This window comes from Cynocephalus volans, chromosome 16 (genome assembly GCF_027409185.1).
Source record: "Cynocephalus volans isolate mCynVol1 chromosome 16, mCynVol1.pri, whole genome shotgun sequence".
NCBI classification, from domain to species: Eukaryota; Metazoa; Chordata; class Mammalia; order Dermoptera; family Cynocephalidae; genus Cynocephalus; species Cynocephalus volans.
The window spans coordinates 5364899-5477157 of NC_084475.1; the positions used below are offsets into that span (position 1 = coordinate 5364899).

Sequence of the window (112259 nt, forward strand, 5' to 3'; positions counted from 1 at the left end):
TGTGCGCAGCAGCAGCCCGCCTGGCGCTGCAGCGGCTCCGGGAGCGGCGCGGCTGTTTTCTGAGTTACACGGCGGAGGACTGTGTTCTCGGTTTTCGCCGCTGTTAGCTCCTATCGTGCTGTTGGTCGTTTTTCTCTGGTTTTTTTAGTACTGTCCGTGGGCGACTCCTAGCGACATGGTCGGCTTGGGTTCAGCATGCCAGCGTCTCGCTGATACAGATTCCGGGCAGGTGTGTTCTTTCTCTCCTTTGCATTCTTCTTGAAAACCAAGTGGAAGAGCAGAAAGCGCATCCATTGGCGTTTAATGCCGGAGGGCTTAATGTGTACAACGTTTGCAGCCAAAGTGGCTCCTGTCATCCAGTTTTACGGAGGTGGTATCGCCAGGTGGTAAGTGGCAGGGCCAAGGCTACGGCTGGCTTCCAGGCTCCGTGATCTTCACCGCTCAAGCCCCTCTATCCCAGGTTGTGTATAGCGTTGGTGACCCGCCACTGCCAGAAGCCTGGTCCTCCCAGCTCTTCCCCATTTCCAGTCTCTTACCCCGTTAAGGCTCTCTCCATCCCTTTTGAACAATTCTCCAACCCCTCTCTAATTCCTGAAACCTTGCTCTCCCTCCCATCATCGGTAAAGTCCCCCCTATTCTCAGCCTCCTTTCTCTTCTTGCCCTAACCTCCCGAGGACGTTGCATTCCCAGCCTTCCCAGGTGGTGGCGCTTCCTCTCCGCCTCCCTCACCCCACTAGGCCGTGCTCCACTTTGACCTATGCCCTAATGAATGGGTTAATAATGGTGGTCATGGGCGTGGTTCTGAGGGTTTAAAAAGGAGAGAGCATGAGGATCTCTCTCTCCTCCTCCACCCCTCCCCTCCCCTCCAGCATTCCCTGCCATGTGAGACCCCTGTGTGGCTGTAAGGCCAGCACCAGTGAAGACACCATATGACACAGGTGGAAGAGCCCCTGACAATTTCTCTGTAGTGGTGGGATATTGCCCATCAGTGGTTAATGAGGCACATCTGGGGATCGTTAGACCAAGGGGCATCTGGTGTGCAATTGGGCCGTTCCAAATGGTGCTTTGAAGAAGGGTCTCACAGCTGAGCTGGTCCAGGTGGACTTCATAACTCTGGGTCTTCGTGAGGAGAAAACCACTTACTTTTCTGAAAAGTGGTAGCAGAATGCCTCCACCCTTGCTTGATGGGTCATAGGCCAGATTCTGATGATTAACCAGCTGATAGATATGAAATAGAAATTTAGAGTGACATCTGGGAGCAGCAGTGAATTAGAGCCTTTTAATTTAGCTGCAGTTTTGCTCGGTATTTTGAATTTTTTTTTTTTTTTTTTTTTAAAGATGACCGGTAAGGGGATCTTAACCCTTGGCTTGGTGTTGTCAGCACCACGCTCAGCCAGTGAGCTAACCGGCCATCCCTATATGGGATCCGAACCCATGGCCTTAGTGTTATCAGCACTGCGCTCACCCGAGTGAGCCACGGGCCGGGGCCGGGCCCTGTATTTTGAATTTAAAGTGCTATCTTTAACCCCTATATTCATCAGAATGGCAGTAAATGACATGTTTTATGTTCTGTTCTTGTGAAGATGAGAAAGGCTTGTTACAGCCCTTCCTTTGGGGGTTATTTGAGGTTATTCTGAACTATAATGGTTTCTCTTTTATCTCGTTTTTTGGTTTGTGCATTTCTTTACTTTGGGGAGGGGAGGGTTGATTAATATGCATTGGTGATTCTGACTTTTCTGTAACTGTATTCAGGAAATGAGAAAGACTAAAAAAGAAAAACCTTGAGAAATCATCAAAAGGGTGTCAACACAGTCTGCCTTCTCAGTCACTTAGCAATAAAGGAAACATTAATGGAGGTGGCACCAATTATACATAAATACACAACTTATCAAATCACATATCTGAATAGAATCCAAGTTGAGGGACAGGACCATATAAAGTGGAATTACTGTCTAACCAGGTAAAAATGTAATTAGTAAAATGTAACTAGTAAAAATGTAATTGTGTTATGAAATGACTTATGAAAGCCAATGATCTATTACCATCTGTCATCTTTAAAATCACAGTTGTATGAAAAGGGAATAATAAAGCTAAGATAACATTTCATTCTCGAAGCCCATCAGAATGGCTTGAGCACGTATAGTTTCTCATCACAGTCATAAGTCTAACAATGTCATCTTTTATTTCCCAAAGCAATCTATCTTGTAGGGGGCTTCCTTGACACTTTGGGATATACCGGGATTAATTTGCATATAACAAGCATTGTTAGTAATGGGGTGCTGTAGGGAAAGTGAAGGAAAATGGTCAGGGCCCCTCAGATGTTCAGAATCTTGCCGAGCATTTGATGTAAATATGCACGTGTGCCCAGGTGTTTCTTGGTTATTGTCTAATGTAATTGCACATGTGTGCCCAGGTGTCTTGGGTTATTGGACTCAAGTATAAAGGATGAACAGCTCTGATCAAAAGCAGGGAAGCAGCAGTCCTGACAAATATCAGAGTAAAGATTGCACAGTTTCAGGCCAACAGCAAAGCTTAAAATTTTCTCCTGTAAATCACTTAGGAACAAAAGAAGCAAGTCAAAATACAGGTGGGATCTTAATTAGGGTAAAATCCATTAGTGGTAGTTAAGAAAGGATATAACTTTGCCAGCTGGAGTGAGTTAGAACCGGCAGGAGTGTTCCCCTGTGGCGTCCCCTTCCCTGGGTGACTGCTGCCAGGGGTGCTCCCTCATGGGCTGTGGGTGCTGTATATGGCCCTGCTTGTGTCTCAGGAGCCCGGATGTGAACGTTTTATGAAAAACAACAGATTAAGTACACAATTACCCTGTAAACTCTTTGTTAAGGGAACCTCCACCATCTGTCTCCCAGGATATTACGTTTGTTTGGTAGACTTCTTTTGATTTCAACTCGTCCCATAGTCTGGGCTGTTATTCCTGTGGAATAGCATTGTTATCAATGGGATATTAGTTACATTCCCTTCGTCCTACTTGGAGGGACAAATCTTGCTCCCCACCTTCACTTCAGGGGCTAGCACAAGTTAACCTACTCCCTTGTTGGTCTGGACTAATTCAATGTAAGGAGCCAATAGCAAGCATTGTTATGTCGAGTTGCTTTTTTTTTTTTTTTTTTAAGATGACCGGTAAGGGGATCTCAACCCTTGACTTGGTGTTGTCAGCACCACGCTCAGCCAGTGAGCAAACCGGCCATCCCTATATAGGGATCCGAACCCGTGGCCTTGGTGTTATCAGCACCACACTCTCCCAAGTGAGCCACAGGCTGGCCCTTCAAGTTGCTTTTATAAAGCACAGGATCATGAGTAAGGAGCCAAAGTCAGTCATAGGGGAAGGCAAAGGAAAAGGCCCCAGGGCTGATCATGGGGCCGATCGTGGGGTCGGAGGAACCCAGTTGGGGACCACAGATCCTCCTCAAGGGCAAAATACCCTACTTCAGAGGATGCTCTGGAGAGGATTTTGACCCAGGGATTGTCCCCTTAGACATTCCCTCTTTCTTCCTTGCAAGGATCATGGGAAGCACTCAGTCAATTCCCCTGGATCCCCCTCTCAGATGTATCCTTAACCATTGGGACAGTTTTGACCCAGACACTCTGAAGAAAAAATGCTTGATTTTTTTTTTTTGTAATGAGGCCTGGCCTCAGTATAAGCTTGGGGACCAAGAGCTGTGGCCTCTAAATGGGAGCACCAATTGCCAGATAATCTACCAACCAGATTTGTTTTGCAAGAGGCAGGGGAAATGCTCAGAGGTTCCTTATGTCCAGGCCTTCATGGCTCTGCATCAGGACCCCTCACTATGCAACAAAATTTCAGACTGATCCCCAAAAGCCACAACAAGTTCCAGATCTAACTGATGACCCCCCGCTTCAGTATCCACTGTCTCTCAGTGGGAATATAGACCCCCTTCATATTGTCCAACGTCTACCATCTCTGTCCCTGTAGTCCCCCTCCTTAGCACTTCCCATACAAGAAGTGGCACTCTGTCCCCTGCTTTGTCCCCTTCAGCCTCCATCCCTCTCCAGGAGGTGGCAGGTGCTGAAGGTACCATTAGGGTCCAAGTTCCCTTTGCGATAACAGACATACAGCAATGTAAAGAAAAACTGGGAAAATATTCAGAGGACTGTGATAAATTTACAGATGGGTTCCAGACACCACACTCTAACCACCTGAACTAATTGGCCAGACCTGATTTGTCCATTTTAGACACTGTTCATTGACTTCTGTCTTAGTCTATTTTCTGTTTCTTATAACAGAATAACTGAAACTGGGTAATTTATAAAGAAAATAAATTTATTTCTTACAGTTTTGGAGGCTGGGAAGTCCAAGGTTGAAGGGACACATCTAGTTAGGTCCTTCTTCCTGGTGGGGACGCTGCAGAGTCCTGAGACAGCGCAGGGCATTACATGGTGAGAGGATTGAGCCTATTAGCTCAGGTCTCTTACTTTTCTTATAAAGCCACCAGTTCTACTTCCTTGATAACCAATTAATTCATTAACACATTAATCCATGAATGGATTAATCTATTAATGACACCATAACCCTCATGATCCAATTACCTGTTAAAGGACCCACCTCTCAACACTGTGACATTGGAGATTAAGTTTCAGTGGGAGCCTTGGGTGGGGAAAAACATTCAAATTCCTAGCAATATAAACAAGGATTTAGCACTTTTACACCCACAGCCCCAGTCCATTCTCAAGGTTTAGCATGTCACTATTTCCTGTAAATTAATAATGTTTATAGAATTGTGACTACGTAAATATTGTTCACCACAGAGCTGAATAATGTGCTCTGATCACATCTCCCCTTCACCACCACCCCCACTGGGTGTTTAATGTCCTCTCCTTTCCTTTCAGTGCTATCTGCCATTATTACAACCTCAGTTGTCCTCCAGTGCCCTGACATAGCAGTTAGTGCCCATGCCCTCAGAGTCCTTCCTCCAAGTTCTGTCCTCCCTGTGCCCTAGTTACCTCCTAGGCCTGTCACAGAGCTGTCATCCTAGAACTTCCCTTCACTGATTCCTGGGTTGGGGCCTTTATTTCCTGCCTCCCCTATGTTCATCCTTAATTTACCCTCTCTTTGCTGGAGCACACCCTCCGTTAAAAAATCCCTTTCTAGGGGCTGGCTGGTTGGCGCAAGTGGTTAGAGCACAGCCTTGTAGCACCAAAGTCAAAGGTTCAGATCCCTATACTGGCCAGCCACCAAAATTTTTTAAAAATTCCTTTTTAATATTAAAAAGAAAATGTTCTTTGGATTTCCTTATGATAGTTGTACCTTTAGTATCCATTAATTGGAAAAAAAATCATGAGGATCAAAAATTACCATGAAAACATAACTGCTTTTATTTTTATTTCCTTATTGTTTATTTATTTTCATGGCTGGCTGGTACAGGGATCCTAACTGTAGGGAAAATGAAATGGATAAATGGTCAGGATCCCTTAGGGGTCTGGAATCTTGCCGAGCATTTGATGTAAATAACTGTGCAAGTGCACCCAAGTGTTCCATGGCTATTGTTTGATGTGGATGTGCAAGGGCACCCAGGTGTTCCTGGGTTGTGTGCCTCACACCAAGGTGTCCTGGGTTATTGGACTTAAGTATAAAGGATGAATGACTCTGATCCACAGTGCCCCCTGCCCCCCTGCCATGGGGAGGCTGCTAGTGCTGCTAGAAGCTGTTGTTACAAACTGTTGCTGCCAGTGCCCTGGGGATGCTCTGGGAGGCCAGCACTACTGCTGTTGGAGGCTGCTGTGAGCTGCTGCTGCTGAGGACTGAGCTCACATTGGAATGAACCTGTCAACTCTGCCAGTGGCTCCTGGGGTCTTTTCCCAATTACCTAGCTCATGACCTGTATGTGAGCGGTCTGGTGACCCAGTTGGCATATGAGGGGTCTATGACCCAGCCTGTACAACAGGTTTGAAGGGTCTGAGCCCTAATCCAACACTAACTCTTAACCTTGGTATTATAACACCACACTAACAAACTGAACCAGCAAGACCAACAAAACTGCTTTTAAATGAATTTGTGTGTTGCTTACCACAATAGCATCTATGAACATGTGAAAATCTATTAAGAGTTTAGTTTTAAGGGTTACTTCAATCTAGCGTCAACCTTTGATTCTCCATTCTTTACCTCACTCTTCTTTCTGGTATCAGAACTTCCCTCTTGTTTTACTTTAGGGACGAGGCTCCTACACTTCCTGTGATTCTGCTGTACTTGAGTTACTGGTTTAAGCCATGGCTGGCCAATCAGAGTCTCCTCTTCCCTGAATGATGGTCCAAGCAGGCCAATCAGAGACCTTTGGAGGGATGGCTTTTCTCTGAGCTGTCTTCTCTACAGCAGTGTTGAGTTGGAATTACTGATGACCATCTTTGCAGACATGGGGTGTGAGTCCTCCCAAGGCTGGAGCCATCACAGAGGAAAACAGAGCTTTTCCATTACGTGAGCCAATATAATGTATGCCATTTTTTGTTTAAGCATGTTTTAGAAGGATTTCTTTCAAATAGAACATAAAAAGCCCTAATATATCTTTTTGAACTTGGGTGAGTTATCTATCCCCCAGCCTCAGTTTCCTCATCTATTAATTGGGGAGAATAAGATCTACCTCACAGGTAGTTATGATTTAAATGAGATCAAGGCACACACACTCAATATATGATCACTGTTAGTGATATAATAATTATATTTGTGGGAGACACAGGATTTATTTGCTCTGCAAACAGTGCTTGGTGCACACATGCATTCAGAGGCCTGCTGCCGTAACTGGCCCTCCAAGGAGCTGTAGTCACAGGTTGGAAATCACTGCTCTGGGGGTTGCTTTTGAGCAGGGCATCTTGTATGCTCCTGTCCCCTTTTGGTCTCTGTCTGTTCTTTCTCTAAGAGCATAGTTTGGTGTTGCCCAGTTCCCCCCACCCCACACCCACCTTAACTGGCCTGGAGAGAGGTTACTTCCAGGCAGGATCCCCGTCCTCTATAACCCTGATTCTCAGACTCGCTCAGGAAGCAGGGTGCTTGGAAGTTGTGCATTCTGCACAACACTTATGTCTCTTACAGAACCAGAAACAACCTTACCAACAAGAACTATGGCTGCTGTTTATTCATGCAGAATAAAATCACAATCATTGACACATATTAGGAAAAAAAGATGTCAACCAGTGCATGACAGCTGGTCGTTTTTCCTTTAATATTCCTCTGCTACTTATTAACTCACTTTGTTGACTATGAGCTGGTAAGAGCAGAGATGGTAGTAAGAGCTAAAAAGTTAAGCTGTAAAAAAAAGTTAAATGTAAAATCGTAATATCTGTTAGCTTATTTTTGTTTTAGGCAAAGTGTAAAGCAATTTCCTGTGAACCACTGTCTAGGTACAGGGACCCAATTACAGGGATTCCTAATTCCCAATTTGTTTTTTTTATTTCTATGTTTTTGGTGGCTGGCCAGTACAGGGATACAAACCATTTGACCTTGGTGTTATAACACCATGCTCCAGTCAACTGAGCCAACCAGCCAGCCGTAAGTACCAAATAGTTCCTGAATTAAGTTGAATGTCACATTGCTGGTTAATTCTTAGCTTGGGTTTTTTTTCTTTTCTTTTTTCTTTTTGGTGGCTGGCTGTTATGGGGATCCAAACCCTTGATCTTGTTGTTACAAGGTGGCACTCTAAACAACTGAGCTAACTGGCCAGCCCTTTCCAATTTGTTTTTTAAATTATATATATATTTTTAACTATTTAATTTTGGTGGCTGGCCAATATGGGGAACTGAACCCTTGTTCTTGGTGTTATATGACTGTAAAATTTATTTTTATTTTTATTTTTTTTTTATTTTTATTTTTTTAAAAGATGACCGGTAAGGGGATCTTAACCCTTGACTTGGTGTTGTCAGCACCACGCTCAGCCAGTGAGCGAACCGGCCATCCCTATATGGGATCCGAACCCGGGGCCTTGGTGTTATCAGCACCGCACTCTCCCGAGTGAGCCACGGGCCGGCCCCGTAAAATTTATTTTTAAAATACGTAATGCAAGCATATGATATAAAATTCAAAAGGTACAAAAGGGTACCTGGTGCTGCAGCCCCCAGTTGCCCTCCCTGAAGGCCACCATTACTTCTGGTTTCTTGTGTGTCCTTCCAGAGGTGTTGTACACCAGCATTGTCCAACAGAGCCAAATGATGAAAACAGTCTACCGTGCTGTCCGGTATGGTAGCCGTTAGCCACATGGGCTTGAGCACTTGAAATGTGACATAGGAGCTGATATTTAATTTTTATTAATTTAATTTGTATTTATTTATTTATTTATTTTATAAAGATGACTGGTAAGAGGATCTCAACCCTTGACTTGGTGTTGTCAGCACCACGCTCAGCCAGTGAGCGAACCGGCCATCCCTATATAGGATCTGAACCTGTGGCCTTGGTGTTATCAGCACCACACTCTCCCAAGTGAGCCACGGGCAGGCCCTTAATTAATTAATTAATTAATTAATTTTTATTACTTTGTATATCTTTATTTATTTTTAAAATTTTATTTTTTTAAAATTAATACGTTTATTTAAACGCTTATTTTATTATAAAATGCATGCTCATTAAAAAATAAAATTAAAAAGCTTTTGCTAAAAACCAGTAATGCCACACTATTCCAGACTTCTTATCCTACATATATACACAAACTATTATTTTTTATTTATTTTTAATTTTATTTTGTTGACATACAATGTGGTGGATTATTGTGGCCCATTACTGAAACCTCCCTCCCTCCTCCCTCTCCCCCCTCCCACCCAACAATGTCCTTTCTGTATACTTGTCATGTCACCTTCAAGGAACTGTAATTGTTATGTCTTCTTCTCCCCCCCCCGGTTTTTGTGTGTGCGTGTGTGTGAATTTATATATTAATTTTTAGCTCCCACCAATAAGTGAGAACATGTGGTATTTCTCTTTCTGTGCCTGACTTGTTTCACTTAATATAATTCTCTCGAGGTCCATCCATGTTGTTGCAAATGGCAGTATTTCATTCTTTTTTATAGCAGAGTAGTATTCCATTGTGTAGATGTACCACATTTTCCGTATCCACTCATCCAATGATGGATATGCTTGGCAGGCCCTTAATTTAAATTTAAATGTATATTCAAATAGCCACCTGGGGCTAGTGGCTACTGTGTTGGGCCATGCAGCTCTGTAGTTCTGTACAGATAATGCACAGCACACAGTTGTGTACTATACACACCGACTACATCTTACTTAGTTTGCTCAACAAAGTGAGTGCCTATACATCTTTGACACAGATTGTTCATCTGCCTTTTTTTTTTTTGGCAGCTGGCTGCAGTCTGCCTCATTTTTAAAACTGCTGCATAATATCCTCTTGTAATCCACCAAGGTGCTCCCTTACCCAGCCTGGAGAGCCATGGGCCATAACTTTTCCTAACAAGCTCTGCAGTCTTCCACGTATGTCATAACCAGGACACCTTGCAACAACCCTAGTTTCCCACCCACTTTTATCCACCCGGGCCTCAGACAGCTTGACATTGAATAGTCCCTTTGGGGACATGAGGGAAATAATTAACATGAGTCACTGTCCTAAAATACACTCTTCACCCATATGGCTCATGCCTGGACTTCAGTGGCAATGGTAGCGTTCTTCAGGGTTAATCACAGCTCTCCTTAAGTGGTTCTCCTTTAAAGTGCAGTCTCCTGGGAAGGTCAGCAATTAAGGTAAAGTATCTGGAGCTGATCTTGCTTTTGCCCTGATGAGAGGGGCAAGAGGCTTTGTGGAGCAGTGGGGGCTCTGATGATGGATCTCACTGCCTCAGAATTGCCCTTCAGTCCATGTGGATCCCTAACTAGGATTGTGCCTTTAGACAGCCTTCCTCTTAGGATAGTGCAGGTGATGAGAATCATTCCAGTTGCAATGGCCTCTAGAGAAAACTCACTAATCTTTTTTGGTATTTAGCCCTGAATAAGCCCTTTCTTCTGGAGGTCCCCACGGGGACCAACAGCATCTCAGTCCCTCCGGAATTTCAGGATCCAGAGCCGGTAGAGCCTGTTTCTCCCCAGGAGTGAGAGGCCCTGACTCCAGTGTGGGAGGTGGCGGTGGCAGTGGCAGTGTTACCTGTGTGCGGACTCGGAGGTGAGAATCCAGTCTTCCTTGCACCGCCCTGTCCTGCCTCCTCCACCCTCATCTCCTGCCAGAGAACCTCTGCTTCCTCCCAGCCCTCGGCGTCATACCTCAGTAGTTTAGTGAGCATAAAATAAAATGGCTTGTTAAAATAGGTCCTTTTTTTCTTGGAGATTGGCTCGGGAGGGGCAGCAGATGGGTAGGAAGAGAGGTTTTGTGGATCAGCCATTTAAATAAGCGTCTCAGTGATGTTTGAGGATAGAAGTCCATAGACTATGTTTGCAGAAATTGTATTTCCCTCTGGACACCTTGTCTCTGGCAGCCCATTTGAATGGGGGTATATTTTCTCTAATAGTCTAAGGCCTACAGACCACCTAGATTTTATTCTAGTGATAACATTCCAGAACAAACTAAGGGTCAATCCCACACATTTCTCCAATCACCTCTGGGGATGACTGCATGCCATCAGCAACATGCACCTCACCTGTTGCCCAGCTAGAATGACACCTTCCTGGGACTCTGACTTAGCTAGGTCTCTACCATGTCACTCCACAGAGACCCCTCTTCTTGGACACCCATAAGCCTACACCTCCTTGCCACACCTGGATATGGAGGTGTGCTGCAGAGTGTTGGCACCCATTCCCACCCCTGTCTATGAAGGTGCCAGAAGTCCAAGAACCACACTTCAAGACTCCCTTGCCAGCAGGGTGCTAGCAATAAAATGTACTCATGTGAAATCTGGGAGGTGGAGAGGAGGTAGAAGTCATCCTCTACAGAAGCAGACATGCATGCTCTAGGGGCTAGCTGGACTCCACATTCGCCACGAGTCACCAGCCTGGGGACCATGGGGATACAATAATCCCCCCGCCCATGGCCAATGTTATTTATATATAAATATTTAACTATTTACATTTTAATTCCTTACCACGTGGCTAGAATTCCTTACGAATTTTATGTTTCAGTAAAAAAAAGTATTTTACGCGCACTGCTGAAAGGTGAGAAAATAAGATTTGCAGGTGGCCTGAGGCAGGACGGGGTCCCTCTGTGTTCCCCTCGGGCACCTCGCTTTCCTCTCCCTCGTCAGGCATATCTATGTACACGGAGTCCTCTGTTCGGGCTGATTCAGGGAGCGCCCTAGGATAAGAAGAACAATGTCAAGGCTTTTACTCTTGAAAACAGCAACTAACAGGCTGGCCAGTTAACTCAGCTGCTCAGAGTGCAGCCTCACATCACCGAGGTCCTGGGTTCAGATTTCCTTACTGACCAGCCACCAAAAAGATAAAATAAAAATAAAACTTTTCATTATCTCCTCATTGTAGATACAAATTTTAAATTATTCCCAATCGTTTACCCTGTATTCTTTTACCTCTCATCCTCATCAGAAGATGTCTTGTCATGCAGCTTTTTGGATATATTTTTCTGGTGTGTAGCTCTCAGTGGTTTATATATATCCCTAAGCCAAACAGGCTTCCATAACAGGAAAAGGCCCTTCTAGAAAATAAAAGGGGAAATATTAATTCTGCATTTCCCCTGCTATATCTGGGCACAGGAGTGAATCCTTCTCAAATTTACCTGACAGTGATTTTTCTTTGAGAATTTCCTATGCCGCAGAAATCTGAAACAGGCCCTTGGGAGAAAACACATGCACAAGACAATTAGTCATGCCGTTTTCCATGTCTCTCACAATGTACATCTCTGGTCTTATTAGGACTAAATGTGCACCTCAGTCCATAATCACAACGAGTAAATCACCACAGACCAGGGAACTTCAAAAAAGTTTCATGCATGCTGGGCTTCCAGAAGCTCTCTGTGTCTGTCCAAAAGGTCCTCACAATGTCTCTGGGGAGAACTGTGTATGCAGCATGGAGTACAGGCAGGACTTTCAGCCCCATGTACTCCCTTGACCAAGTGCCCTCATGCAGTGAACAAAGCGCACAGCCACACTGGGCAGAAGCATCTGCTGTCTCCAGAAGCATTTTACATCAGTCCCTTTCAGACTGTCTCACAGGTGTCATCTGCTGAGGGGTGGGGGATGAGGTGCCGCTGTCTTCCTAGCTGCTTTATCCTAGAAGTTGAATCACATCAAGCAAATATGCCTGGGTTCAACTAGCCAGGTTATCTACTCCATTGATTTTAATACTGCAGGCTGTCACTGATGAGTGAGTGGGTGGTGGAACCAGTTTAAGGGACATGACTAGCACTAAAACACAAGATATTCTTTCTGAGTACAAACAGAATAGGAAAAATCAGAGTGTGTCATTTCAGAAACTACCTGTGTCTATATATGTGTGTACTGATTCGTGACATAAAATGTAGCTCACAGCCCAAGCACAGTAAAATCAATGGAGAAATCCCCAGCTAGGAAAAGAATCAGCCTCTTCTGATACTCACTACAGTGTGATCATGGGGCAAGATATTTTCCCTTTCTCCTTCTCTGTTTCCTTATAATAAAAGCAAGAGACAGAACTACTGCCTGAGGTCTCTCCTAGTTAAGCTGTATGAGGTTTGGATAAAAGGAATAGAGAGTGGGGCCCCAAATCCAGTAGGATAAGAAGGTAAGTTTTCCTGCTGCTTTGGAGGAAGGACTCATGTATTCTACCCTCTGTGAGCCTGGAATTACCTCGATATCATGTGGCCTTCCCTACCCCCTCTCCAGAGCCTCCAAGAAGGCCTCTGGCCTGGCTTGGGCCCACTCCCCAGCAGAAGGAACAGGCAACACCAAAGCCTCTCCCCCGCTACCCTTTCTTGGCAGGACAGTAGGTGCATCCTTGCTAGTCACTGCTAACTCAGCTCTGCCTGGGGAACTACTGTTGCTGGGGTCTCGCAGAGCTCTGGGTTAAGGAAGTACTCTTCCTGCCTCTGGCAGTTTTCTCACTGCAATTGAGGGAATTGAAATAGATAAATATTAAGTTCTTCTCTAGTTCTAAAATTCTAGTTTAAAAATTGCCAGATTAATACTTACCCTGGGGACCCTTCTGGTCCTTCTCTATGAGAATAAATCTGTTTTGGAAAAAAACAGGATTGTGATTATACATCACAGTGACCACTATCTCCAAATCTTTATTCATTCCTTTTTATAAATCTGAAGTCTTATCTACCTGGTGAGATAACTTTTTGGGGAACAGGAACTCTATCCTGTTAAATAGTTCTTTCATTCTTCTACAGTACCTAGCTTAGGGTCTTGCATGCAGTAGGAAAAAAAGGAAACATCTGTAACTTGATAAAATATCTCCCAGAAACCTAAATAACAGCTAGGTTTTAAAGTCAAGAACAAGAGTATGACACCTATTATGAAAGCTACCAGTCATCATTATTGATTTGAGGTCCCAATAAATGCAATAAGAAAAGTAAATGGGGTATAAGGATTGGAAAGGAAGAGATAAAACTATCATTATTTTCATATGAAATGATAGAAAATATAAAAATCCCAAGAGAAACAACTAAATTTTTATTGGCAGCAACAGAATTCAGTAAGGTGGCTAGGTGCAAAATCAAGCCATCAGTACACAAACCGCAATAGCTTTCCTATGTACCCCCAATAATTAATTAGGACATGGAAGAATGATCCCATTTACAGCAGCAATAAAAGTGTAAAATACCTAGGAATAAACATTTAAAAAGATGTGTATGATCTATGTGATGAAAACACAAACTCTTCTCAATGCTGTTAAGATATAAATATGTGGCATGAGATACCATGGTCCTAGAATGTTGTAAAAATGTCAATTTTCAAATTAATCTACAAGTTCAATGCAATCCTATTCAAATCCCAAGACAGTTTTTTACAAAATTTGTGCAGCTGACATTTGGTAGTGAAATGGGCAAGAATAGCTATGAAATGTATGAAAAAGAAGACCCCAAAAAGCACGAGCTTGCCCTACCAAACATATACCTCAAAATACGTTATAAAGCAACTGGAATTCTGTAGTGTGATCCTGGTACTGGCACAGGAAAAGACAACTGGATCAAAGAAGAGAAGAGTCCAGGTAAAGATGGTATTTTAGATCACTAAAGAAAGAATGGACCGTACTATAAAAACTGCCTTAAAGCAACTGAATATTCATGAAGGGAAAATTAAGTTAGACTCTCTACCGAAAACCACACTAGAAGCCAAGAAATTAAACAAATTCCAGATGGATTGAAAAATATAAATAATATGCTAGAAAAGTACAAAAACAAATGTCAGAGAAGATTCCATGAAGTGACAAAAGCCTCTAATAAGATTCGCACCCTGTAAGCCACAGGCTAGGGCCGCAGATGCGACAGTATAGACGATGAATTCCCTACTCTTCACAGCCTTTGGCCCTTTCTCCACTGGATTGTCTTCTTCATGCTGGTTTATAAAACTCTTTATGTTAAATATATTAATCCTTCCAATGGTTTTCATTGTACTTCCATGTTTCAAATATTTCCTAGTGTTTCTTTTTTGTCTTTAAGGAGGCAAAACAGAGTGGCAGTGAGGTGCGCAGGCTTTGCAGTCAGGGAATCTGGGTTCTGCTTTTGGTTTTGCAATGGTGGCCTTAAATTGATGTCCTTCCTCTGTAGAGTGGGATGATAATCTCCTCCTCACAGGACTGTTGTGAGGATTAAATCATATGATACATGGAAAACTCTTTATCCTAGGCTCTCGGCATATTAAGTGCTAAGTTTGCTAGTGGTGTCGCAGACAAGGCAGGCAAATCTAGCAAAAAAAAATCTCTTCTCCACTGCAAGATTATTCTTCTAATATTTTTACATTTTCTTTTTTTACATTTGCTGAAATATGTTTAAGGTGAGAATAGGGGTCTGCGATTATTGTTCCTTATATAGTTAGGTGTTCTGTTAGCATTTATTCATTTTCTCCTACTGCTTAGAATATTAAAAGGTGACATTTCAGAAATCTTAGGAACACACAGGTCTGTCTATTGCTGGACTCTGCTGACCACTTCAAAGAAACACTAGGTTGCACTATTCCTCACTGTGGAATTGACATAATGCCTCATCTCTCTTCTTCCTTTGCACACCTCTATTGTCTACTACAGGTGAAACACTGCGTGCTCCCTGTCTGCACATAGCTTACCATCTAAGTGAGGAAAGGAAATAATGATGTGTAAATAAACACAGATATAGGTTACATTGTATACAGAAATTAAAGCAATATAGGAGTTGATAGAAATTTCAAGAACAAAAAAGGCCACATGCCACCAGGAGATGCAGAAGGTACTGACTGGGCTGATGGCCAATGGCCATCTTCCCAGAGGCCTCTGCAAACTGACCCCAGCTGGCTCCTGCCTCCTAGGCCTTAGGCTCAGAAATCAGACTCTGTCCTCACCAAGAGAGAACTCCCTCCTTCCGCTCAGAGCAGTCTCACCTTATCAATATCACAGGGCTGACTGAAAATCAGAATGCTAGACTACACCTTGACAATGAGAAATATATCTTATTTCACAGACAGAACACCTGTGTCTACACAATCAGTGAATCACTCCTCTGGAGAGAGGCGCCTCCGCGGCACACCGAAGCAAAACCTGAAGGCTAATGTGAGAACAGAATCAAAAAAGGAACCGGCTGACTCCAGTGTTTAATGGAAAGGGCTGAGGTGGCCAGACTCACCCATCCCCCCAGGTGCAGCCTTGCTGGGCTGACCCCACATCTGCCGCCTGAGGTGCCACCTCAACTCATGCACAACGTCAGGTGGGCACTGCCCTTGCTGGGCTCTTCCTTGCCTTGTCTGTGCTGTCACTACTGACCAGCCCTCTGTAGATGGACATGTTTCTCTTTAGATACGTTAATACGTCCTGTGCGGCTCTGCTCATGTCTGTAGACCAGGGACCTTACACCTCTGCTCTGCCCCACTATGTGTGGACCTTGGTGTTTCTCTCTTGGATAGCCATCTTTTAAAAAAATTTTTACCACATTTTTAAGTTCTCAGGGGAGGGGGGAATGCCTCACTATGGACTCCAAGAAATGGTGACAAATCTCACGGAGGGACTAGGCCCAGGATGGCTGGAGTATTCAGGGATGGCTTCGTGAAGAAAGATGAACTTGAGGTGGCTTTTGACAGACTCACAGGACTTCCAGAGGCAGAGTGACATGCGGGAATTTTAGATGGGCAAAGGCACAGACACAAGTAGGAATGGGCCTGGTGTGACGGGTGTGGTGGGGGCTGCTTTGTCTGGAATGGAGGCTGCCATGATGGCAGAAAAGGTAAATGAGGTAAATGAGGTTGGGCTGGTAGAGTCAAGACTGTCAGCTTCTTAAATCACTCTTTTCATATGCCAGGACCTGCCTGCTGGGAAAATAAGCTATTTTGCAACTGAACAAAAGGTAAACAGAGGCAAGCTCCAGGAAGGCTCCTGTGAATACGACATGCCTTAGAGTAGCCTAATGCAGGATTTGGCTGCCGGGCTTTACCTGAGCCTATTTAGACAATGCCTTACACACTGGAGAAGAAGGATGCTGTGTCAATCTAATGAACCTCCAGGACAACACTGTTATCTGTTGGCCCCTTCCTTTCTCCCCAGGGCAATGACAGCTCCATGAGGGCTAAGATTATACATCTCTTGTCATTTTAGTAACAGGGAAAGAAGTCAGTGGCAGAATGAGGGTGGTTGGTGTGTACATAAAATAGCTGACATACTTTTAAGTTGGCAAATTTTCACTATCGTATCAACTCTGGCCTTCTTAAACTTCAAAAAATAGTCTAGTGGCTTGTTATTTTGGTCTTAATTCCACAGAGATCTCCTGGGAGTGGGTTTCCTGTAAGAGTCCCTGGACTATACTTTGAAATAAGAGAACAAAGCATACCTCAGTCTCAGTGACCGAAGAGGAATGTCATACAGTAGTAGGTGGGAAAGTGGCTTTGATTTTCACTTTGTGGGTTTGGATTCTATTGTAAAGAAAGGATGTATTCTGGAAACCTGAATCAACTGTTGTTCTTACCTCAATGAGACAGAAAATTATGATCAAAATGATCACTACGACAGTCACAGATATTGCCAAGATGAGTTTGTTGTCATGGCCATATCCTGGAACATATTTAGTGAGCTAAAAAAAAGAATGAAAATCATGTTTATAAAACAAAGAGATAGGATGAAAGCTGGGATGGCTGGGTAGCTCACTTGGGAGGGCATGGTGCATATAACACCACGGTGAAGGGTTCAGATCCCTGTACTGGCCACCCACCAAAAAAAAAAAAAAAAAGAAAGAAGGGAGGAAAGCTAACTATTCAAAACCCCATTCTTGGGCTGGCTGGTTAGCTCAGCTGGTTAGAGCCTGATGTTGTTAACAGCAAGGTCAAGGATTTGGACCCTGGTAGGCTCCAGTTGCCAAAAAAAAAAAAAAAAAAACTCAAACAAAAAAAACCATAAAACCGATTCTTCTAGATGAGTAGCTTACAGGTTTTTAAAGAACATACTAAATCTATTGTGTTACGTGATCTTACTCTTAAGCATTTTCTTCTACAATTTATCTTGTGTGTTAGGTCTGCTTTATTCTCTGAGCAAAGTGGGAGACCACTATCTTGGCCAAAGTTACATGAGCAAGACGAGATATGGACTAGGAGCCTCTGGTCTTCCTGCTTGGGCACTTAGCACATCCTAAATGATGGAAAACTCGGGGTCTCATGTTTCAGCAGTTGTCCTTACCTCAGGTGACTCCTGGTCTTTCTGTTCACCCTGGGCTTCTGGGCTCTCATTGATGTAGTTCTCAGTTTTCCATTGGTCCAGATCCCATTCTGCCTTGGATGCCTTTGCTTCCTGCTGCTCACTGAAAAGCTTCATCAGGAGGCCTGTTCTGTACATGAGCTTGGCACAAGCCATTTGTACGTGGGGCTCAGAGCAGTCCATTTTTAAAGTCCGGATAACATGAGAAATGAGCCTTCTCATGTCACTGTTGGACATGAGGGATTGTAGGTGCTGGTTTAGCTGAAATTCAAATTGATCACCTGGGGATGAAAGCGATGGGTAAGTGAAGACTTTGTGCTTGAGGGGTAAGTCAGTCTCCAGGCTGCCGTATTCCCATTGTGTTTCACTGGATTGTTTAGCAGTTGGCACTGACTTTAATGCAGTCGCAGGAGAATCTGCAGCAGAATTCTTCTGGTGCTCTGATCCCTCTTGATGCTCTGACCCCTCAATGCTGCTCTGATCCCTCACTTGTTTGACGTGCCTGTTCTTTCTGCCTCTTCGCCCCTTGAGGACTCCGTACACTCTCTGCAGCCTTTTCCCTATACTCTCAAGTTTTTCCAGGATGTCCTCCTGTGGTTGGGCAGTTTCTAATTTCTTTAAAAATAGTTGGTGTTTAACTTTGGGTCCTAAAAGACTAGACTGCATAAGCATGGCAGTTTTTTCTTTCTTCTTAATCTCATCAATTTCTTCTTCAGTTTCTGTATCTAACAAATTTTTGAGAAAATGGAGCTTCCCCAATTTATTTGTGTAGGGTGAATTGTTGGGTTCAGGTGTAAGAGAGGGGCTATTTGTGTTTTTTTTCAAATAATCCAGGGGCATATCTTCATTCTGTACATTTGAAAAAAGCAGCTTAATGAATGGTAATAATGTTGATTGTATATCTTCTAGGTTTCCCTCTGGTAGATAAGATAATAAGTAATTTGGTGCATGTATAATTTCACTTTTATCATTTAGGTCTAGCTCCTTATTCACATTTGCCCAGTTCATGCCAGTTTTGTCTGAGGATGCCTTCTCTGACTCAATCGTCAGCTCAGTGCTTGTGTTCTTCTTCCGAGCTCTTAATATCTTCATGAATTTTCCTTCTGGATTCTTTAGAGATGCCTCTTCAACTGTCAAAAGAGAAGAGACTGCTTTTGATAAGGAAGACTCAGAGCAGCTTTTTGTCAGGCCACAGCTATACACCCCAGTCAAATAAATTAGGAGTCAGCAAACATATGAGTGCCATTTAGAGAGGAGGAAAATTAACCAACACTTAAATCTACGAAATAGCAACAACAAAAGGAGAAAAAGGCATCATTTGGAAAAGTGGCCACCTACTCAGAACATTCCATTTAGATTATTCCATTGGTCCCCAATGGCCAATTGCCCAGTACTCATGCCCAAGGCTGGAAGACAAATATTCCCCAGTCAGCTGGCCTCTCTGCAGATCTTCCATGTCTCCTCACATTCAAGTGCCCCATACTGTCCTGCTTCATGTGCAGAGCAAATGCAAGTCTTCCTCTCTCCACCTCTTTAGTGTGCTTTTGGTCTCATAGCCCCCATAACAGAAGGCTCTACACAGGACAAAACAATATGTCTATTCTGGTTCTTTCTTTAAATTTGGGCAGGGATCTGGTGTATAAGTTAAATTTCTAATTTGACAACCTGTATGCTTATGTTGAATGTTCAAAAAATGGGTGGAATAAATGCAGTTTCCGGATAAATATTACTAGAGGTCCTAAAATGCAGAAGAAAAAAAGCAACTTTGTCAGAGGCCTAGTACTTCACTTTCTTTTCATTTCTAGTATTTCCAGCTATACTTGGGGAACCACCCAAAGCTTCCAACTACATAAAGTCAAGTGTACCACTGTGGAGCTGAGTTTCTTTCCAGAATTAAAAGTATTTTTGGTGGTGGTGAGGGTCAGAAGAGGAGGGAAGGATCGTGAGAAAGGAGGAACATGGGACAGAAGACCCAGGCACTAGGGTAAGGCACGTAACACCTCTGATCTTGCTTTTCCTCATCTGTAAAAGGAGATTTAAAATGCTTGTAGGGAAGAAGGAAATAATGTAATTGGTGAAAAAAGCATTTTGAAAAACAAGCAGCACTGTCTGTATATACGTAGCAATATGTTTTTATTTATTATTTACCCCAGATCACTGGTAGAGACCTGTATTCAAGCCATCTGGACATAAGAGCAGTCTCATTTGGGAAGTCATATAGTTAGTGCTGATATTAGAAAAACACTTAAAAAGCACCTGAGTGTTCTGTCGATAGAAATGCTTGAGATCCAGAGCAAGTTCAGAGTTAGACAGTCTAAGAAGGGAAGAACCTTATGTTCCATTAGTAGGGCCAGGTAGCAATTTCCACTTATGGAACTAGAAACTGTAAGTTTCCAAATACCACAGCATCACTTGGGCTTTCTTATAAAATTACAAGAACAAACAAACAAAAAAGCCAGATCTACAACTGTCCAATAAGGCAGAGGGCACTTGAGACCTGATGCATGTAAAACAAGTTTACAAACTGTGTTGCTAACTTATATGAGTAAGTTATTGCTCAGTGACTAACCACCGAGCAGAGAGCACAGCACACAGTGTGTGGCCATTAATGTTATTTCCTTCTACTTCCATTTTTTTCTGCAGCAGAGAAATGGATCTTTTTCCACATGGAACAGTTACATTATTAAATTATGTAATATTAGCTGAAAACCTGACTTTCAGCAAGGGAGTAGTACAGAAATTTGGGGATTATGAACTAATGAATAAAATAAAGCAATTATATCTTTAGTGTAAAAATTTATCATCACCAACTAAAAATTAACAAAACAAATAAAAATAAAAATGTATCATCTGGTAATTCAGACTCACGACAATGTGTGGTGCTTGTCAGACATGTACTGTCACAATGCAGCTTGACTGTCTTGCAGACAACCTCAATATTATTTTTAAATTGGCAGAGGCAGCAGGCCAGATGGCGAGGTAAAATCCTATAAATGGAAACACAGAGAATTAGATTAATGGTAAAGGGGTTACTTGAGTATGTAGAAGAGGCAGGCTAAGGCTGTCACAAGGCTGTGCAAAAAGAAGTTCATGAGGTGTGTGGCCTGGACAGTTGAGTAGGAACCAGATGGCCAATTGCTGCTGTTGAATATTGTAAATAGGAAGGAAGACAAGAGGTGCCCAGCAGAAAGGTAAGTATGACAGTGGACATAGAACACTGAGAATAAAAGTGATAGGGATCAGAATTAGGTGACACTGATCTAAAGTTTAATTCAGAAGTATCTCCTCCCATCCCAGAAGTCTCACTTTGGGATGAGAGTACACAGGGAGAAGGCAGACTTCTAAGAAGAGTCTGGATAAGCCCCTATTCTAGAGTCCCTTTCTCAATTCTTGTTGGCTGTGGTAAGTATTAGAAATTACTCTGGACTTAAAAAAACAGCTTAGTTTAAACCTGCATTATGTGGTGAAACAATAACAGAGATCACCTTGGCCAAATCTGGGCAATCTGAGCATTTAAAAGCATAACGATGAGAAGAAGGTACAACATAGTGTGAAGGATACATTAGTTCATAATGATAATCAAAGATAAAAGGGTGGGGAGCTCTTCTCTAACAGAATAGTGCCGGCTAGTAAATGTAAAAGGAATGATAGAATTAGAAAAGTGCCATTTTGCAACCACCAATATAATCATTCACACAGGATTATCATTGATGCACAGTTGGGTGAAAAGGTGTTTGACAGTAGGATCTTAACTGATTTGAAAGTGTCACCGCACAAACTATTTATTAATTACCAAGGGGGATAAATAACTTTACAATGGACAGATCTGTAAGATACCACCTTAATCAAGTGATCAACCAGCATTATAGGCCATTTAAAGTCATGAGTTAGGAAGGATACATTGCCTATGTAGTATTCTTACCAAAAATATTTAACTTGAATCTAATCAGGAGGAAACACACAAATCCAGGTTGTGGGACAATTACAAGACAACTGTCTTAAACTCTTCAAAAGTGCCACTGTGATAAAACACCAAAAAGAAGTAGGTAAATGCTTTAGACTAAAGGAAACAAAGACATAACATGCAATACCTGATCTTTGATTGGATCCTGGATCAAACAAAACAGATTTAAAGAACATTGCTCTTTTCTGACCAAGATGGAGTTACAGAGACCAATTTAACCTCCCACCTGAAAGAACTGAAAAACTAGACAAAATATACAAAACAACAATTCTCAAGACATTAGACCATCAGGCAACGACAGACAGTGATCTCCAAGAGATGGGAAATAAATGAAGTAAGCCCTGTGACTGCCTTGAGAGAGTTTCCAGGCTGTGGTGCAAGGGTGAGGGAGACACAGGCAGAGACTTGCGGACTCCTTCATTAAGGAACTGGAGCTGAGAATCCAGGAAAACTGAGGTGACCAGAATTCACAAAGTAGAGTACTAGAGAGAAAAGAAGTGCACAGAGAAGGAACTCTGGAGTTATGCAGAGGGATCTCTTGAGTGTTCAGCAAAGTACTGATCAGTGCATGTGTATGAGGAAACTACTTAAGGCCAGGAAAAGAACCACTTGAAAGCATTAGACAGGCATGGTGCAGATAACACCAAGGTCAAGGGTTCAGATCACTGTACTGGCCAGCCATAAAAAGAAAACAAAGCAGCAACAACAAAAGTATTAGAAGAATAATTGAATTAGACACAGGCCTAGGAATAGCACCTATTCCCACGACAGGCTGGAAAACCTCATGAGTCAAGGGGCATTGGGTACTCAGAAAGATCTTGCCTTAACAGCTTTGAATATTGAGCGCTACACTACAGTCTACTATGTGGTCCATCCAGAGAGAGAGAGAGAAAGAGAATGTTAACAATAAAATCCACAGGGAGGATACAAGGGTCTCCATTGTACTTACTCTTTCATTGTTCTGGTAGGTTTAAGTTTTTTCAAAAGAAAAATTTGAGCAAAAAAGATACCCAAACTATTGATTAGCTTATTATTATGGTTTACTGGGTGCGGTTTCAGGGAGATAAAAACTGTGTCTGTGACTGGAGTAAATCCTCCAGGTTAACTTTAAGCAGGATAGCATGGTGATTAGGAATACAGATTCCATAACCACACGAGGCTTGAATCCCACCCAGCTCTGCTAATAATGTGACCTCGGGCAAACTGCTTAATCTCTGTTGCTCAGCCTCTCTGTTATAACAGCACCTACCTCTGATGAGTTTTTAGGAAAAAAATGAGTCAATACCTGAAAAGGGCCTGCCACATGGTTAAGTGCTCGATAAATGTTAATTAGTTATTAACTTGCAGACGCTGCCAGAAAAGTAATCATGCTCTCCCACCTTGGGTGCCTTCTCTGAGTCCTCCAAAATGATGACTTTATTAGGATCACATTATGACTGTCAAAACAGAAGTGTGTTTCACGGGTCCATGAAGGCTGAGTTGGCAGTACAATGTAAAGAGTTTTAGATTAAAACTGCATCCAATAAGTTGGCCTGACACATTTTTCAAACCCCTAGAAGGGTAATTACATGTGACTAATATTATTCCTTTTGGTCTGGTAGAAGCTTCTGATCTTATATAGAAAGAATGGACCCAGAAGAGTAATCCAGCATTTTACATCTATGGGACTCGCAACTCTGACACAAACTGTTTGCTGTTTCTTTCCTGTCCCAACTTTTCATTTTGGAAAATTTCAAATCTACAGAAAACTTAAAAGAATGGTATAATGAACATTTGTATACCTTTCACCTGGATTCAACAATTGGTGACACTTCACCACACCTGTCTTCAGTGTGGGTATGTTTATACATTTTCTGGGCAAACCATTTGAGAGTAAGTTGCAGGCATAATGACTTGTCAGTGCTAAGCACTTCAGTGTGCATCCCATAACAACCAAGGCATTCTCCTACATACCCCAATACTATTATCACCCAGTGAAATTAAATATGAATATCTCTGTCTCCTACATAGTCCATATACAAATTTTCCCAACTGTCCCAGTTATGTCATAGATTTTTTTGAAAGCCAGAATCCAAACACCAGGCACTGCATTTACTGTTCATGATTCTTTAGTCTCCTTCAATTTAGAACTGTTCCCCATCTTTTAAAAATCTTTCATGGCACTGACATTTTTTAAGCATTCAAGCCCATTGTTTTACAGAATGCGCCTCAATTTCGTTTTGTATGATCAACCTGAATATAAGAAGGAAACATTTTAGCAAGAACACTTCATAGGAAATATTGTAGTTTTGTTATTCATTATAAAGTATGAGCTAGGAATAATACAAGTGATGACAAACTTAAATAATGATTTTAAAGCACGCTGACCAATTTTTGAAACTGCAAATGACCTGAGGTGTAGATTATCCTTACTTAAGAATAACTATTTTTCAATACACATTAAAGATCATTACACATGAGTCAAGACTCAAATGAGCTGGCTTACTTATTTTGTATGTAAATGTCTAAACTCCTGAGGACTTTCAATAATGAACTCCACTGTGACAGTTGCTATAATCTTTTATGGCCTTGATGGCAAATGGCTACAGAGAACGACAGCACTTTTTTCTTATCCACTAATGGACAAGAGAAAAGCAGATAGAACTCCACTACTGTGAATAGCAAAGTGGAAAGGCTGGTGGATGACAGCTTTGACTATGCAGCGAAAAGGTCATCTGGGAAGATGGGAGGGATCGACTGTGTCAGACGCTGCAGGAGGTTGAGGGCGATGAGGCTACAGCAGTATCTGATGGATCTGCTGACAACGTCGTGAAGATAGTCAAGGAGGTGACCTGACAAATGTGACTGCAGCAGAGTGCAAATGAAGGGCCTTTTTCCATACTGATCTTGTGTAATCCCCTCAACTAGCCTTAGCACAACAGCACGTTTCTGTTTAGCTTGCCATACTGGAGGGAGGATTGCAAAATGTAAGCTGCGATGAGTTGTGTAACAAACTGTCACAATAGGGCCCTACGGAAATAAAAGACTGCAAAAAATGACATACTTCACACCATACATAAAAATTAACTCAAAATGGATCATAGACCTGAATGTGACTACACAATTTCTAGAAGAAAACATAGGAGATCTTTGTGAGTTTGCACTAGACAATGGGTTCTTAAACAAAGGTTTCTTAGGTCAGACACAAAAAAGCACAAACCATTCAAGAAAAAATTGCTAGAGTTCATCAAAAAGAAAACATTAAAAATTTCGGCTCTTTGAAGTTACTTTAAATAGACTGATAAGCCACAGCCTGAGAGAAGGTGTTTATTAAACACATATCTGAGAAAAAAGACTTGTATCCAGAATATATAATAAAGCACTCTTAACACTCAGTAAGAAGATAAATATCCAATCAAAATATGGGAACAGATATGGACAGACATTTCAGTAAAGATATGTGCACATGAATAGACACTCAATATCATCAGCTGTTAAAGAAACGCAAATTAAAACCGCAATGACTACACACCTGCTAGTAGAAAGCCTGACATTTTTTTAAAACCCTGGAATAGAAGGATCAGGTAAAGATGTGGAGCAACTGCAAGTCTCAATACACTGCTGGAGGGAATGCAAAATGGTACAGCCACTGTAGGAAACAGTTCAGCAGTTTCTTAAGAAGTTAAATATGCACTTAGCATGGGATGCAGCAATCCCACCCCTAGGCATTTACCCCAAAGAACTGAAAATATATGTTCACACAGAGACCTGCATGTGAGTATTTTTAGCAGCTTTATTCATAATTGCCAAAAAATTGAAAACAACCCAAATGTGCATAAACTGATGAATGGATACACAAACTGGTATATCCACACCACTGGAATGCTGCCCAACAGTAAAAAGGAATGAACTACAGATAGACGCAACAGCATGGGTGATAACATAATCTTAAAAGGATTATGTACTCAAAAGGCCACAAACAACATGGTTTCATTTACAAGACATTCTGGAAAAAGCAAACCTACAGGGACAGAAATCAGACTGGTGGTTGCCAGGGGTTGGTAGTGGGAGGAGAGGATTGACTGCAGAGAGACATGAGGGGACTTTTTGAGGGGAGAGAAATGTTCCATATTGGGAATGTGGTGGTGGTTACATGACATACATTTGTCAAAACTCATCAAAGTGTACTCTTAAAAAGAGTGAATTGTATTATGTGAAGATTATGCCTCAATAAACCTGACTTACGAAAACAATAAAACAACTTGAAAACTAAGTGAAAATAAATCTAAGAAAAAAATAACTTACAGTTTTTCCAATTCAAGAGTCATCAGGATGGTGTTCTCAATTGTTGTAAGTAACACTTGTGTTGCTCCCATATCTCTGGAGGAGAAAGCCCAAACATTCATGATAGGAACCCCAATACAAAAGTTCTGTACTTAAAAACACATTTCAAGGACATATGAGTACTTCAAATTTGACTTCTCTATAAACAACCTTAAGAGTTGATTGACCATAGAAGAGAATTCTAGAGAGCTCTTATTGAATAAACTTAAATTTATCTGCATCAGTAAACTAATGGCCTTGGGACTGAATTGCATTCACCTGTCTTGATTACACTTTTTTTTCTTTTTAAATAATGTACAGCTCTTCCTCTTTGCTTTCTGGGATAAATGATATTCTTTCATGCGTCTACATGTTCCATGTCTATATGTTTTCTTCAACTCTACTCTCTTCCACTGCTGGCTGTCTTGCCCATTATACATGCTTTCTTAGTCCTTTCCTTTGCCAATAACTTTTCCCTCCAATAATCCAGTTAAAATTCAAATTGTGACTTTTTAGCCCAAGTGAAAATACTTAAACTTTGATGAAAGGAAAAAAGAAGAGCAGAAGTCATCTCGTGACTCCTGACATTATTGTGATACTTACAGATATTTTAATGCTGGCAATTTAAAAAGATGTGAATCTTCAACAGTAGTCAGAGGATTATGATTGAGAGTTCTGAAAAATGCAATGAAATTAGAATTATTTGCATTTTCAATGTGCATGAAATTGCATGAAAAGGTTATATTCATTTTTGTAGCATGGAACTTTTCATAAAAGAAAAATCATCATTTTCTGTCTTTACATATAAATTACACTTAGAATCTGTAAAGTCCTCTTCCTTTGGAAACTAAAAGATAAAGTAGAGAAGAGAAAAAGAAAAGAAAAAAATGGATAGCAAAGAAAAAATATGTCAAAACAGTTTTCAGGTCAAAAATCCTAGAAGTGACTTCACCAGTAGAAAGACCTTACTCTTCAGGAAACAGTATTTATAGTGCCCTTCATAATTCAAGGTGCTTGCCTTTCACCTTTAGAAATTTCAAAAAAAAAGTCATGGTTAATCCATCCAGTCAAGAAAAAAATTGGACCAGGCTGGCTGGTTGCTCAGTTGGTTGGAGCACCACCTTGTAACATCAAGGTCAAGGGTTTGGATGTACCTGACAGCCAGCTGCAAAACAAAACAAAAGAAAACATAAAAGCCACAAGGAAAATTTGGAAAGTGTGGTGCTGTTGAGAAAAGCCAGGAGAAAAAAATGGGACCAATTCCTTGGCTTTGGAGCCAAAGGAAAAGGTTCACATCTAAGGGAAGGAACTGGTCAAAACCATACTCCCGTCACACACACCAGCCCTTGTGTTCTTGTATCACATCACAGCCTTTGTTACATTGCATGTAACCGCATGTATACTTGTCAGTCTCCTGGAATGTCAGCTGCTTGAGGGCAGGGGACACATCTTACTGTCATTGTCATCCCTGTGCCTGGAAGAGTGCCTGAAATTTACTAGGTATTTAATAAATATTTGTTGACTAAATAAATAACATTTTTTAATAAATCAATAAAATGAATAAATTTGTTTTTTGTCCCAAATTTGTATTCCAAAATGCTGGAATACATTTTCTTTTCAATACTTTATGGCAAAGAAACCAAAGAAAAACAACAAAAAAAGAAAAGAAATAGGGAAAAAGAAAAGAAAATCTACCTTTAGTTTAACTCTATTCAGGAATCATTAGTGTACTTTTGCAGAATATTATAAAAATAATAATTATTACAGCTAATATCTATTCAGCTGCCAGGCATCTATGATCAGCATTTCACATTTAATCCTCTATAACTTTATATGGTGGATATTATTACCCCATTTTGTGAATGAGGTGACTGAGTCACAAAGAGGTTATACGACATGTCCTAGCTGGCCAAGCTAATAAGAATCAAAGCTGGAATTTCAACTTAGTTCAGACTCCGAAGCCTGTGTTTAACCTGTATAAAGAAAAGGGATTTAAAATAGCTGTAACTTTAACCTTAATTTTTTTTTTTTAAAGATGACCAGTAAGGGGATTTCAACCCTTGGCTTGCTGTTGTCACCACCACACTCAGCCATTGAGCCAACCGGCCATCCCTATATAGGATCCAAACCTGTGGCCTTGGTGTTATCTGCACCGCACTCTCCCAAGTGAGCCACGGATGAGCCCTTAACCTTAATTTTGAGAAGACTAAATATAGGAAAACTTTTGAAACTTCATGTACTTATCTGGGAAAGCCACTGTGAGAATTACAGTTTCTCTTTTTACTCCTTTCCCCTAATCGTTCTCCATGATTAAAAATTTAATCAAGCCATGGTCATTGAGACAAGAAATTTCAAACCATGCTGTAGGTGACGGTGAAAATGGTGGAGTAAGGACATCTGAAACTTCATCCCTCCATAAAGGCAAAAACAACAAAAACGGTATAAATGGTCAGAATCAACTGTTTCAGAACTCTGGAAATTTAAACAAGGCTTGTAGCAGCCAAGAAGAATATAAATATTCCAGAAAAATAGCTAAATTTCTGTAACAACAGCGAGATTTTTATCATTTTAACTTGCCCTAGACCATCCCTCACTATCCAGATCAGTGGTAACCTGAAAATTAGCCCATATCCCCACTGCCAGAGGGAACAAAATGGAGCTGGTGCTCCTTCAAAACCTCATTCCTGATCAACTGTCATTATTTGACCTGTCTGGTGGTTCCCTAGAAGGTCTCACTTGAAAAGTTTGTTTATTCGATCTGAGAGCTACACAGTGCTAAAAGTTTCTCACCAGAGGATGTTTTTAGAAAACAATTACAGGCAATTGTTCTAAAATGACAGCTACATGAGGCAATGAATAATGAAAAATGGCCTAATTGAAAGCTTAATAGGAAAAGCTGAGGAATAAGATGTCCTTAGGAACTTTGAAATACGCCAACATGTCCTTGGGAAACTGGATCATGAGATATATTCTTAAAATATGGAAGTCCATACACGTGTAGGGCTGTGAGCATCGTCAGAAAAGACCTGAGAAGGCCCTAAACTCTCAACCTTGGCTGATCTTGAGATTCTGCACAGCAGGAAGTGAGAGTTAAGGCAGAGCTGTAAACTGCTGGCTGAGTGCTGAAGGCATGCCCTACTATGCACACATAGCCCCTTGGCAAAAACTCAGAGACTTATTGGTTCCAGGCCTTTAATGAAACCTCTGTTCAATCACTAGCTGACCACTGAGATAACCAAGTAAAGACTTCAGTGGCTACACAAGACGAAGAACACAGACTTTACAAAATTAGTTCAGAAAAGTCACTTAATAAACAGCAACTACTAAAACAAGCAGGAATAATACCAAACCCTGGGGGTAGGGGTCTGATTTCCAGAATTGCTATACTATATTATTTGAAATATCCAGTTTTCAACAAAAATTCATGAGAAATGCAAGGAAGCAAAGTATGGCCCATACACAGGGGGGAAAAAAGCAATCAGTAGAAACTGTTTCTTTGGAAGCCCGGGTGTTAGACTTACTAGATGAAGATTTAATTCAGCTATTTAAAATATGTTCAAGAGATAAAGAAAATCATTTAGTTGTATAGACTAAATAACTAAAGGGAAGTGTGAGGACAATGTCTCATTATAGAACAACAATATAGATAGAAATTATAAAAAGGATAAAAATAGAAATTCTGGGGTTGGAAAGTATTGCAACTAAGATGAAGAATTTACTAGAGGGTCCAATAGCAGATACGAGCAAGAAGAAAAAAGAATCAGGAACTTGAAAGTCAATGGAGATTATTGAGTCTCAGAAAAAAGAAAGAAAGAAGAATAAAAAATGAATGGAGTCTCAGAGACCCATTTGTGAGACACCATCAAGGTTACTGACATACACATAATGGGAGTCTCAGAAGGAGGAGGGAGAGACAAAGGAGCAGAAAGAATATTTGAAGAAAAAGTGACCCAAACTTCCCAAACCTGATGGAAAACATTAATTTACACATTCAAGAAGCTGAAGGAACTCCAAGTAGGATAAACTCAAAGAGATCCACACCTAGATACATCATAATCAAACTGTCAGAAGCCAAAGACAGACCATATTGAAAGTAGCAAAAGAAAAGCAACTTATCACACACAAGGAATCCTCAGGAAGATTAATAGCTGATTTCTCATCAGCAACAATGGAGGCTAGAAGGCAGTGAGATGGCATATTCGAAGTGCTGAAAGAAAAAAAAACTGTCAACCAAGAATTCTATTATTTGGCAAAACTATGCTAGATACACAAAACTAAGAGTTTTAGTTTCTAGAAGACATTCCCTGTAAGAAATGCTAAAAGGGGTCCGTGAGACTGAACTGAAGGACAGTAGGTAGTAACTTGAATCCACATGAAGAAATAAAAAGCACCTAACTATGTAGGTAAGTATAAAAGACAGTATAATGTATTTTTTAACATCTTTTATCTCCTATCTGATTTAAAAGATCAATTGCATAAAGCAATAATTATAAATCTATGTTGATGGACACAAAATGTATAAAGATGTAATGTGGGACAATAACAGTAGAAAGGAGATGGTGAGAGTGGAGCTATAGAGGAGCAAATTTTATGTCTATTATTAAAACTTAGTTAGTAATAATATGAATTAGAATTACAGTAAGATGTAAACGGTAGTGCCCAGGACAACTGCTAAGAAAATAACTCAAATATATATAGCAAAAGAAATAAGACAATTGAAATGGTACATTTGAAATATCTACTTAACGCAAAAGAAGGCAGTAATGGAGGTAGTGAGAAATGAAAAAAGACATAAGACAGTGAAAGCAAATAGCAAAGTAGCAGGTAGAAATTCTACTTTATCACTAATTACATTAAATTAAATAGATTAAACTCTCCAACTAAAAGGCAGGTGACAGAATGTATTTTAAAAACATGATCCAACTACATGCTGTCTATAAGAACTTCACTTTAGATTCAAAGACACAAATAAGTTTAAAGTAAAAGAGAAATGGAAAAAGATATATGATGCAAACAGTAACCAAAAGAGAGCTGGAATGGCTACACGAATAACAGACAAGATAGGCTTAACACAAAAATTGTCACTAGAGACAAAGATGGACATTTGTAATGATAAAAGGCTCAATCCATTAAGAAGATAAAACAATTATAAATATATTTGCATCTAACAACAGAGCCCCAAAATACATGAAACAAAAACTGACATAATTGGAGAAATAGACAATTCAACAATAGTAGCTGGCGACTGGAATATTCCACTTTCAATAATGGATAGAAAAACTAGACAGAAGATCAGCAAAAAAATAGATGAGTTGAACTATAAACCAATCAGACCTAACATATCTACAGAACACTTCCCAAAAAATGCAACAAAAAATAAGTAAAAGACATGTTCTTCTCATGAGCGCACATAGAACATTCTCCAGGAGAGACCATATGATAGATCCTAAGATAAGTCTCAATAAATTGAAAATGACTCAAATCATACAAAGTATGTTTTCCAACCGCAGTGGAAATTAGAAAACACTAACAGAAATAAATTTGGGAAATTCACAAATACATGGAAATTAAACACAGTCCTAAATATCAATGGTTCAAAGAAAAAAATCACAAGGGAAATTAGAAAATACTTTGACATGAATAAAAATGAAGGTGCGTAATGGGGAAAAGATCACTGGTTGCCAGTGTTTGAGGGTAGGAGGATGGGATGGATAAATAGGTGGAGTATAGAGGATTTTTTGGGCAGCAAAACTATTCTGTATGACTGCAATCATGAATACATGACATCATGCATTTGGCAAAATCCAAAGAACTGTACAACACAAACCTAATGTAAAATTAAGTAAATAATAATATATCAATATTGGTTCATAATTGGAACAAATAGGGGGCCAGCCTGTGGCTCACTTGGGAGGGTGTGGTGCTGATAACACCAAGGCCATGGGTTCAGGTTCCTATATAGGGATGTCTGGTTTGCTCACTTTGGAGAGTGTGGTGCTGACAACACAAAGTCAAGGGTTAAGATCCTCTTACCGGTGATCTTTAAAAAAAATAATAATAATAATTGTAACAAATGTGCCACACTAATATAACATGTCAATAGTCGGAAAAACTGTATGTGTGTGTAGAGAGGGTATGGGAACTTTCTTTAAAAGAAAAAAATCAACCATGGGCCGGCCCGTGGCTCACTCAGGAGAGTGTAGTACTGGTAACACCAAGGCCATGGGTTCAGGTTCCCATATAGGGATGGCCGGTTTGCTCACTTGGGAGAGTATGGTGCTGACAACACTAAGTCAAGAGTTAAGATCCCCTTACCATTCATCTTAAAAAAAAAGACCAACCAAACAAACAAACAAATAAATAAATACATAACATACCAACACTTCCAGGATGCACCTAGATCGGTGCTCAGAGATACATTTATAGATATAAATGCAAATATTAAAAAATCTCAAGTCAGTAACCTCAACTTACACCTGAAGAAACTAGGGGAAAAACATCAAACTCAACCCAAAAGAAGAAGGAAGAAAATAATAAACATTAGAGCATAAATAAATGAAATACAGAACAGAAAACAATATATAAAATCAACATAACTAAAAGCTGGTTCTTTGAAAAGATCAACAAAACCGACAGACCTTTAGCTAGACTGATCAAGAAAAGAGAGAAGACTCAAATTGTTAAAATAAAAAATGAAAGAGGGCACACTACTACCAACCTTACAGACATAACAGGATTATAAGGGAAAGTTATGAACAACTGAATGCCAGTAAATTAGATAATCTGGATGAAACGGACACATTCCTAGAAAGAAGCAAGCTACTGAAACTAACTTGAGAAGAAATAGAACATCTAAAATAGACCTATATCAAGTAAAGAGATTTAGTGGTCCAAAAACTTCTCACAAAGAAAAGCTCAGGACCAGACAGCTTCATTGCTGAATCTACCAAATGTTTAAAGAATTAACATCAAACCTTCATGAAGTCTTCTAAAATACAGAAAAGGAGAGAACATTTCCTAAGGCTGGTATTACTGTGATACTAAAATCAAAGATATCACAAGAAAAGAAATTTACAGATCAATGTCTCTTATGAATATAAATGCAAAAATCCTCAGCAAATACTTGCAAACCAAATTCAACAGAGTATATCAAAGGACTATACACCATGACCAAGTGGGATTTATCCCAGGAATCCGAGGTTAATTCAACATATAAAAATCAATCGATGTAATACTCCATATGAATAGAATAAAAGAAAAAACACATGATGATTTCAATAGATACAGGAAAAGCATTTAAAAAATTAGAACACCTTTGCATTATGAAAACATCAAGCCAGAATAGAAGTGAACATCCTCAACCTAACTGAGCTTGACAAACCTCTATGAAAAATCCATGGCTAACATCATACTTAATAGTTTAAAACTGAGAGTTTTCCTCTTAAGATTAAGAACAAGGCAAGAACGTCCATTCTTTCCACTTCTACTCAACATCATATTGAAGGTTCTAGCCAGGGAAAATTTGGCAAACAAAACAAAAAAGCATCCATATTGGAAAGTAGTAAAAAGAAGTAAAACTATCTTTATTTGCAGATGACATGATATTACATGTAGAAAACTATAAAGAATCCATACACAGAAAAAAGCTATTAGCTCTAATAAATGAGTTCAGCAAAGTTGCAGGACACAAGATGAATATGCAAAAATTAGCTTTACTTCTACACACTAGCAACGAATACTCTGAAAATGACATGAAGAAAGCAACTCCATGTATAATAGCATTGAAAAGAATAAAACACTTAGGAATAAATTTAACCAAAGAGGTGTGATACTTGTACACTGAAAACTACAAAGATAGTTGAAAGAAATTAAAGAAGATCTAAATAAACAAAAAGACATTCTGTGTTCATGGATCAGAAGAGTATACTGTTAAGATGACATAATTTTACAAATTGATCTATGGTTTCAGCATAATTCCTATCAAAATTCCAGGTGGCTTCTTACCAGAAATTGATAAAATAGTTCTAAAATTCATGGGGCTATTGAAGGGACCCAGAACAGCCAAAACAATCTTGAAAAAGAACAAAGTGGGAGGACTCAAACTTCCCAATTTCAAAATCCCATTTAAATCGACAGCATCACCGTGTGGTACTAGAATAAGGACAGACACATAAATCAGTGGAATAAAGTTAACAGTCCAGAAATAAACCCCCACATTTGTGGTCAATTGATTTTTAACAAGGATGCCAACACAATTCAATGTGGAAACAATAGTCTTTTCAAATGGTGCTGTAACATCTGGACATCCAAATGCAAAATAATAAAGTTGGGCCCTGTAAGGAAAGTAGAAAAGTTTAGTCAGGATCTCTCGCCTTGCTTCTGTTAGAAATGGGCAAGATTCAGCATATTCATTAGAAACAAGTTATAAATGTAGTGTAACTGCACATGTGTGCCCATATACTGACTCAGCATGATTGTTGCAATTATGTAATGCTTGGCTTGTGGCCACTATTGTGTACTAAGAGTATAAAGGTACCTGCTCTGAACTGCTGGATGGCATGGCATGGAATGAACTGCAGAGCATGGAAGGTCCGTGGAGTAGAGCTTGAGCTCATATCTAGGTTAAAGCATGTCTGTGAAGCTCATATCTGAAGAATAAAGTATGTCTACCTTGCATAAAGCTGCCAGGGTCTTCTTTCAACTACCTGACTTATGGCCAGCACAGGAAGGGGCACAAGGATCTGAGATTCCTGCTTGACAGACCCTTAAACCTCGCACCTTATATGAAAAGTAATGCAAAATGTATTAAAGACCTAAATTTTTTTTTATTTGTGACCGGTAAGGGGATTGTAACCCTTGGATTGCTGTCAACCGCACCATGCTCAGCCAGTGAGCGCACCGGCCATCCCTATGTAGGATCTGAACCCATGGCGGCTGTGCTCCCAGCGCTGCACTCTCCAGAGTGAGCCCCGGGGTCGGCCCTTAAAGACTTAAATTTAAGAGATAAAACTGTAAAACTCCTAAGAAGAAAATATAGGAATAAATACTCGTGACCTTGGATTAGGCAACAGTTTCTTAGATATGACACCAAAAGTACGAACAAACCAAAGGAAAAATAGACAAATGTCATTAAAATGACAAACTTTTGTGCTTCAAAAGACACTGTCAAGAAAGGGAAAAAACAACTCAGAGAATGGGAAAAATATTTGCAAATAATATATCTGACAAAGTTCTAGTACCCAGAATATCTGGAATATATAAAGAACTCTTACAAGTCAATAAAAAGACAGCTCAATTTAAAAAGGGGGACAGGGTTTGAATACTCATTTCTTCAAAGAAGATATAAAAATGACCAATATGCACCTGAAAAGATGCTGCATGTCTTAAGTCATTAGGGAAATGCAAATGAAAACCATCATGAGACACTACTACTTTACACTCACTAGGATGGCTGTAATAGAAAAGGCAGAGAATAACAAGTGTTGACAAAAACATGGAGACATTAGAGCTCTCATACAGTGCAGGTGGGAAGGTCAAATGGTGCAGCCACTGTGGAAAAGTTTGTCATTTCCTCAGAAAAGTTAACTTTGTGCCAGCCAACCACAAAAAAAAGAAAAAAAAAAAAGCTAAATATAAGTCACCATATGACCCAGCAATTCTACCAGGTATGCACCCAAGAATTAAAAATATATGTCTATAGAAAAACTTGTACATGAAGGTCATAGAAGCATTATTTATAATAGTCAGAAAGTAGAAATAATCCAAATGTCCAATAAGTGAATTCATGAACTGATAAGTTATATCCATATAATAGAATATTATTCAACTTTAGAAAAGAATGAAATACTGATACATGCTACAACACAGACGAACCTTAAAAACAACATGCTATGTGAGAAGAGCCAGACCCAAACAGCCACATTCTGTATGTTTCATTTATACAAAATGTCCAGAATAGGCCAATCTACAGGGACAGAAAGTAGATTTGTAGTTGCCTGGGTGAGAGAAATTGGAAGCGATGGCTTTTTCTTTTCAGGGTGCTGAAAATGTTCTGGAATTAAATAGTGGTGATTGTTGTACAACCTTGTGAATGCACTGAATTGTACACTTTATAGTCCTGCATTTTATGGTATGTGGATATCTCAATTTAAAAAGAACCATGTTGTAATACATAAAGCACCAGGTGCCAGGAGAACATATATGTTGGTAGATGGAAAAAAGAGAAGTAAAGATTCAGACTCTTCCTTCACCAAGGCCAAAATGAGTCAGTGGTAAGGCTGGGAGCCATGCAGCTGGTCCCTTGTGACCTCCCCTATTCTTCCATTTCTAGTATATTCTTCCTTTTTTTTTTTTAGTACCATTAGCTTGACTCAAAACACTAGTTAATATTCAATAAGATAATGTTAGAAGAGAAAGACTGTGTCATGTGACTGGTTAAGGATGGTTCCTCCAACTAGGGCTTTAAGGGTTCTCTGCTTTTTTTCCTTTTTGGGGTGGAGGGGGACATTAACACCTGTAAGTCACTGGTGAGCTCTGTGCAAGTAGGCTCCTCCACCTCTGCATCTCCTCCTGCCCGCTTTCCCCAGCAATTAAAAGTGAGTGTAAAGCAATTTGTAGCGAAAACAATTTAACCAAGTTTGTTATCCTTCCTCCAAAATTATCTCATTTCTCCAACCCTTCACTCTCTCTTAGCTCATTCATGGCCTTGCACCTATCAAGCTCAGTGTTTCCTCTTAAGTCAGCAATAGGATCCTTGCATTTGTCCCTAGTGAAATCAACATACGGGGCCTGTCTGTATTATCCTATTTCTTCCTCCTGTTTTAGAGCATTCTTTTCTTCACCAAGGTTATGCCTAGGCAGTGGAGAGAATGAGTATGAACTGACTCAAAAGCTGAAATCTGGGGACTCTACAACAACTCTTTTTCTGTGAATCAGATGATATGAGTGTTTTAGATTCAGGGGGCACTGTAGTAGAGATTATTTCCATTGCTGGTTCAATTCTTGCATTTTATAGATAAACTAAGGTCCACTGACACCTAGTCCATGGCCTTATTCACACCTTTATGGGAGTGAAATGTGACAAACTTTTTGTTAGCCTCAAAGACTATCTCAGAATCAAAGTTTAAGAGGAAAACTCAAATATTTTTGCATAAGCCTTTTGCTGTAGAACAATGGAACAGGATTCTTAAAATAAGGGGACATTTCTCCTGTTGGGTTTTTTCCCTCCAAATTCTTCTATACAGGTCCAGACAGACAGGCTACATTTCCTTTCTAGTAACTGAGGCAGAGAACAATCGAGGACTGATGCATGTCATCACTATCCTGAATGTACTGAAATCCTAACAACTTTAGCAGAAAAACTGTCCAAAGCAGGCAGTGAAAATAAATTTAAAACAGGACAAACTCCAAAACTATCCATGCTAGAATCTCAAGGCAGGCAGGGAAAACTGGTTGCTTGGAGGAAGGCAGTCAAAGAAATAAGCAGTGATATTCTGATATGTGTGAAGTCTTTGGGGATGGAGTAACCCCTCTCCTTTGTTCATCGACACACACCCATGAGCCATGAGAACGTGACTGCCCACAGGAAGCTCCTCAACACAAGACCTCTGACTGCGGCACATAAACCCTTTCTCAGGGGCAAAGTCTAAAGGATCTGAAATGGTGAGCCTGTATTTTAATCAAAGTTCTCACAATAGCCTTGACAAAGACTCTCTGACAATGAGGAAGAAAGGACAAATAACCTCATAGAAGACTCCCTGGCAGTGAGAAACATGGAAGCAGCCAGGGCTCTGGATCAGGCAGACCTGGGTTTGAATCTTGGCTCTGTCACTTTCTGGGTAAGTGACTGACTTAGTATCATTTACCTCACAGGGCAGTTTGAGGATTAAATGGAAGAACATGTGTAAAGCACCTAGCATGGGACTGGGCACAGGGCAGGTGCTCAGCAGTAATGATGTCATATCTGTACTTGCCAGTAAGCAGAAACCCTGGGGATATCCAGAGGTGGCCTGGCCAGGAGCTCCAGAAGTGGGGAATTCTCAGTGGAAAAGGAGTTCTCTGCTCTAAAGGTCCTATTCAAGTTAGAAACCACCTTCAAGATAAAATGCATAAAAAGCTGAATTGTCATCTTTCAGCTCCTATTACAAGGGAACAAAGAGCTTCATGACTTGTAAGTGGTTCTGCCACTTCTTAATGGTATGAACCTAGGGCAAGTTATCCAACATTTCTGAGTTTTAACTTCCTCATCTTCAGGGGCTGGCCCATGGCTCACTCGGGAGAGTGTGGTGCTGATAACACCAAGGCCACGGGTTCGGATCCTATATAGGGATGGCCGGTTCGCTCACTGGCTGAGCATAGTGCTGACAACACCAAGCCAAGGCTTAAGACCCCTTACTGATCATCATAGAAAAAAATAATAATAATAACTTCCTCATCTTCAAGATGAGGATAATAATGTCTACATCACAAGAGCTACTGGAAAAATTAAAATGAGATACAGGAGAGAACATGTACCGAGCATTTACCATGTGCCAAACCCTATTCTAAGAACTTTAGGCATGTTATCTCACTTGCATAAGTACTAATATAATGCCTGGGACATAATAAGCACCTCATAAATGTAGGTATTAAAGAAATGTTACAGGGCAGAGGAAGAATTACTAAGCTTCCAAGAGAAGAAAAGATACCTTGTTATACAGGTGGGAAGAATAACATGCAGTGGGAGAAAAAATATAAAATAGTTACTGGGTGTGACGATCTCAAAACTTTTGAACCATCACAAATTAAGGAGCCACCCTAAATTATTCCAAAGGACAGGCCCACGTTGTTATCTTCATTTTAATGTTTATGCCTCTCTGAATCTGAGAAGCTGCCAGGATTCCAGTACATACCAAAAAGTGATGAGCACTCCCTGAAGTGTGCAAACTTCTGTGTGTCTGCAACTATCTAAAGGAAACCAATGCTAGTGTTTTCCACTGGGGGTGGGGAATGGCGTAAGAAGCAATAGAGTGTTTCTGTGACCGCAGCTCAACTTGCCTTCATAGTGTGGCCATATCTATCTCATTGACATTCTCAGTAGTGGGATAATTCAATGGGGCATCGTTTGGATTTTCCTCTTATTCTCTCAGTGCTTATGTTCTTTGGTAAAATACTGATGTGCCACACACAAGCCAGCACATGCATGTGCTCTATCTGAATAAGGTACAGTCTTTCTACATCGTAGAGTCCTTCAGTTTCTAAAATCACGGAGATCGGATTGTTAGAATGAATGAAGTGACTAAAAGAATTTTTAAAAATAAGCCATCAGTCTGGACTGTGTAGGTGAATGAAGGCGATGCAATTTAAAGTCAGGGAAAACAGTACACTTCACACTTAGGATTATCAACCACTGCTGGTTTTCCATAACATATTTCATTCCTGATTTCATCTGAGAGAGATTTGATTATTGCTACCATTCAAAGAGTGGCACCTTACTAATAAGCTCTTGGCACGTCTTCGAGGTGGATTTCAGATTCAAAATAGACTGACCCCACCACACTGCTGACCTGTTCCGTCAGTGCTTGTCAATATCACAGGGACTTCACGCAAGAGATTTACTGGGTTGTCATTACCTGGAACGTACGGGTGAATCCAGGTTTTGTGGGGCCTGAACATTATCTAATTTGGGAAATCCTCTCTAATAAAACATGCAAAATTATGAATACAAAAATTGCTAGGGCCCCTCCCAGGACTTTGGAAAGGGCCTGTGCAAGTGAGGAGCCCTGAAGCTTAGGCTCCATTCAATTCATGATAAATCCATCTCAGCTGGCACATTTTTATGAATTTTTTTCAATTCAGGGAAAAATAACTGTTTCAACTTGTAAACATCCCAGAACTGTGTCATATCAGCCATAAAATTACTGACATCCTCCCTTGGCAACCTGCCTTGGGAAAGAGACGCTTATTTATATCTAATTATGACAAGTGTTTCCTGAAGCAAATTAGCTTTGTCTATTAGAAAGACTTGACCCAAAACAAAGGAGCCCAGCCCCCAATGTATACTTGGTGTATTGTGACCTTGTGCCAATCTTTGAAAGTAACAGTGAATCAGTTTCAGGGGTACAGCTCTATTCAGATCACATGATATGAGTATTAGTTTCCAACATGAGGTTGCTCTTACTTTTTCATCACCATGAAGCAAATGCCTGTTTCTGCTATTTAAGATGAAAATAGAAACTCAAGATAAACAAGTTGGTGCCTCCACTGTTATAAGTCCTTCCTAACCCACCACACATTCCTATGTTGTCATCCCCCTATCTTGTTATCCTGCGGCACAGATCCTGGCATGGCCCTCATATGTTTTCCCACCAATATCCATCTTCCTCCTTCCAGTGTGAAAGTCTCTTGTGGACAAAGTCCCCGTCCTATTCCAATTTGGACCCCCTGCACTTAGAACAGTACCTAGCACACAGTGGGCATGGCACCCAGTGAATGTTTTTGAATTAATTCATTAAGCTTTATTATTTGTGATTTTTTTTCCTCGTATTGCCTACATAACCACCATGAAACTTGGATTCTTATGAGGGACTTTCAGTGATATAAAATGCTTAGTAAAGGTGGTTTAAGACATTTGTATTCATGCTACCAAAACCTCTTGGTGGAGGGACCCGAGCCACCTCTCTGATGCACAGGGGAAAACAAAGCAGATGCTCACTGTTCTTTCCCCAAGTCAGGCATCAGCAAATTGATGAGGGGACAGAAGAGGCTACCACAGATGGGCACGTGCAGGAACTGGTCATCCGGCTGCAGACACATCCTGAACCCTCCCTCTAACCCAGGATGAACTGTGTAAAACTGGGTTTCTGAACCACAAGACAGGTGGACTGTCCTTTCCAAAGTCAGGTTTAGAGGAGAACCTTCAACTGGCCAGTTAGCTCAGTTGTTTAGAGTGCGGTGTTGATAACACCAAGGTCAAGGGTTCAGATCCCCATACAAACCATCAAAAAAAAAAAGTAAATCCTCACCTTGAGTCAAAAATCCCCTGCAGGCCATTGAACATGCCCAATAGGATTTGCCTGTGTCGCAGAGCAATCACAGACATCTTGCGCTGAAAGGGAGTAAATCCTTCAACACTTTTTGTGACAGAGCAGTCCGGAAAGAAGTATATGAAACTTGGCTAGAGCAATGTTTTTTCTTTACAGATATTTTTCACACTGTAGCTTAACATAAACACCATCTTTTCCCACACCTCAAAGCTTTGCATTGCACACAGATAATTCATAACCTCAGAGGTACATAATTTTGAAAACTAATGTTCTGGGTGATTGGGGAGAGGAGTACTCCAGGAGAGGTTTCCTGGAATTCTTTCTACTTCACGATTTATAAGAAACTGGCACTGAGAAAGCATCTGCACACCTTTTGCTACCTGGAGGACTTTGTGTTAAGCTTTGTTCTCCGCAGCTACATGTTAAACATGCTTAAGCAGTGTACTGGATTGAATTATGTTCCCCCAAAACTCACTGAAGCTTGAATTGTGTCCCCCAAGTTTGATGTATTAGAAACTTAGCCCCACTGTGACTGTTAACAGTGTGGGAAATCTTATTATGGTAATTGAAAGGTGGAGCCTTGAAGAGGTGATTGGATTGTAGGACCATGCAGTAGTGGATGGATTACACATGGTGGTCAGGGGGTGTTCTGAGGGCTTTAAAAGAAGAGAGTCTGGCTTTCTCTTGCTCTCTCTGCTCTCGGCTTTCACCATCTTGCAATGTGAGATCCCTGAATCACTGTCACCAACACCAGATGGACTTTGGGTTTCCCAGCCTCAGAAACTGTAAGCAATAAATTTCATTTTCTTTATAAATTACCCAGTTCCAAGTATTTTGTTGTAAGCAGCAAAAATGGACAAGTACAAGCAGTTAGGAACTCTGCTCCTGAGCAGAAATCTAAGTTAAATTCAGCGTAGTTTCAAAGCCCATTCATGTATCAGGGCAGCATCATACGGCCTCCTATAACTATACTAAGTTCTTCCTTTCTTTCTTTCTTTTTTTGTTTTTTTTTTTTTTTTTTGGCAGCTGGCCCCTACTGGGATCCGAACCCATGACCTTGGTGTTATTAGTGTTATGCTCTCCCAAGTAAGCTAACTGGCCCACATACTTGCTTGGTGCCTTTTATTGCCCATGTCAAAGATCACTACCAAGGAAGGCAGAGCATGTCATATATGTTACACAAGTTTTGGCCTCTTTGTACCTTAGTTTCCCTATTTGAATAAAATGAATGGATCTTAAGACATACTTTTCAGTGTTCATAGTGGCTTATACCAGCTAACAGAGAACTGTATGGTGTTTTTATACATAAGTAGTTTTTTACATTTGTATCTTCTATTTCTCTTACAGCTCATTTAAAAACTGAAACCTGTGCCACGCCTGAAATGCTCTGAAGCTCACTTCTGTGAGTAGATTGCAATGAAGATTTCTACAAAAAAAAAAAAAAAAAGACAGAAGCCAAATGACAAGAAGAAAAAAGATGTTCCGAAAGTAATTCTAAATTTATACACAATGAAACATAATCTCAATACTTTCTCCATACACCAAAGAAATACCACTGTGGAAGCTACTGGCTTATGATTTATACTCTCATATTTACACGTGTGGTGTATTAGATACAAAACAGTGCAATTCTCATTAGATACTTGTGTTAAGTGATCTTCATTTCTCTAGAACAGGGTTTCACAACTTCAGTGCTATTTGACATTTTGACATTTTGAGCTGGATAGTTCTTTGTTGTGGGGGTTTGTCCTGTACATTGTAGGTTGTTCAGCAGCATTCCTGGTCTCTGCCCACTATATGCAAGCAGCACACCCACAGCTGTGACAACCCAAAATGTCTCCAGACATTGCCAAATGTCACCTGGGTGCAAAATCACACTGGCTGACAGCCATTGCTCTATCACAATTCACTCTGATCATGTAATAATGTTCACACTAATCCTTGCTAGAGATGAAAAGGGTTTGTTGTGTAATGTTAGTAACTTACTACCAGTAAAATTTTAATCATATTTCAAAATGAACAGCAAAGAGGTTTATAATTTTTATAAAAATTCCAAATATAATAAAGTTCTATCTGTAACTTACAGAGACTTCAAAAAAGGCAGCGCTTCAAATGTGCGTCTTTCAATGGCCTGTATTTTATTACAGGATAGATCTCTAGAAAAAGGAAAAGGAGGGCCGAGCCCGTGGCGCACTTGGTAGAGTGCTGCACTGGGAGCGCGGCGACGCTCCCGCCGCGGGTTCGGATCCTATATAGGACTGACTGGTGCACTCACTGGCTGAGTGCTGGTCACGAAAAAACGACAAAAAAAAAAAAAAGAAAGAAAAAGGAAAATATTGCCTTGATTGGCTATGACGTACATAATTACTAGGAAAACATAGTAGAGTTTAGAGTGATAATATTGAATATGGAATTTTTGTCTAGACTTTAAACCTTTGGACTTGTAGTTGAACTTTCAAGAGCCCCTCACCTTGCCTGTATCTCTCCCAATAGTCTCACCATCATGATCCTCATAAATAGAATATACAATTATAGATTTTGACACATTTTGGAGATAATCTTTCCTGAGCCCAGGAGAATTGACTAGATGACCTTTTATAGTGTCATCAAATTCTAGATTATCAGCTCAAAGTTTTTACCTGTATGTATAATTTCTAATATTAAAAGGAATATTCTCACATTCACACGCCTTCCTGTTTTAGTTCTGTTTTTCTAAGCCAGTTCAATAACCAGAAGAAATAAAAGATGTCTACTGGCCAGCCACAGAAAAAAGAAGAAGAAACAAAATGTCACTTGAAAGGAAATTAATCCTCTATTCAGAATTCCACTTTCCATCATATTAGTAGAAATTTATTTTTGGTTTTATATTGCCTTAATATTAAATGAAAGGAGTTTTAAAAATTAAATGGTGAGACAACAAAAATCAACATGGAACTAGGTTGTTATTAGAAAACACCCATTCTTGACCACGATGAGTCTCTTATTTCTGTTGATTCCAGTTTGTCCCTCACTTTTCACCTGGATGGGTATAACTGTTGTCTGACTTGTGTCTCCATCTGTGGTCTCTCCCTTTCTAATCCATCCTGCACAGTCACCAGATGAACTGTCCAGAACTGGTTCTCAAAGACCAGCATCACCTGGGAACTTACTGAAGATGCAAATTCTAGGCCCTCCTCTAGACCAACAGACTCAGCAACTGTGAGGATGGAGTCCAGAAGCTAGTTCTAACCAGCCCAAGTAATTCTGATGCATGCTCAAGTTTGTCTCAGAGCACTGCTGTGACAACAGGGGCCCCCGGGGTGGCTCCCTTGCCTACCGTTCAAAGCCCTAGAAGATCTGGCTTCAATCTTCTATTCTCCCTCCTTGTATCCTACAGGTACTCATGGCATTCCTCAAATACTTTCCTGTGTTTTCCCTTTCTGCCACTTTCCCTTTGCAAGCACAGAATATTCTCTCCAAGATGTTTGTCTGATGATACCCAAATAAATAGCTGGGGTATGAGTAGAAGAAGGACAATGACTATTTTAAAAAGAAATGTAGTTGTGCTGCTTCACGGCCTCTTCTGCTGCTCGGCAGCACTGTCACCCACTTAGTGCTTGTTGTATTGTGGTTTGAGCTTATGCGTTTCTTTACCCTGAGAGATCATGATTTTCTAGAAGGTAGTGACCCTGTCTTTCTCATCTTTGTGTCTCCAATACTGGGCACAGTGCTTGGCATATTATTCTTTTTGAGCTTTTATTTATTGACTGGCATATTTTCTAATGAATGAGAATACACATGCTAACATGGGATTATGAGCCTAACAAAGTATGTCATAGTAGAAGTAATGAAGGGCCTACTCCACTGAGTAATTTTTTCATTTGTTTTTCTCCAAAATGTGTGTGTGCAGTTTGGGAGGCCATATGGCAGCGGTGCCCAAGAAGACCAATATGAAAGTGGTCATCCTCATAAGGCATAGAAGGTTTGATAGTTCAAAGGACTATTTTTAATGTCACATGAGGCTCTTTATACCCACCTTCCCTTAAGCCTCCTACATTTGAATGAAGAATCTATCTGCTAAACAGCATCATTAATTAGCTTAGTAAGAATTAATGACAGACACACCTCTGGATCCATGGAGAAAAGATAAAATTCAAGCTTTCACAGCAAACAACATGGTATCTCAAAACAGACAGAAATACTATACAAAATTTCTAGCTATAACATTTAACCATCATTTTGAAACATCTGTTTTTAATATGAGTATAACAATTCCTGCATTGAAATTGTTAATACCAGTCGTTCTCTTGGTTCCTTAACCATTCTAAATATTACTTGCATAATTCATCTGTTTAATTAATATTTAAATGTTAATTTAGATTAAATTATCATAAAATTCTGGGTTAATGGCATTCAAATGAACATAGGTGGTCTATATTTTCTTCTCCTCAAGGCAACAATCTGCGGTTAACTTTAATTCCTCTCATTCTACTAAACCACCTTTTTTGGACCTTTTTAAAAGGGAAGATTGTGAATATTTTAGGCTTTGCGGGCCACATACAGTGTCTGTTACATATACTTCTCTGTTTCTTTGCTTTTTCTATTACAGTCTGTTGAAAATGTAACAACCATTCTCAATTTATGGGCTGTACAAGAACAGAGTGTGGATCAAATTTGATCCTTGGACCACAGACTATACAAGCAGATGGCATATGAACGCTTATAAAACAACGTTCACACGCATGTCAATAATTGCTCAGATCTTATTACCACTTTTGTTCTTTAAGTGAAGTTTTTTCTATCTATATCCCATCTATATAACTTAACAAATTGAAAATACATAGGAGATGGTTAATGCTAGAGACGGGCTCAGACCCTACACAGACTTACAGAATTGCAGAATTTTATGGCTGAAAGAAATTTCAGAGATTATCTAATTTGAACCTCTTATTCATTTATAGATTACATAACTAAAAACTCATAAATAAATACGATTAACTAACTTACAAATGCTGGAGGGAGAGCAGGCCTTCAAATGAATCCTTATGTAATTCAGTCAAATGATTTTCACTGAGAATTCTGGAAAATGAAAAAGTTATTTCTGAGTCAAAATGCAAACTAACCACAACTATTTGCTACAGAGGACTAACTCCTGTATGTGGAAGAAACTAGGGCAATGGTTCCAACTAAATACCCCAATTCTTACTTAATTTCAAGATGTTGATGTCTGTTCTGTTTTTATTCAAACCTTTTCTCCTTCTCCTTTTTGAGTCCATCTGTCTCCACCCTCCCACCCCGACACCTACCTACTCTTCCCACCAAATTGTGTATTTAATGCCTGCCCTCTAGATCACTAAGTCCTTGTTAGATCCCAACTCTGGGTGGTACCAAGCTTGGCAGAACTGCCGTTTTCTCCTCTCTTTTCCCAAACCTTATTATGGAACCTCCACATGGAACTATGTCGGGGCTGCAAGTGATGCCATTTGACTCCCTGCCTCCCCATTATTATTTTTTGAGAGCTATAAAATGCATATAACTGTTCAGTTTAATAATGATAAAGAAAATAGTCATGTTTACACCATCATGTCAAGAAAAAACACTGCTAGTGCCCATGAAGCCTCCAGAATGCTCCTTTCCAATCACAACCCTCTCTCTGACCTGTAAAGGTAACCACTATCCTGAATTTTACAATAATTTCCTTGCTTTTCAAATGTAGTTTTACCTATTATATAACAGCCATAGACAGCACAATTTAGTTTTGTCTCTCCTTGAACTGTATATAAATGGAATAAAATTATGTGTGTTATTTTCTATCTTGCTTCTTTCACTCAAGATTCTGTTTGTAAATTTAAGATGCTGCATGTAGCTGAGACTGGCTCATTTCAGTGCCTGTGCTGCATGTCCAATAAGGTAGCCACTAGCTATGTGTGCTTTGTACTTGAGAGTGGCTTGTGTGACTGAGGAACTGAACCTTTAGTTTCATTAATTTTAATTATTTTTAAATTTAAAAACTGATACCTGATGCAGGTATTAGAAAATGTTTAATACATTTGCAACAACTTGGCTATATGATGCTACTTTTTCAACTGCAAATTTTATGAAATCTCAACACAGACTAAGTATTTCAAATGAAAATTTAGCAACCGAATTGAGATTCCAAAGAGTTAGTATGGAAAAAGAGTGCAAACTCCCTAATTAATAATTTTATACTAATTACAAGTAGAAATAATAATTTGTTGTATGTTTTGAAGACAGTATAAAAATAGAATATCTCAGTAGGAGAGTATATAGTGATTACACATTGAAATAATATTTTGATTGTATGGGTTTAAAAAGTATATTAACATTTATTTCACCTGTTTCTTTTTACTTTTATTTTTTAAATGGCTACCTGAAAAGTTAAGGTTATGTATGTCTTGCATTATGTTACTAATGACTGATGCTGCTTTACAGTATTCCATTGTGTGACTATACCACAATTTATTTATTCATCCTACTGTTGATGGATACTGAGATTTTTCTCTTTTTTAGTTATTGCAAACAATGCTGCTTTGAACATTCTTGTACATGTATCCAGCTAACACATGTACCTGAGTTTCTCTACGATGTAAGGGTACAAAATTATTTTCCTAAGGCGTTGTGCTATTTTGAGTTGGCAGATGGAGAACATGCCAAGTCTCTACCTTTCCAACCTCTACCAAATCCCTAAAAATGACAGAACAGATATAATTGAAAAACCCACAAGCTTAGCTCAAACATGGAAGCAGCTCTACAAATGCTCCCCTATCAGAGAAGCCTTGGAACTATCTACAGAGTTCTTGGTTGGGGCACTGCACTAGGAGCAGCCTGAGGCACATCAGCCCATATCCTTCCTCCTCAGACAAGGCAGCAAAGGGTGTCTTTCTCCAGGCAGGAGCAACTGGTGTTAGAAAAGCACAGGGTCCCGGACCCTGGAAGGGGTGCACTCCCTTACTAGCCACATCCCACCCCTCCCCTTCCTTATTCTCAGGAGACTCCATCTGGAACACAAGCCCCAGCATCTCATTTCACCTCTCCCCTAGAGCTGTAAGCAGCAGAATTCCAACTACAAAGATGAGTGGTACTCAGGAATGACCAAACAATGTGAGAAAGCTAACTCTATTAAGGACAGAAAACAAACCCAAACAAACTTAAGAGCTTAAAGTCAATGAATCAGAGTTAAAGGAGAAAGCATAAGAGGACTTTGGGCGAGCAGAATTAATATCCTCAGACAGCTGTAAGCCGATAGTGCATCCATGAAAAAGAATCAACTAAAGATTATACAAATGAAAAAAATTCATCATTAATTAAAAAAACTCAGTATATGAAGAGCACAAAGAACAGTTGAGGAATAAATGAGAAAACAGAGAGATACAGCCAATGATTTCTCCAAAATGCAGAATGGAGGATAGAAATGATCCTCAGACGAGCCTGACACCTGGGCCTACCCAACAACTGTTACGGCTTTTGCTTCCCTTAGTCTTGCAGTCAAGACTGGGAACGTGCTGGGGGAGAGGGTGTTGCGCTCTTGGGGCCCTGAGAATACATCAAAGACCCCGACCTCAATTTGAAATTCACCACTTTAGAAGGAACAGCAGTGATGGTCAGAATGTGTGATGGGGACACCAGGTGATGTTGGGATTGATTTGTCTTCTCACCTCGGTTAGCTAATGGTTTCTTATTTTAATGGAAATGATCCAAAATAAAAAAATGAATCAACATGCCTGACAATGTTTATAGTAACCCTCTTCGTAACTATAAAAGTTGGACAAAACCCTATCTTCCTATATGACTTAACAAAAACCGTATGGATATGCCATGAATGTTGTACAAAAAAGACATAGGAAATGATGATTAATAAAAGTCAAGACAAAAGTGAAACTTGTATATACATTTTATAACTTTAAAAAATATAAACAGTGACAAGGATTCAGTAAGGACAGAGAAAGATGGGGGTGACCCGCAGCTGTTTACGATGCCATGTCTTTTGTGACTGGCTTGTGCCCATGTCAGACTGTTTGGTTGAAGAGTTGAATATCATGCTAGGACTGGGAGTAACTAAAACGTATTTTAAATTTGTGGGTCTTCTCTCTGTTTGGATCCAAAGTTGTTTGGATGACAGGATAGTACAAATCTTAAATAATAATAGTAATAAATTCAACCGAGAAGAAAAATTTAGACTGAGAAATGAGTCAGTCACCAAAAAATTACTCCAAAAAAGCAACATCAAAAAAGCAACTGGGATGAAATACATTAATCTGCTGAATGCCAAATATTCATTTTGATTGAAGCAAAAAAATTAATACTATAGGGAATCAGTTAAACCCAAATCTAAAGTTTTCCCAAACCATGGAAATATCAAAACAAGGCCACCTTAGCTAAAACTTAAGAAACATCCATGTTTAAATTCTCACCAAGGCAATCTTGTGAACTTCATAATATTCATTCTTGATTCTATATAACGACAATTATTCTTCCTTCTGCTTCTGTAACTTCTAGGACATTGAGAGGGCTCAGCGGGCTTTTCTGGCCTTAGTTATACATACAATGCAAGCAGCAGGCCGTCCTGAAATTGACTTACTCTCCTTCCCCTGCTTCCTCTCTCTCAAAATCACTTACCAGGACTTGAGATTGTAACTACTATATTTATAAGTTATTTGCATATTACATATTTATAGCCCTTTGAGAGCTGGACGTTTGGTCTGTTTGTTCCTTCCTGGGCCTGTATGCCTGCCACCTAGACAGTTTCTGGCACATCAATTCTCAGATATGCTACTTTTATTTAAAACAAAGCATCCATGTATTATCACTCATGAGGCTAAGTACAGCTTTGCAGGAAAAGAAATTTCTTTCTTCTCCCCTACATTTTTTGGCTGTTAGTGTTTTATGAGACAAAATCATTGGAGAATCTCCCCCTCAAAAAACTGTACATTCTTGAATACAAGCAAAGATGTTTAGGCAATTTCCATTTGTGTATCATCCTTTTAGGGCAGAGGTCTGTGAGAGGAATGAGTTGAATTCAGGAGGCCAAACTTGGATGAGAAATAAAATTACATCTCTCTTTTCACAAACCTCTACTGAAATGAACATTTTCTTCCATCATGAATGTATGCAACAAACCACAGGAGATCAGTATTACACTTAATTTGCTCCCCAATAGAAATGACAGATATTTTCATGTCACACATTGGTTGACATATCACAAAATATCATTAATTCTCATCAGTACCTTGAAAATATAATAGTTATTAGACATACCACTATGTCTTGTTATTTAATGCATTGAGACATGATATCCTGTCATTAATCTTTTTTAAAAAATATTTTGAAAACTGTATTTCAATATCAGTTTCTTTGTTTCCCTAGATGTTTTATCTTATGCACTTAAAAACATTATCCAAAGAATACAGGCTTCTGCAGATCGCCAAAGAGATACATGCCAACAAAAAATAGTTTTGAGAAACTCTGCCTCAGGAATCCGTAGATCACAAGCTAAGAACCTTTGTCTCACAAGGCAAAAATCTCAAGCTGACTTATAATGTACAAACTTCTAAATTCATGTTTTAATAATTAATTTTTAAATTTAATATTTTTTAAAAGAATGTAATATATATTTACATGGCTCAAAATTGAAAAGGTATATAGGAAATAATCAAAGGTTTTTCTCCCACCCCTATACCTCAGCCTTCCTCTTTGTACAGCCCCCACAAGAAATTAGTGTTATTTATTTCTTGTGCCAGGGAACTTTCATTTTTCTTACAAGTTTGGGAAATAAAATCTACAAGTCATATACTATCGTGGTAAAGATAAACTATATATAGTATTTAAGAAATTCATAGATTAAAAAACACAACTGCCTGGTTCTAGCATTTCTCAGACTATAGGGGGAGTCTATTTTAAGGTGGCCTTAATCCCCCTTTTCTTAAATTACTATAACTGTTAAGCGTTTTATTTTTAATTCAGAAATCATTTATGACTTTTCTACACAAGTTGAACTAATGCTATGACACACAAACTGTTGTGAAAAATGCCAATTTACTTTGAATGTAAGTATTTCTTCCAAAATCATTTGTTCTAACCGATTCCTTCTACAAATCAATAAGAAAATGATAAAACAATTCAACAGAAATATGAACAAAGGACAGAAAACTCAGAGAAGAAACACATTCAAATGCTCAATAAACATATAGATATTTAAATTTATGAATAATCAAAAAATTCAAATTCAGATGTGACCCCTTTTTATTCACCAATCGTATCAGCAAAAGATGGAGAATACCCAGCAGTGAAAGGGGTGGGGGCTGAGTGCCGTCATATTCTGTTGACCGGAGTGTAAGTCGGCAAATCTCCTGTGAGGGCAACTAAGATTTCATATCTGCATAGCCATCACCCCGACAATTCCATTCCAGGTATCTATTCTACGGAAATACTTGCCGATGTCCGCAAAGAAGCACGGACAAGGACGTTCAGTGCAGCAATGCGTGTAACAAGAAAACTGACCGTAATCTACGCGTCTATCAATAAGGGAATCACTAAACTATGATACATCCACACTATGGAACATATGTACATATATGTATGGTTTTTTTCTAGTTCATGCAAGCTTTTAAATGTCTTTTGGCAGCTCTCGGTGTCACAGCACAAAGGGAGAGTTGGCACTTAGCAGCACACTTTGACATAACTGTAGGCAGGTCCCAGCTGATACCTTCAGTAATGTGGATGGTTTGCTCTTCAGGAGCGTTTCAGCGGATCAGAGGGGTGTCGCCACCCCTCCCTCCTCTCCTGCCACCGCCCCACTCCTGCCCCTCCCACATTCAGCGCATGCAAACACCCCTAAATCACACATTAGTGACCGCATCAGATTAATAGGAGGATTCTGCGGGTGCAACATACGCTTAGCCCCATAACATCCAAAGGAACAGAGAAAAGCGATGCACAGAAGACAGGGAGCAAAGAAGAAGCGGAAGGAAGGGAATCAAAGCAGTGCGCTCCAGAGCCGTTCCCAAGCTTCGCCAGGAGGCTGCGCCCTGCTTTGCCACAGCTGCACTCACAGAATTTTAAATAAAGCAGATACCACCATCTTGCTTCCTGTTCTCCACCCTTTAAACTTATTCATTGCTTGGCCACACACCCCCTCCCCGGTCGCACAGGAACCCAGCTTGCTCCACTTATCTCCGTGCCCTGCTGCGACGCTTCTGAGGGCCAATAGCTAAGAAAGGAGTTTGCAAGGGCCGGCCCGTGGCTCACTCGGGAGAGTGCGGTGCTGTTAACACCAAGGCCACGGGTTCGGGCCCTGTCTAGGGATGGCCGGTTCACTCACTGGCTGAGCGTGGTGCTGATAACACCAAGCTAAGGGTTAAGATCCCCTTACCAGTCATCTTTAAAAAAAAAGAAAAGAAAGGAGTTTGCAGAAGCACTCTCCAAGCACAGGAAGCTGTCCCACAATTTTCTGTGATCCCTCTGCCAGGAGAGGCATCCTTGTCTGGTGGATCCAGGAGCCTTGCTGGGGCTGGAACTGGTCTTCTCTAAGACCCCAGGGCACAGATGGGCATGTGGCAGAGGAGGAGCCAAAGATGACATCAGGGACATGGAAGGGGAAGCGGTGGGGTAGACACTGCCAAGGCTGAGCTGCGGGGGACAGAGATGTTTAGACGAGGAGGGGGAAGCATCACTTCTCTGGTCTCAGCTCCCAGTGATTCCACCCACAGCACATTTCCTTTGTGCATCCCTCCAAGTGCTGGCGCTGGTTGTCTGCAGGATGCCCTTGGAGGAAGCCACCTGAAAGGCGCAGAGAGAGGAGCCACGGAGATTATCAAAGATGACGATGGGCTCCCATCTGCTGGTGTATTCATTTGCTAGGGCGGCAGTAACAACAATGTGACTTACACAACAGACACATATTGTCTCACGCTTCTGAAGGCAATGAGTCCCAGACTAAGGTGTCCACAGAGCTGGTTCCTTCTGTGGACTGAGGGAGAATCTGTTCCAGGCCTCCCTCCTAGCTGCTGGGGTTTGCTAGCAATCTTTGCCCTTCCTTGGCTTGTAGAAGCATCAACTCAGTCTCTGTCTTCATCTTCACATGGTGTTCTCCCTGTGTGTGTCTCGGTGTCCAAATTTCCCCTTTTTTATAAGGACACCAATCAGATTAGATTACGGGTCCACCCTATTCTAATATGACATCATCTTAACTAATTATATCGACAATGACCCTATCACCAAATAAGTTGCATTCTCAGGTCCTGGGTGTTAGGACTTCAACATACGAATGACGGTGTGGGAATATTTCAGTCTTTAACAGTTTGGTACCTACTATGTACCAGGCACTGTGTGCATACTTTTCAGTATTACTTCTAACGCTTTAACAGTCCTGTAAGGTGGGTGTTTTCATACCCATGTTACAGAGGATGAAAGCAGGGCTCAGAAAAGTAGAGGGTCTTGCCTGACGTTAGGCAACAGTAAGGCCATCTGAATGCATCACTCAACGTGTGCTGAGAACCTGGGAACTGGCCACTGCAGCACTTCTCCCCTAGGTTCCCAGACAGGAAACTGTCTCTCCATCAACTTTCTCCACATATGCCACCCTGTTTAGAGTAGACTGGCCGAAGTTCACTTAGTTCTGTCAGATTTCAACATGAATCACTCATGAGCTATGATTCTCCAGAGTCAACGTGGCAGGTGGTCTGTGGGTGTGGAGCCTCAGATGGACGGGGGACGCAGGGTGTGTTGGGCTGGAGCTTGGCCCTCTTCTGCACATGCTGTCTTCTTGGCAAGATTCTTCTTCTTCTGAGCTAGTTTGGATGCTGGGAATTCCAAAGTCCAGGGGCCACATCTGGTGAGGGCCTTCTTCATGGTCACCAGCTTATCACATTGCAAGAAGGGGTCATAGTATGGCATATAACGTAGGAGTTTAAGTGAATGGAGTAACTATGTTAAGTATTAGGAACGAAAAATACCTAAGGCATATCATGAAGTGAAAGAATTAATTTGTAGGATGTTACCATTTATGTAAAAAAAAAATAGATAAAACTGCACAACAAAGCTATTTTGCTATGTGTACATATATGGAAGCAAATGCATGGGGAAAGGTCTGGAAGGACATATACAAAACTCAGAGTAGTGCTTACCTCAGGGGTGAGGGATTAGTGCATGAAGAGGGTTTCCACTATACCTGTTACTTCATTTTTACACATAAGAATATAGTCAAGTATAACTAATATAACAAAAAATAAATTTAAATTGTCTGTTATTTTAAAGAGGCCACCAAATTTAATTTTAAATAACCATAAGGCTGCAATCAATAGAGGTTGATTTGGGATATGGAAGGGGAAATACCTTTTCTCAGAGGTACTGACCTCAAAATTCTGGACCAAGAAAGGACTTACAGTGCATGTAGTATTTTGTATTCCTATCTGGAGAGAATATACTCACAGTTTCTCAGTCCAGCGGTATGCTTCCCATGCATGCTTATCAATGGAAGATATAGCGTTTCCTTGGAAATTTCTGTGAAGAAACACAGTTCACATCCTTGAATAGGTAGGAAAAGAATGAACAGAAAAAGTAAAAGAGTCATGGCAACCTCGTGGGGGATATTCAAACACGGAAAACACTAGCTTCTAATTTCCACAGCTATCAGCTTCCCAGTTTGCACAATTAATAAAGAAATAATGTGGGGTCACAGGCACAAACCATGAGGCATCTCCTCAGAATCTTAACTTCCTATCTAACCAATCTTTTGGAAAGATAATGCCAGTTAATTACTCTTTTTTCTAAAAATCACTCTGTGTCTAAACTGACTCCTACAAATTAATGAGAAAATGGTAAATAATTTAATAGAAAAATGGGTAAAAATATATCATTATCAGCAAAGAAGAATAAAGAATCCCCATGCCAAATAACACCAAAGCTTTGGCTAAGAACTCTCTGCAGAAACCTTTCCAGGTACTAGAAGGGTGAGGGCAATTAGAAATTAAAGGGTCTAATGTGCTGACATGGAAAGAACTCTTAGACATACTGTATAGGGAAAAAGCACAAATCACTGAGCAAGAAATAAAGCATCAACTCATTAGGGAAAAAACGGGAAGGAAAGAGATCGAAACGAAGGACGTACACCAAAAAGTCAGGGTTATGTTATGGGAGGGAGTGATGTTGGAGGTAGGGTCCAGGGGCCCCGCAGTCAGCCTCAACCTGCCCAGTCCTCTTACCAGGTTCTTGACTCTGCCACAGGAAAGAATTCAAGGGCAGATTCACAGTAGACAGTGAGAACAAGTTTAATATAACATAAGAAATACAGGTTCCACGGAGAGACTGTGGCATAGCCCAGAGACTGAGCAGGGCCCACACCAAGTTTAACACAAAAGTTAAGTGCAGTACAGACATCAAGTCTATCACAAAAGCTACAAAAACATACTTAAAGTTCAGTACAAAGTGCAGGATGGCTCCAGAGGATGAGCAGCGCTTGCTGAAAGCAAGATAGATACAAAGTAAAACATACACACCTCAGCCAAGTGCAGCCACCTCCAGAGGTTGAGCAGCGCTTGCTGAAAGCAAGTTAGATACAAAGTAAAACATACACACCTCAGCCAAGTGCAGGCACCTCAAGAGGATGAGCAGCTGCTTGCTGAAACCAAGTTAGATACAAAGTAAAACATACACACCTCAGCCAAGTGCAGGCGCCTCCAGGAAAGTGAGCAGCAACAACCAAGCCTTCAGCTGGGATTCGGCTTTTATAGTTTCTCTATCTAATGGATATTCAATTAAGGAGGTAGTTCCCAATTACATGCACCAGAAGGTTCTGTGGTCTCAGCTGAGCACAACCAGCCACTGGATTGCATCAGCCAGTCCTCTGTGGTCTCATTTTCCCCCTGTTGGTGCTAAAAATAGGTCTAATTGGCAACAGTAGCTTTCCTCCAGGGCAGAGCTCAGAGGAGGGGTCTGAGACCTCAGGAAGTGGCTGGAAACCCAGAGGCATGTTCTGAAACCTGAGCCCAGGGAAACTGAGCACATCCTGTATCAGTAGGGTGCAGGGTGGGGGGGCGATAAGAGGTATGGGGGTTCAGATTTTCACATTTTACCCTATATACTTTCATGGCTCTTAAAAAAAAGTGGGAGTGTCTCCATGAATTACACACGTTTAAAAGAAGCTGTTAGATTCCTTATATTCAGTTTCAACTCTGCGGATGACTGAATCCTCACCCTTAACTCTGTCCCTGTCCCGCAGCAACAACTTACTTAGTTTATATACACGATTTCCCCTGGGGAGGGGCAGAAACAAGTCAAAAGAAATACCGGTCTGCTCATGTGCCTAGTGGACACTTGCACTCAGCCAGAAGCCTTCTGGTTGCTTTATGCTCACCGATAATAAAAGATGCCTAAAGCTGAACTCATCTCCCTCAAACTGGCTCTCCTTCCCACCTGTCACGTTTCCACCTGTCATACCACCATCCTTCTCCTCGTTTTCCAGGACAGAATCTTTGAAGTTATATTTGATTCTTCTCTTTCCTGTACACCCCATCGCCCAACTCTTTAGTCAGTTACTAAGTCCCATCTGTTCTTTTTTGAGATGCTCCCAGGATTTTCTTTGCACTCTTACCACAACCACTCTGATTCCGACCCTTTCCACACCACTCCTAGATTTTGTTACAGCTTTCTATTTAGTCTCCCTCTATTAAGCTTCCCCTTCTAGATCACTCTAAATATGTATTCTACGTTAGTCCTCCTGTTTTAATCATTTATCTGTTTTGCTTAAAAATTTCAATGGCTCTCCATCTCTCTTTGTGTAACTTTCAAAGCCCTATAGTTGATATTCAAGCTTTTTCATAATCATTGCTTCTTAACCCAATTCTTTGCAGCCAATTATCTACTAAATTTTGATCATTCCTGCAGCCATGGCTTTGCCTAGGCCGTACTCACTATTTTTTATCTTTTTAACAAATTATAGCCACTCTTTAAATCCCTAGTAAAGTTTTAGCTTACCCATGCAACTTTCCCTGATCCCTACACCTCAGTGATTACAAATTCTGGTGAATTACAGCTACTGTCTGCATCTAATTTAGCACTTAATTATATGTCACCTCCCTTTTTATGCCTAGTCTGTTTCTTCCCACCTATCATGGTCACATTCTGGAGACAATGTCATACTTCTGTGGCTCCCACAGTAGTTAGCCCTGGATTGGGTACAAAATGGCTGTTATCTATAGAAAGCCAGGGACAAAGATGTGTTCTCAACATAACTAAGGGACTGAACAATAATAATATTAATGACTGCCACTCATATGTATGCTAGGCATTGATATTATATATTGACTCATGTAAATCTCACAACAATTCTATGAAATGGTAACTATCATAATCCCCATTTTACAGATGAGGAAACTGAGTCACAGAACTAAATAACTCACCCAAGTTCACAAAGCTAATAAATGACAAAGCCAGGCAATCTGGCTCCAGACTCTGCTCTTAACCACTTTGTTGTCTCATCACTAAGGACATGGGGAGAGACACCCTGCTGTAAAGAGTGCGGCTCAAAAATGGGAGGAGAGCAGAGGTTAAGAAATGTTATTGCGGAGATAAAGAAAAACAGAATTAAAGAAAGAGTCAGGGCAATCACAAGTGAAAGCCTGGAAAGGGGGCACAACCATAAGGAGAGTGAGGATAAGGGGAAGTTGACAAGCCAAAGGTAAAATCAGAAAGTCGGTCAAAGTGGATTGGGAAGATGAGAAAGGCCTAGAAGACCTCAAGGAAAAGGCTGCCGTGCCAAGCAGGAGGGAGTGAACGAATGAGAAAAGGCGATCCTTACACGACGGCGAAGGTGCTGTTGTAGGTCTTCGGCTGTAGCACAGGCACTCGGCGGAGCCTCTGCTCTGGGCTGAGACCAGTACAGGACAGTGTCTCGTCTCTGCAGACACAGAGCTCACAGAGGTTGATGCTCTCCATGGCATTCTTTTCTGGGGTGTAATTTTCAGAAGACACCAATGGATGCTGAGTTGTAGTAAGTTCCACATCCAAAGGTTGAGCTGTGACTGGAGTCAGGTTCGGATGCTGAGTCTGCACCTGCTGTGGATGTGGAGCTGTGCTCTTCTCCAGGGCTGTAGAGTACTCAGCCTCTGTAGTAGATACTGAAGTTACAGTAAGCTCCAGGTCTAAAGGCCAAACTGCAACATTGCGTGACGTTGGTTGCTGAGCTTGATCCTGTCCTGGTTTTGAAACTGTCACCTCCTGGTACACTGGAGGTTGAGCTGCAACCTCCTTAGGTGGTTCTGGAGGCTGAGTTGCGGTCTCCTGCCTGGTGGGAGAAGGTTTCAGCTCTGTGGTATGTTCTGTAGTTGTGGTAAGTTCCAGGTCCAAAGGTTTAACTGTGACTTGCGTCAACTTTGGATGCTGAGTCTGGTCCTGGTGTGGATGTGGAGCTGTAGTCTTCTTCAGTGCTGTAGAATGTTCAGCCTCCATAGTGGGTACTGGAGTTATGGTAAGTGCCAGATCGAAAGGTTGAGCTGTGACTGGAGTCGGGTTCGGATGCTGAGTCTGAACCTGGTCTGGACGTGGATATGTTACCTCGGGAGGCTTTGCAGAAGGAGCTGTAGTCTTCTTTAGGGCTGTAGAATGTTCAGCCTCCACACTGGGTTCTGGAGTTATGGTAACCTCCACATCCAAAGGTTGAACTGTGATACTGGTCGTTGGATTCGGACCTTGATCCTGACTTGGTGCTGGAACCGTCATCTCATAATTCATTGGAGGTTGACCTACAACTTCCTTAGATGGCTCTGGAGGCTGAGCTGGGGCCAACTGCTGTGTCAGGGAGGATTCCACCACCACAGAGGGCTCTGCAGCCTGAGCTGGGATCTCCTGCAGAACTGGAGAAGGTTCTGCCTCCTTTGGGGCACCTGGAGGCTGAGGAAGGGCCTCGTGATAGACTGGAGATGGTTCTACCTTCTCAGGGAGTTCTGCAGGTTGAGATGGGGCCACCTGCTGAGCTGGAGAAGGTTCTACCTCTTTAGGTGGCTCTGAGGGTGGAGCTGCAGCCTCCTGGGGGACTGGAGAAGGTTCGGCCTCTTTAGGGGGTTCTAGTTGCAGACCTGGAGTCTCCTGGTGGGATGGTTCAACCTCCTTAGAGGGCTCTGGTGGCCCAGCAGGGGCCTCCTGTTGCACTGGAGAAAGGCCTACCTCCTTAAGAGGATCTGGACTCTGAGCTGTGGCCTCTTGCTGGGCTACATCAAATTCAATGTTTTCAAGGGAATCTGGAGTTTGGGAGTAAGGATGGGATTGGACTGGATAAAATTCAACCTGCTCAGTGGGAACTGAAGGCTTAGCAGGGCCCTCCTGCTGGAGTGGAGAAGGTTCAACCTCTGCACTAGGCTCTGGAGTAGTCATGGTGAGCTCCACATCCACATGTGTAACTGTTGTACTAGGCAGTGTTGAATCATGACTTCTGAATATATAAGAGAGTTCTAGAGGTGAAAATGTCTTCTCATCATCCAATGGAAGATGAACTGAGTCTTCGACAGAGGGTGCTAGAGGCTGGGTTGGGTGCTCCTGCTGGACTGCTGGAGGTTCGGCACCCACAGGGGGCTCTGGAGGCAGAGCTGGGGCCTCCTGCTGCACTGCAGAAGGTTCTGCCTCCTCGGTGGTCTGTTCATGCTCAGCCGCAGGCTCCTGCTGGGCCACAGAAGGTTCTGCCTCCTCATTGGTCTGTGCATGCTCAGCCGCAGCCTCCTGCTGGGCCGCAGAAGGTTCTGCCTCCTCGGTGGTCTGTTCATGCTCAGCCGCAGGCTCCTGCTGGGCCGCAGAAGGTTCTGCCTCCTTGGTGGTCTGTGCATGCTCAGTCGCAGCCTCCTGCTGCACTGCAGAAGGTTCTGCCTGCTCGGTGGTCTGTTCATGCTCAGACGCAGCCTCCTGCTGGGCCGCAGAAGGTTCTGCCTCCTCGTTGGTCTGTGCATGCTCAGCCGCAGCCTCCTGCTGCACTGCAGAAGGTTCTGCCTGCTCGGTGGTCTGTTCATGCTCAGCCGCAGCCTCCTGCTGGGCCGCAGAAGGTTCTGCCTCCTCGGTGGTCTGTGCATGCTCAGCCGCAGCCTCCTGCTGGGCTGGAGAGGGCTCCTCATCCTTCATAGATTCTTGAGATTGACCTGAAGCCTCTTGTTGAGATGGCAAAGGTTCAACCTCTTCGGGAGGCCCTGGAGGCAGAGTTGGGGCCTCCTGCTGGGTTGTAGAAGGTTCCACATCATTAGTTGGCACTGAGGGCTGAGCAGTAGACTCGTGGTAAGTTGGAAAAGTTCCCACCTCTGCAGCAGGTTCTGCTGTTATGGTAATCTGCAGATCTGGAGGTTTAGTAGTGGTACCAAGCAAGCTTAAATGCTGACTTTGTTGGTGACCTAGAGGTAAAACCGTCATTTCATGATGCTCTGGAGACTGAGCTGGTTGCTCCTGCTGGGTTTGAGAAAGTTCACTCTCCTCAGGAGACTCAGAAGTCTGAGCTGCCTGCTCCTGCTCACTGGGAAAAGGTTTGGCCTCCACAGCAGGGCCTGGAGGCTGAGCTAGGGCCTCCTGTTGGGTTGAAGCTTCTTCCTGCTCAGGAGGCTGTGGAGGCTGAGCTGGGTCTTGCTGGGGTGGAGAGGATTGGATCTCTTCAGGGAGCTCTAGGTTTTGAGATAGAGCCTCTTGCTGTAATTGATTAGTTTCAACTGGCTCGGGGGCCTCTAGATGCTCATCTGGGTCCTTCTGGGATTCTCGAGGAAATTCAGGATAATCTATATCCATACTTGAAAATCCATTATCATCCTGCAAGATTTGTTTCGGATGCTTAGGTTTTGATGCAAATGTGTCTGGAATTCCAAGAATCTCAGCAAGCCGCGGATGCTGAGTGAGATCTCTCTTCAGGGGTGAAACAACAAACTTGGTTGCTTTTGAATTCTCACTATCTACGGTTCGAATCTTACTTTTCAGTCCAAGAGGCAGAACCAGGGCCTGATTCTGTTCCCAGTCTTGCCCTGGAACCATGTCTGGGAGCCTTTGTGGCCGAGCCAGCTTGTCACGCAGATCCCGATGCAGAACCGCAAACCGATCTGGCTCCGGGGGCAGTTCTTGAACTGAATCTGGGCCCAGCGATGGAATCAGCTTCTTGGCCACTTCCTGAGACCGGACCAACATCTGGAAGGCAGAAGAGGATCCCAGGTAATCAAAGCTCCCTGGGGCTGCTGGGCATTTAAACGCATGGGGTGATCCAGGTGGCAGTTCAGAGGAGCGCAAAGACCAAGTCTCAGTCGGCTCTGGGGGGATGGAGGTCAGTGGGACAGGGCACCCGGCCCACTCCGAAAGGGGAGCCACCTGAACTAGCATCCATAAGGGTGCAAACGTCAGAAGCCAGAGGGCCCAAAAGCGCAACTGGGACATCATATAAATAAATAGAAGCTCTGGGGCACAGTGACCCAGACCAATCAGGTAACTTGCTCACTGAGTGGCAACAGAACCCTTATGGCAGTCCCTGCCATGAGCACGCCCTGAGCAGCTGTAGCCACACCCCTGGCCCACCCTTCATTTATGACATCACTATCACTGACAACCTTTACTAGGCTCTGGCCCACAAGGGTGAGCCTTGTCCCGTAATCAAGGGGCTCAAGCCTCCCTGCCCCCTGCAGAGGTGACAGTCACCTCCTGCTGGAACAGCCCCTCACTTCCTTAGCGAGGCAGGATTTGGGTCACAGACCCAGATAGCCCTGGGCCTCCAGCAGTCCACTGGGGTGGGGGGCTGCAGGGCATCCAAGGGAGTCACAGGGCCTCTCCTCTCGGGATATTCAGAAGTGCTGCTGTGCTTCTGACAGCCTGGACTCCGCCTCTTCCAAACTGAAATATGAGAGACCTTCTTCCCCTTGGCCATACGGCTTCCAAGAAAATGTCAATGTGAATGCCAAGATTAAGCATTAACCCTGGTCTACATTACCAGGTAGCTGGATTATCCTACCAGTTTGTATGTCCCTCTAACTCATGTCCCTTCTCTCTTTCCCAATAACACCAGATTAATATTCCCAAAGTGGTGCTTTCATTACTTTGTTCTGCTCAAAAACTCTTCTGCTCATATAATGTCTATTCATTACCAACTCATTGAATTTAAACTTCTCAGCCTGGATGTTAATCTCCCTACAACCTGCTTCTGCCTGGCTCATAAACCTTCTCTCTTCTTCCTGTCAATCCCATTCTGGCCACTGCTGTAAATATTCTACTGTCCTCTTTGTTCTCTTCTCCCGAACCCCATTCTCAACTCTGATCTTTGGCTCATGCCATTCCATGCCAAGAACATTCTTTCTCTTCTCTGTCAATTCAAACTCTTCCCATCTTCTAAGGCTTTAAATTGTACTTCTTCAACAAGCCTTTCCCAGTTTTCTAGCCTGCAAGGATTTCTCTTTCCTGAATTCCTTTATTATTACAAGGGTAGTTTGAAAACTTCATGGAAAAATATAATTAAAAGATAATATAAACCTTTCCACAAACTTTTTAAAGTACACTCATATCTGCACAATCACATACATATTGACTTGCCACATTATCCAATTTTTCCTGTTAAGCATTATTTTCTCAATGAGATTAGACTCCTCCAAAGATTAGGGGTTATGTCTTTGTTCCTCAGTTATGCCATTTGAAAATGCCGTGTCTTACCTGCCAGGACCCTGAATGATACAGTCTCCTTTCTTGTCTTACTCTTAAATGTCTTGTTCTCTTTTCTTCTTAATCAGGCACATGAGACCAAACTATATCTTACTGGTCTTTCAGAGAAGTGGCTTTTGGATTCATTGATCACTGTCTTGCACTATGTTTTCTCTTTTGTTAATTTTTATTTTTACCTATATTAATTTCCACCTCATAGATTTTTGTTTATTCCTTTGTGGTTGCTCCTCCCCCCACCCCACCTAGGGAGGGGTGCTTGGTTTCTTTCTGGCTTTCTGCTTTAATAATGAAGAAGTTTAATGCATCCTTTTAGTTTCATTATGAGGAGTTCTCTATTACTTTCTACTAGAAAGCTTGTAATTGATGCAAGGATTATCTAGGAGTATATTTCTTAATTTTCTTTTCTTTTTTATTACATTTTAAGTTTAGAGTTATGATCACATAATGTGTCCTCTAAGATGTTAAAGAGAATCTTTATCTTGTTAAAGTTTTTATTATGATCTTATCATATTTTTGTAAATCTGTAGGTATATGAAAAATAATGTCTAGTCTCTAGAGAACACACAGAGTTCTATATATATTAGGAAACCAAGTTTATTAGTTGTATTGTTTAATTGCTTTATGTCTTTAATTGTATTTTGTCTACTAGATCTTCCCATTTTAAAAGATCTGAAGTCTGAGGTTTATAAAATTGCATTTTTATAAAATTCTTCTCGCATGTCTAATATTCTTTGCTTTATGTTTAACTGTGTGGTATTTACAGATTTATGACTGTTATAACATTCTTCATAAATTTTGCCGTTTGATATCCCTCTTATTTACATCCTTTTGATGCTTTAAATCTTACTTTGTTCAATATTACTGTTGTCAGTATTGATTTCTTCTTGTTTGCATTTGCCTTGTATATCATTGCCCATTCCTTATTTTCAATATTCTTTATTATTTGATTGAAGTATATTTCCTGAAAACATCATATAGCTGGGTGTTTGAAAACCCATCTGACAATTTTTCCCTTTAATTGGGAAATTTCAGTTTGTTCAGACTTGGTATAATACTGTATATACTTAATTATATATGTTTCAATTTATTTTATGTTTATTATTTGTTTTCCACTATTGTTTTCTCTTTTTCTCCTCATGGTTAGTATTACTGGTTTGTGCAATTGTCACTCATTATATTTGGTTTCTTCCTAATTCACTTTGAAGTTCCAGAGGAGTTTCTCATTCCTGTAATTCTTCCATTCCCTTTCCTCTCATTCACTATCATACTTACATATGACAACTACGACTGGCAACAAAATACTGCTTTATTCCCCCTCAAGATATCCTTTCTCATCAGATACTTTATTTCACCTCATTTCTTCCCCACCACACACACACAATCCCAGGAGGCCGAAACTGTGGGAAAACTCTTACTCCTTTCACCACTTCCCCCGATCTCCAGCTTGAGATTTTTGGAATATCTTTACTTCCGCAACAATACGTTCCCAAGTTTCACGAACAATCAGCTCCCAGGTTTTCCTGAGGTAATTTAATACATATTAGAATTTCTCTTATATCATCTCTCTTCTATTTCAAGAGTTGTTATTTACCACTTAATATTCCATATTCTACAGCAGATTACTTTTGAACATATAGAGAGGAAGGAAACTTCTGTTCTGGCGTCCCTGCACTTTCACCACCTCAGGAGCACGGACATTTCTGTTTTCCTCCTTCTTGGCCTTTTAAGAGTCATGGAAACTGGGAACACCCTCATGCTGGCCTTTACTGACCTTCATCAGGGTCTTCAGGATTTCAAGTGCCAAGCTCTTTCCAGCTGATTTCCAGCTCTGTTCCCACACTCTGACACTTCTCTGGTGTTTCCTAGTCCATGTGGGACAGAGTCCCGTGACCATTTTTCCTCTAGGGCAAAATCAGAGCCCAAGGCTTGACATATCCCTAGCAGCCTGTAGAAAACAGTATGTTCAACTATCAAAATGCAAACAGCCTGGAGATGGTAGGAAAAGGGACATGAGCCATATTCAAGTCTTCCTATTTGCAGAAGCCCTTCCAAAATTTTGATTAAAGAAAACATAAAAGAACAAGAATAACATTATAGGTAAAGGAAATTTTCTCTTGTCACACAGAATGCTTTAATTCCTGCTAATAGATTCCTCCTCTGTCGAGGTGAATTTGGGGTAATTTAATGGAAGAGAACTCCCTGAGGGCCTAGTTCTCAGTGGAAGTCCCCAATTAAATGCCCTATGGTAGCGAGCCCTTTCATCTTGAGTCAGAATTTTCCCAGTTATAAACCAGCTGGGCAAACAAAACAACAGAAGGATAAAGTTGAATCCTCACCCTAGCAACCCATATACAAAGCCAGACAAAAAAATACTAATCCCCTTCAAAGATCCTATCTTTTCTTCCACGATGAGCTTGGTTACCAATAATAGTCCAGTTGAATCAACACACATTTTCCATACTGTCCGGTCCTATAGCTGGTGTTGACACAGAAATTATTAGATGCCAGGAATACTTTAAGTGATACAGATTAAAAGTCTAAAAATTCTTCTCAGCACAGAGTTAGCAACATTACTGACAATTGATATACTTTTCTGGCCATTCTACTGGTACTTTGTGCGTACTCAAAAAGAAGTTTGTTGATTTGCAGCAAAAAAAAAAAAAACAAGTGACAATTAAAAAGTGGGCAAAGGAGTTAAATAGGCATTTCTCTTTAAAAAAAAATTTTTTTAATAAACAGGAACAACATTTGTTATAGTGAATAATAAATGAGAGGCAATAATTCAAGAGGGCAACAGAAAGCTTTTTCACCCACAAAATAACAAAGGATAAACACCTTCACCACCAAGCCTTTGGGTAATTTTCTCTTTTGATCTCTGCTCTCTCACCCACATTAGCATGCTGCTTCCAGAATGGAACTCTGCTTTCAAATTTTATACTAGTTAGAAGAGTAGTCTATCAGCTTTCCTTAATAATATAATGGAGGTCCCTAACTTAGCTAAGGAACCTGGACAAGTCTTCCTTGATTTCAGCTTCATCCCAAAGCCCATGAATGTTTTCTTTAAGGGCTGGCCCCGTGGCTCACTGGGGAGAGTGCGGCGCTGGTAGTGCTGAGGCAGTGGGTTCAGATCCTATTTAGGGATGGCCAGTGCGCTCACCGGCTGAGCATGGTGCAGACAGCACCGTGCTGAGGGTTGCCATCCCACCAGTCTAAAAGAAAAAAAAAGCTGCAGGCAAATGAGGTAGGAATGGCAAACATATGAAATGGAAACCAGCAGAAGGGCAAAGAGTATAGTTCCCACAGCACTAGTGGACAGCAGGCCTCCCAAGGCTGAGAATGCAAAAGGCAGTGTGACCCCTACACAGCTGCAAGGAGTACATGCCTTCAGTTTCTTCTGCAACATGGGCAACTATCTGGATGGCAAATGTCACCATGATGAAGGCATGCAGGGACGGGGGAAGCCATGAAGCCAGGCAGACAAGCAAAGATAGCCATTTTAAAGGACAGTGTGCTGGATACAATGGCAGCATTGGCACTATAGTCGAAGAAGATGAGGTGGCCTAATAGCATGAAGACTGACACGGCGTAGATGGCGTCAGTGCTAACAGACTCTGTCAGGGTCTTCAGCACTGGTGAAAAACCATAAGTGAAAGTAATGAAGACTAGGGCACTCTTCAAGTCAGCCCACCGGGTCTGCTCGCTCTTCTTCCGCCCTTCACCTCCATCAATGAGATCAAACAAAACATACCCAATCAGTGAAGAAGCCAGGCCAGTCCCAAAAAGCCAGCGGGGGGCCAGAAGACCCTCAGCCATATACCATCATATAACCACAAACACACAGACGCTGCACAGCTGCTGTATCACCACACTGGATACAAATACCACAGCCCAATATTGGTATTTCTGGGCACAGTTGGTTGTCCGGAGCTCCTCCAGGAACCTTCGGTCCACGTAGTTATCAGGGAAGGGCTGTCGCTCATACAAGACCTTCTGCCACTTGGCCTCCTTGGTGTTAGTTACAGGTTCGGCACACGTTCCCCTTGCCTTCAAACTCAGGCCAGTTCAACCTCCCTTGAAGAAGTCCATGTGGCTCTCATTCCTCATGAAGTTTTGAAATAAGACCTCTCTGGAAATTCCACGCTGTGCTGCGTTGATATTCTACCAGCCTGTCCTTGTTTTCAAAGGCAGCAGTCCAGGATAGGCCTGCAATAGATGAGTTTGTTCTTTGAGGCAGGACAATACATCCACGTTCCTCATTTCTTCCACGGAGACCACGATGGGTTTTGCTTCACCAACCAGCCACCCTGAGAAGCCCTCTCATTGCAGCAGGGCCCCCAGCTCACCATCTCATGGCCACAGCCAGCGCTGGAGGACTCGTGGCGCCAAAAAAGGCAACACTCGCCTACAGGGTCAGGAACAAGGGTTGGGGCTGGACGGGGGTAAGTCAGGGTGTCCCCAGCATGCCCTACTCACCCTCCCAGCCTCCCCTGCCCACCACCACCCCTCACCCAGGCTTTGGGCTGCCGGGGACAGCTGAGGAGAAGGCCAGGAAACACTGACTCTCACACGGAACCCACCAGCCAGCGAGCTCCCGGGGTGCACAGCTGGGGGAGGGTGGCCGCCTGCCTCCTAAATACGCATTTCTCAAAGGAAGATATACAAATGGCCAAGAGACACATGAAAAAATGCTCAACCTCACTCAGCATCCGGGAAATGCAAATCAAGACCACTTTGAGATACCATCTCATTCCAGTTAGGATGGCTAACACCCAAAAACTGATGGGGCACCAGGTTCTTCCAATTCCTGAGCTTTCTCATGCCCTTCAGCATTAATTAACATCCTTCCTGTCTTCCCTTACTCCATGACTTAGTTTGCTCCACTGTACTAAAGCTATTTCCATATATCTATAATCTGTAGCTTCCAAAATGTTGTTGACATCTCTTGTCTGCTGTTGTCCCTTCTCCACGTCTCTTTGTTCATGTGAGTTTATGCCCTTCTAATTCCTTTACTGTCATTTTAGTGGGGTTTTGAGAGGGAGAAGAGGTGTGGTGTATATCCATGTCATTCAATCTGCCACATTTACCCTAAAGTCTCTTTACAATGTTTGAATTGTGTGCCCTGTCTCCCTGTATTAGTCCGTTTTGTGTTGCTATAACAGAATATCTGAGACTGGGTAATTTATAAAGAAAATGAAATTTATTGCTTACAGTTTCTGAGGCTGGGAAGTCCAAAGTCCATGTGGTGGTGGTGACCGTGATTCAGGGATCTCACATTGCAAGATGGTGGAAGCAGACAGAGCAGAGAGAGAGAGACAGACAGACTCTCTCCCTCTTTTAAAGCCCTCAGAACCATGCCCTTGACCACCATTTTTAATCCATTCACTACTGCACGGTCCTACAATTCAGTCACCTCTTTAAGGCTCCACCTTTCAATTACTATATTAGGATATCCCACCCTTTCAACAGTCACAGTGGGGGCCAAGTTTCTAATACATAAAACTTGGGAACACAATTCAAGCTTCAATGAGTTTGGGGGGGCATAATTCAATGCACTACACTCCCCTTAGTTAGGGAGCTCTTACTGTATTCTGCTTAGGCTAAGGGTAGGGTGGAGGGTAACAAAAGATTAGAAAATACACACCCTTCCTCCATAAAAGTACACCTCATTTGACTCAGGGTAGGGCAAGGTCTATTTTTCCATTGTGATTTCTACCACCTACTCTTTTCAAAAGCAGGGAAGGCCTGCCACCCTTCCCATGTGTTTTATGTATTTTGGCTAAGGGTGCTGAAGGGTTGGGTGAGGTTCTCAGAAAGGTCATAGGATGGAAAAATCCAAATTTTTTTTTTCATTTAAATTTTTTGGTTTTTTGGTAGCTGGCCAGTATGTGGATCACCCTTGACCTCAAAAATCTGACTCTGGACCTACACAAAGTCAGTGCTGGGCAGGAGCAGGAGAGATTATTAAATTCAATTTCCTTATTTTATAAAAAGTAAACTGAAGCCCAGGGAGATGTACTTGATTTGGATCAACTTCGGGTCAAAAGATTGCTCAAAAATAGGCTCTTTGCAGTCATTGGGCATGTGTCTAACGTTCCCTCTACTCCAAGGCTACAGGCTTCTTGCTGTGCCTCAGGTCAAAAGTCGTTTTAGGGGCCGGCCTGTGGCTCACTCGGGAGACTGTGGTGCTGATAACACCAAGGCCATGGGTTCGGATCCCATGTAGGGATGGCCGGTTAGCTCACTGGGTGAGCGTGGTGCTGACAACACCCAGTCAAGGGGTTATGATCCCCTTACCGGTCATCTTTAAAAAAAAAAAATTAATATGATACTCTAGATCTCGACTATAGCAGAAGCTAAAGCTTACGTTTGTGGATTATATGCTGTAGTATCAATAATTTCCCTTCTTGCTATGAGTAAAGCTGTAAGTAAAATTATGAAGCGTCTTAAAAGAAAGGGCAATAGTTGTTGAAAATTTAATTGGTTGAATATTGTTTTGGGGTATCACCTGTACAACAGATATCATGGGGTATATTTGCCTTGAGAATAGTTCCTAGAATACGGACTCATTTTTGAAAACTTGGTTAAATAAAACAGTACTTGAATAGTGATTGTACGAAGAAGTGCGTATAAATATGTCTGTGGGGGGAGTTGGTTAAGAAGTGGCTTTTTTCAAGGAGCTTTTGTTCTACATGGAGAGATAACAAAAGTAACAGTAATGTTTAGTTTATTACTCAGAAGACCAGCATGATTGTTAGATGAATAGTATAGTCAGTAAATGCAAAAACTCTAGGGAGAGAACCCTTAAAGTGGGATGACTGGGCATACCTTTATGAAGAAGTTAGCATTTAAGCTGGATTTGAAGGATGGGATTGCCTCCTTGTAAAGGAAAAGAGCGGGAGGACATTCAGTTGGAAAAAATAGCCAGGGCATAAATATAGAAGTGGAACAAGCAGAATTTGTTTGTTTAGGACAATTAACAAACCATTGGGCAAAGGAAAAAGTGAAAGCTGGGGCCACAAGTAAGCTTTATTTTAATGCTTTAAGCAGGAATTCACTAGCTTTTAAGGTACTTAAGCTGAGGGATAGACATCAAAGCAGTCTTTCTTATGGGAAGATTGATTCAGATATACTTATGTTAGATATGCTATACCCACACAGTTAAAGCTCTGACAATCAGTGTCCGATAGCCAGAGTTACTGTGAATGGGGGCAGGGGAGTAGAGGGTGCATACAAGGGAGTGATTATACTAATGGACTTGTGATTTTAAACTTGGTAAGGAGATAAATGAGGACTTCTGGGGAGAGGGTGGTGGTGGTGGTAAGAGGGTGAAAAGTTGGTAGGATCAATAGATTGTAGATTTGGATGGGGTTTACATTAGAGTGGGAGTACTAATAGGAATGAGCTGGAAAGATAGAAGGTGGTTGTTGGGGAGCACAATGTTTGAAATAGAGAGCATGGAAGGGTTCAGATTATTGTCACTGACCATGAGAGTGAATGGCTCAAGTGGAATGGAGGACAAGATCATTGTAGGAAAGGAAATTAAGGAACAGAGGTACCAGGATGTTGTAAGATCATCTAACCTGGATATGAAAATGATAATGTTGTATGATTGTATGCTGTCATGGTTTAATAAATGCTCTCATATACATTCTTTCCTGATTCTTTTAGTAATTCAGTGAAGTAAACAGAATAGGTAGTAACCCTATTTTATAGATGAAGAAACTGAGGCCCAGATAAATTAAGTGTTTTGCCTGGTGCAGAGCTAAGTTTTGAACTTTCTGGTCGGAAATTTTGATTTCTTTTGTAATGTTCTTTCTTCTGCAGTATACAGACTAGCCTCTATTCAAGGAGATGTGTTGGTATTGTTTCTCTTTAATACATGGCAGCAATTTTTACCAGTTAACTAGCTAGTAGGAAATAGTTGGTATGCTTATCATTAAAGATTATATATTTTTTTGTTTCCGAAATATCTCAGTGTTGTATACTTAATCAATCGTTTATATCTTCTTGCTGGTCTTTTCACTGTGTGTAGGTCTTGCAGACAATCCCATTCCATTTCCCAAAGATTATTGAGTGCCCATTTGTTAGCTTGGCATCATAAAAGGATAAGAAAACAAGGAAAAATCAGTCCTTGTTCCAGTAAAAGAGTAGGTTGGAGAGAATGATACTTCTGGATACTGTCAAGTTAAGGTACTATAAACTTATCCTTGACCAATACAACATTAAACGTTCATTGCTGTGATGTCTGGTCAGGATAATATCAGCTACTATTTGTTGATTACATGTTATATGTCAGGCCCAGTGCCAAGCATTTTGGAGATATTTAGCTAATGCAAGTAACCCTCTAAAGCAGGAGGTGGTATCCCCCATTTTACAGATGAAAAACCTGAGGTTCAGAGAAATTGAGGCACACAGTTAGTAAACTCAGATTTCAAGCTTGATCTCTCCTGAGATGTGACTTTCCCTATAGTTCCTAATGTCTTAAGTATGAGACCCAAACTCACTAACTTGGCTTATAAAACTCTTAACCATCTGGTGCTGTTGCAACAGCTGTATCTCTTTTCTCATTGTCCTACCATCCTGCAGTTTCTGTTGTTACCTGGACATGCTAGGCTCTTTGATTTTTCTTGCTTTCATGTATGTTCCTACTTTTCTAGAATGCTCTTTTCTCTAGCAAGTTCCTACTCATTCTTCAAGATCCAATTTGATATCACCTCTGACATCTTCTCTAGGCAGAATTAATTGTTTCATTTTCTGTGCTCCCACCGCGTTTTGGTCGTATTTCACTAATAGCACTTTTAGTAATAGTAGCACCCAACACTTAGTACACTTAGCACTTACTCTGTGTTAGTTACTATTATCTCATGTATTCCCCAGTAACCCCATAAAATAGGTTCTGTTATTATCCCCACTTTACAAATGAAAAACTTACCAAAGGTCACAGAGCTAGCAAATCAGAGCTACCTTTCAGGTAGTTTGGATCAGTCTCAGCCTTTTAGCCACTGTGCTGTTCTACCTCTCCTACTGTATACTACCTTCTTATAATTTATCTTATCTCACTGGACTTAGAACTTGAATGCAACGTCTTTCTTTTCTTTTCTTTTTTGGTGGCTGGCTGGTGCAGGATCGGAACTCTTGACCTTGGTCTTCCTTCCTTCCTTTGCTTCCTTTCCTTCCTTTTGAGCTCAGTGTTATAAGACCTCACTCTAACCAACCGAGCTAACCAGTTAGCCCCAAAGACTTTCTTGTTGTATTTATTTTTCTAGTATTGAGTCAGGGTTTGGCACATAGAAGTTGCTTAGATATTTGAATTAATGGTTGAATAAAGGCAGATATGTTGGTAAAGAGGCTTAGTACGTCTGAGAAGAACGTCCAGACTTGGAGTCAACTCCCTCTTGTGCTGTGGGTTATCTAGATTGAACTGTTAGTCTCTGTAATACACTATAAAGCTAGTTGAGGGAGATTTCAAGTATGAAGTTTGTGTTATAGGTAGTTATACTCTTACTTTATTGTGTATAATTACAGCAATAACCTTTTAGTTGTGTTTCCTTTTGTGTGAAACATTGTATACGCACATGGTTTTCTGTGAACAAGTGCAGAATTTTTGTCAAAACGTCAGAATAGATAGGAATCTGTCATACCAGCCAGTGGTAAGTGAAATAATATGCCATTACTATGGTTCCAGAGGAATTCTTAACTATTATCTCCCTACCTTTTTGAATGCCGTAAGAATCATTTGCTGTATTTTGGATGCATTTGTAAAAAAGGTTGCTTACTCCTATGGAGTTTTAAAAAGTTAATAATTTTTCAGTGTAGTGTTTTTTTATGGAAACCAGCCCTTTCTTGTCCTAATCAAATTATTCAGAAAATTTGATATGTCATTATTCAGAAAATTTGATATGTCAAACAGATGTATGTGTATTTTTAGACAAGTGTGTGATATGCTCCTACCCTTGACCCAGTGTAATGTGTTTTCAAGTTCCTAGTTATTTTCTGAGATGGATAACCATTGTCTTTCCTACCAATTTACATAACATTAAATTTACTTAGTAAGTGAAGTTTATTCCTCTGGGTTATTGACTGGCCTCAACAGTGCTTTAAAATAATAACTTATTATTTTATACCTCTTTAAACCTCACAACCTATGCCGTAATGCCATAGTGTATTCTGGATTTTATAGCTGGGGAAACAGTCCTACAAAGAGGTTTGGTAATTTGCCCAAGGTTATAGAGGTAGCAAATGGTAGCGTGACAATTAGGTGTCTGGTGTCTCTGGCTTCAGAGAGCTTTGATTTTTATAATAATATAGTGGAAATTGTTGTAAATCAGACTGTATGATTATAGCAACAACAGTGAAAAATCGGGGTTTATGAGGAATTGACCACAGTGATGTTTCTACCTTCTAATTTGAAAAGAATTTTAAATATACTAGTGAGATGCCACCAATAATCCCCAGAATTTCCATTTCCTTCTGGATAGGTTTTTCCTCCTGGGACATTTTCTTTTAAAATTCCATTGTTTTGGCTAATACTAGAATTAGTTTATTTGGAATGTGTACGGGAGAGCAAAACAGAAATGATGTCTCACAGTTATTTATTTGGTGATAGAAGAGGACTGGTTTTGTTCTGAGATGGAATATGAAGCTATCCTGTATGGTACTATCTGCTAAACATACCAGTTTTTGTCCATGGCAGGTGAAATCAGCATCATTATATATTTTGGATTTTGAATTTAGAAAATCCAAATTATAAACAAGTATGTTACTTGAGTTCTGAGGAAAGGCTACAATTATTACATGTACTCAATGACATTAAAAAACCTCTAAGGGAATAATGGTACATACAGTAGAAAAGAAATTTTAGTTGGGGCGATTTGGAGCAGGGAGAGACAGGAATGTCTATAATAAGGAGCTTAGTAGCTCGAGCCAGCTGTTAAAAACTAGGGCTAACATGAGTGGTACAATATACTGCCAATGATAAAACTACTTTAAATTTGGTTCAGACCTAGTGTAGATGGGAACAGTCAGACAGGATTTAAAACTGCTCTGTGTAATCTGCATATTAATAATTTCTTAATCAGAAAGTTTGGATCCACTGACTTTGACTATGAACAATATTTTTTATTAAAATTTTAAAAATTATATTAAATTTCAGTACTTACAGGAAGGTGGAAGAGAATAAGATCAGCTCTGTAGAGTTCTGATATTATTATGTTTTGCTATTTGAGATTATAGGCTGTTGGTTGTGATCTTTAAAGAGTTGTCCTGATAATTCCTTTTTCTCCAGCTCTAATTTCTCCTTATATTATCATATAGTTAATCATGGAAAGGGTACATCTGTGGGATTATGTGAATGCCAAAATCAGCACCAGTTAGCAAATAACAAGATTCCACTTATATGGATAAATTTAGGGCAGTCCTTGTCTCTATTTATATTTAAGTGATCACCACAGCTAAATTTGTAATGGAGAAGTTTCCACATTTGTCCGGTGTTTGGAAGCAGAATTCTTGACCTGTGAGGAACTGGAGCTACTGTGTACTTGTATTTTAATGATGTGCAGGGTAGGTCAGCCAGGTTCTGTTCGACTTGTAATTAGACCTGCCACAAAGGTCTAATTTTTCTTGAGAGGAGGCAGTTGAAAGAAAGTAAGCTGAGTGTATGTATGTATGTGCAGTTTAACACTTTGTTTTATAAAAGTGAAATTGCTTCCAGGCTGATCATTTCTGAATTTAAATTTTTTTTTTTTTTTTGTCTTTTTTTCGTGACCGGTACTCAGTCAGTGAGTGCACCGGCCATTCCTATATAGGATCCAAACCCGCGGTGGGAGCGTCGCTGCGCTCCTAGCGCTGCACTCTCCCGAGTGCGCCACGGGCTCGGCCCTGAATTTAAGTTTTTGATCAGCGTTAATGAAAGCTGTGTTTCAACTCTGAAAGTATTTAGAAAGGATTAGTTGATTTAGACAATGAAATAAGTATTCCAAGCAGTCATCCTTAAAACTAAATTTTTAGGAATGCTCTAACATAGGATTTGTGAATTTTTACTAGGATGACCATATGGTTAACCTTTTTGTCCTGGAATAATTTTTAGCACCCCTTTTTACTCTCAAAGTGCCCTGGTTTGTGCAATACATTATGTGATCATCTATCTCTAATGGGATTTGAGAGATCTAAATGAGGTTTTGAAAGCAAGATAAAGCAGCAGAAATATACTTCTGTTGAAGTCTTGTTGAGGTCTCCAGATAATCAGATGCCATATTGACTTTTTGGAAAGAATTGATTCTAATAAGTCTAAGTTCATCAAAATGACTTTAAAAAATTTGGGGTGATGGGGAGGCAAGAAATAAACTATTTGTGATCACCACCATCATCATCATCATTACTACTACTACTGCTACTACAGTTTGTGTCCTGGGGAATTGAAATCACATTTTATTTTCCTTCCTTTCTCTTCTTTTTGCTTTTCTACTACAACATTCAAAAGGCACAAATGGATTCAGAGTGCAAAGTAAACCACTTAGTTAATCTTCTCAAAGGCAACCACTATTTCTAATTACACGGGGGTTCTTTCACAAAATACATTATGCATATGCAGGCATTCTCCACTGTACTTTCCCAAAGGGTAGCATGGAAGCACATTTTTGAGCACTTTGATTTTTTTTTCTTCTAAATAATATATTTTGGAGATTATTCCATAACTAGAAGGTTTTTGTTTTTTACTTTAAAGTAATTTTAGATTTATACAATAGTTGCAAAAATAGTACAGAAAATTCTGGTGTACCCTCACTCATCATCCCTTACTGCAGTATCCATACAGTAATCATAGTGCGGTTATCAAAACTAGGAAATTAACACTGGTGCAATATTACTAACTAAACCACAGACCTTATTTGAGTTTTACCACTTTTTTCAATAATGTCTTTTTTCTGTTCAAGTTCCCATCCAGGATTTCATATTGATGGCATTTAGTTATTCCTCCTTTGTCTCCTCTAATCTTAACAGTTCCTCAGGCTTTCCTTGTCTTTAATGGTAACTGGAAGATTTTGATTAACTCTGTTTTCTATAGAGAATATTGTTTCAGAATTATGGAGGCAAGGTTATTATTTTATAAAGCTAAAAGAAGCTGTATCTAGTGTGGAGGGGAGAGTATAATGGTACTGACCTTTCAAAAAGCCTTTTATTTGGGGACAGTTTTAGATTTACAGAGAAATAGCTAAGACAGTAGCAAGAGTTCCTATATACCTCATAGTTTTATAATGTCCCTGGGTTTCTTCCGAATGCTATTTAGAAATGTGGACCAAGTTGCATCTGCCATCTAAACACAGTGCTTACCTTTCTTAAGAATTGTCTTCACTTTCACATAGTTTGCTTGTTTGACATACTCATGAAGCTGAGCTTCCAAGGAGTCATTTCTTAATGTACCAAGTGGAACAGGACAGGGAACTGGAAGATGGACAGCCTGAGACATCCTGTTTCAAAAGAGAGCAACATGTTTATTCTAACTGAATCAGAAATGCAAGGAAGCAACTTAAGATTCTTTCACATTTGGAAATCTGCCCACCTTCACTAATAATGAAGATTAGGGGAACAATTACTAAAATTCTATGAGATTAATGTCTATCCTCAACATTATTGTTGAAATCAAAGAACTGAATATATTTATCCCCAATTCCCAGGACAGAAAATTGATGACTACTGGGAAGTAATACTAAAAAATAAAAAAATTAAAAGGGAAAAAAACCAAAAAAAAATTTTTTTTAAATTTTTTAAAGAGAAAAAACTAAACTGAAAAAAATAACAAAAATAAAAATAAAAGATAATTAGGAGAGTATTAACTTTGAATGTTTAGAACACAAATGAAATAATTATGTGGGAGTGTAGATAGTATGATAGGAACTGGGGTCATAAGTCAGACTCTGAAGTTCTTGTCCTGGCTCTTTCACCTCTCAACTGTATGACCTTAGAGAAATTAATCAACATTGATAGGCCTCAATTTCTTCATCTGTAAAATGGAGATAATGATAACCAAAGGGTTGTTGAGAGATTTAAATGAGCTAATGTGTATAAAGTACTTGGTTAGAACACAGCCTTGTAAAAACCAAGGTCAAGGGTTCAGTTCCCTATACCAGCCAACCACCAAAAAAAAAAAGAAAAAAAAATTGTAAAGTGCTTAGAACTGTGCCTGGCACCAAGCATGTTCTTTGTAGCTATTAGCTGTTACTGTGCATGATAAGAGCCATGTAGAGAAATTTTAACTTTCCACATGTGGCAGCCACACCTGACCATCAGTCATACAATCAAGTGTTTGTGGTAGGCCTACTGCTATAGTTTGTGTCCCTCAAAGTTCATGTGTTTGTAAACTTGATCCCCAGTGCAGAGGTGTTGGGAGGTAGGCTCTTTAAGAAGTGTTTAATTCATGTGGGCACTGCCCTCATGAATAAATTAATGCCATTATAGAGGGAGTTGGTTCATTATCACAGGAGTGGTTTCTTATAAAAGGACGAGTTCGGACCTCTTTTTGCCTCTCTCTCTTTCTCTCTGAAATTATCGAGTTTCAGGCATTTTCTTTCTTTTTTTTTGACAGCTGGCCGATACAAGGATCTGAACCCTTGACCTTGGTGTTACAACACCATGCTCTAACTAAACACCTAACTGGCCAGCCCTCAGGCATTTTCTTATAGCACAAAATGAACTAAGGAACTTACGAAGTGTCTCAAATGTGACAGGTGCTGTGTAAGACACCTAAAAATTAGGTCATTGCCATCACAATGCTCATAGTCTAGCAGGGCACACAAGTAGCACCATGTTGGTGTTCCATAGACAGTGGGTAAGACAAGGAAGCTCCATCCACATGAATAAACAAACACGCACATCAAGGGCATGACTAAGGGCTAAGTGGAGAAGCAAGAGGATGTGAAATGAGTGAGATGAGGTAAGGTAAAAGAAAAAGCCAAGAAGGCGGACAAATTCAGTGAATCTTCACCAGCCAGGAAGTTTAGGGATTATATGTTACTGAGAAGTAAAGCTTTCTTAATTTATCCATGAATTAAATGTGTAAAGTACTGTTAAGTTGCGTGCTTTAACTTTATTTCCTTGGGTAACTGTTACTATCCGTGTCACTGACTACAAACAGCATCCTAGAAGACAATGGCATCACAATGGTCTTAAGCAAACAAAAGTGACCAGAAAATACTGTTTTAAACATATAGGAACTGAAGCTTTTATAGCAAGCTGTCATTCACTCCCAACTCCTCCCCAGTCTGTCTACCTTCTATTTCCAGGTATAAAAACAAGTGGTGTATTTCCATTATAATGTAGATGGTTGTTGTGAGCTGAATTGTGTCTCTACCCCCAAAATTCAAATGTTGAAGCCTAACCCCCCAGTACCTTAGAATGTAACTGTATACGGACATAAGGTCTTTAAAGAGGTGATTAAATTACAATGAGGCCCTTACAGTGGGGCCACAAGGCAGTGACAGGTGTCATAAGAGAGACACACTAGGGGCCAGGATCACTGTGAAGGGACAGCAAGACGATGGCTATCTGCAAGCCAAGGAGAGAGCCCTCAGAAGAACCCAATCCTGCCAATGCCTTGACCTTACTTGGATATCCAGTCTCCAGAACTGTAAGAAAATTAATTTCTATTGTTTAAACCACACAAACTGTGGTACTTTGTTATGACAGCCCCAGTAAATACACTAAAAATAGCAAGTTATGTCATGTTATGCTTATGGCTTAGTTGGGAGGACCTCAGCATGAATTCTGTTCACCATTTACATACTAACACCCACTCCTGGGTATTTCAAATCTTAACTTCCTCTACAGACACCCTCAGTGATTCATCCCACAACTGGAATAAAAATTAAAGTAGCAAATTTATCTACATGTGGAAAAAATAGAACTAAGCATAGGGATCAGGTATTTGACCTTTCGCCCCGTATCATACAGTTCCCTCAAAAGTTGGATGGCTCCACATACAAAACACACAAGTGAGTAAGAAAGGCAAATCATCAGACAAACCAATCAAGAAATCCCACCTAAGGCATCCTCCCGCCTCGGAGGCGGCTGGCATTGAACTTTTACTGAACGGACTTGGCTAGCCTATCCCAGAACGAACTTTTAGAACCTGAACAGGGATTAACTTCAATTACACTAGAAGCAAACCACCATAAGTTAACTTTCCAGACACATAAGACCCGTAGGAAAATACCAAGAAAAACCTACTGAAAATAATGAATGTTGTTTTATAGCCTATTATTAAAAAACCCACTTCATCACGGGAAAGAACAAATGCAGTCCCCAACTACCACAAATCATGCAGTCGAATTTCCCATATTTCGAGCAATTGCAGAATTCAGTACATTCACAGTGCAATGAAGAAGCCTCACCCTGGGAAAAAAGCACCCTCCTGATCATGGTACCTCCCCCGCCAGGTAAATAAATATAAATCGCCAACTTTGCTACCTTACCATCATCCTCAACCCCCTATAGAGTCATGGTCATTGCATTCTGAGTTCTTTATTTAGGTCTTCAGTTCGCAACTTCAAGGCTTGCTCAAATGACACACATCAGGCTAAATCTATTTGGATATTCACTAGAAACTCTACTGCGCAAAGAACGCACTAGAACCGGCAACCACGGCGCTTCTACCTCCGTTATCTCTGCCTGTATTAGCGACTTCACCCTCTGCTTCAAGGCTCCCTTCCCTACAGTCCCTACTGGATGAGTTCGCTCTAGCTACCCCTCACGTTGATCCAAAAGACAACAGCAGGTGTGGCTGAAGAGATTGTTAAATTACTTGCCTTTCGGGCATACGCGAAGATTCCAGGGTGGATTTGAAGTGCAGAGCAGTTTGGGAGGCCACCGTGTTTGGGGACGGAGCGCTCAGAATCGGTCGTGCCAGGTCGGAATTGCTACTCCACTTTGGGACTTGCTCAGAAATATAATGAGGGTGAAATGTATACTCAGTATTTTTCAAAAGTTGGGTTTTGATATATATGTTCATAAAGCAGGGTGTGGCTATCAAGTCGATAACACAACTGAGTCTACATGTCCACTGCCAGGAAAGCAGGAATAACTATTGGCCTCTCTGGAGCGCCTGAGTTACAGGGAGCTAAACTCATTCACTCCTGACAGGCAATGGCCCTGGTGCTGCATTTCTCAGCCACAGGGCTCTGCAATAAAAACCACAGTAACTACACTTTTGCTAGATATCTTCGTCAATAAAGTGTGACCCAACCCCACCTCAGTTATACAGTATCTCATTACTGAACTACTTTCGTAATTGGCTGCTTCCATAGTACCCATGAACGCCAGGCTGGCCACAGCTTTGAGGCCTCTATGACTGTGTCCCCATAGCTTTGACTTCACAGGTATTAACAGGCCCTTTTTTGCTGTGCTGGAGGAGTTTCACTTGAATGCCCTATTGCTTACTCCAGTATTTTCACCATTCACAAAGTATTCTAAAATTTCTGTGAGTGCTGCTAATGATGAAAAACACCACTTCTCAAGCCATTGCCTGTATGTAGTGTACATTTCTCATTTACTCACAGGCACTTAAGCTTTCAAGGTGCTAGGCTTACTGGTTGACGTAGCTGGTTAGAGCGCAGACTCCTAACACCAAGGAAATGTTTCAGATTCCCGGAGCCGCCAGCCACCAAAAATAAATAAAAAATAAGCTTTTAAGGTGCTAGCCACCAGCCTAGCGGTGACAGAATAGTAAGACGAATAATGCAAAAACGCGTTCTACGTACAATACATGCGAGTAAGGTCACAGTTTGTACCAGAAGATTTTTAAGCACCTAAGGCTAGAAAAGTGCTTATTCAAACGTGAGCAACATTAGAATATAACTTAAAGCCCCTTACCAACTACTTTTTACAAAACCAAATAAGATCAAGTTTAACGGTATATAAGTAAGCCTAAAACAATCTACCTGACATATAGCGTTCCTACCAACCATAATAAGCTGTCAACTATCCTTGATCACAATGTACAACGAAAACGCAAAAACCCAGAGTCCATGTTCTTAGTAAAAACTTCTCTGCATTACACGTAAGTCAACTCTCAACAAGGGCATCTGTTCTTCCACCACAACACTGCCAACGCAGCCCCCACTACCACAAGTTCTCCAGCTCCGTTTACCGCGCTTTGGGAAACCACCTTCATGATCACGGTAACTCTCCTGCCACATACGTACCAGTTCCTTTTTGACCCCGGCTCTACACCCTGGTGCCAAAACCACTGTTAAGTTTCGTGAAACAACTCTTACTGGGCTTTATTGACATAGCAACAAAAATTTTTTTGTACTATGTCTGAGTTCTGGCGATAGAGATGTTATGCATATCTTTCCAAGGAACGTGCTTCCAAGATGCAGATTCTTGAACCTACATCCCCCACCTCCCGCGTGCCCTCACGCGCAGGCCCGGCTGGTCAGCGAGCGCAGCTGCCTGCTCCTTCACCGACTGCCCCGCACCATTTGAGACAGCTTTCAACCAATTCCTCCTTCACGCGCCATCCTAAGTGATATCTAACAGGCTACTTTCCTGACAAAAATCCATCCCTCTCCCAAGTTTTGGCGTAGCCAAAGGCCTTTGGATCTCCTTGTGGGGAAAGCCCTTGAGCAAACGGATGTGAAAGAGTTTTTTAAAAAGTAGCAAGCCACCTTCACGCCTTCCCGGGATACCGGAGCTCCACAGCAGCCCTGCACTATTTTCTCCTATTCCACGAAGGGGAGAACGGTGAGCTAGCGGGGTGTGTTATAAAGGGTTTTGGAATCCAAGAACTGGACTGCAATCCAGTGTTCATATAGGAAGGCTCTAGATATGATTCTAGCCTCTGACCTCGGTTTGTAAAATATGCATTACTGACCTTGGAGGAGTTCTTTTGAGGATAAAGCCAAGTAAATAGCAAAGTAACAGCCCAAACTATAAAGCATAATTATAACATGTGAATCAGGCCACCCAGTAAAAAACCCCAAAGCAAACCAAGAAATACTACCAGCTAATATCTACTGAGTGCTTTAGCCTACTAAGCACTCAGTAAATCACCTGGACTTTATATTTAATCCTCACAACTTTGAGGTAGGAACTGGAATCATCCCCATTTTAGAGATAAAGAATATGAAGCATGACAAAGATTCTGTGGCCAAACTCTGGTCAGCTTTCTGAACCTTCTCCGAGGCCCATCTCTGCACTTCCTTGTAAAATCCAGTTTTAGCAAAAGACCCTGCTAAATCAGTTTAGACAGAACCTCTCCACCCTCAGTATCTGATCAGGCTCCACCATCCCCCAGGTGATGTCTAATCACCCTGGAAGGCTTACCCCTGATCTTTCTTAGTGACTTTCAACCCACTGATCTTCATACTGCTCCTTAGCCATAAATTCCCACCTGCCCTTGCTGTAGCTGGAGCTGAGCCCCATCTCTCTCCCCCTCTGCAAGATCCGGGTTGCAGTAGTACATATACCTATTGTGATGGTCCTTAATAAAGCCTTCCTTACCGTGCTTTTAACAAGTACAACTGAATAATTTTTTCTTTAACAGCCACAGAGGGGTTAACTCACTCAAGGTCACACAGCCAGTTAAATTAGTGGTGGAGCCATGACTGGGACCCAGGTAATCCGGTTCAGGAGCCAACTCTCCCATCTTTTGCCTCCTTCTCTGCCCTGCTCCTGTCCTCCTCCCTTCTCTCTACATATTATCTAGAATAATCAACTTTAACATAATACTTATATTTCATCTAATCTGACACCCATTGTAAGATACACCATTATTTCACGTTCCATTAAGAAAAAAAAACCCTGTCAATTAATAGTGAAACATAGACTGTAAAATTAATCCTAATTTTGCAGATATAATGTGTGAAAAAAGTACACTGACCTCACAGATAGCTGACCTCGTGAGAGCAGATTTTTTGGTTATCATTTGTTTAATACTAACATGAGTTAGCACAAAAGAAGTGGAAAAACTTAGTTAAGTATAGAAAGATTGCTACAGATCTCACTTAGGAACAAACATGCAAAACTCTTACTAAATGCATAAAACTTGTAAACTGAATCTAGCAGGATATTAAAAGAATAGACATATCAACTCGCGGTGTTATACTAGGACTATAGGACCTAAATACAGAAAAGTATATGATAAAGGTAGCATTTCATATAGATGGGGGAAAGGGTTGATTACTACATGAAGACTGCTGAGAAAATAAGCTCACACTAAAAAGAAGGAAAAAATGCTTCCTCCTACACTATATTTTTAAAAGACAGACTAAAATATTCAAATGTCAATTTAAACCATATGCAGAAAAAATACAAACAAAATATTTGTTTATACTTTTGAATCACTTTCTAAGCATGTTGCCAAAGTCAGAACTAAATATAAAATTTGACTAGATTTACATACAGAAAATCTCTATAAAGTAGAAAACCTCATAAAACAAAATTTAAACACACATGACAAAGTGGGAAGGTATTTGCAATACACAGATTAGGTAAATAGCCTGTGTGATGGAATATGCACATGAGCGAGAATAGGCAGCATAACAGTTGAGAGCATGGGTTCTGCTATCAGACAGCTGAGCAGAACACCTGGCCCCTAGTCAGGGCAATAAATGTTAGCTCTTGTTCCTCATACTAATTTTTAAAAAATAGACCTACAACAAATAAATACTTTAAATAAAAGTAGCCCAATTGAAAAGTAGCCAAAGGATATATGAGGGTACTTCAAAAAGTTCGTGGAAAGATTCATATTATAATAATATTGTTCCATGAACTTTTCAAAGTACCCTTATACACCCATGTTCATAGCAGAATTATTCCCAATAGCCAAGAGGCGGAAACAACCCAAATGTCCACCCACAGATGAATGTATAAACAAATGTGGAATATACATACAATGGAATTTTGCTCAGCCTTAAAAAGAAAGGAAATTCTGACACATACTACATGGATGAACCTTGAGGACATTATGCTAAGGGAACTAAGCCAGTCACAAAAAGATAAATACTGTATTATTACACTTATATGAGGTATCAAGAGCCGTCAAACCCATAGAAACAAAGTAGAATGGTGGTTGCCAGGGATTGGGTGGATGGGTGGGGAGAGAGGAATTGTGGGACTTGTTTAATGGGCACAGAGTTTCAATTCTGCAAGATGAAAAACTTCGGGAGATCAGTTGCACAATGTGAACATAATTAACACTACTAACTGTAAAGTTAAAAACATTTAAGATGGTCAATTTTATATTTTGTGTGTTTTACCACTATTAAAAATAAGAGTGAAAGTGGGCAAAGGATATAAATGAGATAATCACGATGATAGAATACATGAATAAAATCATATGAAATAAATTCATATGAAGATAAAATCATATGAAAAGATTTTTAAGCTCGTTTAGTAATAAAAGATAGCAACTATTTAAAGACTGCCAAAGGCCAGTGCTGGGTAGAGGTGGGAAAACCAGCCCTCATATGATGTTAGTAGGAGTATAAGTGGTGGAACCATGGTGAGGGTGGGGGCAGGGAAGGGAGGGGTGCAGCTGGGGTTAGCAATAGGATTCAAAATGTAAATGTGCGTACTCTCTGACCCAGGAATTCTACTTCCAGAAATGGAGAGAAGAAAATCTCATTATTGGGATACTTTGACAGATTAACTGTGGATACTGACAGCCCCAGTTCCTTCCTACTATTATATCTAGGGAGCAAGGCAACTCAGAAATGCAACCTATCAGAAATACTCAATAACGATCCTCACACATTTTAGGCTAGATGAGGGCAGAGAATCTGTCTTGTTTGCTTCCTCTGTCATGTGGCACATAACTACCACTTAAAAATATTTAATCTTGCTTCAGTGATCCAACCTTGCGTGTACTAATTTTGGGGTGGGCAGCTGGCCGGTGCAGGGATCTGAACTCTTGACCTTGGTGGCTAATCGTACATAGGAACCCCAGTAACAGTTCACAGAATTACTGTAAGGATCAAATCTAAAAAAAAATGAAAAATGTGAAAGCACTCTACTTTGGCACTTTACAACGTAGGCATTTTTTAAAAACTGCCTCACAATATTAGCACTCTGCTGAGCTAGGTATTCAAAAAGGATTTATTCAACTGAATACGCACATTAGAATATTTAAAAATGGAGAAAGAGACTAAAATTTATTATGCACATTATCTATGCTAAGTACTTCATATATGTTAATTTAACCTTTCTGACAACTCCATGAAATATTCTACCTGTAGGTGAGGAAACCGAATAACTTGCCAAAGCTCACACAGCTGGTAACTTCCAGAGATGTGAAACAAACCCAAATTTGTATGACTCCGAGACCCGTACTTATTCGTCCATAGCAGTGACTCTCAAACTTTTTCATGGAGTAACCCCACATTGCAAAGGAAAACAAAAACATATTCCCAGGGGACTTCGGGAAACTTCTGATATGACCAGTATAAGTCTGATCCATCTCTGACGTCTTACGTTTATCTTAAAATTTATTTTTATTTTTGCACTTTATTCACAATATATTAATGCTTGTTTAATATAAAACATTTCAAATGACTCACAAGTTAAATCATTCAACTCTTCCCTCCCTAAAAAACTTTTTGTTGTTGTTGTTGATAAAACTGACAGTGGAGGAAGGTGTACTTTCTGTATTCGTCCCATAGATTTGTTTAGTTCTTGGTGCCTGGCTTCATAAACCTGGACCCCAATTTAAAAGCATGACTGCAGAGCAAACTGCACTAAAGCAATCTTAAGAATGATGATGAAAATAACTATTGTAGGGTCAGAAGTTACTAATAACAAATTGTGTAGCCAAACGCAGAGTCGACTCCTTTCTTAACTCTCCACTGCCAATGAAACAAAATTCTAAACCTGACCAATTCCATTGAGTTTGACCAAACTACTGCAGAGCTATCGCTGAATGTGGTAACACCGTGTCTTCACCTAAGAATCTGGTGATTTTATAAGCATAAGCATGAATTCTCCCTGAGGACAATACGTGTGTAATGCCCACTGAGTGCCCAGATGCAGATCCAATTAGAAGTTAAGCAATGGTACTGAGTGGCAAACCACATTTTGACCAGTAGTACCAGACTTTCCCTGACCTATCAAACGGGGTACAAATACTTCTTGAATTCTCTCCCTCACCAGGAGGGGCTCACAATTTAGAGTTACCTCAGGGTAGTGGAAGGATCCTCGTCTTGAATTTTGGCTTCAAGAATACTGTGCTCTGAGCTTCTATGTCCCCAACTTCCTTGTAGCATGGCTCTGAGCATTTGCAACACGTGCGATTTGCTAAAATGCTCAACATATGTTGCTTCCTTCCTTAGATCTTAGGTATTTGAAGGGCTGATTCGCAGTACATTAAGAGAGTTCCTTTAAAGTGGGAAGAAAAGTCAAGGCTAAGAATCACCGCCAACAGGTAGCGAATAAGTTACTCTCCTAAATAAATCACACTGACGTAGGCAAGGAAAGACCGCATCAATCACCTTCCAAACTGCCTTCCAATTCCCCCCAAATTCTGTATTTTAGAAACGGTCACTTCCACGGCGTGAACGCCCCTTCGCAACTCTACCAGACCGAGAACTCTGGCGTAACCCAACGCTTCCCTCTCAGGCCCCGAGGAGCCCAGGCCCAGCCCACTGTGGGGACATTGCTTGCTTATTTTTCCAGCTACTTCTTAAACCAGCTGGTCGTGAAGCTGTACCGGTCTCAGTAACCGCCATACGTCACTCGCGGAAAGCCGTTGGTGGCTGCGGGGACCGGCGCGAGCGTTCCCTCGCCGGTCGGGGGCTGGCCCACAATGCCTCGCGAGGGCGGGAAAGGCGCGGGCGGGGTGGGGGTGGGGGTGGGGGTGGGGGGCAGGCAACGGGGACGGCTGGCAAGAAGAGCCAAGAGGCTGGAACTCTGTAATGGGCATCAGGTCAATCCTTATATGACTGTTTCCTGGACTTTTCACTCCAAAAAAAACCCGGTAACTGGCCAGTGTGCTGGCCAGTGTGCACCTGTTACTACCGCTGCTCCCACTCGGGGAGATCGTTCCTATTGTGCGTGAGATTTCACCCAACAGGCCGGGGCGGAGGTGAGGAAATGTGGTGTGTCGGCCACACTGGGCCTGCCTGTCCATCCTGTGGACTCCATCCATCTTTTTACTGTCAAGGGTGTACATTTGATGGGGAAACCCTAAATGGGATTTGCAGGAGTCACAACGGAAATGCTGCCGAAGTGTGACATTTTGCATGCTTCGGGAAAGCTGTCAAGCCCAGAACCTCCTGCAGTAAGGCGGCAGGCCCCGCCCCTCCCGCTTTACGTCTGACGTCACGCGGCACGGCCGGGCGCGGGCGTGTGAGGTGTGGGCGCCGAGGCTTTGCGGCTTTGGGTTTGCACTAGTGCCTGTGTCGGTGTCCCGCTTTGAAATGCAGCGGGATTTAGTGAGTTTCCCGCTGTCTCCAGCGGTGCGAGCGAAGCTGGTGTCTGCAGGTTTCCAGACTGCTGAGGAACTCCTAGAGGTGAAACCCTCCGAACTCAGCAAAGGTAAGGACTACCGAGTATAAACTGAGGCACACCGGCCGCCACGGGCGCTGCGTGGTCTTCGTTCTCCCACCTCAGGGCCTCCCGCGATCGAGTCTGCGACGTGAAACAGCGCCTTGACTCCACTTAAAAGCTGTCTGGTTAGGAGAACTGTGGTCGTGGTAACGTTTCTTGATTGCTTTCTCTCTGGCGGTGCCTGCTGGATGCTTTGAGGATTATCTCAATTATATTCAAAAGAACCTTCTGACGTGGTGCAGTATGTGTGTCCAGTAGGTAGTTGAGAGGACTGATCTGTGATCTTGGGGAGGCTAAGTAACTTTTTATGATAACTGTGTTAGAAGATAGTGGAGCTACAATTGGAAACCAAACAGGCTGTCTTATTTTTGTTGTTTCAAAATACAAAGGGTGCGGATTAAATTCCAGAAATGCAGGACTCGTGTAAGACTAGAGACACTGAGCGAGAAAGGGAGTAGAATTCCCAGAACCTGGAAATAGCGGTAGAAAAAAGACAGCGCTTCTGTTCTGTAATTCACTGAAAAACCCAAAACATATTCCAGAGTACTGCAGATTATAGGTCGGTGGGAAGCACTGCATCCTGAGATACCCCAAAATGAAGCTGGCTGTAGCCACTCTCGCTGTGCACATCACACTGTGATATGGCCAGACCTGTGCTAGTCACTGAAGAAAATAGGGCAGAATTTTCAATAATTGCCTTTAACCATGGAAAATAAGGAGGTTTCAACTCGCCACTCAGGAGTTTAACTTCTGCAGGCTGGCCCTTTACTCAGCTGGTCAGAGCACGGCCTTGTAACACCAAGGTCAAGGGTTCAGATCTGCATACTGGCCAGCCACCAGGGGAAAAAAAGGAATAAATATTGTAGACCCAACGTTCAGTTTTAAGTCATACTGCAGACTGTTCTCCAAAGTTTGATGGGCTCTTTTTCTTTCAACAAGTTGTTTTTCCAAAGAAGTGAGGGACTCAATAATAATTGCTAATGATTGTTGACCATTTTGGGGTGGCCTTGGTATTCTATGAAGCTTTTTATATGTATTGTCTTATTCCCATTTTATAGAGGAAAAGAGTATGAGGCACAAAAAAGTAACTTGCCCAAAGTCACACAGTAAGTGGTGCAGTCAGAATTTACAAACCCAAGCAATCTGACTCCAGCATCAAGCTCTTGAATAGGATTTCAATTTCTTAAATACTTATCACCAACATTATCTTTTATTAGCACCAGCTTTATAGTTCATATCCTTAATAAATCAAGCACATATGAAACTGATAAGTGATGTCCTCCCATTTTTTTTTAATTTTTAAAATTAAAGAAAAATTTCTGTTTCTGATGCAAGCGTTCTTTTTCCCTTTCTTTTCTTTTCTTTTTTTTTTTTTTTTTTGGCAGCTGGCCAGTACGAGGATTGACCCCTAGACATTGGTGTTATCAGCACCATGCCCTAATCAACTGAACTAACCCACCAGCCCATCACCATTATTTCTTTAGCAGTTTGTTTTGTAATTGCTATTTTCTCTTCTCCAGCCATCAGATAGGAGTGAAATTGTGTGGTTGAGGATGTATAAGTGTATTACTTAAAATATTTGTGCATCGAATAGTTGTTCTCATTAAGTAGTTTGGAGTGATACATGAATTTTTTATGTCAGTGTTTCCATGAAAAGTTTTTATTATGAATACTACATGCACATGCACTTCTTAAAGCTGTACCTTGTTTTAGGTAGTTAAGCCATTCTCATTCTTATCTGAAAAATAATATGTATACCTTATGGTAGCAAGATAAATATGGCTTCATAAGACCAAAAGGGATAGTAAAAGGACTGACTGCTAGTACATTTTTATTTCTACCTCCTGAGATACTCTTGTAGGTATCCAGAAATACTTTAGTTGAATTGTTTTTGAGGCAATAGGTAAATCTTTATGTGACTAAAAAATCACACAAAAAATGCCTTTTTTAACTTGAAAAATTAAATAGTTAATGGAATTTCATATTTTTATATTTCTCTACTCAGCCTCACTCTTGTTATCTAAAAATTAAAATTAACGAAGACAACCCATTATGTTAGACTGTGAAATCTGTAAAAATCAGGGTTTGTTCTATTTTCCTTATTTTGCTTTCACAAGTTGGGATATCTAAAGAGGAAGCCTTAGAAACTTTGCAGATTATAAGAAGAGAATGTCTCAAATAAACCAAGACATGCTGGTACATCTGAGTCAGGCAAGAAGCGTACAGCGCTGGAACTTCTTGAGCAGGAGCACTCGCAGGGCTTCATAATTACCTTCTGTTCAGCACTGGATAATATTCTTGGGGGCGGGGTACCCTTAATGAAAACAACAGAAATTTATGGTGCACCAGGTGTTGGAAGAACACAAATATGGTAAAATAAAATGTTCTGCTCTTAAGGGTGGACTTAACATTTTATGTAAGTAAGAGAGTATTGTGCCTTAGTTTTATAGTCAGGAGACCAAAAAAAGGCGTGTGTGTGCTCTTAATTTTATGTGTGTGTGCATCAAACAAAAATCAGTTTACCGTTTGTGGTGCTTCAGTATCGCATCTTGATAAAATGATACAATTATTTTGATATTAAAAAATGTTTGTTTTCACATTGTTAAACATAGGTTAAACAGTCAGTCTTCTACTTTATTAATTCACTCCTGAGAATATATTTGAAAGTCAAATATTCGAAAGTATATTTATGTATAATAAGAAAGGATTCCATTCTCAGAGACCTAAAAACCATTAAAAAGTCCTTCATAGTGGTTTTATAGGCACTCCCTTCCCTTAATCCAGGTATCAATTGATTCATATATATCTGGAGCCGTAGAGAGTTAAGACATCTTTGTTGCCTTGGAGAGTATTTGCATTTACTTTTAGTGGTACTTAACTGGTCATTATCTGGAGTTTGAAAAACACTGCATTAGATGACCCTAATAATGGATTGGTCATTTCACTTTTTTTTCTTGACAGTATGCAGTTGTCAGTAGATGTGCAGATACCAGAATGTTTTGGAGGAGTTGCAGGTGAAGCAGTTTTTATTGATACAGAGGGAAGTTTTATGGTTGATAGAGTGGTAGACCTTGCTATTGTCTGTATTCAGCACCTTCACCTTATAGCAGGAACACACATGGGAGAGAGTAAGTTAGCAAATGATCCTCTTTTTTTCTATATAATAAAAATAATTTGCATTTGTGTCCATCTCAGACCTCAGCAAGAGATTTGGAGTGCAAAGTTTAATGACTTGACAGCGTACTAGTGTTAAACTCTCATACCGCTGTTACAGAATGAGAAATTTCACCACCTGGACTGGCCTTTTTTCACCTTTCACTTCTTACTGCAGGAGCTTTGGGGCAAAACCTATGTGTGTGTTTCAGCATAGGACTTCAGATTATTATACTTCAGCTTGTCAAGTGTAAGCTTGTTGGACACCTTAGTATAAACAACTGTTGTTAAATGCATTCCAGTGTATATTGACCTCCATACTGGTTTGGAAACTGCATCTGGACATGTTTGGAACTTAAGCTGATTGACCTTTGGAGGCTTTAAGTATATATAAATTGACTTCATAACTGTGTTGATTGCATTGCTACTGTGATTGAGAGGTTTTTTTGGTGTTTGTTACGTGGAAATAAAGGTTTGATTTTAAAATAACTTTTTAGAAAGGTAATTTATATTCAAGTTCTTGTCCTTTCCATTACTTATAAAATTAAATGGCTTCTGGTTTGACTATTTTCTTTTGCTTTGTATATTTTATTTTGTTTTCGGATGTGCAGTTTTTATTTTTTTCTCTAGAAGTTTTAAAAAACACAATGCTTCTCATGAGATGACTATGTTTCCTTTAAACGAGTGTAATAAGCTGGATTATTATTTTTTTCGTGATACTAAGTGTTCCATTTAATGAGTGATCATTATGTGGATATAATGGATTCAGTAGACTGAATGCTATATACTGGCAGAATATGCCACCCCAATATTCCACTTTGGCCTAAGGATTATTTTGAGCTGAAGGCAATTGAGAAGAAGCAGATAAAGTAAAGCTATCTGCCCTCCCTCTATTTTCCTAAAAGCAGGACATAAATGTACAAAGGTGTCTCCTCTCCCCTCTCTATCAGGAATGACAAAAGTTAGTCATTTAGACCCTTATCAGCCTGGAGGCAGCATCAGAGGAATCTATATGAACTTTACTAGCTAGCCTTTATCTTCCATTAGTTTCCCATATATTTGCCTTCCCGTAATTTGCTACCCCTAAAGACTCAGGGTTCTTTTCCTTTGTCACTTCTCTTAAAATTTATTCTTTTGGTAAAATAAACCCAAATTCTAACCAAACCTTTGAATTACTAATCTCTGGTTCCCCATGTGTTATACTCATGATACACAAGTCAATAAACTTATACATGTGTTTCTCTAATTAATCCTTGTTTTCTCAGTCCAATTTACAGGACCTCAGCCAGAGAACCTAGGAGGGTAGTAGGAAAAAGAATTTTTCTTCCCTTCTTCCTTAAAGCTACCCATGTCACAATGCGTATATGTAATAATGTCTTAAAATCTTACAGTAAAATAGCACTGGGATATAGAGTTTTTAATGATTGGTATGTGATTATGCTATATTCTTTTGGTGAGAATTTGACTCTTTTTTGTTTGTGTGTATTTGCAATAGGCAATGTTTTTTTATTATAAAATATAGTTTCTTGGCTTTTTAACGTTAAAACTTTAAATGCAATAAATTCTTTTCTGTCCGAAATATGTACAAAACCAAAGTGGTTATATTTTTAAAATCCAGTCTAAGGAGGATTTTATATCATTGTTTCTATGTACATATCAAATTACACTATAGCATATAAAGGGGGAAAATGTGTTAAGTAAAAGTTAGAGGAGGCCATTGTTTTAAACTAAGTTTCTGAACACTAGGCCTCAACGGACCAGACTAAAAATCAAAACGGAGTCATCCACGCTAAAGTTCCACATCACCAAACCCCCAAACAGCCAGTATCCCAAACAGTCCAGTTTAAATTGTCCATCAGCATGATAATGAGATTCCCTTTGCCTTTTTTTTTTTTTTTTTCTTCTTTTGAGGCTGACAGGTATGGGGATTCAAACCCTTGATCTTGGTGTTAACAATACTGCGCTCTAACCAACTAAAGCTGTTTGGATAGCCTCTCCTTCTGCTTTAATTCTTATGCAAAAGAAGCAGCTTGATGTTAACTAATCAGTTATTTTTCTATTCTGTTTCCCTGTCCCTGCTTTATAAGAAAAGTAGTAATACATTCTGTTCTTTGTTTCTACTTTCTTCAGCCTTTCTGTTCGTAAAGCCAACCCCTTCTGCTCTGCTTATTGGAACATTTAATTCTATTTTACAGAATGAAGTATTGCTTGAAACTAGAGTCTCAGTAAAGACAATTGAGATCTTTAAACTAAATTTCTTGTAATTTGTCTTTTGACAAATTCTTCATTTGAACATTTTTCCTTTGAACTCTACATTTGTAGTCCTATGGAAAAAAACAAGAAAGAGAAACTTATTATGTTCCTTCTGTGAAATGGAAGCCAATGACTGGAAATATGAAAAGGCAGGCATTAAAACTCTAGTTGTATATGTGTACAATTTATAGATAGCCTACTATGTAAGGAACAGTGGAAAAGTGATAAGATGTCAGGAATTATGAAATGATAGTTTATCATAATTTTATTTTGCTACACTTTTGTCATCTTTCAATTAAAGTGAAGAGTTTTGTTATACAAATATAGCATTTTGTTATTTAAAAGTATTGTTTTCCTACAATCACCAGCATATCAAAATAGGTAAAACTAATTATTTTTAAATTGTTTTATTGTTTGTTTCATAACACCAAAAAGCTTTAGAGGATTTCACACTTGAAAATACTCTTTCCCATGTTTATTACTTTCTTTGTCATGACTACACAGAGCTACTGGCACAAGTTTATCTCCTTCCAGATTTCCTTTCAGCGCCCTCAAAGGTATGGGACAAACTACAGAAATGTAACTAACCAAGTATATTTGGAGGTGTTTGATAAGCATGAAAGGGCTGGCCAGTTAGCCCAGTTGGTTAGAGCATAGTGCTGAGAACACCAAGGTCCAGAGTACCAGCCAGCCACCAGAAAAAAAAAAGATAAGCATGAAAAATAACCAAGTAATACAATAATATAAAATTAAAGTCAAAGCCAATTAAAACATCTCTTCTTTCCCTGCTCTACAGTTTATTTTGCACACATGCGTGCATGCACACGTGTGTTTGTGTGTGTAGTTTATGCCCAGAGTAAGAAATTGAAATAATATAGAAAGAGGTTCCGCCTCCAATAATAATAATATAGAAATAATATGGAAAGAAGTTCCACCTCCAGTAATAATAATATAGAAATAATATAGAAAGAGGTTCCACCTAAATAGCTCCTATCAAACAGACTTGTATAGAAAGGTGTGAAATGAAAAATAAAGACTGCCCTTTTGCTATTTCATCCTAGTCCTCTCCCCAAAGTTGACCACTATTAATATTTCTTGTGTCTTTGCAGAAAAATTTTGTACATATTGCAGTATCTATCTCCTCATCTTTAACGTTTGTTCGTGGGATTACAGTCTGATATTGTTCTATACCTTCCATTTTGGCTTAAAGTGTTTTGCATATCTTTCTGTATCAACACAAAAGGATAGACCTCATTCTTTTTTCAGCTGGGTTTTTGTTGTTGTTGTTTGTTTGTTTGTTTGTTTTTGTCAGCTGGCCAGTACAGGAATCTGAACACTTGACTTTGGTATTATAACACTCAGCTGCATATTACTTCATTTTAAGTAGGAACCTTAATTTGTTTAACCAGTGAACTTTTAGATAGTATTATTAATGGTTTGGTGATTATCCTTATACATATATCTTGGTGAATATTTGTTTATGGGATAAATTCCATATTGGAATTTTAATCCTAAAGGGTATGTGCATCTTTAATTTTGATAAACTTTTCCAACAACAGAGATTCTCCTTGACCAAACTTGGCCCCATCCTGTCATTGGCCTGTCTGGCCCAGTCTAAGCAAAGAATCCTGCTGTCACAATCTCTCACCCTTGGGCCAGCCCCGTGGCACACTCGGGAGAGTGCGGTGCTGGTAGCACCAAGGCCATGGTTTTGGATCCTGTATAGGGATGGCCGATGCGCTCACTGGCTGAGTGTGGTGCGGACAACACTGTGCTGAGGGTTGCGATCCCCTTACTGGTCAGAAAAAAAAAATTATCTCACCCTTGATAATCTGATCACCTTTGATATCTGATGAAGTTCCTCATTTCCCACCTTTCATGAATAAATCCTTGGCCTGCCTTTAGCAAGAATCCTGTTAGGTCAGTTTAGTAAGAATTCCCTTACCCTTGATGTCCCCTGTTAGGAATTTTCCATTCACTGACCCCTTCTTTCACTCTACTCCTTGTCTGTAAATCCCCACTTGTCCTTGTTGTATTTGGATTTGAATACAATCTCTCTCCCCTGTCGTGATACCCCTATAGCAGTAGTCTTGAAAAAAGTATTCCTTGCAATTTTATTTTTATTATTTTGTGGGGTAACGATTTTTTTTTTTTTTTTTGCCCACAAAGCAAGTCTTAATGCATTTAAAAAGACTAAGATCATAGAAAGTATGTTCTCTGCCCACAATAATGGAAGGAAATTTAGAAAATTCACAAATGTGTGGAAATTAAACAGTACTCTCCTAGATAAACAATGGGTAAAATGAAAAATCACAGAGAAATTAGAGTACTTTAAGAAAAAAATCAAAGTGCAATATATCAATATTTATAGGATGCAGGGCTCATGCCGTGCTTACAGGAAAGTTTGTATTCCTTACTGTTTTAAAAAGTGTTAGAGTAATTTTTTCTTTAACACAGATTGTTCTTCAAAAGGGTTACACCAATTTCCACTCTTACTGACAATATATATCAATGCCTGTTACCCATCATCCATAAGGGATATTTTTGCCAGGATTTTACATAGAAAATGCTATCTCTTTGTTATTTGATTTACATTCTTTAGTTATTAATGAGATTGGACTTTTTTTTATATTGTGTAACTTGGCTACTCTACAGTTTAAAAAAATTTGATTTCTTAATATTTCGAGATTCTAAAAATTATATTATTCTTTAGCTACTAACAATGACCTTCTCTTTTAATATGTTCATCATGGAGAAATAGTCACTCTGATTGTTTGACTCCTCCCTGAGGGACTAGATGCTAAAGATAGGTTTGGGCTAGTGCAGGAAATTGACACTCGTTGGGAAGTAATGGGGAGCCATTTCTTTTCATGGGCCTACTGAAAGCCCTTTCCTTTCATTTCAGGTTTTTTGGAGGAGGGGGTACTGGGAGTGTATTTTCTGTTTTGTTTCATTTTGTTTTTAATCCAGTGGCAATTTACTTTTGTTAGTGGAATTATAAAGTCACGTGCTAATTTGACCCAAGGATTTGAGGCTGGCTTACCTCAGACTGGGCTGAGATTTCTGCTCATTCAAAATGCAGTGCCCATAAAAAGAAAATATGCAATGGCCAGTAATTCTCCATCTTTAGTATGCATTTCACCTGGAGGGCTTGTTAAAATGTAGATGGATGGATCCCAGCCCCAGAGTTCTGATTCATTATATGGATATGGCCTGATAATTTGCATTTCCAGTAAGTTCTGATGTGAGAACCCATGCTTTTAAATGCTTAGATGTCCTTAAATGCTCAGCTTTTGGGGGGAGGATTGGCCAGTATAGGGATTGATACCATCTGAGTTAATCAGTCAGCCCATAAATGCTCAGCTTTAATAAGAAAGGATAAACAGCAGGAGAGTTTGGCCTTGGAAATGGAGGATGAGTACTGTGTATGGGAATAGCCTTAAAATGTTGGGAAGCCTTTTAAACTTATAGCAGCCTTTCCCTACTCCCCCTGCGTTTGTCTCTGAAATGAGGTTATTTGGGGAAAGAAAAACTTTTCCTGTGCTATCTGAGGTTAGTTTCCTGGGGAATGCAAACTAAATTGATTGGAGGGCACCCAGCTGGTGTATACTGCAGAATTGATTCATTGCTTGCTTGCCAGTGGAGAGAAGTTCTCACACATTCGGTCACAGAAGTCAGTTTTCTGTGATGATAGTTGCTGATAAGAGTATAGGGGAAACACTTAACTTCAGTGGATGTTTTTTACCACAATCATGTCCTAACTGTCAATCAAAATTTTTATTAGTTGAGTTATTCACTGAGCTAACATTTCAGCTTTTCTTATTGAATCAACTTGGTGCCCATTTTGAAAATCAGCTGACTGTGATGTGTGAGTTTATTTCTGGACTGTATTCTATTGATGTATGTCTACTCTTCTGCCATTATCACATGGTTTTGATTTCTGTAACTTTGTGGTACATTTTGAAAGTGGGATCTGTGAGTTCTCCAACTTTGTTCTTTTTTTTTTTCAAGATTGTTTTGGCTGTTTGGAGCCCCTTGCATTTCCATATGAATTTGAGGATTGGCCTGTCCATTTCTGCAGAATTCCAGCTGGAATTCTGATAAAGATGACATTGCATCTGTGGTGGTCTGGCTCTGTCAGAATCCTGCCGATGTTGCCAATTGTAAAGCTCTTTTACCTGCCCATAATCCTGCCAACTGGGCCAATTGTCAAGCTAAGGCTGGGTCTGAAGCTCACAGACCCCTTAAGCCCATTGTCCAGACTGGGTCACAAACCCTTCACATGCCAGGCTGGGTCCCCAGATTGCTCACATGCCAGGCTGGGTCACCAGACCCCTCACATGCAGGTCTATGAGCTAGGTAACCAGCAGACAGTTCCTTGGAAGCTGTAGGTTGAGAGCATGGCTGTGTGAGCAGTGGCCACCTGAGGCAGATGCCAGCCAACGTTGCAGCTCAACGCATGCACACCAACTCAACCCACACACTGTCTATTCACAAAGAATGTGCTGCACAACCCCCAACCTGCCCTGAGGCAAGGGACCTGACTAAACTATTCTATTTTCCCAACAACATCTAAAGATCAATTTGAGTGTACTAGTATTGCCATCTTAATAATATTAAGTCTTTCAATCCACAAGTATGGGATACCTATTTATTTAGGTTTTCTTTAACTTCTTTCAAGAATGTTTTATAGTTTTCAGTGTATAAGTAGTCCGAGGTATTTTATTCTTTTTGATGCTATTGTAAGTGGATTGTTTGTATGCTGTTGTTTTTTTAAATATCATTTTTGGATTGTTTATTCCTAGTGTATAGAAATAAAACTGATGTGTGTAAGTTGATGTTCTATACTGCAACTCTGCTGAATTTGTTTTTTAGCTTTAGTAGTTTTTTTATGTAGATTTTTTAGGATTTTCTATATATAAAATCATGGAATCTATTAATAGAGGTAGTTTTAGTTCTTACTTTCCAATTTGGATGCTTTTTATTTCTTTTTCTTTTCATTTTTCTTTTTCTTTTTTTTTTCTTTTTTTTTTTTTTTTTGTCTAATTGCTCTGCTTGGAACTTCTACTATAATGTTGAAAAACAGTGATGAAAGCAGGCATCTTTGTCTTGTTCCTGATCTTGGGGAAAAGCTTTCAATCTATCACCATTAAATAAGTTGATCTTCATTATTCACAGATTATGTAACCATGAATTTGTATACTTACAAAAATTTATTTGTAATCCCAGAATTAATACTGACAGTGCTTATGTAGTCATTTGCAAATGTATTTTTTAGTTCAGGCTGCCATAACATAAATACCATGGACTGAATGGCTTAAATAACAGAAGTTTATTTTCTTATAGTTCTGGTGGCAGAAGTGCAAAATCAAGGTTCTGGCTGATTCGGTTTTTGTCAAAGGCTCTCTTCGTGGCTGGCTCACAGAAAGCTGCCTTTTCTCTGTGTCCTCACATGGTGGGAGTTAGAGAGAAAGAGTGAGCTCTCTGGTGTCTCTTCTTATAAGACAACTAATGCTATTGGATCATGGCCCCACCTTTATGACCTCATTTAACTTTGATTACTTTCTTAGAGGCCCATTCTCCACATATAGTCATATTGTGGGTTAGGAGTTCGATATATGAATTTTAGGGGGACACAGTTCTTTGGCTAACAGTAGATATATGTAGAGTGGTGAAAGATTTAGTCATCTGTGCATACATTCCCACTAAAGTGAATAAGGTGATATTCTCTGCCTTCTTGTCTTATCTCTCATACTGTAAACAATGTCCTTTTCAGGGTCTATTTAATGCCACATTTTTTGCATTATTTTTTTTTATTTTTATTTTTTTTGGTGATTTCACTGTTTAAAATGCCCATCAAGTGTAGTGCTGAAGTGCTGGCTAATGATCTAAACACATCTTTAAGTAAAAACACACATAAAATAAGTTTATATATTTATTGGTTGATGAAAACGTTGTGACCAGATGGTCACAGAAACCTAACCCTGTATTTTCCCTAGGAGCAATGGTTCAGTATTCACTAATTCAGTGTTGGTGTTAGCTCTATAGACCCTAACTACCATGAATTATGAGAATCAACTTTACAGTATTAGCTTGGGTTTTCATAGATGCCTTTTATCAGTTGGTTTATAGTATTGTTAAATCTTCCCTTTCTTTGTTTATTTTTTGTCCAGTTGTTCCACCCATCATTGAAGGTGGGGTGTTGAAGGCTCCAACAATTATTACAGAACCATCTTATTTTTTTCTTCAGTTTTGCCAGTTTTTTCTTTATATATTTTGGGTTTTGTTGTTATATGCATACAATTATTATATCTTCATGATGGATTGGCCCTTTAATTATTATACAGTACCCATCTTTGTAGATCTTTGTCTCTGGTAAAAAAACCTGTTTTGTCTTATATTACTATTGCCACTCCAGCCCTCTTTTGGTTATTGTTTCCATTGAATATCTTTTCCCATCCTTTCACTCTTAACCTATTTGCATCTTTAAATCTGAGTTATTATTTTGGGGGGGGCTGGACTGTGTGGGGACCCAAACCCTTGACGTTAGTGTTCATAACACAGTGCTCTAACCAACTAAGCTAACTAGCCAGCCTGCGTCTTTGGATCTAAAATGAGTCTTTTGTAGATAGTGTATAGGTAGGATCATTTTTAAAATCTATTCTGTCTGTCTCTGCCTTTTAATTGGAGAGTTCAATCTATTTATGTATAATGTACTTACTGATAAGGAGGCACTTCTGTTATTTCTGTTTTCTGTATGTATTATTTCAGGTGTAAGAAATAAACACTTTTTCTTCATGCACAGTGAACACAACACAGAATACTTCTATAACCAAAATCTATAGAAGTTTTCCCTCCACACATCAAGCAGTTCTGTGACACCAGCTAGGTGTTCTGTAATTCACTTTGATTCTGACACTTTGTACCTGGAGTATAGTCAGATCCCATAAGTTAAGGTCTCAGTCCAATAAGATTACCCCCCTGTCAAGACAACAGTACCTAGTAGCAGGTTGTCACCTATACTTCTGACCAACTGGCTATAAATCAGTGTTCCTGTGCCCCCTTCTTCAGGTTTGATTAGTTTTCTGGGACAGCTCACAGAGCTCAGGGAAGCATGTTTACCAGTTTATTATAAAGGATTACAAAGGATACAGATGAACAGCCAGATGGAAGATATGCATAGGGCAAGGTATGTGAGAAGGAGCACAGAGCTTCCATAACCTCTCTAGGCACAGCACCCTCCAGGAACCTCCATGTGTTCAACAATCCAGATGCTCTCTGAAATCTGTCCTTTAGAAGTTTTTTAATGGAGGCTTTATTAGTAGGGATGATTGATCACATCATTAGCTATTAATAATCAACTCAACCCTCAGCTCCCCCTCTCCCAGATTTGGAGGATGGGATTGAAATTTTTAACCATCTCATTACATGGTTGTTTCCCCTGGCAACCAACCCCTAATTTGGACACTATCTAGGAACTCACCAAGAGTTACCTCATTAGAACAAAAGATGCTCCTGTCACCCAGGAAATTCTAAAAGATTTAGGAACTCTCTGTCAGACACTCCTATCACTCAGGAAATTACAAAGGTCTTAGAAGCTCTGTGTCAGGAACCCTGGTCAAAGACCAAATATGAGAACAAAAGATTCTTCTAGTACTACTGTCTAGAAGGGTTTTAGGAACTCTATCTCAGGAACCAGGGATAGAGAAATTATGTATTTCTCATTATATCACTGTATCACATCATGTTTCTGAATTCCTCCATTAATGCCTTCTCTTTTGTTGGACAGATATTTTCTGGTGTACCATGTTGATTATTTTCTCATTTCCTTTACTATATATGTTTTATTTTCTTAGTAGTTGATCTAGCATTATTGTTAACATCTTAAATCATAGAAATCTGGTTTGAATTAATGCCTACTTAGTTTCAATAGTATGCAAAAACTTTGGTTCTCTGTAGTTCCATTTACCCCCCCATGTTGTTATTGTCACAGATACATCTTTATACATTGTGTACCAATCAACATAGAATTATCGTTTTATGTAGTTGTCTTTTAAATGATATAATAAGAGGAGTTACAAACTAAAAAGACATTAATGCTGACTTTTATGTAACTATCTAGTTATATTTAACAGTGTTCTTTATTTCTTTACATGGATTCTAGTTACTGTCTAGTGTCCTTTCATTTCAGCCTGAAAGACTCTGTTTGGCATTTCTTGTACGACAGGTCTACTTGTTTCTCTGGGAATGTCTTAATTTCCGCTTCATTTTTTAAGAATACTTTTGCCAGATATAGACCTCTTGGTCGATAGTTGTTTTTGTTTTTTTCATCAGTTAGATTATGTCATCCTATCACCTTCTGGCTTTTGAGAACCATTGAATAAATATATAAGACCTTACATGATGTGATTCTTCTTATCTTTCCATTGGTATGCTGGTAAATATTTAATGACTATACCTGTGTGTATGTATATATGCACGTATGTATATATATACATACACACATTTATAAATTTTGCTAACATAAAGGATGTGTAGCACACAATTTACAACTAATGTATAGTAGTCTTTATTATAAATTTCATATAGCTGGTTGATTTTTACAGAAATCTTTCCTTGATTTGCTTTTTTTATTGTTTTGAGGTGAAATCGACCTTTTTCTTTTTTTTTTTTTTTTAAATGACCAGTAAGGAAATCTTAACCCTTGACTTGGTAACCAACAATTCCCTGGGAACCACCAATATATGTTCTGTCTCTAGAGATTTACCTATTCTGGATATTAATAAAATGGAATCAGACAATATGTGACCTTTTTGTCTGGCTTCTTCACTTCGTGTAATGTTTCAAAGTTTGTCCACATTGTAGCATGTTAGTACTGCATTCCTATTTATGGCTGAATAATATTCTATTGTATGTGTATACAACAATTTTTTTATCTTTTCATCAGTTGATGGATATTTGGAGTATATCTCCATCTTTTGACAGTTGTGAATTGTGCTGCTATAAGCCTGTATGTACATGAATTTGTTGCACTATTTTTCAGTTCTCTCAGGTATATACCTAGGAGTGGAATTGCTGGGTCGTATGATAATTTTTGTTTAACTTCTTGAGGAACGGCCAAACTCTTTTCTACAGTAGCTGAATTGTTTTACGTTCCCACCACCAATGTATGAGGTTTTTATTAATTTGAATTTTTATCAACTCATATATCTATATCCAGCCTGTACCATTATTTGGCAGAATGAAGCTGCTGGTAAATATTTGGTTGCTGTCTTCTTCGGGAAAGTTGACCATATCATTGATGAACAAATACTATTTTAACATGAGTGTAGGTTTTTACTTTTGCCTAAGTTTTATATTTGTTAAGTTAAGAATATGATGAAAGTAAGATGATAAAGGTGTAATTTTTTTGCTGAATTGGCTAGAGTCTTCTGGTTTTTTTGGTGGAGAACACTGTTCTCTGACCATTTGAACTAACTGACTAGCTCTGAATTGGTTAGTTTTCTAATACTAGAGAATATTTCCTCAATTTTTTGTGCAATTCACAATGTGATGGCTTGAGATACCACATGTTTTTTAATTTAATCTGATTTTGACATTTTCTCCATCAGTTTATTATCAGACTTTTAATAGACAATCAATAAAACAAGCCCTGATCTGTAGGTGATTTGTTTGCCAATTTCCATAATTGGAGAAAATACTCTTATTATGGCTGACTTCAAGCTTTCAATGTGATGTCATTGAATATGGAGTACAGAAGAGACAATGTATACTATCACATCATAATATATAGTGTTTTCACTATAAGTACTATAGCTGATATTAAAATATGGTAAAATGATTAGGAAGTAAGGAGTTTTGAGTATTTATTATTCCTACTTTAAGATAAGTTATCTACTCATTCATATAGTTTAATTTTTTTAATGGCTGTGTTTAATGACTGCCTCACAGAATTTCTGAAAATGTAGCACTTGGCTCAGTTGGCTGTAATATTTGGCTTCAGCACACCACTGTACTTGTCTGATGTTATTTCTACTATTCCACCTCTCATTACTTTCTTTCTGACCCTTATACATATGAAACTTGTTTGAATTTTGGGGCCTTTGCCCTTCTTGTTCCTTATATATAGGCTCTTTCCCTCCTAGACATTCTCATCCAGGACTCAGTTCTGTTGCCTGCCTTCTCATTCATGCCTTCTCACATTCAGTCTAAGTTAGCCTTCCTCTACCCCATCACCTACTTTATCCCTTCACTCAGTTTTATTTTCTTCATAGCTCCTATTATTATCATAAATTATATTATTTATGTGTTTGCATGTTAAGAGTCTCTTATTCCACTAGAACATAAACTGCAAGAGAGCAGGGACCTTCTCTTATTCACCATGGTATCCTCAGTGCCTGGAACAGTGACTAGCATATACTAAGTGTCTAATATTTGCTAGATGAAGAAATGAATAGTCTAAATAAAAGATTAAAGAATGGCTTATTTAGTCATTGCGTCACAAAAGCCTCTTCTTTAACTTACATTTTACTAGATAGAAAAAAATACAGCCTTGTTTTTTGGGGTTTGTTTACATTTAGAGTAATTTTCAGATTCCTTCTGATTTTGGATCTTAGGTGTATATATTGATGTATTACTCTAACTTTACTTTTCTATATTAATAGACAGTCATGCACCACATAATGATGTTTCAGTCATCAACAGAGCACTAGTGTGACAGTGGTCCCATAGACTATAATTGCATATGGCTGTACCATATAGCCTAGTTGTATAGTAAACTGTACCATCTAAGTTTGTGTAAGTACCCTCTACGATGTTTGCACAACGAAATTGCTTAACAATGCATTTCTTAGAACATATTACCTGTCATTAAGCAATGTATAACTGTATAACTTCTCTGAATTATTTCTACATCAAATAATTATAAGTGAAACCTTTTTGTGATAGTTTCACTTATAATTACTTGGGTTATATAATAAGTGAAACTGTCATAAAAATGCTTATCAATCTATAGGTAAATCTTCTTGGTTGGAATTCAAAACATATCTGCCATATGGTGGATTATGTATTATAACAGATTCTGTAATGGTTACTTGCCCCATAGTATATATTAAATTAAGGGGAAAAGGTGTACCAAGAATTAAATTTTTGAAGAAGATATTATAATTTAAAATTTGAAGGTGTTTTTTAACCATAAAAGGAACTCTGAAGGTAAAATTTGTATATTGAGAAATTTGTTTTAATAAGACTTCAAATGTGCCTTTATCAGTGGAAGACACCTCTGTGAAAACTGTGTATAGTGGCAAATTATAAGAAAATTATAATTATTTTTTTAATTACTCTTTTTAAGTTGCTAAACTATCAAACTAGAATATATTTTAACTTTTGGTGATTACTACAGAAAGCATTGGATGAATAGATTTATAACTCTCTAAAAGAAAAGCTTTTCTTTGGAGAGTTGGAAATCCACGATTTTAAGGGTTTTTTTCCTGTAATGGACTGTGCTTTTTGGATGCCATTTTTATTGTAATTTTAATACTAAATGTCATTATCTCTTCTGTATTTAGGTTTGATTAGTGATAGTGGATTATGGCCTAGCCCAGCAAATGATCAGCCTTGCAAATAATCACAGATTGGCTGTAGGTATTACTAGTTAAGAGGGTTTTATAGTAAAGTCAAGACTGTTTAAAATATTAATGTCTAGAAATAGCAAAACAGAATTTGCCTAATTAAAAGTAAAAAATACAAACTTGCACTTTTGAATGTAATTTTGTTTTGGTTTCTATAAAAAATTAATTTCAGTTATAGGAGTTGTATATTAGTTTTTCAGAAAAATAACAAGCATAATCAATATGTCTTTTAAAAAATGGAGGACTTTGATAAAGAAATGTTCCCATTGGTAATTGCAGTGGGTTTTTTTTATCGAAATATACTTGATGTTTTTCAAGTGAGCTCTTCCAAAATCCCCATTTTTCTTTTACGCTGAGTCTTTGATTATATATAGTGTATAATTGCAGACTCAGAAGGATTGAAAAATTCCTAGTGTAATTTAAAGCAACCTATATGTTTTGAGGTAGAGCTAATTATTCTAGATTTGAAATGTGAGGAGAGAGGTAAATATAAGTTCAGAAGTGAAGAGATAAAAAGGAATGAGGTAAAACTATGTTTTTCAAACTGCCTGTTTGCCATCACTTCACACACTGCAACCCCATCCCACCAGTGACACAAATATACGCACTTGTCTGGGAGAGAGATGGAAGATCACACTGTTTCACTTGATTTCTTTGTCTTTACCCTGATGATAGAGTCCTTAGCACATACCTGTAATGCATCATAAGTAAAGAAAGAACTTCCTTGATAAGATCATTTCAAAACATACATCTTTTTTTGCGTTTCCAGATTTTTTTTTACCATATGCTGAAATGGATAGTGCCCTGTGTTCGAATTATTTTTTGCGATTAATTGTAATTTAGCATTTTGTTAATATCAGTGAAGAGTCCCCAGTAGGGGGCACTCAAGACTAATGGGTTGCATAGTTCCTCAGTTATTTGTTTTTGTTTTAATAGAATAGCTTTATCTTTTCTGATTAAAAAAGTAATCCAGGATGCACTGATGTTAGTGAGTTATCAGAATTTATTAACATAGTGTCACTAAAGTTTTTATACAGCTCCACATTGCTAAATTTGACTGGCTTGTTTTATGGACATATGGGGATGACAAACAAAAAAAAAAGTAACCCAAATGACAATATTGAATACTATGCAGTATTTAAGAAGAGCAATGTAAATATAAATGTACTAACATGGGACAAGCTATATCCAAATATATCATGGGCCGAGCCCGTGGCGCACCTGGTAGAGTGCTGCGCTGGGAGCGCGGCGACCCTCCCGCCACGGGTTCGGATCCTATATAGGACTGACCGGTGCACTCACTGGCTGAGTGCCGGTCACGAAAAAAAGACAAAAAAACAAAAAACAAAAAACAAATATATCATTAAGTGAAAAAATTGAAGTTGCACAATATATTCAGTATAATACCACTTTTGAGAAAAATTAAAATTAAATATATGCATTTATATGTATATATATATAAAGAAGAAGATCTAAAAGGATCAAAGAATTAACAGTGGTCACTTCCAGGGATAAGATTTTGTGGGACTGGGGACATACTTTCCCCTCTTACTTTATAAATTCTTTGTTTGATTTTTATTTTTCCCAGTTAGCATGTATAGAAGTACATATGACTTTTGATAATAAATATATTTTACAACTTAAAGTTATATATACTCGTTGTTAAAAAAAAATTCTAACTAATCAAAAATGTAGAAAGTGATTATTGTTGATTTCCAGAGTTTATTCTGTATATATGCAAACATTTTTTTTTTAGAAAATGAGATTTTATTATGTACACTGCCATGCAAAGCAGTTTTTTGTTTTTCACTTAATATATTGTGGACATCTTCCCATTTACACTATTTATAAGTCTACTTTACCTTAACAGCTATATTGTATTCATTGTGTGATGTAGCATATGTTAATTTTTAACCACCTCCCTATTGATAGTCCTTAAAGTTGGCTCCAATTTTTCGTCACTTAAAACACTGCAATCAACAATTTTATATTTGCATCTTTGTCCATTTGTCCAGTTATTTATTTAGAATAAATTTCTTAAAGTGAAAGAATTAAGCCAAGGGAATCTATTTTTAAACATTTTGTTATATATTATCAAATTACCCTTAGAAAGCATGTTCCAAAGTATGTTATCTACAACAGTGAATCTTGCCTTACCACATCTTTACCAATTTTGGGTGTGACCAGTCTTTTAAAATCTTTGCCAAAGTGATATGGAGAAAGACCTTAAACAAATGCATTTCTTTGATTATTAGCAGAAATGTTTTTTTACACAGCTTTAATATCATGTAATTTACATGCCATAAATTCATCCTTTAAAAATATGCAATTTAATTATTTTTTGTATATTCACAGAATTGTGCAACCATCACTACTATTTAATTTTAGAACATTTGCACTTCTCCCACAAAGAAACCCCTGTCCCACAGTGATCTTCTGAGTATTAAAGATGTCTGTTCCTTCACTTTTTCCTTTTAGTTCTCATGCAAATTTCTCTTATGGCCAACCTTAACTTGGTGCTGTACAGAGAAAGTAATTCTGACAAGCATAGTTCCAAAATAAAAAGAAGAAAGACTCTTCCGATTAGCCTTCAGTCCTCATTCTGTCCTCTTCCTCATCCTTAACAACCACTAATCTGCTTTCTGTCTCTGTGAATTTATCTTTTCCAGACATTTTATATAAATAGAATCATAAAATATGTAGCTTTTTATGTCTGGCTTCTTTCCCTTAGTATAATGTTTTCCAGATTCATCCGTGTTGTAGCATGTTTCAGTATGATTTTATGGCCAAATAACTTTGCATTTTATGGATATACCACATTTTTTGTTTGTCTGTTGATTAGTTGCAGGACATTTGGGTAGCAGAAGTATTTTTAAAGCACTGAAGTTTGTAATTTCAAAGTGATTGTTACTTTATTCTAAAGACATTCTTTAGAAGCTTGGAGTAATCACACAATAATTTTCATCTGTGTCTTGGTAAGCCCAACATTTTTGCAGAAGTAGTATAATTACATTATAAATATTTGCTGATAATATACTATCTAATTTTTGGATGTTGAACAGCTGGTGAGGAAGTACTTCTTACATTTTCCTAAAGATATGTAATGGATATACTAATTACTCTCTCTAAACCAGCACTGTCCAGTAGAACTTCTGGAAAGATGGAAATGTTCAGTCTAGTACAGTAGCTGCATGGCTCCTGAGCACTTGGAATATGGATAATGTTACTCAGGACCTGAATTTCTAGTTTAGTTTAACATTAAAAAGTTATATGTGGCTGAAGGCTATGGATTTGTACAGCATATCTCTGAACAAAAACTGTAGGCATAAGTTGCTCGACCTTTATCATACTACTAAGAAGTTATTAATGAGATAGAAATAAAACACATGTATTTCACAGGACCAAAGTCCTTAGCGCAGAAGGCCAAAGCCTATAGTTTAGAGGACCAAAGTCCTTAGTTTAGGGGGCCAAAGCCCAACCCTTTAGGAAAACATGTGGGAATGCTAAGATTAAGAAAGACCAGAAAACTTTCACAGGATTAAAGCCTTTGATGTAGATGAGAGAATTGAAGCACAGTGAAAAGTGATTGTTCTGGGGCAGTTGCCCTTAGTTCAGCTAAACCTAAATAATGGGAAAGTATGTAAGCTAAAATCTTCAAGGATATTCCGCTAGTTAGTGCTTGGGGGACGTTCCACATCTCACCCTAAGATGTTTCTTTGAGTTTCTTAGGAAGTTAGGCACTTTGGTGATTATCTCATTGTTTCTTTTTGTATGTCACATAGCTTAGTTTTATGACTCCTTTTGGTGGTACATTGCTTGAACTATTTTAAGTTACAGCTGCTTTAATGAAGATTGTCATGTAACCAGTTTGTTTACGTTTTCACTATGATTGATCAACCACCTGTTTTTCTTCTGTAACTTTCTTGTCCTTAGGATAAAAACTGAAGCAAAAACTGACTCGGGCCTGTGCCCGGGCTCTCCTCTCTTGAAGGAGTTTTCCTTGGTGCAGTCCCTTTGGGCTTCTCATTGCTCTGAATACATGGGCTCTGAGTCATCTTTTGTGTCTCCATCACTCTGCCAGAGGTGACAAGTATGTACAGTAAAGAGTATTACTCAACATGCTGTGGATGCCAGTTAGTCATATATTTCAGGTAATTACCAATTTAAATTTCTGCTTAGCTTGTTCTGAGATGACTGATGTGGGGTAACAAACGGGAAGGCACTGCGGCACATAAAGGGCAAACTAGAAGAAACTCATGGGCAAGCCGGTTAGTTCAGTTGGTTAGAGTGTCATGCTGATAGTACCAAGGTCCAGGGTCCAAATTCTTGCATTGGCTAGCCACCCCAAAAAGAAAGTCATGTTGTCTAGTTGGTATCTAATTGAGATCTATATGGATCACAGATTACTCCTTTGCGACGAAACAAACATTTTAGGGTGTTACCATTGTAATGGGAACAGCCAACCAGTCTTTTTTTCCCTCAATTTTCTTATAGAACTACTGATTTTTTCAGAGGGAGGTACCTTTTGTTATTGCTTCTCAAAGAAGTTATTTATCAATTTCAGCTTGCAATAGTAACTGTCTTCTTTCTGGAGGGAAGATCTGTAGAGGAAAAATATTTAAAATGACTGTTTCTGGAGAATTTTGGATGAAAAAGTGCCAGATAATCTGACTTGGGCTGTATTAAGTCTGCCTTAAACACTTTTGTTTTCCTTACTTTAAAATTACTGTCTTTCCAAACATGGAATCTTTTCTGCAGGCTGCTGTTTAATCCAAGAGATATAGGAATATTTTTAGCCTTGAGGATCACCTATGAGTAAAGCAACACATGTGGCTATTACTGGCAGACTGGCATGGTCATAATTTGGAGTCATTTGACCTGGGTTTTATTTTTTCCTTCTTCTACATTATATTTTCTTTAAGATTTTAGGTCTCTTTTCATAATTCTTTGCCTCAGTTTCTTTCTTTTCCTGTAAAATCATTAGTGTTGATACTGTATTTGTCTCTTCCCTAAAAATGTGAACAGTGAGATATTTATTAAATATTTCAAATTCTTTTGTATATGGATATTAGAAAGACTCAATCTTTCTAAGCCTCTGATTTCTCATGTGTGAAATTGCAATAATAATAGCATCTCATTCATAGAGTAGTTGTGGAGATAAGCTAATGAAGGTAAAGCACTTAGCATAGTTTCTGGCAGGTATTAAGTACTCAGTAAGTGTTCATTACCACTATTGATGCTGCTATTGTTCTGGTTTGTGTTGGCTCATATAAAACTTGATTTTAAATGCAAAGTTTTCCCAGTGCTCCCAGTTATGAGGTTTTTACTCTTTAGACTTTCATATATTATTTGGTATATCTTATTCTTCCATTTTTACAATAAGAACTTCTCTATTCTTACCTATTAAATAATATTTTATGGTCAGTAGAATCGGGTTTTCAGATAAGTATCCATTTTTATGGGTAAATTTTTAAAAATTCTATCAGAAAAATTTTCATTGCTTAAATATGGCTTTCTTTAACAGTTAGATTATGTTCATAATGCTATAATCACAGGACTATTTACTTGATAATTTTGGAGAGAGACTCACCTAAATTTGGGGAGAGACTCACTTATTTTGTTTTTATAGGTAATTTTAACCAATCAGATGACAACAAAGATTGACAGAAATCAGGCCTTGTTGGTTCCTGCATTAGGTGGGTAATTAATCAGATAAACACTTTAATTAAACACATTTTTTCTATCTCCTTCATTTGCTACTTGTTGAATACTGTAGGTTCTAGAAAGCAGCTATTGCATGTGTCTTGTTCACTGATAAATCTTAGCACAAGCACAGTGCCCCAAGAAACTGCCTGATCCTTTCAGTTATTTAACCAACATTTATTGAATATTTACTATCTGGCAACTATTGTGTCAGATACCAGGGACATAAATATTCATAAGAAGATTCTTGCTCTCAGAAGGCTCATAATTAGGCAGAAGGAATGACAAATCCATTTAAATACAAATCATACTACAGTGAATAGACTTAAGACTTTGTTTCTAATCTTAGTCATGGTTTTGTTAGAACACAATACTTCAAGACTTATTTCCACTAAAATCTTTAAGAATATTTTGTCACAATTTGTACTTTTCTTCTGGGAGTCAGAAATATGTTTCATTTTTATTTTTTTGGCAGCCAACCAGTACAGGGATCAAACCCTGGACCTTGGTGTTATCAGCACCACACTCTAACCACTGAGAAAACTGGCCAGCCCCCTGGAAATATGTTAGTAGGCCTAATGGAAGGTTGACAAATATACTGAGTCAAACTATAAAGATTTCTAAAAGGAAATAAAAGATAGTGATTTGCAGTATTTGCCTAGATAGTTAAAAATCTATTAATCTCTGGAAGTTACTCAAGTCCCTGTTGTTTTGAAACCAAGTATGCTCTTATGTTAAATTAAGTAAGACTATTTGGTCAGAGGCATTCTGAGAAACCTAGTCAGTAAAGCAGGGGACATGCTGCTACAATACAGCTAATCTTTCATTGGGACAGAAAGCAAAGGTCAGTATAGAAACAAGGTAATAATTCTGGATATTGGGGTAATTACTTATCAGTTTCTAAAAGCAGTCCCATTAAGATTACAGTGACCCATGAACTAACACTTTTGTTATCTTGTCTGACATCACCTAGAGCAAACATAGAAACATGTTGTTATAGTGCATATTCAGCCACATAGGAAATTTTTTGGAATATTTAAATGGTGGGTGCAGGCACCTGAAAGGAGTAGGTGGCCAAGGAATGCCACCTACTTCTAAAACTGAAATCATTTATTAGCCGTGCAGAAGGAGGTGGGAACTCTTTGTTCCTAGAAGGGATTGAAAGAAGAATGAAATCAGGACAAAAGGAAAACTTTTGAGGTTAGCTTTAGGTGAAAAACAATTAGTTGCTTAATATATTTCTGGTATGAAATTCTATCTGTTATTTTTTTTCTTTTGTGTTTTCCTATCCTGCTTTTATTATCCAGTTACTTACCTGCCTTTTACAGGTATTGTCATTTAAAATAAAATTATGACTGCATGAAACCTTTGTATTTGTTCTTAAAGCTGCTGAGCAAGTGAACAACCAGCTTTCCTTTTCTTTAAAATAGGCCATTGAAAGCTGTAAAGTCTTTTATTCTGTACTTCTAGAAAAGTCAGATTTATGCCAGCCTCTCTGCTTTGTGATTAATGGGCATAACCTAGAGAACTTGTTTTGGAGATGCTCTAGTAAAGGGGAAGTTGAGATAGCATGTGAGCAAAGATGGAATAAAGGGTCACTTAAATACATATTGGGCCTAGTAAGTGATGTTGTCTGTTTTTTATTCTTCATTTCTTTGTTTTATAAACTGAAAAAAATTATGCCTAATGAAGTTAGGTTTTATTGACACTAAGCTCACAGCAGAATCAGTTAAACTTCTGCATACATCTTTTGCAACTGATTGTAGTTTATGTCTCCCTTAAAGACGGTATTTCAGGTAACTTTTATTTTCATAATACAGAGTGCTTTACAATTGAATACCTCCACCCGCCCAATTTTTAAAATAATTCTGTACACTGGATATACAAAAGGAATTCTTTTTTCAGCAACAAACCTTATTGTAAAGAGTTGGCAAAGTTCTCCAGCTGAGTCTTTTGAACATGTTGTTTTTAATTTCCTAGATTTAGATTATTCTGTAAAGTGCTTCCCACCATTTAAATGTCATTGGAATTCCCCCTGAGCTAGTATACAGTAGTAGTCTTCTTCAGACTATAATTAAATCCTCACTAATAGAATCCATTTAAGAAATAAGAAAAGTAATAGGAGCAGAGCCAGATATTTCATTTTTTCATGAACTCATCAGAAGGAAAGTGTGCCTTCTTTATCAAATTCTAGAAGTTAGCATTGTTTAAGTATCCACGAGGTCAGAAAATCATACTCTTTAAGAGTTAACCATTGTAAGAATTCAGCTTCTTACAAATCCTTCCCCCAAAATTAGAGA

The 112259-nt window shown here is 39.6% G+C and overlaps 1 protein-coding gene, 1 non-coding gene and 2 pseudogenes across 2 annotated transcripts; 1 reads left to right on the forward strand and 3 right to left on the reverse strand.

The window, feature by feature from the left end:
* Positions 1-11642: 11642 nt before the first annotated feature.
* LOC134365101 (leucine-rich repeat-containing protein 37A3-like) lies at positions 11643-61420 on the reverse strand. Its single transcript, XM_063081283.1, has 7 exons — positions 57834-61420; positions 26001-26075; positions 20621-20739; positions 17735-18882; positions 17031-17135; positions 13072-13109; positions 11643-11736 (listed from the first exon to the last, which is right to left on the reverse strand). Exons 1-7 carry the CDS (start codon positions 61418-61420, stop codon positions 11643-11645), a joined length of 5166 nt encoding a protein of 1721 aa, XP_062937353.1.
* Positions 61421-65431: 4011 nt separating this feature from the next.
* Positions 65432-66751, reverse strand: LOC134365102 (phosphatidylinositol N-acetylglucosaminyltransferase subunit C-like; annotated as a pseudogene).
* A 214-nt stretch (positions 66752-66965) lies between these two features.
* Positions 66966-89595, forward strand: LOC134365103 (uncharacterized; annotated as a pseudogene).
* LOC134365355 (U1 spliceosomal RNA) lies at positions 78959-79124 on the reverse strand. Its single transcript, XR_010022059.1, has one exon. It is a non-coding gene; the product is annotated as a U1 spliceosomal RNA (small nuclear RNA).
* Positions 89596-112259: the final 22664 nt, after the last annotated feature.

Excerpts from the sequence above, each read along its gene's own strand:
- LOC134365101 (XM_063081283.1), bottom strand. The coding sequence starts at position 61,420 with ATGTCCCAGTTGCGCTTTTGGGCCCTCTGGCTTCTGACGTTTGCACCC. Across the intron at positions 26,076-57,833 it reads AACAGCACCTTCGCCGTCGT|AGATATGGGAGCAACACAAG; the intron begins GTAAGGATCGCC and ends TTTCTCCTCCAG. Across the intron at positions 17,136-17,734 it reads AAGACCAGGAGTCACCTGAG|CTCACTAAATATGTTCCAGG; the intron begins GTAAGGACAACT and ends TCTTTTTTTTAG.